The 121,896-nt window shown below is 43.4% G+C and overlaps 2 protein-coding genes across 4 annotated transcripts; both read left to right on the forward strand.

Annotated features, from left to right (window-relative positions):
* Window positions 1-29,389: 29,389 nt before the first annotated feature.
* LOC145346844 (gamma-soluble NSF attachment protein-like) lies at window positions 29,390-82,500 on the forward strand. Of its 2 annotated transcripts, XM_080194670.1 has the most exons (13): window positions 29,390-29,497; window positions 29,599-29,692; window positions 35,916-35,983; window positions 39,252-39,336; window positions 40,992-41,009; window positions 45,112-45,142; window positions 53,724-53,833; window positions 59,275-59,341; window positions 66,093-66,163; window positions 69,416-69,494; window positions 73,765-73,844; window positions 77,957-78,086; window positions 81,294-82,500. In XM_080194670.1, the coding sequence occupies exons 2-13, from the start codon at window positions 29,640-29,642 to the stop codon at window positions 81,441-81,443; spliced, it is 942 nt and encodes a 313-aa protein (XP_080050796.1). In that variant the 5' UTR covers window positions 29,390-29,497; window positions 29,599-29,639; the 3' UTR covers window positions 81,444-82,500. The 2 variants fall into 2 exon arrangements, with proteins under 2 accessions (XP_080050796.1, XP_080050794.1); XM_080194668.1 differs by having other exon boundaries at window positions 29,407-29,692.
* A 6,973-nt stretch (window positions 82,501-89,473) lies between these two features.
* Window positions 89,474-121,178, forward strand: LOC145346842 (putative aminopeptidase NPEPL1). Of its 2 annotated transcripts, XM_080194665.1 has the most exons (12): window positions 89,474-89,653; window positions 94,818-95,003; window positions 98,282-98,452; window positions 100,391-100,480; window positions 103,434-103,515; window positions 107,025-107,167; window positions 107,975-108,052; window positions 110,974-111,074; window positions 112,107-112,230; window positions 113,876-114,052; window positions 117,499-117,609; window positions 118,695-121,178. In XM_080194665.1, the coding sequence occupies exons 1-12, from the start codon at window positions 89,474-89,476 to the stop codon at window positions 118,854-118,856; spliced, it is 1,605 nt and encodes a 534-aa protein (XP_080050791.1). In that variant the 3' UTR covers window positions 118,857-121,178. The 2 variants fall into 2 exon arrangements, with proteins under 2 accessions (XP_080050791.1, XP_080050792.1); XM_080194666.1 differs by lacking the exon at window positions 100,391-100,480.
* Window positions 121,179-121,896: the final 718 nt, after the last annotated feature.

A 121,896-nucleotide genomic window follows, 5' to 3' on the forward strand; every position in this document is an offset into this window, starting at 1 on the left:
GAGCAGGAGGGAAGCAGTGAGCGGGAGGGTAGCAGTGAGTGGGAGGGTAGCAGTGAGCTGGAGGGTAGCAGTGAGTTGGAGGATAGCAGTGAGTGGGAGGGTAGCAGTGAGCTGGAGGGTAGCAGTGAGTGGGAGGGTAGCAGTGAGCCGGAGGGTAGCAGAGAGTTGGAGGGTAGCAGTGAGTTGGAGGGTAGCAGTGAGCCGGAGGGTAGCAGTGAGCTGGAGGGTAGCAGTGAGTGGGAGGGTAGCAGTGAGCCGGAGGGTAGCAGAGAGTTGGAGGGTAGCAGTGAGTTGGAGGGTAGCAGTGAGCCGGAGGGTAGCAGTGAGCCGGAGGGTAGCAGTGAGCTGGAGGGTAGCAGTGAGCGGGAGGGTAGCAGTGAATGGGAGGGTAGCAGTGAATGGGAGGGTAGCAGTGAGCCGGAGGGTAGCAATGAGTGGGAGGGTAGCAGTGAGCCGGAGGGTAGCAGTGAGCAGGAGGATAGCAGTGAGCAGGAGGATAGCAGTGAGCCGGAGGGTAGCAGTGAGCAGGAGGATAGCAGTGAGCCGGAGGGTAGCAGTGAGCAGGAGGATAGCAGTGAGTGGGAGGGTAGCAGTGAGCCAGAGGGTAGCAGTGAGCAGGAGGATACAAGTGAGCAGGAGGGGAGCAGTGAGCCGGAGGGTAGCAGTGAGTGGGAGGGTAGCAGTGAGCTGGAGGTTAGCAGTGAGCAGGAGGGTAGCAGTGAGCAGGAGGGTAGCAGTGAGTGGGAGGGTAGCAGTGAGCAGGAGGGTAGCAGTGAGCCGGAGGGTAGCAGTGAGCAGGAGGGTAGCAGTCAGTGGGAGGTTAGCAGTGAGTGGGAGGGTAGCAGTGAGCAGGAGGGTAGCAGTGAGTGGGAGGTTAGCAGTGAGCAGGAGGGGAGCAGTGAGCTGGAGGGTAGCAGTGAGCCGGAGGGTAGCAGTGAGCTGAGGGTAGCAGTGAGCCGGAGGGTAGCAGTGAGCAGGAGGGTAGCAGTCAGTGGGAGGTTAGCAGTGAGTGGGAGGGTAGCAGTGAGCAGGAGGGTAGCAGTGAGTGGGAGGTTAGCAGTGAGCCGGAGGGTAGCAGTGAGCTGGAGGGTAGCAGTGAGCAGGAGGGTAGCAGTGAGCGGGAGGGTAGCAGTGAGCAGGAGGGTAGCAGTGAGTGGGAGGGTAGCAGTGAGCAGGAGGGTAGCAGTGAGCAGGAGGGTAGCAGTGAGTGGGAGGTTAGCAGTGAGCAGGAGGGTAGCAGTGAGCAGGAGGGTAGCAGTGAGAGGGAGGGTAGCAGTGAGCAGGAGGGTAGCAGTAGTGGGAGGGTAGCAGTGAGCAGGAGGGTAGCAGTGAGTGGGAGGGTAGCAGTGAGCCGGAGGGTAGCAGTGAGAAGGAGGATAGCAGTGAGCAGGAGGATAGCAGTGAGCAGGAGGATAGCAGTGAGCAGGAGGGTAGCAGTGAGCCGGAGGATAGCAGTGAGCAGGAGGATAGCAGTGAGCCGGAGGGTAGCAGTGAGTGGGAGGGTAGCAGTGAGCAGGAGGATAGCAGTGAGCAGGAGGATAGCAGTGAGCCGGAGGGTAGCAGTGAGCCGGAGGGTAGCAGTGAGCTGGAGGTTAGCAGTGAGCTGGAGGTTAGCAGTGAGCAGGAGGGTAGCAGTGAGCAGGAGGGTAGCAGTGAGTGGGAGGGTAGCAGTGAGCCGGAGGGTAGCAGTGAGCAGGAGGGTAGCAGTGAGCAGGAGGGGAGCAGTGAGCTGGAGGGTAGCAGTGAGCCGGAGGGTAGCAGTGAGCAGGAGGGTAGCAGTGAGCAGGAGGGTAGCAGTGAACAGGAGGGTAGCAGTGAGTGGGAGGTTAGCAGTGAGCGGGAGGGTAGCAGTGAGCAGGAGGGTAGCAGTGAGTGGGAGGGTAGCAGTGAGCAGGAGGGTAGCAGTGAGTGGGAGGGTAGCAGTGAGCAGGAGGGTAGCAGTGAGCAGGAGGGTAGCAGTGAGTGGGAGGTTAGCAGTGAACAGGAGGGTAGCAGTGAGTGGGAGGTTAGCAGTGAGCGGGAGGGTAGCAGTGAGCAGGAGGGTAGCAGTGAGTGGGAGGGTAGCAGTGAGCAGGAGGGTAGCAGTGAGTGGGAGGGTAGCAGTGAGCAGGAGGGTACAGCGAGCAGGAGGGTAGGAGTGAGCAGGAGGGTAGCAGTGAGTGGGAGGTTAGCAGTGAGCAGGAGGGTAGCAGTGAGCAGGAGGGTAGCAGTGAGTGGGAGGGTAGCAGTGAGTGGGAGGGTAGCAGTGAGCAGGAGGGTAGCAGTGAGCTGGAGGGTAGCAGTGAGCAGGAGGGTAGCAGTGAGTGGGAGGGTAGCAGTGAGCCGGAGAGTATCAGTGAGCCAGAGGGTAGCAGTGAGTTGGAGGGTAGCAGTGAGCAGGAGGGTAGCAGTGAGTGGGAGGGTAGCAGTGAGCTGGAGGGTAGCAGTGAGTTGGAGGATAGCAGTGAGCCGGAGAGTATCAGTGAGCCAGAGGGTAGCAGTGAGTTGGAGGGTAGCAGAGAGCAGGAGGGTAGCAGTGAGTGGGAGGGTAGCAGTGAGCTGGAGGGTAGCAGTGAGTGGGAGGGTAGCAGTGAGCCGGAGGGTAGCAGAGAGTTGGAGGGTAGCAGTGAGTTGGAGGGTACTAGTGAGCCGGAGGGTAGCAGTGAGCAGGAGGGTAGCAGTGAGCAGGAGGGTAGCAGTGAGCCGGAGGGTAGCAGAGAGTTGGAGGGTAGCAGTGAGTTGGAGGGTAGCAGTGAGCCGGAGGGTAGCAGTGAGCCGGAGGGTAGCAGTGAGCTGGAGGGTAGCAGTGAGCCGGAGGGTAGCAGTGAGTGGGAGGGTAGCAGTGAGCTGGAGGTTAGCAGTGAGCCGGAGTGTAGCAGTGAGCAGGAGGATAGCAGTGAGCCGGAGGGTAGCAGTGAGCTGGAGGGTAGCAGTGAGCGGGAGGGTAGCAGTGAATGGGAGGGTAGCAGTGAGTGGGAGGGTAGCAGTGAGCAGGAGGGTAGCAGTGTGCAGGAGGATAGCAGTGAGCAGGAGGGTAGCAGTGAGCAGGAGGATAGCAGTGAGCAGGAGGATAGCAGTGAGTCGGAGGGTAGCAGTGAGCCGGAGGGTAGCAGTGAGTGGCAGGGTAGCAGTGAGCCGGAGGGTAGCAGTGAGCAGGAGGATAGCAGTGAGCAGGAGGATAGCAGTGAGCCGGAGGGTAGCAGTGAGCAGGAGGATAGCAGTGAGCCGGAGGGTAGCAGTGAGCTGGAGGGTAGCAGTGAGCGGGAGGGTAGCAGTGAATCGGAGGGTAGCAGTGAGTGGGAGGGTAGCAGTGAGCAGGAGGGTAGCAGTGTGCAGGAGGATAGCAGTGAGCAGGAGGGTAGCAGTGAGCAGGAGGATAGCAGTGAGCAGGAGGATAGCAGTGAGTCGGAGGGTAGCAGTGAGCCGGAGGGTAGCAGTGAGCCGGAGGGTAGCAGTGAGTGGGAGGGTAGCAGTGAGCAGGAGGATAGCAGTGAGCCGGAAGGTAGCAGTGAGCAGGAGGATAGCAGTGAGCAGGAGGGTAGCAGTGAGCCGGAGGGTAGCAGTGAGCAGGAGGGTAGCAGTGAGCTGGAGGTTAGCAGTGAGCAGGAGGGTAGCAGAGAGCAGGAGGTTAGCAGTTAGCCGGAGGGTAGCAGTGAGCCGGAGGGTAGCAGTGAGCTGGAGGTTAGCAGTGAGCCGGAGGGTAGCAGTGAGCAGGAGGGTAGCAGGGAGCAGGAGGGTAGCAGTGAGCTGGAGGGTAGCAGTGAGCAGGAGGGTAGCAGTGAGTGGGAGGGTAGCAGTGAATGGGAGGGTAGCAGTGAGTGGGAGGGTAGCAGTGAGCAGGAGGTTCGCAGTGAGCCGGAGGGTAGCAGTGAGCAGGAGGATAGCAGTGAGAAGGAGGATAGCAGTGAGCAGGAGGATAGCAGTGAGCAGGAGGGTAGCAGTAAGCCGGAGGGTAGCAGTGAGCAGGAGGATAGCAGTGAGCCGGAGGGTAGCAGTGAGCAGGAGGGTAGCAGTGAGTGGGAGGGTAGCAGTGAGCCGGAGGGTAGCAGTGAGAAGGAGGATAGCAGTGAGCAGGAGGATAGCAGTGAGCAGGAGGATAGCAGTGAGCAGGAGGGTAGCAGTAAGCCGGAGGGTAGCAGTGAGCAGGAGGATAGCAGTGAGCCGGAGGGTAGCATTGAGCAGGAGGGTAGCAGTGAGTGGGAGGGTAGCAGTGAGCCGGAGGGTAGCAGTGAGCAGGAGGATAGCAGTGAGCAGGAGGGTAGCAGTGAGCCGGAGGGTAGCAGTGAGCCGGAGGGTAGCAGTGAGCTGGAGGTTAGCAGTGAGTGGGAGGTTAGCAGTGAGCAGGAGGGGAGCAGTGAGCTGGAGGGTAGCAGTGAGCCGGAGGGTAGCAGTGAGCAGGAGGGTAGCAGTGAGCAGGAGGGTAGCAGTGAGTGGGAGGTTAGCAGTGAGCGGGAGGGTAGCAGTGAGCAGGAGGGTAGCAGTGAGTGGGAGGTTAGCAGTGAGCAGGAGGGTAGCAGTCAGTGGGAGGGTAGCAGTGAGCCGGAGAGTATCAGTGAGCCAGAGGGTAGCAGTGCGTTGGAGGGTAGCAGAGAGCAGGAGGATAGCAGTGAGCCGGAGGGTTGCAGTGAGTGGGAGGGTAGCAGTGAGTTGGAGGGTAGCAGTGAGCCGGAGGGTAGCAGTGAGTGGGAGGGTAGCAGTGAGCGGGAGGGTAGCAGTGAGCCGGAGGGTAGCAGTGAGTGGGAGGGTAGCAGTGAGCAGGAGGGTAGCAGTGAGTTGGAGGGTAGCAGTGAGCCGGAGGGTAGCAGTGAGTGGGAGGGTAGCAGTGAGCGGGAGGATAGCAGTGAGCCGGAGGGTAGCAGTGAGTGGGAGGGTAGCAGTGAGCAGGAGGGTAGCAGTGAGTTGGAGGTTAGCAGTGAGCCGGCGGGTAGCAGTGTGCCGGAGGGTAGCAGTGAGTGGGAGGGTAGCAGTGAGCAGGAGAGTAGCAGTGAGCCGGAGGGTAGCAGTGAGCTGGAGGGTAGCAGTGTGTGGGAGGTTAGCAGTGAGCAGAGGGTAGCAGTGAGTGGGAGGTTAGCAGTGAGCCGGAGGGTAGCAGTGAGTTGGAGGGTAGCAGTGAGCAGGAGGGTAGCAGTGAGTTGGAGGGTAGCAGTGAGTTGGAGGGTAGCAGTGAGTGGGAGGGTAGCAGTGAGCTGGAGGGTAGCAGTGAGCCGGAGGGTAGCAGTGAGTTGGAGGGTAGCAGTGAGTGGGAGGGTAGCAGTGAGTTGGAGGTTAGCAGTGAGCCGGAGGGTAGCAGTGAGCCAGAGGGTAGCAGTGAGCCGGAGGGTAGCAGTGAGCCGGAGGGTAGCAGTGAGTGGGAGGGTAGCAGTGAGCCGGAGGGTAGCAGAGAGTTGGAGGGTAGCAGTGAGTTGGAGGGTAGCAGTGAGCCGGAGGGTAGCAGTGAGCTGGAGGGTAGCAGTGAGCTGGAGGGTAGCAGTGAGCCGGAGGGTAGCAGAGAGTTGGAGGGTAGCAGTGAGTTGGAGGGTAGCAGTGAGCCGGAGGGTAGCAGTGAGCCGGAGTGTAGCAGTGAGCAGGAGGATAGCAGTGAGCTGGAGGGTAGCAGTGAGCTGGAGGGTAGCAGTGAGCGGGAGGGTAGCAGTGAATGGGAGGGTAGCAGTGAGTGGGAGGGTATCAGTGAGCAGGAGGGTAGCAGTGAGCAGGAGGATAGCAGTGAGCAGGAGGGTAGCAGTGAGCAGGAGGATAGCAATGAGCAGGAGGATAGCAGTGAGCCGGAGGGTAGCAGTGAGCCGGAGGGTAGCAGTGAGTGGCAGGGTAGCAGTGAGCCGGAGGGTAGCAGTGAGCAGGAGGATTGCAGTGAGCAGGAGGATAGCAGTGAGCAGGAGGGTAGCAGTGAGCAGGAGGATAGCAGTGAGCAGCAGGATAGCAGTGAGCAGGAGGGTAGCAGTGAGCAGGAGGATAGCAGTGAGCAGGAGGATAGCAGTGAGCCGGAGGGTAGCAGTGAGCAGGAGGATAGCAGTGAGTGGGAGGTTAGCAGTGAGGCAGAGGGTAGCAGTGAATGGGAGGGTAGCAGTGAGTGGGAGAGTAGCAGTGAGCTGGAGGTTAGCAGTGAGCCGGAGGGTAGCAGTGAGCAGGAGAATAGCAGTGAGCCGGAGGGTAGCACTGAGTGGGAGGGTAGCAGTGAGCCGGAGGGTAGCAGTGAGAAGGAGGATAGCAGTGAGCAGGAGGATAGCAGTGAGCAGGAGGGTAGCAGTGAGCCGGAGGGTAGCAGTGAGCTGGAGGATAGCAGTGAGCCGGAGGGTAGCAGTGAGCTGGAGGTTAGCAGTGAGCAGGAGGGTAGCAGTGAGCAGGAGGGTAGCAGTGAGTGGGAGGGTAGCAGTGAGCCGGAGGGTAGCAGTGAACAGGAGGGTAGCAGTGAGCAGGAGGGTAGCAGTGAGTGGGAGGTTAGCAGTGAGCAGGAGGGGAGCAGTGAGCTGGAGGGTAGCAGTGAGCCGGAGGGTAGCAGTGAGCAGGAGGGTAGCAGTGAGCTGGAGGTTAGCAGTGAGCGGGAGGGTAGCAGTGAGCAGGAGGGTAGCAGTGAGTGGGAGGTTAGAAGTGAGCAGGAGGGGAGCAGTGAGCTGGAGGGTAGCAGTGAGCCGGAGGGTAGCAGTGAGCAGGAGGGTAGCAGTGAGTGGGAGGGTAGCAGTGAGCAGGAGGGTAGCAGTGAGTGGGAGGGTATCAGTGAGCAGGAGGGTAGCAGTGAGCTGGAGGGTAGCAGTGAGCAGGAGGGTAGCAGTGAGCAGGAGGGTAGCAGTGAGTGGGAGGGTAGCAGTGAGCCGGAGAGTATCAGTGAGCCAGAGGGTAGCAGTGAGTTGGAGGGTAGCAGAGAGCAGGAGGGTAGCAGTGAATGGGAGGGTAGCAGTGAGCTGGAGGGTAGCAGTGAGTTGGAGGATAGCAGTGAGTGGGAGGGTAGCAGTGAGCTGGAGGGTAGCAGTGAGTGGGAGGGTAGCAGTGAGTGGGAGGGTAGCAGAGAGTTGGAGGGTAGGAGTGAGTTGGAGGGTAGCAGTGAGCCGGAGGGTAGCAGTGAGCAGGAGGGTAGCAGTGAGCAGGAGGGTAGCAGAGAGTTGGAGGGTAGCAGTGAGTTGGTGGGTAGCAGTGAGCCGGAGGGTAGCAGTGAGCCGGAGGGTAGCAGTGAGCCGGAGGGTAGTAGTGAGCTGGAGGGTAGCAGTGAGCCGGAGGGTAGCAGTGAGTGGGAGGGTAGCAGTGAGCTGGAGGTTAGCAGTGAGCCGGAGGGTAGCAGTGAGCAGGAGGATAGCAGTGAGCCGGAGGTTAGCAGTGAGCTGGAGGGTAGCAGTGAGCGGGAGGGTAGCAGTGAATGGGAGGGTAGCAGTGAGCAGGAGGGTAGCAGTGAGCAGGAGGATAGCAGTGAGCAGGAGGGTAGCAGTGAGCAGGAGGATAGCAGTGAGCCGGAGGGTAGCAGTGAGCCGGAGGGTAGCAGTGAGTGGCAGGGTAGCAGTGAACCGGAGGGTAGCAGTGAGTGGGAGGGTAGCAGTGAGCAGGAGGATAGCAGTGAGCAGGAGGATAGCAGTGAGCAGGAGGATAGCAGTGAGCCGGAGGGTAGCAGTGAGCCGGAGGATAGCAGTGAGCAGAGGATAGCAGCGAGCAGGAGGATAGCAGCGAGCAGGAGGGTAGCAGTGAGTGGGAGGGTAGCAGTGAGCTGGAGAGTAGCAGTGAGCAGGAGGATAGCAGTGAGCAGGAGGATAGCGGTGAGCAGGAGGGTAGCAGTGAGCCGGAGGATAGCAGTGAGCAGAGGATAGCAGCGAGCAGGAGGATAGCAGCGAGCAGGAGGGTAGCAGTGAGCAGGAGGATAGCAGTGAGCCGGAGGGTAGCAGTGAGCAGGAGGATAGCAGTGAGCCGGAGGATAGCAGTGAGCCGGAGGGTAGCAGTGAGCAGGAGGGTAGCAGTGAGCAGGAGGTTAGCAGTGAGCAGGAGGGTAGCAGTGAGCAGGAGGGTAGCAGTGAGCCGGAGGGTAGCAGTGAGCAGGAGGTTAGCAGTGAGCCGGAGGGTAGCAGTGAGCCGCAGGTTAGCAGTGAGCCGGAGGGTAGCAGTGAGCTGGAGGTTAGCAGTGAGCCGGAGGGTAGCAGTGAGCCGGAGGGTAGCAGTGAGCAGGAGGGTAGCAGTGAGCTGGAGGGTAGCAGTGAGCAGGAGGGTAGCAGTGAGCCAGAGGGTAGCAGTGAGCAGGAGGGTAGCAGTGAGCAGGAGGGTAGCAGTGAGCTGGAGGTTAGCAGTGAGCCGGAGGGTAGCAGTGAGCCGGAGGGTAGCAGTGAGTGGGAGGTTAGCAGTGAGTGGGAGGTTAGCAGTGAGCCGGCGGGTAGCAGTGAGCAGGAGGGTAGCAGTGAGCAGGAGGGTAGCAGTGAGCAGGAGGTTAGCAGTGAGCCGGAGGGTAGCAGTGAGCCGGAGGGTAGCAGTGAGCAGGAGGGTAGCAGTGAGTGGGAGGGTAGCAGTGAGTGGGAGGGTAGCAGTGAGCCGGAGGGTAGCAGTGAGCTGGAGGGTAGCAGTGAGCCGGAGGGTAGCAGTGAGCTGGAGGGTAGCAGTGAGCCGGAGGGTAGCAGTGAGCTGGAGGGTAGCAGTGAGCCGGAGGGTAGCAGTGAGCTGGAGGGTAGCAGTGAGCCGGAGGGTAGCAGTGAGCCGCAGGGTAGCAGTGAGCTGGAGGGTAGCAGTGAGCCGGAGGGTAGCAGTGAGTTGGAGGGTAGCAGTGAGCCGGAGGGTAGCAATGAGTTGGAGGTTAGCAGTGAGCCGGAGGGTAGCAGTGAGCCGGAGGGTAACAGTGAGTTGGAGGGTAGCAGTGAGTTGGAGGTTAGCAGTGAGCCGGAGGGTAGCAGTGAGCCGGAGGGTAGCAGTGAGTTGGAGGGTAGCAGTGAGTGGGAGGGTAGCAGTGAGCGGGAGGGTAGCAGTGAGTGGGAGAGTAGCAGTGAGCAGGTGGGTAGCAGTGAGTTGGAGGGTAGCAGTGAGTGGGAGGGTAGCAGTGAGTTGGAGGTCAGCAGTGAGCCGGAGGGTAGCAGTGAGCCGGAGGGTAGCAGTGAGTGGGAGGGTAGCAGTGAGCAGGAGGGTAGCAGTGAGTTGGAGGGTAGCAGTGAGTGGGAGGGTAGCAGTGAGTTGGAGGTTAGCAGTGAGCCGGCGGGTAGCAGTGTGCCGGAGGGTAGCAGTGAGTGGGAGGTTAGCAGTGAGCCGGAGGGTAGCAGTGAGTTGGAGGGTAGCAGTGAGCAGGAGGGTAGCAGTGAGCTGGAGGGTAGCAGTGAGCCGGAGGGTAGCAGTGAGTCGGAGGGTAGCAGTGAGTGGGAGGGTAGCAGTGAGTTGGAGGTTAGCAGTGAGCCGGAGGGTAGCAGTGAGCCAGAGGGTAGCAGTGAGCCGGAGGGTAGCAGTGAGCCGGAGGGTTGCAGTGAGTGGGAGGGTAGCAGTGAGCCGGAGGGTAGCAGTGAGTTGGAGGGTAGCAGTAAGTGGGAGGTTAGCAGTGAGCTGAGGGTAGCAGTGAGTGGGAGGTTAGCAGTGAGCTGAGGGTAGCAGTGAGTGGGAGGTTAGCAGTGAGCCGGAGGGTAGCAGTGAGCCGGAGGGTAGCAGTGAGTGGGAGGTTAGCAATGAGCCGGAGGGTAGCAGTGAGCCAGAGGGTAGCAGTGAGCCGGAGGGTAGCAGTGAGCAGGAGGGTAGCAGTGAGCTGAGGGTAGCAGTGAGCTGGAGGGTAGCAGTGAGTGGGAGGTTAGCAGTGAGCTGAGGGTAGCAGTGAGCTGGGGGTAGCAGTGAGTGGGAGGTTAGCAGTGAGCTGAGGGTAGCAGTGAGCTGGAGGGTAGCAGTGAGCTGAGGGTAGGAGTGAGCCAGAGGGTAGCAGTGAGTGGGAGGGTAGCAGTGAGTGGGAGGTTAGCAGTGAGCTGGGGGTAGCAGTGAGTTGGAGGGTAGCAGTGAGTGGGAGGTTAGCAGTGAGTGGGAGGGTAGCAGTGAGCCGGAGGGTAGCAGTGTGTGGGAGGTTAGCAGTGAGCCCGAGGGTAGCAGTGAGTGGGAGGTTAGCAGTGAGCTGAGGGTAGCAGTGAGTGGGAGGTTAGCAGTGAGCCGGAGGGTAGCAGTGAGTGGGAGGTTAGCAGTGAGCCGGTGGGTAGCAGTAAGCGGGAGGGTAGCAGTGAGCTGAGGGTAGCAGTGAGCCGGAGGGTAGCAGTGAGTTGGAGGTTAGCAGTGAGTGGGAGGGTAGCAGTGAGCCGGAGGGTAGCAGTGAGTGGGAGGTTAGCAGTGAGCCGGAGGGTAGCAGTGAGCGGGAGGGTAGCAGTGAGTGGGAGGGTAGCAGTGAGTGGGAGGGTAGCAGTGAGTGGGAGGTTAGCAGTGAGCCGGAGGGTAGCAGTGAGTGGGAGGTTAGCAGTGAGTGGGAGGTTAGCAGTGAGCTGAGGGTAGCAGTGAGTGGGAGGTTAGCAGTGAGCCGGAGGGTAGCAGTGAGTGGGAGGTTAGCAGTGAGCCGGTGGGTAGCAGTAAGCGGGAGGGTAGCAGTGAGCTGAGGGTAGCAGTGAGCCGGAGGTTAGCAGTGAGTTGGAGGTTAGCAGTGAGTGGGAGGGTAGCAGTGAGCCGGAGGGTAGCAGTGAGTGGGAGGTTAGCAGTGAGCCGGAGGGTAGCAGTGAGCGGGAGGGTAGCAGTGAGTGGGAGGGTAGCAGTGAGTGGGAGGTTAGCAGTGAGCCGGAGGGTAGCAGTGAGTGGGAGGTTAGCAGTGAGTGGGAGGTTAGCAGTGAGCCGGAGGGTAGCAGTGAGCTGGAGGGTAGCAGTGAGCAGGAGGATAGCAGTGAGTGGGAGGGTAGCAGTGAGCTGAGGGTAGCAGTGAGTGGGAGGTTAGCAGTGAGTGGGAGGTTAGTAGTGAGCCGGAGGGTAGCAGTGAGTGGGAGGTTAGCAGTGAGTGGGAGGGTAGCAGTGAGCCAGAGGGTAGCAGTGAGTGGGAGGTTAGCAGTGAGCCGGAGGGTAGCAGTGAGCGGGAGGGTAGCAGTGAGTGGGAGGTTAGCAGTGAGCCGGAGGGTAGCAGTGAGCTGAGGGTAGCAGAGAGCAGGAGGAAGAGGTGAGTGGAAAAGTCAGGAGGGGAAGCAATGAGCTGGAGAGAAGAGGAAAGCACAGCAGTTGGAAGAGGGAAGTGGCAAGTGGGATGGTTGATTTTAAAGTTTTAAATTTATTTATTAGTATCACAATTAGGCTTACAGAAACACTGAAATGATGTTACTGTGAAAACCCCCTAATCGCCACACTCCGGCGCCGTTTCGGGTACAGTGAGGGACAATTTAGCACGGCCAATCCACCTAACCTAATCTTTTGGACTGTGGGAGGAAACTGGAGCACCCAGAGGAAACCCACGCAGACATGGGGCGAACGTGTAGTCTCCCACAGACAGCGACCCAAACTGGGAATTGAACCCGGGTCCCTCGTGCTAACCACTGTGCCATTGATTGGGAGAAGGAAGGGGTGAGTAGGGAAACAGCGAGTGGCACGATTTGGAAAGGCAACAAGTAAAGTCGCAGTTTATTTCAGAATGAAGTCTGATCATGTGCAGAAACTGTGCTCAAGTTACAATGAATACAGTTCAATTCAGGGAACCTCCCTAATTTAGAAACTGCACAAGAACATAAATGTCATGAGAATGCATGTTGAACAGGGAACACCTGCAGAAAATAAACATTATTTGGAGCAGTGACGACTAGGAAGTGACCTTATTGAGGTGTTTAAAATTATGACAATTTTGATAGACTAAAGAAAGGTTATTCCGGGGGGAATTTTTCCGACCTGCCCGCCACGGGAATTGGCTAGTGAATCTGTGAAGCTTCTGGTTCACCAAGAAGCAAGAATGTATCCATCGTGGTAATAGAGCATGGGCAGGAAATAATTTGGGAAGTGGGAAATTGAAAGAGACCTCACGCTGTAAGTCCCAAAAAGTGTGAGACAGGAATTAATGGCGACAGCAGGATGCCAGCCTGGAGTGCCAATTCAATTGAGTTCAACTTTGTAGGAATTATGTTAAACTATTCACTATTCTCATTAGTTTGTATGTGGGTTACTGCTACAGGCTTAATTGTCACAACTAAAGTCAATGGATGAACAATGAAGGTGAGACCTAATACAATGTGTACACACGTTAAAAGGATTAGTGGTAGAAGCATTTGGAATTTGTAAATGCAGCTAAGAAAGAGGTACGTGTTTAATGTTAATCAGCCACAATCCATGACTAGGCTCAGTGGCCCTGATGGTCCCGTCCTGCTCCTGAGTCTCATGTTTTGATGCGCTAAGGTTGTGAAGGGCAGTTTAATAAAAGCATCAAGAAGTATTAATTTACACACAGGGTGACTAACAACTGGAATGGATTGCTGCAAAGAAGCATTGAGGCTGGGACTCATTTAAGAATCAGCTTAATGCTGCAGCCAAGAGGCTTGTCATTCTGTGAGGATCAACTAAACTGAAGCATCTCCATCTGAAGCAACACTGAGCAATGACTGCTGAGAACCTGGTTCATATTTCAGCTACTCTGTAGGGGCTGGCATTTCCTTTAACCTGGACTTTAACTACCGATTTACTAATTTACTAATTTCAGATCCATGGCGCCAGTTATCAGGTTGGCACAGGGCTGGCACGGTGACACTGCTGCTTCACAGCGACAGGAACCCGGGTCCGATTCCTGGCTTGGGTCACTGTCAGTGTGGAGTCAGCACATTCTCCTCATGTCTGCATGGGTTTCCTTCGGGTGCTTTGATTTCCTCCCACACAACAAAGATGCGCGGGTTAGGTTGATTGGCCGTGCTGGATTGACCCTAGTGCCAGGGGGATTAGCAGGGCAAATGTTTGAGGTTACGGGAATCGGTCCTGGGTGGGACTGTGGTCGTGCAGACTCGATGGGCCGAATGGCCTCCTGTAGGGATTCTATCTGCTGATAACCCATTCATGGAGGTAATTCCAAGAAATGGGCTTTTGGATGGTATCCATTGCTGACATAATCTGCAATTAACAATCAGGGGCATGAGAGATTTTGTAGGAACAGGAAATCTAATGGAGGGATGGAAAGTTTATCAGCTTTGCTACACTTGGCATACACCTCGTAAGGTAAAATATTACTTTTGAGAATTACATATCTATAAATTACATGTCTATCCCATGGAATTTAGAATACATTCACACAGCACAAGCACCTTGTAGTACACCATAATAGTAATAGTACGTGTATTTATATGACCCTAGCTATAGTATAATTATGAGCAATTGGCACTTTCATAGATAAAAGGTTTATAATATAGCAAAATATTGACTTACTGTGCTATTTTCTCGCTTTAAACATCTGAGATGAAAAGTAACTTGTGGGGTGGAGCAGGCAGTGATTATTGTCATAAATATTTTCAAATTAAAATCATATTCGTAACGATTTCGCAAATTTTTAAAACCCTTACAAACATTTTAACTAGCTTTAAGCTATTGCTAAATATAGCCTTGGTTTGACAGTCATAAAGTAAGTTTTGGATCTCTTGTACAAAACCAATTTTACAGCTTGGTAATGTGGTCAGCGCCAAATAACAAATAAACAGTGTGATGGAGCCACCTAGTGGTCACAGCAATTTCACACCTGGTGTATGAGAACTGCGGGAAATTGTAACTACAGATTGCCACCATTGTGCAGACAGTTTCAGATTTTTATTCCTAAATTTATTCCTAAATATTCCTATAGAGTGGAAACATCTGTTTCCAGTAAAACAGAAGAAAAGCTGAGAAACAGATAACTTCTTTTCTCATGAATGCAAAATACTGCAGATGCTGGAATCTGAAACAAGAACAGAAAATGCTGGAAGATCCATGGAGAGGGAATAGGTGTGGAGATGCCGGCTTTGGACAGGGGTACGCACAGTAAGAAGTCTCGCAACACCAGGTTAAAGTCCAACAGGCTTATTTGATAGCACAAGCCACTAACTTTCGGAGCACTTTTGGGAATTTTGTTCACAAACAGGGCATATATAGATACAAACTCAATTTACAAGATAATGATTAGAATGCGAGTCTTTACAGGTAACCAAGTCTTAAAGGTACAGACAATGTGAGTGGAGAGAGGATTAAGCACTGGTTGAAGAGATGTGTATTGTCTCCAGCCAGGACAGGTAGTGAGATTTTGCAAACCCAGGCAAGTCATGGGGTGGGGTTACAGATAGTGCGACATGAACCCAAGATCCTGGTTGAGGCCATTCTCATGTGTGCGGAACTTGGCTATCAGTTTTTGCTCAGTGGTTCTGAGTTGTGTGATGTAAAGCCGCCTTGGAGAACGCTTACCCGAAGATCAAAGGCTGAATGCCCGTGACTGCTGAAGTGTTCCCCAACAGGAAGAGAACACTCCTGCCTGGTGATTGTTCCATCGCCTGGTGATGAACACCATGGCGGTGTTCATTCATCTGTTGTTGTAGCGTCTGCACTGTCTCCCCAGTGTACCATGCCTCTGGACATCCTTTCCTGCAACATATCAGGTGGACAAAGTTGGCCAAGTTGCAAGAGTATGTACCACATACCTGGTGGATGGTGTTCTCATGGGAGATGATAGCATCCGTGTCTATGATCCGGCACGTCTTGCAGAGGTTGCTGTGGCAGGGCTGTGTGGTGTTGTGGTCACTGTTCTCCTGAAGGCTGGGTAGTTTGATGCGGACAAAGGTCTGTTTGAGGTTGTGTGGTTGTTTGAAGGCAAGAAGTGGGGGTGTGGGGATGGCCTTGGCGAGATGTTCGTCTTGATGATGGTCACACATCAACTGCACATTGATAGAATGGAAATCCTTGCAGTTGATGAACCTCGAGTGCTGTAGCCAGGGAACTTGTATAGTCACTTGGGTGCAATCTATTGCTCCCGACACTCTTGGGAACACAGAGATAGCTGTGAAGCCCATGAATCTCTGAGCCTGACTATTTTTTTCCAGAACAAAGTTGACATAATGAAGGGTCTTCCTCTGAAGGGCATTGGTCACTTCCTGAATGCACCGATGTGGCACTGAGTGTGAAATGCCACACTGATCTGCATGTAGTTTATCATGAAAAGACTCAGAGGCAAAGAAATTGAGAGCTGCCATCATGTTCAGAGCCCCTGGCAGGATGAAGCCTCCAAACTCACATGGTGTCAGGTCTTGTTGAAGAAAGTGGCGAACTTGGCGGACCAGATCTCTGGAAAATCCAGCCTTGTCCCTGCACTGCCTCTCATTAATTTGTAGAAAGGAGCTTCATGGACAATAGATCTTCGGTGTTGCCAGTTGTCTCTGCAGTCTGGGTTCTCTGCTCCTCAGCCTCCTGTTGATGCTCACACTCACCCTGGCCTTTCCCACATACACTGCCCCCTGCTGGAGCTGCACGTACAAACACCTTTCCCTCCTGCACCTCCAGCCTCGAATGAGGATTTGTAGAAAAGCTTCCTGGACCACTGTATCCATTCACACTCATGGCTCCTCCCTGAAAAGAAACATTGAAGGCCAGAATGGGTGAAGGGTGCTGAGTATAAAGATGTGAATGAGAGAGCTCAGGGCTAGTGCCAGATATTGGAGGGCTGTCTCACAGACTGATAAACTAACAGTTTGGCACTGTCATATTTACGGAATCATACCTATAGATAATGTCCCAGGCATCACCATCACCTTTCCTGAGTATGTCAGTCTCACCGGCAGGACAGACCCAGTAGGGATTGTTGTGGCACAGTAATATGCAGTCAGAGGGAGTTGCCCTGGGAATCCTCAACATCCACTTCAGACCCCATGAAGACTTACGTCATCAGGTCAAACATGGGCGAGGACACCTACTAATTACCATGGAACCCTCCCCGGCCCTTCCCCATCACTCCCCCCCCCCCCACCCCCTCAGTTAATGAATCAGCACTCCATATTTAACACCATTTGGACCCTTTGGAGGAAGCACCGAAGGTGGAAAGGGCTCATACTGTATTCTGTGTGGGGGACTCCATGGTCCAAGAGTGACTCATTAGCGACCATTACTGACCAAGATACCTGAGTCCTGAAGGACATAATTGCTAGATTGGGTCTGTGGCAGGTGGTGAGGGAATCAACAAGAGGGAGAAACATGTCTGAACACATTCTTACCAGTCTGCCTGCTGTAGATTCATCTGTCCATGACAAAGTCCTGCCTCCATAGTGAGGATACATTCCATCATGCTGCGTGACATTATCACTGTGTTAAAAGAGATAGATTTTAAACAGATCTAGAATTGGGCATCTATGAGGCATTGGTGGCCATCAGAAGCAGCAGGATTGTACTCAATCACAATTTGCAACCTCAGGGACTGGACTGTCCCCCACTCTACTATAAGCACCAAGATCGGGGTTCAACTCTGGTTCAATGAAGAGTATGGGAGGGCATCAGTGGACCCTCCTTCCATCATAAAGTCAGAAGTGGGGATGTTAGTTGATGATTGCACAAGACAGCAACATTATCCAGGCTTGGGCTGATAAGTGACAAGTAACGTTTGTGCCCCACAAGTGCAAGGCAACAATAATCTCCAACAAGAGAGAATCAGACCATTGCCCCGAAGACTGCTGCATAAGATCAAGGTGCACCGTGTCACAGGTAATGTATTAGCATGGATAGAGGATTGATTAATTAACAGAAAGCAAAGAGTGCAGGTAAATGGTGTTTTTCTGATTGGTGATCAGTGGCTGGTGGTGTGCCTCAGGGATTAGTGTTGGGACTGCAATTGTTTATGATTGTGTACAGCTTTGGTCTCCTTGCTTGAGAAGGATATACTGGCACTGGAGGGGGTGCAGAGGAGATTCACAAGGTTGATTCCAGAGCTGAGAGAGTTGGCTTATGAGGAGAGACTGAGTAGACCGAGGCTGTACTCATTGGAATTCAGAAGAATGAGGGGAGATCTTATATAAATATATAAGATTATGAAGGGAATAGATAAGATAGCAGCAGGGAAGTTGTTTCCACTGGCAGATGAAACTAGAACTAGGGGGCATAGCCTCAAAATAAGGGGAAACAGATTTAGGACTGAGTTGAGGAGGAACTTCTTCACACAAAGGGTTGTGAATCTGTGGAATTCCCTGCCCACTGAAGCAGATGAGCTCCTTATGGACAATTAGGGATGGTAGTCAGAGATGATGCCCACATCCCATGAATGAATTATAAAACAGTGCAGAGTGCATCACTGCAGCCTTTCACATGAGATATTAAACTGAAGCCCTACCTACCCTCTCAACTGGGTGGAAAACACCCAGGACACTATTTCAAATAATATTTATCCCTTATCAACATAAACAAGGTAACCTGATATTTATCACAATGTTGTGTGTGGGAGCTTACTATCCTCAAATTAGTTGCTATGTTTCCTAAGTTACAACGGTGACTGCACTTCAAAAATATTTTGTTAGTTGCAAAATGTTTTGGGATGTTTTCTGGTAGTGGATGGTGCTAAATAAATGTCAGCTTTCGTTTTCTTTCCTCCCTTAAGATGCACCTTTCAGTCTACCTCCTTTCTGTCCTAATGTGACTCTGTCAAATTTCTAGTTGATAATGTTCTTGCAAAATGACCCAGGCTGTTTTACTACATTAAGCTTCCTCTCACAGTCCAAAGATGTGTGGGTTAGCTGGATTGGCCATGCTATATTGTCCCTTAGAGTACAAAGATGAGTAGATTGGGGGATATGTGGCATTACGGGAATGGGGCAGGAGAGAGGTTGGGTAAGATACTCTGTTAGAGAGTCAGTGCAATCTTGATGAGCCAGATGGCCTTCTTCTGCACTGCAAGGACTTTATGATAAATGTGCAATATAAAAACAAGTCACTGGTGTCCTCAGCTCAGAAAATTTAGCTGCTGGCATTTATGGATCATCTTACTTTTCTCTTTCATATGTCTTTTTAAAAAATCTCTTCTCATCCTGTCTGTCTCCCTGGTCCTAATTTATCTTTCTTTCAATAAAACTGTTTTCTTTTGCTGTCTGCCCTTGAACAGCATTCATCATATGTCTTGAAAAGGTTAAATGATGCAGACAGTTTGCACAGACTAGACTTGCATTGCCTTGAGCAAAGAAGATTAAAGTGTGATCGAACTGAGGTGTTTAAGATGATCAAAAGAGTTCATTGGGTGGATAAAAGGCAAAATATTTCCTGTGATGGGTGAGCCCAGAGCAACCTTAATTCTAACAGGCTGGCAATGATGTCAGAAAGCATCTCTTCATACAAAGGAATCCTGAAATTCTTCTACCCCCCCAAAGTCTATTGAAGTTCAGTCAGCAGAAAATTACAAAACTAAACTGATAGATGATTGTTACTTGGGAACATCACCATACGGAGCCAAGGTGAGTAAATTGAGATCAGCCATAACCTAATTTAATAGCTGAACTTGCTTGAAGGGCTGAATGACCTCTTTCTGTTCCTGGGGTGAAAGCACTTCACTGAAGTTCCATTTTTCTTATAGTTTAATAATCACGATGAATGCAGGAGCTGCCCAATTGCCAATGGGAATTAGAGGAATTATGTGTATAAAGCAGGAGGTCACATTACTGGGGAATGAAACCATGATCACGTGCACCATCACACAGAAAAAGGTGTTCACAGCATCGAGGGAGACCATTCAGCCTGCTGGTCTAGACTGTGCTAGCTCTCTTTAATGCCTTGTACTGACCATCTCCACCAAGATAGAATCTAGCCATCGCCCCTTGACATTGAATGGCATTACCATTGCTGGTTCCCCCACTATCAACATCCTGGGAGGTACCATTGACCAGAAGTTGAACTGGCTCAGCTATACAAATACTGTGGCCACAAGAACAGCTCAGAGGTCAGGATTCCCCAAAGCCCTGACTGCCCAAAGCCTGTCCACCATCTACAAAGCACATATCAGGAGTGTGATAGAATATTTTCCACTTGCCTGGATGGGTGCTCAACACCATCAAGGACAAAGCCGCCCACTTGATTAGTATCAATCTCACAAATATTCAATCCCTCCACCATTAACGAACAGTAACAGCACACACAGTGGGACTACCCCCACTCCTCCCCAGTGAGGAGGGAGTGCATCCAACAGAGGCAGCAAAGGAACATTCTGGGAGAAGTTGGCTCAGTCACCACGGTTTAGCAGTGGGCCATGGAAGAGTGATAAACAGGAGGATGGGTTAAGAAGGGATAAACAGGCTTGGAGGGCCAAAGGCCCTGTTCCTGTGCTGTACTTTTCTTTGTTCTTTGATTGTTTTTGTTCTGTTCCATTCCCCCATATCCCTCCAAATTATTTCCCTTTGGATAATTATTCAATTCCTTTTTGAAAGCTATGATTGAATCTGCCTGCACCACACTATCAGGCAGAGCATTTTAGACTCTAACCAAGCTCTGCAGAAACAAAGCTTTACCTCATGTCGCCAATGTGTCTCCAGCTAATCACCTTAACTCCTCTAGTTACCATCCCTTCCATCAATGAGAAAGGTTTCTCCGTAGTAATTCTATCCAGACTCTCTTGATTTTGAAAACCTCAATCAAATTGCCTCTCAGTACTTTGTTTTCTAAAGAGAACAGCCTTGGTTTCTCCAGTCTACCTGAGTGATTGAAGTAGCACTCATTGCTGGAACTAAGCTAGTGAATTTTTCCTGCGCGCTCTCTAATGCCTTGTACTGACCATCTCCAACAAGATAGAATCTAATCATCACCCCTTGACATTGAATGGCATTATCATTGCTGGATTCCCCCACTATCAACATCCTGGGAGTTACCATTGACCAGAAGTTGAACTGGCTCAGCTATACAAATACTGTGGCCACAAGAACAGCTCAGAGGCCAGGACTTCCCAAAGCCCTGACTGCCCAAAGCCTGTCCACTATCTACAAAGCACATGTCAGGAGTGTGCTGGAATACTTCCAACTTGCCAGGATGGGTGCTCAACACCATCAAGGATAAAGCAGCCCACTTGATTAGTGCCAATCTCACAAATATTCAATCCCTCCACCGTTAACAAACAGTAACAGCAGTGTATACCATCTACAAGAAGCACTGCAGGAATTCACCAATGTTCCTTTGGCAGCACCTTCCAAACTCACAACTGCTACCATCCAGCAGGGCAAGGGCAACAGACACCTGAGAACACCACCAACGGGAAGTTCCCCTCCAAGTACTCATCATCCTGATTTGGAAATGTCATTTATTCACTTTTGTGTCAAAATCCTGGAACTACTTCCCTAACAGCACTGTAGGTCTACTTACACCTCAGAGATTCCAGGGGTTCAAGAAGGCAGCTCACCACCACCCAGAGATGTGTAATAAATGGCCAGCTTCACCCACATCTCACAAATTAATTTAAAAAAATAAAAATCCTACCTAAGGGTGATAACTAAAATTAGACACAATACTTGAGTTGAGGTTAGAACCATAGAACCATAGAACATTACGGCACAGAAACAGGCATCGTGGCCCTTCTTGGCTGTGCCAAGCCATTTTTCTGCCTAGTCCCACTGACCTGCACTTGGACCATATCCCTCCACACTCCTCTCATCCATGTACCTGTCCAAGTTTTTCTTAAGTGTTAAAAGTGAGCCTGCATTCACCATTTCATCTGGCAGCTTATTCCACACTCCCACCACTCTCTGTGTGAAGAAGCCCCCCCCCCAATATTCCCTTTAAACTTTTCCCCCTTCACCCTGAATCCATGTCCTCTAGTTTTTTTCTCTCCTAGCCTCAGTGGAAAAAGCCTGCTTGCATTCACTCTACCCATCATAATTTTATACACCTCTATCAATCTCCCCTCATTCTTTTACGCTCCAGGGAATAAAGTGCTAACCTATTCAATCTTTCTCTGTAACTCAGTTTCTCAAATCCCTGCAACATCCTTGTAAACCTCCTCTGCGCTTTTTCAACTTTATTAATATCTTTCCTGTAATTAGGTGACCAAAACTGCACACAATGCTCTAAATTCGGCCTCACAAATGTCTTATACAACCTCACCATAACACTCCAACTCTTATACTCAACACTTTGTACTTTGATTTATAAAGGTTGAACCAGCATCTTAAAAAGGTTCACCATAACTTCCTTGATTTTTGCATTTGAGTAGAATTTAATGTCTTCCGCCCTCCCCCGAGATGATGTTGGAGGTAGGAAGCATGTTTAATCAGATGGCAGAATGCTGGGGGGTGTGGGCTGTGGGAGGGGGCACCCACCCCACCACCTTCCTTCCCACTTCTACTCCAATGAAGGCTGGGGCAGCACGGTTTGTGGATGGCCTGTAGTGACAGATGCTGGCCTCTGATTATTTTTCAATCTGCAGTCCAAACATTTGCAATGCGTACCTTGAAATGGTCATATCAACAAGATAGATCCCGCTTCACTCAAAGCAAAGGATCTCTGGGGCAATTTAGTCTTTAGACCCTTTCATCGATATATCTGGGGTATAATCAGATATCCACGTAGTTCACATTATACAGTTAAAATCATCCCACTCTGAATGAGGTTGCTATATGTTTTATGTTTCAATATAATATAATCTAGTATAATACTTTAGCATGGATGGAGGATTGGTCAAGGAAACAAAGAGTGGGCATAAATGGTGCTTTTTAAAGTTGGCAGGCAGTGAATAGTGGAGTACTGCGAGGGTCAATGCTGAGGTCTCAGCTATTTACAACTCACATTAATGACTTAGATGAAGAGAGAGGGTAATGTAGCAACATTCGCTGATGATTTCACGCTAATTAGGAAGGTAAACTGTGAAGAGAACATAGAGAGGTTGCAATGAGATGTAGACAAGTTAAATGATTGGGCCACAAGATGGCAGATGGAGTATAATGAAGTACGAAATTAGTCACTTAATAAGAACAGAAAAGCAGAATATTTTTTCAAGAGTGTGAAATTTGTAACTGTTGATGTTCAAATGGACATGGGTGTGCTCACACAGGGAACATAGAAAATTAGTGTGCCGGTGCAGCAAGCAATTAGGAAGGAAAAAGGCAAGAGGATTGGAGTACAAGAATAAAGAAATCCTGCTACAATTGTACAAGACTTTGGTAAAATCACATCTGGAGTAGAGTGTGCAGTTTTAGTCTCCACATTTAGGAAAGGATGCACTTGTATTGGAGGTGGTACAGTGAAGTTCCATGAAATTGTCTCTGGGGTGAAGGGGTTATTTTACGATGGGTTACTGAGTAAATTAGGCTTATATTCACTGGAATTTAGAAGAATGAGAGATGATCTCATTGAGACCTAGAAGAATCTGGAGGGGCTTCATACGGTTAATGCTGGGGGGGGGGTCGTTTCCACCGGCCGGGGAATCTAAAACATCAGGGCACTGCCTCGGGATAAGGGAACGTCAGTTGGGACTGACATCAGGAGAAATGAATTCAGTCAAAAGGTTGTGAATGATTGGAATTCTCCACCCCAGAGAATTATAGATACTCTGTTGTTGAATATATTTAAGGCTGGGACAGACAGATATTTGGTCTCTAAGGGAATTAAGGGATATTGGGAACAGAACGGAAAATGGAGTTGAAGCCCAAAATCGGCCATCATCGTATTGAAGGGCGGGGTGGTGCAGGTTTGAAGGGCCGAATGGCCTACTCCTGTTTCTATCAGCTTTTTTCCAATCCACTGGAACCTTTAAACATTGGATCCAGTGAATTTTGGAATGCTATAACCAATGCTCCATTAACTCTGCTGCCATTTCTGTTAAAACCCCCAGGTGTAGGCCATCAGGCCTTGGGGGCTTGTCTGCCTTTAATCCCAGTAACTTGCTCAATACACTTTCTCTAGTGCTGCTGATTGTTATAAATTCATAACCTTTGCACTACTTCTTACTATTGTGTTGATTATAGTGTCATCCACCATGACAAAGGAGGCAAAATAGTAACTTAGCGTATCTGTCATTTCTGTATTCCCCACTATTAACTCCCCAGTCCTGCCTTCTAAAGGACCAACTTTGACTTTAGTTACTCTCTCTTTTTTCATACACTTAAAGAATCTTTTGCTATTCATTTTTATATTTTGCACTGGATTTCTTTCATAATTTATATTTCTTATTTTTATTATCTTTTTAGTAACCCTCTGTTGGTCTTCAAATGTTTGCCATTCTCCAGCCTGCCACTAATTTTTGCAATATGGTATATCTCAATTTTTGCCTTTCTGTTATCTTTAACCTCCTTGCTTAGCCATGGATGCAATTCTCCCTCTTACAATCTTTCTTCCCCTCTAGAACATGTTTTAGTTAGGAGGAATTGAATATCTTTTTAAATATCTGCCACTGTTCATCAATTGTCCTCTTTTTGTCTCTCTGTCCAGTTCACTAGGGCTAAATCTGTCTTCATGCCTGCATAATTACATTAATTTAACACCAGACCACTAGTGTAGGACTCGTGTTTTGTTGTCCTCAAACCGATTTTGAAATTCAAGCATACAATGAACAATCTTTACTAGAGGATTCTTTACTATAAGATCATTCATTAATCCATCTCATTACACAATATAAAATCCAAAACAACCTGCTCCCTGGTTACTTTATCAACATATTGCTAAAAAAAAATCTAATATATTGTAAGAACTCTCCCTCAAGTCTACTCTTTCCAATTTGATTAATCCTGTCAATAGGCAGATTAAAATTAGCCATGATTATTGTTATACCTTTCTTACAAACCCCCAGTATTTTCTGGTTTGTACGGTGTCCTACTGTGGAACTATTATTCAGGAACCTATAGATTGCTTCCACCAGGGACTTCTTTCCCTTGCTATTTCTTATTCCTTCTCAGACTGATTCCATATTTTGATCTCCAGTGCCAATATCATTTCTCACAATAGAACTGATCCCTTATTTTACTAACAAAGCAACACAAACTTCTTTTTCTTTCTGTCTATCCTCCTGAAACACTGAATACCCTTGGATATTTAAGTTCCAGACCTATTCAGAGAGTAGTAAGAGTGTGGAATGCGCTGCCTGCAACAGTAGTGGATTTGCCAACATTAATGACCAACATTAAATGATCATTGGATAACATATGGATGATATTGGAATAGTATAGGTTAGATGGGCTTTAGATTGATTTCACGGGTCAGCACAACATTGAGGACCGAAGGGCTTGTACTGTACTGTAATGTTCTATGGTTTCCTTGTAACCTTGGTATTTGCTATCAAATCATACCCCTTTGTCTCTATTTGCGCTATTAACTCAATAATTTTATTCCTACATGCACGCTAAGCCAAAGCCTTTAAGTTTTTCCTATTATTAATGTTCCTTACTCTTATACAATATCCTGGTGTCATACAGCATTCATATGTTCTGTCCTTTTCTCTCAACATCTGGGAACAATTTGCCTCATCATTAACGTATACTCCTACCTCCTCCTTACACTTTGATATTTTAAATTTTCATGCAATTGAACCCCCCACCACTACTACTTAGTTTACTACAGCCTTAGTTATGTGATTCATCACAGCTCTGGCCCCAGCATGATTCACGTGGTGCCCATCCCAATGTAACAGCTCCCTCCTTCCCCAGTTACTAGTGCCAATGTCCCATGAACCCAAATCCATTTCTCTCACACCAATCTTTGATCCATGCGTTGATCACTTTAATCTATTGATCCTAATGCCAATTAGCTCATGACTCAGGTAGTAAAGTAGTGACTATTAACTTTGAGGTTTTGCTTTTTAATTTAGCACATAGTTGCTCATATTCTCTCCACAGAGCCTTGTTCCTCAGTCTACTTATATCGTTGGTACCTATGTTAAAAAAGAGCTGAGGAGGAATTTCTTCGTTCGGAGGGTAGTGAATCTATGAAATTGTTTACCACAGAGAGCTGTGGAGGTTGGGTCATTAAGTATGTTCAAGGCTGAGGTGGACAGATTTTTAATCAATAAGGGAGTCAAGGGTTATGGGGATAAAATGGGACAATGGAGTTGAGGATTACATCAGATCAGCTATGATCTCATTGAATGATGGAGCAAACTTAACATGCTGAATGGCCTACTTCTGCTCCTATGTCCTATGAACTTATGGAACACAACAACTGGATCTTACCCATCCTACTGCAAGTTCCTCTGGATGCTGTCAGACCCGCTGACAGATTGTCCAGCATTTTCTGTTTTTGTTTCAGATTCCAGAATCTGCAGGAATTTGCTCATATGAAGGTACGAAGGAATTTCAGTAGTGTTGCAAGGCCTGGAATTAATTTTCCATAATAATTTATTAGTCCTAAAAATGATCACAACTGTGACATCTTCTGCAGTTGTGGTACCTTTAGGATCTTTATAGAGGCCATCTTTATCTATTCCAAACTAGATATTCTGAGAAATTCATGCTTTTCTTTCTTCACATGAAGATTGTGTTTCTCTGGACATTTCAGTGTTTCTTCTAAGGTTTGTGAATGACCCACTCCATTTTCGTCCGTAATTAGAACGTCATCTGGATAACACTGGATACCATTGAGGCCATTTAGAATTTGATCCATAGAATTTTAGAATAAGGCTGATGGCGATGTTATTCCAAACAGTGGGTGTTTATATTGGAACAACTCTTTGTGCGTAACAATGTTAGCAATGGTTGTGACTCAAATGGCATCTTAATTTGGAGGTATGCTTGGGGCAAGTCTATTTTACTAAACTGCTAACCACTTGATCATCCAGCAAATAGGACCTCAGTTAATGGTAAGTCACTTCATCTTGAAGTTACGGAGTTGCCCAATTGCTTGCGGTTACAGGTTCAATCATTCCATCCTTTAATAATTTCAGTTCAATTGTGTATGGTACAGTTTTTGCCTTTAAGCACCGAGGGGTACTATCAGGTTTGATCTTGAGTTTTGCTTTGACTTCAGCCATGAAAGAATCTGCATTGAGCTTCTCCTCCAATCCCGTCATTTATTTTACCATGTTTGCTGCTGATAGGGTCACTCAAGTCTATTGGCAGTAAATGTGGGAGAGAAGCAATCTGTGATTGGAGAAACAGAGAACACCAGCAGCAGTGAGTTTGGGGCCTGGGGAACTGAGGACCAGTGAGCCGGGAAACAGGATGTAGGGAGCTGCCAGCCAAGGAGATGAGTTGCAAGGCCCGGGCAGCCAAGAGCTGGGGAGCAAGATCCACAGAGCAGAGGTGCTAAGGAGCACAGGTGTCATAATCGTTGAGTTTTACAGCACAGAAAGAGGCCCTTTGAGCCACCATGTCTGTGCTGGCCATCAAGCGCCAATCTACTCTCATCCCATTTTCCAGTGCTTGGCCCATAGCCTTGTGTGCTATGACATTTCAAATCTTCATCTAAATGCTTCTCAAATGTTGTGAGTTTCTTTCAGGCAGTGATTGCAGATCCCCACTATCCTCTAGGTGAAAAGGTTTTTCCTCAAATCCCCTCTAAATCTCTTGCCTGTTACCTTAAATCTATGCTGCTTGGTTATTATCCCCCTCTACTAAGGGGAAAAGTTTCTCCCTATCTATCCCATCTATGTCCCTCATAACCTTATACACCTCAATAAGGTCGTCCTCAGCCTTTTATGCTATAAAGAAAACAACTCCAACCTAGTCAGCCTCCTTTCATAACTGGAATGCTCCAAGCCAGGCAACATCATGGTCAATGTCTTCTGCACCCAGTGCAATCACATCCTTTCTCTCGTGTGGTGTCAAGAACTGCACACAGTGCTCTAACCGTGGCTTAACAAGTGTTTTATACAGCTCTGTCATAACCTCTATGCTCATATATTCTATGCGTCTGCTAATAAAGGCAAGTATCCCATATGCCTTCTTAACCATCTTATCTACCGGTCCCGCCACATTCAGGGATCTATGGACATCCACCTCAAGGTCCCTCTGGTCCTCTGTCCTTCATAGCATCATACCATTCATCGTGTATACCTTTGCCTTGTAAGTTCTCCCAAAATGCACAGTAAGAAGTCTCACAACACCAGGTTAATGTCCAACAAGTTTATTCGGTAGCACAAGCTTTCGGAGCGCTGTCCCTTCATCAGATGAGTGGAGAATTGGGTTCACAAACAGGGCATATATAGACACAAACTCAATTACAAGATAATGGTTGGAATGTGAATCTTAACAGGTAATCAAGTCTTTATAGGTGCAGACAATGTGAGTAGAGAGAGGGTTAAGCACAGATTAAAGAGGAGTGAACAGTCTCAAGCCAGAACAGTTAGTAAGATATTGCAAGCCCAGGAAAGTTGTGGGGGTTACAGGTAGTGTGTCATGAATCCAAGATCCCGGTTGAGGCCGTCCTGCTGTGTGTGGAACTTGGCTATCACTTTCTGCTTGGCGATTCTGCGTTGTCTTGAAGAATGCATCACGTCACACTTTTCAGGGTTAAATCCCATTTGCTGCTGCTCTGCCCATCTACATCATCCTGTAATCTATGGCTTTCCTCCTATTTGCTACCAATTTACTGATCATGTCATCCACATTTGTGTTTGGATCATAAATGTACGCTACAAACAGCAAGGGATCCAGCACTTGGCCCTGCAGTACACCACTGGACACAGGCTTCCAGTCACAAAAACAACTTTTGACTATCACTCTCTTCCTCCTATCACTAGTTCAATTTTGGATCCAGTTTGCCAAATTATCCTGGATCCCATGGGCTCTTCCCTTCTTCATCAGTCTCCCATGGAGGACCTTGTTAAAAGTCTTACTGAAGTCCATGTGGACTGCATCAACAGCACTGCCCTCATCAACACATTTTGTCACCTCCTCAAAAAATTCAAACAAATTTGTTAGACATGATCTCCCCTGTCAAAGCCATGCTGACTATCCTCGATTAATTCCTGCTCTACAGATGGATATTAATTCTATCCCTCAGAATTTTTTCCAAAAATTTTCCTATCCCTGATGTTTGATCCAGTGGCTTGTAATTACATGTTTTTTTCCCTACTTGCTTTTTTGAATAATGGTATCATACCAATCATCCTCCAGTCCTCTGGCACATCTCCTGTGGTCAAAGGATTTGAAAATTAGCATCATAGCCCCTACAATCTCCTCCCTTGCCTCACACAGAAGCCGAGGGTACATCTCATCTGGACCCGGTGATTTATCCACCCTTAAGCCCACTAAAACTGCTAACACCTCTTTCTTCTCAATGCTGATCTGGTGGGTTAAAAGAGTGTGTGGGGGAGAGATATTGTGGAGGGAGAGAAAGCATGGAATGAAAAAGTGTAAGGGGGAGAAGAGTATGAGTGGAGAGAGAATGTGAAGTAAGGCAAGAGAGTGAAAGGGACGAGAGTATGAGGGAATGGAATGTGTGAAGGAAAGAAATTGGAGGAGAGAACTTTGGGGGAAGAGATTGTGTGTATGGGGGTGGGCAGCTTGTGTGTGTGTCAAGAGTATGCTGGGACAGAACGTGTCCATACACCTGGCTCACTTCCAGTATCAGCATTCTCACTCACCCTCGCCCTTATACACTGTTGTGCAACAATAGCAGAAAATGATGGAAAATCCCAGTTGGTCTGACAGCATCTGGGGAAACATTAATCTCTACAGTACAGAAGGAGGCCATTTGGCCTATTGAGCCTTCACCAACAGGAATCCCACCCAGGCCCTATCCCCGTAACCTCATATACCCTGCTAATCCCCCTGAAAAATTATGGGACAATTTTGTATGACCAATCCACCTGACCCACATATCCTTGGATACACAGGTTAGATGGATTAGCTATGCTAAATTGTCCCTTTAGTGTCCCATGATGTCCAGGTTAGATGGGTACAGTAAAAAGTCTCACAAGACCAGGTTAAAGTCCAACAGGTTTATCTGATAACACAAGCTTTCGGAGCACTGCTCCTTCATCAGGTGAGTGGAGAGTTAGATGGATTAGCCATGGTAAACGTACATGGTTACGCAGAAAGGGCAGGAGTGAAGGCCTGGATAAGATACTCTAGCAAGAAGTCTCCCAACATCAGGTTAAATCCCAACAGGTTTATTTGGTAGCACAAGCCACAAACACTGCCTCTTCACCAGGCTCCTCTAACTGAGCTTGAAGAGGACACCCTCCTCAAGCTTAGTTCTAACTGGCCTGGCTGGAGACAATACACATCTCTTTAATCTGTGTTTAACCCTCTATCACACACATCGTTTATACCTTTAAGACTTGATTACCTGTGAAGCCTCGCATTCCAACCATTATCTTGTAAAGTGAGTTTGTGTCTAAACATATCCTGTTTGTGAACACAATCTCACCTCACATAATGAATCGGCAGTGCTCCAAAAGCTTGTGTTTTGAGCTACCAAATAAACCTGTTGGATTTTAACCTAGTGTTGTGAGATTTCTTACTGAGCTTATTCCAGTCCAATGCTGGCATCGCCACATCATAAGATTTCTGCATTGTAGGAATTCTGCGACGACACAGCCCTGGGCAGGTGCGGCTGTCACACATGCGCGGAGGGAAAAAAAATTGCGGGAGGACGCGCCTGCGCATCTGGAAGGAAAGCAGTCGGACGGACGCGCATGCGCATGGGAAGGGGGACCCCGGGAGGGCACGTCTGCGCACTGCAGCCACACGGCCTGTCATCTTGTTGCGTGTTGAGGTCGTCCAAGTGGGAGGAGGGGCGGAGAGTGGGAGTCCTGCTCAAGCTAGTAATTTCGTTTTACTCCTCATTTATCGAGGGAGATAGAAAATTCTGTCCTCAAGCAGATAAGTTGTTTTGTGTCTGATTTCACCCCTGGCTTATTTTCAGACGCAGGAGAAAAGTGCGAGATTTAGTGACGGGTGAGGCAAATGGCTCAGAAAATCAATGAGGCCTTGGAACACATAGCGACGGCGGAAAAATGGTAAAGAAGCGAGCTGCCGCGGTGAATTATAATTTTGTTTTGCTCCCTCTCGCAGTATTCGGTGAGGTGGCCCCTTGTCCTTTTGAGTTCCGTCTCTTTAACCGAAGCGGCTCGCGGCCGCCGGGCTGACCTTCCAGGGGGTGTAGGAGCGCGGTGTACTCTGGGTGTTGTAGTCCTGTACGCATTGGCTGCTGCCAGCCTGAGCTGTTGACGCACTACAACCCCCGGCAGGCATTGCGCGTTGGCATGTTTCCTGATTCCGTAAGATCACTGCAATAAAAACAGTAGTTCAGTGACAGAATCTTCTCTAGGGTGTTTTATAGAACTGGCGCAGTTGTATTGCAAATATATCCTTGAATGCTTTTAACTGTTTTTTGGCATCACGATATCCGATCTAAGTGATAAATAAGAATTTGCTAGCATCTGTTCTTAAAATCATTTTTCATCATTTCAGATAAGGCCTTTGCAGCATACCTTTGGTGTATCTGCTGTTTATAAGTATAAAATGTTGTACGCAGAGCTGAGGAACTTCACTTGGATAGATGGGGAAACTGGGGCTGTTCCTCTTGGAGAAAAGCTGAAGAAGCTTTTCTCCAAGAGGAATAGAATCATGAGGGGTCTAGGTAGACGCTGACAGGACGTTTCCCCTCGTGAGAGAATTTAGAACTTGCGGGAGGGGGGGGGACAAATTTAAAGGTGCTGGATTTAAGATGACGATGAGGAGGAATTTCTTCCCTCAGAATGGTTAGTCAGTGGAATTTTCTTACCCAGAGAGCAATGGAGAATCATGGAATTGTTATGGTGCAGAAGGAGGCTATCGTGTCTGCTTTGCCTCAAATTATGATTTGGTGCAGTTCCCCTGCCATTTCCCCATACCTCACACTTTCTTATCAATAATCATCTAATGCCCTCTTTAATGTCTCGATTGAACCTGCCTCCACCACACTTCCAGGCAGTGCATTCCAGACCTGAACCACTCGTTATGTGAAAAATGTTTTCTCACATCACATTGGCTTCTTATGAAATCAATTTAAATCTGTGCCCTCTCATTCTTGATTCTTTTGCAAGCTGGAACAGTTTCTCACTGTCTATCCTCCTCCTGTGATTTTGAACACAGGAGAACAGCCCACAGGCCCAACTTCTCCAATCTGTCTTCTGAACTGAAGTTTCTCATCTGTGGGACCCTTCTTGTAAACCTCTTCTGCACTCCATTGCATTTACATTCTTTATGTAGTGTGGTGCAGAATAGAACACAATGCTGCAGCTGAGATCTAAATAATGTCTTGCATTAGTTCAGCATAACCTCCTTGCTCATATACTCTCTGCCCCTATCAATAAAGATGTGGATATGCTGGCGTTGGACTGGGGTAAACACAGTAAAAAGTCTGACAAGACCAGGTTTCAGTCCAACCGATTTATTTGATAGTAAATTCACTAGCTTTCGGGCTAGCCCCTTCGTCAGGTGAATGGAGAGTTATCATGAAAGAAATGGCAGAGGTGATAGTGGATGCCTTGGTGGTTATTTTCCAGACGTCGCTGGATTCCGGGAAGTGCCGGATGATTGGAAAACGGCTAATGTTACGCCGTTGTTTAAGAAGGGTGCCAGGCAAAAGGCGGGGAATTATAGGCCGGTTAGTTTAACGTCTGTGGTAGGTAAAATGTTAGAATCTGTCATTAAGGAGGAAATTGCGAGGCATCTTGAAGGGAATTGCTTGATAGAGCAGATGCAGCACGGTTTCATTAAAGGGAAGTCGTGTCTGACAAATTTACTGGAGTTCTATGAGGATGTGTCTAGGGCGGTGGATAGAGGAGAGCCGGTGGATGTGGTCTTTCTAGATTTTCAGAAGGCGTTTGACAAAGTACCTCACAAGAGGTTATTGCAGAAGGTCGAGGGACATGGAGTTGGGGGTAGGGTGTTAGCGTGGATAGAGGATTGGTTGTCAAATAGGAGGCAGAGAGTGGGGGTCAACGGGTGCTATTCGGATTGGCAGATGGTGACTAGTGGAGTGCCCCAGGGGTCGGTGCTGGGGCCTCAGCTTTTTACCATTTATATAGATGATCTGGAGGAGGGAACCGAGTGTAGAGTGTCGAAATTTGCTGATGACACCAAGATTGGGGGAACGGCAAATTGTGCGGAGGGTGTGGAGAGTCTGCAGAAGGTTCCAGATAGGCTGGGCGAATGGGCCAGGAAATGGCAAATGGAATTTAATGTTGGCAAGTGTGAGGTGGTCCACTTTGGTAGGAAGAATGGTAGGAAGGACTATTACTTATGGGGCGAAAAACTGCAGCAGGCGACGGCGGAGAGGGACCTCGGGGTCCTTGTGCATGAGTCGCAAAAACCCAGCTTGCAGGTGGTCAGGAAGGCGAATGGGATGCTGGCCTTCATAGCGAGGGGGATTGAATATAAAAGTAGGGAGGTCTTGCTGCAGCTGTATAGGGCATTGGTGAGGCCGCAGCTGGAGTACTGTGTGCAATTTTGGGCGCCGCACCTGCGCAAAGATATTTTGGCCTTGGAGGGAGTGCAGAGGAGGTTTACTAGGCTGATACCGGAGTTGAGGGGGTTGAGCTATGAGGAGAGGCTGAATAAACTGGGCTTGTACTCGTTAGAGTTTAGAAGAATGAGGGGAGATCTCATTGAGACGTATAAGATGATGAATGGGATGGATAGGATAGAGGTGGAGAGACTCTTCCCGCTCAAAAAAGACAGTAGGACTAGGGGGCACAGCCTCAAGATAAAAGGGGGGCGGTTTAGAACGGAGTTGAGGAGGAACTTCTTCACTCAAAGGGTGGTGAATCTCTGGAATTCTCTGCCCGTTGAAGTGGTGGAGGCTGCCTTGCTAAATATTTTTAAGACGCGGGTTGATGGGTTTTTGATAAGAGAGGGGATTAAGGGTTATGGGGAGAAAGTGGGAAAGTAGAACTGAGCAGCAACAGATCAGCCATGATCTTATTGAATGGCGGGGCAAGCTCGAAGGGCTAGATGGCCTACTTCTGCTCCTATTTCTTATGTTCTTATGAACGGAGAGTCCGATCAATAAAGTCCAGGATACTACGTGCTTTGATTTGCTTTCCATCTGTCGTGCCACCTTCAATGATCCATGTACTATACACCAGTGTTAGAATGTAACCAGTGATAACATTGTATCTGTTTATGTGACCAATGGTGACAAACTGTGCTGTACTTTGTGCTGTGGTGTTCTGTGTTCTATGTAAAAGACAAAATTGTACCTGCCTTTGCTGCCCTTCTGGACCTTTTTGTATCTCTCCCCTTAAACCTATGCCCTCTAGTTTTAGATTCGGCTACCTTTGAGAAAAGATGTTGACAATCTAGCTGATTTATGCCCGTCATTATTTTGTAGACCGCTACAAGATTACCCCTCAGTCTTCTACGCTTCAGAGAAAAAAGTCCCAGCCTGTCGTTATAACTCAAACCATCAACTCCCGGTAGCATCCTAGTAAATCTTTTCTACACTCTTTCTAGTTTAATAATATTATTTCTATAATGGGGTGACCTGAACTGTACACAGTATTCCAAGTGTGACCTTACCAATGTCTTGTACAACTTCAACAAGATGTCCCAAACCCTGTTTTCAATGTTCTGAGCAATGAAACCAAGCATGCTGAATACTTTCTTAAGCACTCCATCCAGCTGTGACTTCACTTTCTAGGGACTATGAACATGTAGCCCTAGATCTCTTTGCTCTGTAACTCTCCCCAACGCCCTGTCATTAACTGAGTAAGTCCTGCCCTGGTTCAGTCTACCAAAATGCATCACCTCGCATTTATCTAAATTAAACTCCATCTGCCACTCAACCCACTGGCCCAATTGATCAAGATCTCATTGCAATCTGAGATAACCTTCTTCACTGTCCACTATTGCCACCAATCTTGGTGTCACCTGCAAACTTACTAACCGTGCTTCCTGTATTCTCATCACTAATGTAAATGACACATAACAGTGACCCAGCACGGATCCCTGGTCACGGGCCTCCAGTTTGAAAAACAACCCTCTACAACCATCCTCTGGCTTCTGTCATCAACCCAATTTGTTATCCATTTAGTGACCTCACACTGGATCCTGTGAGATTTAATCATCCTGGAACCCTGTTCTGCAGGTATCAGGACTGGGACCTCTGTTGTTTATAATATATATAAATGATTTGGAAGAAAACGTAGCTGGTCTGATTAGCAAGTTTACAGATGATACTAAGATTGTTTAAATTGCTGATAGTGATGAAGATTGTCAGAAAATATAGCAGGATGGAGATAGGATGGAAAATTGGACAGAGAAATGGCAGATGGAATTTAATCCAGACAAATCTAATAGAGGTGTATGGGAGATGTAATAGAGGTGTATAAGATTATGAAGGGTATCGATAAACAGTGGTAAGCTTTTTCCTAGATTGGAAACAAATATTACAATGGGCCAGGGGCTTAGGGTGAGGTGGGGGGGGGGGCGGGGGGGAGGTATAATTCGGATGTTAGAGGGAGGTTTTTCACACAGAGGGTTGTGGAGGTATGGAATGCACTGCCAAGTAAGGTGGTGGAGGCAGGAATGCTGGAGTTGCTTAAGGGATACTTAGGCACATAAGCGGAATAGAGATGGAGGGATATAGGGGACTGTTTTAAATAAGGATCAAGAGCCTTGGGACGTCCCTGGGAATCAACTGATTCCTATGGACCTTCCAACACATTTTCTGGCTCACTTGTTTTACTTTTGAGCTTTTGGGGATTCCCTTGAATGTTGACATAAGATGTGCATGTTATTGATGTTTTTCTCTTTTAATCCACAGGTGCTTCGGTCCGCCTTGTTGACCAACAAGGGGCATACACGTGGTGGGTCGTGCGAGGGCTGCTCTTGGATGTTTTGAGAGTAGCCTAGTGCTTCACGTCGTTAATGTATGCTTAAACTGGACCATTTGGTGGGCAACACGACAGCTCAGTGACTATCACTGTTTGCTGTGCAGATACATGGATTTGGGCCAGTGTCTATGGGAGTTTGCGCGTTCTCCACGTGCTTGCGTGGGTTTTCTCCGGGTGCTCCGGTTTCAGCCCACACCCCAAAGATGTGCTATTAGGCTGATTGGTGTAACAAATTGTCCCTAAATTAGTCTCCCCTCAATCTGGTTTCCAATGTGGAGTGCCATAAGCGCAGACAAGGGTCATGGGTGGAAGAGGGGACTTACAATGTTGAAATGGCGGCGTGGGCTTGTTGGGCCAAAGGGCCTGTTTCCTGTGCTGTGTTGTTCTTTGTTTGTTCTAAATGTGAGGTGATGCACTTTGGTAGATCCAATTCAGGAGGGAGCTATAAAATAAATAGCGGAACCATCAGGAACATAGACACAGTGATATCTGGGAGTACAGGGGTCAACAGATCCTTACAAGTGGCAACACAGGTGGAAAAGGTGGTGAAGAAAACATTATGCTTGCCTTCGTCGGCCAAGGCATTGAGTATACAAGTTGACAAATTATGTTACAGTTATATAAAACGTTGGTTAGGCCACATTTGGAATACTTTCACCGATTCTGTTCACCTTCATATTGCTGCACGTGAAGGACATGGTGGCTTTGGAGGGAGTACAGAAAAAGTTTATCACGACATTGCCTGGTATGGAGGATATTAGCTAGGAGGAGCAAATGAATAGGCTGGGATTGTTCTCCCTGGAAAGATGGAGTCTGAGGGATGACCAGATAGAAGTTTATAAATTTCTGAGGGGCATAGATAAGGTGAACAGTTAGAAGTTTTTTCCCAGGGCAGAAATGACAATTACAAGAGGGCAATGACAATTACAAGTTCAAGCTAAGGGGGGAAGTTTCACACAGGTTGGTGGGGGCCTGGAATGCACTGCCACGTCAGGTGGTTGAGGCTGTCACATTACCGAATTTAAGACTTATCTGGATAGACACATGAACAGGTGGGGAATAGAGGAAAACAGGTGGTTGATCTAGGTAGGACAGTGTGATCAGTGCAGGCTTGTTGCAAAGGGCTTGTTCATGTGCCGAATTGCTCTTTGTTCTCCCGAAGTCCACTTCTCTTGTCTGCAAAGTTTGAAATTGTGCACTGTATACCCAAGTCCAGATCATTAATATCTCTAAAAGAATCAGTAAATGCATTTTGTTTTTAATCTAATGTAAACCTGTCTACATATCTGTGAAAATATGTTAATGCAGTTTTAAATTACATGGAATAAGATTAATGTGATTGATCCTCTCTCATTTTCAGTCTGAAAACAGGCTTTCTAAAGTGGAAACCTGATTATGATAGTGCAGCATCTGAATACGCAAAGGCAGGTAAGAAACAGAAAATCTTAACATCTGAAGATTTTGTTTCATTCACACATTCAAATTGATCTCGTCCTAAGGTGTATTGGTTTTCTCTGTAGAGTGTTACTTATACTGAGCAATAAAAGCTGCACCTTATAATTCATAGCAGTAAGTATAAGTACGTTTATAAGGCTGTCTTGAATTTCTAGCATTTATAACTTAAAGAATCAAAAGAAAGACAATAATTGAAAATATCTCTGTTAATCCACAATTAAAAATTTGATGAAATAAACAAATAGTTTGTACCCTCTCATTTCAGTTTGTTTAATTTTTGAGCTTCACTGCATGGGTCAGCATCTGTTGCCATCCATATTTGCTCTTGAGAAGGTGGCAGAAGACGTTGGTTTGGAAAGCACTGTTAATAAAACATTGGCGAGTAGCTATAATGCAACTTGTAGGTAGAAACAGAAAATAGGAGCAGAAGTAGGCTGTTCGGCCCTTCAAACCTGCTCCACCATTGATTATGAACATAAGAACATAAGAAATAGGAGCAGGAGTAGGCCATCCAGCCCTTCGAGCCTGCCCTGCCACTCAACGAGATCATGGCTGATCTGAAATGGCTCAGTTCCACTTTCCCGCCTTCTCCCCATAACCCTTAATCCCCTTGCCTATCAAAAACCCATCTACCCGCATCTTAAATATATTTAGCGAGGCAGCCTCCACCACTTCAATGGGCAGAGAATTCCAGAGATTCACTACCCTTTGAGTGAAGAAGTTCCTCCTCAACTCTGTTCCAAACTGTCCCCCCCCCCCCCCCCCCCCGATCTTGAGGCTGTGCCCTCTAGTCCTACTGTCCTTTCTGAGCGGGAAGAGCCTCTCCACCTCTACCCTATCCATCCCATTCATCATCTTGTACGTCTCAATGAGATCTCCCCTCATTCCTTCTAAACTGTAACGAGTACAAGCCTAGTTTATTCACCCTCTCCTCATAGCTCAACCCCTTCAACTCCGGTATCAGCCTAGTGAACCTCCTCTGCACTCCCTCCAAGGCCAAAATATCCTTGCGTAAGTGCGGCGACCAAAACTGCACACAGTACTCCAGCTGCGGCCTCACCAGTGCCCTGTACAGTTGCAGCAAGACCTCCCTACTTTTATATTCAATCCCCCTCGCTATGAAGGCCAGCATCCCATTCGCCTTCCTTACCATCTGCTGATGGCTGATCATGGCAGATCACCCAATTTGGAACCTTTTCCCGCTTCCTTCTCATATCTTTTGATCCCTTTAGCCTCAAAAGCTATAACAAACTAGATGATACACGCAGCTGTGTGCCAATGGCAAGCAGGTATATGTAAATATTTAGGATAGGTGGGGCTGCTTTGTCCATGATAGTCACAAATTTCTTGGTGGTTTTTGAAGCCATATTCATCCAGGCAAGTAGAAAGAATTCCGTCATAATTCTGACTTTTGGCTTGAAAGGTGGACAACATTTGGGAAGTCAGAAAGTGAGTTAGTTGCCAGAGAACTATCTGCCACTGACATTCTGGCGTGCTATTGCAGCTTTGGTATTTGAATGGCTGGTCCAGTTAAGCTGTTGGTCAATGGTAACTTCCATCCCCAACCCTGGGATATTGATGGTGCGGGATTTTCTGATTGTAATGTAATTGAAAGGCTGGGAGATATGGCTAGTTTATTTGAAAATTTAAAGTGGTGCATTTTTATATACTTCAGATAGCACAGAATCAGCACAGAATCTTGCAGATTCCCCAGCAGAATTCAGGGGCTTTTTTAAACTCAGCAAAGGGCCTGATCCCAGAAAACTGGCTGGTGTCAAGGTTATCAGTTGTGCCAGTTCTGAAAATTCACATTTTCAGTTTAAGTTCTTGCTGTATTAAAGATCCCTCAGGATTCTACAGTAGTGGAATATCCAGGTTTCTGTCTTACTGAGGTGCAAGTTCTGAGGGACAACATAAATTCTCACTTAGAAAGTCTTGGATGAATCAACATCAGCACGAATTTCTTAAAGGAAGTTTTTAAGACGGTAACAATGAGGGTGATGAGGGTAGGGTTTGATACAGTCAACATGGGTTTTAGCAAGGCTTTGATAAGGTCCCAAACAGCAGATTTGTCAGAAAAGTAAGAACCTATGGGATCCAAGAGTAAGCTACAAGTTGGATATAAAATTGGCGTAGTGGCAGGAAGCGAAGTACTATGGTCAACGAGTGTTTTTTGTTATGGGAAAACTCTATTGAGGTTTTATAGGACTCAGTTCCAGCTTCCTTATTTTTCGTGGCATATATCAATGATATACATTTAAAAGGAGATGCATGATTAAAACATTTGCCAATAATATAAAAATTAGCTATGTGGTCAATAGGAAGGATGCTGTAATCTGCAGGAAGCTATCAGGTGGGAAGAAAAATGACAAATAGAATTCAGTGCTGAGAAATGTGAAGTTAATACATTTGAGAAGGGAAAGCAAGGAAATGCACAGTAAATGATAGGATGCTGTGAAGTGTGGGGGAGCATAGATTCTTGAAAGTAGCAGGACAGGAAATCAAATGGTTAAGGAGGCAGATAAGATTCCTTTTTATTATTGGTCAAGGCATAGACATATCAGAACAGGGAGATTATGTTAGAATCGTATCAAACAATAGCTAGGCCACAGCTAGATTTCTGTGTGCAGTTCTGCTCACTGTGCTACTCTTCAGAGGATGCAGAGGAGACTTATGAGGATATTGTCAGGAATGGAGAATTTTAATTATGAGGAAAATTCAGATAGGCTTGGGTTTTTTTTTGGAACCCGCCAGCTGAGGCGAGGTTTAATTGAAGTACATGAAGTGATGATGTGCCTAGATAGGTCCATCCTATCCACTCTATCTCCCTTAGCAAAGACTTTAGTAACCAGGGGCTTAGGTTTAAATAATTGCTGCTAGCATTAGGAAGGAATTGAGAACTGTTTTTCACTCAAGTTGATGGGAATCTGAAAGAATAGTGGCGATAGAAGCCCTCATGGCACTTAAGAAAAAACTTGTAGATGCACATGAAGTGCTTGCAGGGACCCTGAGTTGGAGAATGGCTCTTTTGGCTGGCAGAGGCATGATGGGCCAAGAGACCTTCAACCATGCTGTACATGTTTTGTATTTCCATGTTAGGTAGAGTCAATGATTAAATGAAAATTGCTATTACATGGTGTTTTGTTTGTTCACACCTATCATCCACTAGGAATTAAAATAATGATTTTTTTATTATATCACATAAAATATTTTAATTCATCCCTTATCTGTTTCATTATAGCTGTTGCATTCAAAAATGCAAAACAGTTTGACCAAGCAAAGGATGCCTATCTAAGAGAAGCTGAATCACATCAGAACAATAGAGCGTATCCTTTTATTATATTGAAAATAGCCAACTGCTAGAAGTTCTTTTCTTGGTTTGTATGGTATTTTCAAAAAAATACTGATCAGTGTTTCTAGTTTTCAAGGAAGTAAGGTACATCAGAGGATGCTTTAAGTCATTCATTTCTATACACAACTCCTAAATAATAATTACAATGAGGGGGAATTACAGTGGGGCATCTACTGCTTGACCATTGTTTACAGAGGTTGAAGGATAGATGCTGATGGGTTTTTTTTTCTGGCTGCAGAGCCTAGAGCTACTGGTCACATTCTTAGGACAAGGCATTGAACTGAGGAGAAATATATTCATCTGAGTATTGGGAATTCTTGGAATTCTACCCCAACAATTCAGTCTTGAATAGATCATCAGATTTGTGGACACAAAGGAAATAAAGGGATGGGGAAAGAAGTGGAATTGAGGTTCAAAATGTGTTTCACTGAATGGGGAGCAACCTTCAGGGACTATAGCATATTCCTGCTTCTATTTGTCATGTTCTTTAGCAAATTCTGGGAAAATGATGCAAATGCTGCTTTCATTGAATGCTGATATTTCACTGAAGTTACAATGGGTGACTGGGTAAGTACCAGGAAAATTCATGCCCAGCATCCTTTCCCGTTGCTTGTTGCTCATCGCTCAGCTGCATTTAAAAAGCTTGCAGATTTGATTTTAAGTTGGTCATCCTTGCAGCTTCCTGTTCCAAGAAACATTTCAACATTACTGCTGGCCTTTGGAGCCAGTAGGCAGAGGCACTGGCTTTCTGAACGTCTATTGAAATTGTCCAACTTGGTTCAATGGTAGCACTTTCGCCTGTGAATCAGAGGATTATGGTTTCAAACCCAATCCAGAGACTTTAATATACAATCTTCACTGCATTATTAGTGATTGTTGCATTTTTTTTTGGATTGGTACCATTTGCTGTCTTTGGAAAATAAGAATATCCATGGAACTAATCAATGTCGAATAGGGGAGATCTCTCTCATAAGCTGGCCATCACTTGTATCTCAACTAGCATCTCCAAATAAAGTGTAGGGTATAGTGTTAGCTAAATCTATAAGCATGCATGTCTTGGAACTAAATTAGCACTGAGCTCTTGAGATACCTTAGAATTGATTTCAACTCAAAGCTCATACTTTATCATTGCAATATGTTGTATTTCAGAATAAGTCTGAACAACGTGACTAAATAAATGGAGTGCATTTTCACAGGGCTATCCTGAAAGTTAGCAGCAAACGATAGAAACATGGCAGATACCATGGAATTTCACTCCTATTGTTTTCAGAGCAACTTCCTAAGCACTTTCATCCACTATCAAGTCAGAGTATAGGAATTGCTTGCTTTTGAGAATTGAGATGTGGAGTTGGCATGAATTGAAATAAACGGGCAAAACGCCTAAAATTTTGACTTGTAGACTGGAACTTAAAGAAACAGCTAAAGTCAGCCAGTAAAATATTTTTTTTAAAACTTGGTGAACCCCAGAAGGAACTAATGACTTCTCATTGGCATATTTTAAACAGTGATAAGATCCAGCTGAGATATTAGTCTGCCTGATTGATCAAACTGACAGTTGAATTAGCAGTTGTAATATGTCTTTGCTGCTAATACTTCTGTTTGTCTTCCTTAACAGTCCGTCCACTCTAGTTTCTTCCATGCTGCTAAGTAAGTACTGTAAATTCCTACTGTTCTTATTTTCATTGCAACACAAAATTAAATGAAACCTGTTGTAAATAGTGAATTTGGAGGCTGAACTAGTACCCGTCTAATGGGTTGCAGCCATCAGGGACAAAATATGTTCTTTGTCTATCTGATCAATTCAAATTTCAGAATCTCTGGAATTTGGTAATGATGTCAAAGGCATCGAAAGATGCATAAAAGATCAGGGTGGAAGTGTCAAAATTCCGAAGTGAGATTTTTAAAATTTTAATTAATATTTCTAAACAAAAGTGGAATGCTTAATTAAATGCTGCATCAATCTCCAATAATGTCAGGAGTCTGTGTCTGTCAAGGAGATTCAGACTTGATTTTTTTCATGTTTTGTTGGGATTATTATTGGAGGTTTTTACAAGATGGGCATTTTACTGCATGCTGGACCAATTCAAATTTACAAAGAGGATTGCATGGAGCTTCAAATTTCACATGGCATCTAGCTCATGCACTTGCAGAGAATCCCTACAGTGCAGAAGAGACCATTCGGCCCATCAAGCCTGCACCAACAACAATCCCACCCAAGCCCTATCCCCATGTATTTACCCTGCTAATCTCCCTGACACTGCAGTATAATTAGGACCCTAGCCAAAAACTCCAGTGTTTTATAAAGATAGATTAGATCCTAAGTTTTACATTTGATTTTTGACATGTGTGAGCATAAGATGAGTCACCCGAGGTATGATTCAAGTGACCCACGGGAAAACTTTCATCAAACTAAGTTTATTTAAGAACACAGTTAACACATAATAAAAAAAATTTGCATAACTTTTAGAAATTACAAGCATTAAACACAATGGAATATAAACAACAGTTAGATATTTATGTTGTTCCAAGTCAAACCCATCCCACAGACATACATCCCTCTTCAGACTTGATACAGAAACAAGAATGCTCATGTGATGCTGGGTTTTTAGCTTCTTTACATCTGCTCTGAATTGGTCCTTTGAATGTTGGATTAAATCTGAGGCTTCCCGGTCTTGGAACTTCCAGCAAGCCTCTGGAAGGAGAGAGAGAGACAGAGACACTGCATTCTTCCACCAACTTCTAACAGCAACAGAAAAAATGAAACTAAATCTGGACTTTTCTCTGGAGCATAGCTATCCCTAACCACATGACATGAACTGTCAATCAATCTCAAATCAAGCTTCACCAGACATTCCTAAAGAACATTAAACCACAGAACACCTCATTAGTCCAGATTAAAATCAGCATGATGTCTATTATATTGCTTCAGTAACAATTAGAGGACACCAGTTACAGAAATGATGGCACCAAAAAAATGCTCGGATCTGCTTGAAAAACCTGCAGAGAAACATGATTAAAATACATTTCTTGAAGGCACAGTATCATCACATGATTGATTTGATCAGCCAGTCATTGGCACATACAGTTTATGTATCTACCATCACACTGGTACTGAAATTCATTTATCAGATCTCTCAGTTGCGTGGGGAAGAAGAGCATCCATTTGAACAGACACCAATATCCTGTTAGTGAAAAGTACCACAACATTGTAGTGGTTTGAAACTGCTTGCTTAACCTGTTCAGCCTTTTGACATTCTTTGCCTTTACAGGAATTGTAGGATGTGTTGTGTCAATCACTCTAGAATTATGATCTTTCTATTTGCTTTGGGCAGCACAGGGGTAATACTGCTACATCACAGCACCAGGGTTCAATTCCGGCCTTGGGTGTCTGTGCGGAGTTTTCATGTACTCCATGTGTTTGTGTGTGTTTCCTCTGGGTGCTCTAGTTTTCTGCCACACTCCAAAGATTTGCAGGTTGGGTGGATTGGCCACGCTAAATTGTTCTTTACTGTGTAGGTTAGGGCTTGCCTCTGTTATTTACGGTGCCTGAGGGTCCGTCTCTTGTATTTTTTTGTCTATTTTGTGTCATCTGATGAAACTAAGTGGCTTGCTAGATCATTTTAGAGGGTGGTTAAGACTCAATCACATTATTCCGGATTTGGAGTCACATGTAGACTAGACTAAGCAATGACGACATATTAATGAACCAAGTGGGATTTTACAATAACTTACTATCTTCAGATTATTATTAATGAGACTATCAGCTGATTCCAGATTTATTCATTAATTGAACAAAAAATCCTCTAGTTGGCATGAGATTTGAAATCATGTCAAGGAACATTAATTTGGACTCTACGTTACTAGTCTACTAACATTACCATTACTCTACCGCCCATCTTAGAATAATAGAATGCCTACAATGCAGAAAGAGGACTTTCAGCCTATCCAGTCTGCACTGACTCACCGAAGAGCATGCCACCCAGGTCCCATCCCCGTAAGTTCACATACTTACCCTGCTAATTCCCCCTCACCTACACAGTAAGGTCAACTTAGCATGGCCAATCCACCCTACCTGCAAATCTGCCCCCTGGTGCCATGTCCACCTTGTCAAGACTGTTCAGAATCGTCTATACTTCAATCAAGTCACCCCTCAGTCTTCTAAGCTGCAGTTGAAGCCAATCCTGAACAATGTTTGTTCATAAGACAACCTGTTGCTTCCAGGTATCAATTTCTGAATCGCCTCCAACTACTCTGTCATTACCGTAATAGACGATGCTATGAAGTGTCATTTACTGAGCAACAAACTGCTCAGTAATGCGCTGTTTGGATCCCACCAACGCTAGTCAGCTTTAGAATTCATTAGCGCCTTGGCCTAAACATGGACAGAACAACTGAATTCCAGATGTGAGGAGAGTGCGAAAGCTCATGATATTAAGGCAGCATTTGATTGGGCATGACATTAATGAGTCCTAGCAAAATTGAAATCAATGGGAGAAAAGTTAGGGCCAGCTGTTTTCAGTTGTTTCTCTATATCATAAAATCCCTACAGTGCAGAAGGAGGCCATCCGGTCCATCGAGTCTGCACCGACCATGATCCCACCCAGGCCCTATTCCCGTAACCACTCATATATATGCTGCTAATCACCCTGACACTAGGGTTAATTTAATGTACCCAATTTTAGACTATAGGAGGAAATTTATGCACCCACAGGGAGACAGAGGGAGAATGTAGAAACTCCACACAGACTGACCCGAGGCTGGAATTGAACTAGGGTCCCTGGCGCTGTGAGGTGTGGCAGTGTGCCACTGTGCTGCCTCGTGGTAAGGTCAGAAGTGGAGATGTTTGAAAATTATTACCTGATGTTCAGTACCATTCACCACTCCTTAGATTCTGGAGCAGTGTCTTCCCACATGAAGCAACATCATTCAAGCCTGTATTAATAAGTAGCTGGTCAAATTCATGTACCACAGGTGCAATACAATGACCATTTCGAACAAGATGAATCCATTGATTCCTTTTGGCATCCAATGGCATTACCATTATTGAATCCACCACCATCACTATACCATTGATCAGAAGTTAAACTGGACCAGTCATATAAATACTGTGACAACAAAAGTCAGAAAATTCTGTGCCAATAATACTTTTGACTTCCTAAAGTCAGTTCACCATAAAGCGCAAGTCAGGAGTGTGATGGAGTACTCTCCACTTACTTGGATGATTGCAGCTCCAATAACACTCAAGAAGCTTGACACCATTGAAGCCAAAGTAATTTGCTTGATTGACACTTCATTTACCACCTTAAACATTCATTCCCTTCACCACTAGTACACAATGGTAAGAGTGCTTATCATCCACAAGATGCACTGCAGCAATTTGTCAATGCTCCTTTGTGTGTGTGTGTGTGTGTGTGTGTGTGTGTGTGTGTGTGTGTGTGTGTGTGTGTGTATATAAAGAGTACCTCCATCACCTGTTCGAGGGCAGTTAGGGATGGGTAATAAATGCTGGCTTTTGCAGCGACACGACCTAAACAAATTTTAAAGACTCAGAAATCTGCTTTGGAAAATTTTTCCACTTTTGCCTTTGAGTATTGATATTTTTAGTCAGGTACAACATGTTTGGACTATACCATCCTGTACTCTGCCTAGGACTACATCAGCCCTCTGTTATGTTAAATAAATAACAGCCCGTTTTATAGACTTATGAATACAATGCATTTCCATACTGTGATTTCTTTGTTCTCCACAGAGCATATGAACAGGCTGGAATGATGTTGAAGGTTGGTTCCTTGGCTTTTTTATTCATTTCTAAAATCTGAATAACTTTTTAAAATTATTTTTGATCACATGAAGATAATGTGTAAAATTTTCTTTTCAGTAAAAATACTCCTTTGTCTTTGGTTAACTTGCTAACACTATGGCAGAAATGTCCAGCTTTGAAGTGTGAGATTTCAAAGAATGCAATTTTGTTAATGTGTATTTATGGAAGAAAATTCCTATTTGTCCAAGTTATTATTGAGATTATTCTTGCTTTCTTAAGGGCTGAAAAAGGGCCACAATGGTTGGCAACTACACCATGACTGTTTTCTAAAGCCCTAACGGCTCAAACCATGAATCTGGCAGCTAACTGCCTGCCGCTGAGCCTTTCGTGCTTTAAGGGCAAAGCACTTGACCTCAAGTTGCTGGCCAATCAGACACCCTTTTCTGGGTGGCTTCCTCGTGGCTTATGGTGCTTCCAGCCGCAGCAGCATGAGGACATTAAGTGGCCATTAATTGTCCATTTGCGGGGCTCACTTGGCCTCAGGGTAGGAATGCTATCATCATCTTCCTTGCTCCTGTCTTAATCAGGGTGGAGGGAGAGTTGGGAAGGTGATAGGCATTTTACCTTTCCTCTGGTAAAGTTTACATACCTACCCACTCCTCCCTTAAGCATGTTTCCTCCCTAAGTTTCGGATAACTCATTGATATTTTTATTCTTAATGCACAATCTTAGTAAAAGTGATATTACATTTCAGGCTTATTAAAATTTACCCTTTGGTTGACTACTGAAAAGATTTACATATATATTTAATTAAAATTGGGGTGTTATTGTGATTATATGTCCACAGATATAATCTGTGGATTATATTTGACCGGACAGATCAAATAATTTGAAAGCACAGCTTTGGCATCACTCAGCCCTTAAGGGAAGCAGCCAGGCACACATTTCATCTTAAGTATTGTTGCTCATTCATTTATTCATCAACCATTTTTTAACATTTGTATTTCCATTTGGCATTTCAGCTCTGAAGAGCAGGAAGTAATATAATTGTCTCTTTAAGATCAGTAGCTCCTTTAGTTATATTAAATGTGAGGTGCTACCTTTCATGTGAGAATCTAGAAGTAGGGGTGACAATTCAAAAATAAAGGCTCTCCCTTTTACATAGAAGTATGCATAGAAAATAAAAGCAGGGAATAGACCATTCAGCTCTTTGAGCCTGCTCAGCCATTCATTATGATCATGGCTGATCATTAAATTCAACATGCTGATCCTGCCGCCACCCCCAGCCAATATCCCTTGATCCCTTTACCCCCAAGAGCTCTATCTAATTCCTTCTTGAAATCACTCTAGGTTTTGGCCTCCATTGCTTTTTGTGATGGTGAATTCCACAGATTCACCATTCTCTGGGTGAAGAAATTTGTCTTCACCTTATCCTTAAACTAAAACCTAGTTCTGGACTCCCCCACGAAAGGGAACATTCTTTCTGAATCCACCCTGTCTAATTCTGTTAGAATTTTATACGTTTCTATGAGATTCCCTCTTTAAATTCCAATATTTCCAATTCAGTCTCTCCTCATATGACAATCCTGCCATTCCAGGAATCAGCCTGGTAAAACCATGCTGTACTCTATAAGAACATAAGAACATAAGAACATAAGAAATAGGAGCAGGAGTAGGCCATCTGGCCCTTCGAGCCTGCCCCGCCATTCAATAAGATCATGGCTGATCTGTCGTGGCTCAGTTCCACTTTCCCGCCCTCTCCCCATAACCCTTAATCCCCTCTCTTATCAAAAACCCATCAACCCGCTTCTTAAAAATATTTAGCGAGGCAGCCTCCACCACTTCAACGGGCAGAGAATTCCAGAGATTCACCACCCTTTGAGTGAAGAAGTTCCTCCTCAACTCCGTTCTGAACCGCCCCCCCTTTATCTTGAGGCTGTGCCCCCTAGTCCTACTGTCTATAGCAAGAACATATTTCATATAATTACAGCAGAACTGCATACAATACTTCACGTGTGGCCTCACCAATGCTCTATATAATTGCAGTAAAACATCCCTATTCCTATACTCAAATCCTCTTACTATGAAGACTGACATACCATTTGCTACCTTTACTGTCTGCTGTATCTGCATGCTTGCTTTCAGCGACTGATGCATGAGGCCACTAAGGTCTCGCTAAGTATCCACCTCTCTCAATTTACACCCATTCAAATAATAATCCTTTCCAAAACTTTGCCCATAACAGAAATAAGGCTCACTGGCCTATAATTACCAGGGTTGTCTCCACTCCCCTTCTTGAACGAGGGGACAACATTTGCTATCCTAATAGTGTTTTCTGGCACTATCCCTGTAGTCATGATGTGGATATGCCGGCGTTGGACTGGGGTAAACACCGTAAAAAGTCTGACAACACCAGGTTTTAGTCCAACCAATTTATTTGATAGTAAATTCACTAGCTTTCAAGGGGATTCCCTCTTCAGGTGAATGGAGAGTTCTGGCCTCAGACAGAGTGTATAAAGCACAGACAGTTTACAGATTACTGATTAGAATGCGAATCTTTAGGACTTGAACAGCAGGTTAGGTGTAAAGATTCACATCCTAATCAGTAATCTGTAAACTGTCTGTGCTTTATATGCTCTGTCTGAGGCCAGAACTCTCCATTCACCTGAAGAAGAGGGAATCCCCTCGAAAGCTAGTGAATTTACTATCAAATAAATCGGTTGGACTAAAACCTGGTGTTGTCAGACTTTCTACTATTCCTGTAGACAATGATGACCAAAGATCAGAGTGAAAGACTCTGCAATCTCCTCCCCAGCCTCCCAGAGAATCCTAGGATAAATCCCATCTGGCCCAAGGGACTTATCCATTTTCATACTTCTCAGAATTGCTAACACCTCCTCCTTATGAACCTCAATCCCGTCTCATCTAATAGCCTATCTCAGTATTCTCCACAACAACCTTCCTATTTTTGCTACCAAAATGGATAATCTCACATTTATCCACATTATACTACATACGCTCACTCATTCCGCCTGTCCAAATCACACTGAAGCATCTCTGCATTCTCCTTACAGCTCAGCATCCCATTCAACGTTATATCATCTGCAAATCTAGAAAATATACATTTAGTTCCCTAATCCAAATCATTAATATATAATGTGCACAATTGGGGTCCTAGCACCAATTTTCCATGAGAAGTTGAACCTCTTGTGAAGAGGAAGAAGAAGACTTATGTCAAGATGAAGGTTCAGTTAGGGCGTTTGAGAGTTACAAGTTAGCCAGGAAGGACCTAAAGAGCGAGCTAAGAAGAGCCAGGAGGGGACATGAGAAGTCTTTGTCAGGTAGGATCAAGGAAAACCCTAAAGCTTTCTATAAGTATGTCAGGAATAAAATAATGACTAGGGTAAGATTAGAGCCAGTCAAGGACAGTCATGGGAAGTTGTGCTTGGAGTCCGAAGAGATAAGCGAGGCGCTAAATGAATATTTTTTGTCAGTATTCACGCAGGAAAATGACCATGTTGTCGAGGAGAAAACTGAGATATTGGCAATTAGACGAGGTTCATAAGGAGGAAGTGATAGCAATTCTGGAAAGTATGAAAATAGATAAGTCCCTTGGGCCAGATGGGATTTATCCTAGGATTCTCTGGTAGGGCTAGGGAGGAGATTGCAGAGCCTTTCACTCTGATCTTTGGTCATTATTGTCCACAGGAATAGTGCCTGAAGACACTATTAGGATAGCAAATGTTGCCCCCTTGTTCAAGAAGGCTTAGCTGTCACTAGGGGGTATAACTATAAGGTTCATGGTGGGAGATATAGGAAGGATGTCTGAGGTAGATTCTTCACTCAGAGAGTGGATGGGGTGTGGAATACACTGCCTGCTGTGATAGTTACACAGTTAGGGCCAGTTACAGACAGTAGAGGGAAGTTGTGTGTGGAACCGGAAGAGATTGGAGAGGCATTGAACCAGTATTTCTCTTCGGTGTTCACGCAGGGGGACATGAATGTAGCTGAGGAGGACACTGGGGTGCAGGGGTGTAAAATAGACAGAATTGCAGTTGATACCGGGGATGTGCTGGATATTCTAGAGGGCTTGAAAATAGATAAGTCCCCTGGTCCGGACGGGATTTACCCTAGGATTCTCTGGGAGGCTAGAGAGGTGATTGCAGAGCCTCTGGCTCTGATCTTCAGGTCATCGTTGGTTTCTGGTATAGTACCGGAAGATTGGAGGACAGCGAATGTTGTCCCATTGTTTAAGAAGGGGAACAGAGACTTTCCCCGGGAATTATAGACCGGTGAGTCTTACTTCTGTTGTGGGCAAGGTTTTAGAAAGAATTATTAGGGATAGGATTTATAGTTATTTGGAGAGTAATGAATTGATTAGAGACAGTCAGCATGGTTTTGTAGCAGGTAGGTCGTGCCTTACTAACCTTATTGAGTTCTTTGAGAAAGTGACCAAAGGGGTGGATAGGGGTAAGGCAGTTGACGTGGTATATATGGATTTTAGTAAGGCGTTTGATAAGGTTCACCATGGTAGGCTTCTGCAGAAAATGCAGATGTATGGGATTGGGGGTAATCTAGGTACTTGGATCAGGAATTGGCTAGCAGATAGGAGACAGAGGGTGGTGGTTGATGGTAAATATTCGTCATGGAGTTCGGTTATGAGTGGCGTGCCTCAGGGATCTGTTTTGGGGCCACTGCTGTTTGTAATTTTTATTAATGATCTGGATGAGGGTATAGTTGGGTGGATTAGTAAGTTTGCTGATGACACCAAAGTCGGAGGTGTGGTAGATTGTGAGGAAGGGTGTCATAGTTTGCAGGGTGACTTAGACAGGTTGCAGAGCTCGGCCGCAAGGTGGCGGATGGAGTTTAATGCGGAGAAGTGTGAGGTAATTCATTTTGGTAGGAGTAACAGATGTGTTGAGTATAGGGCTAATGGGAGGACTTTGAATAGTGTGGAGGAGCAGAGGGATCTAGGTGTATGTGTACATAGATCCCTGAAAGTTGGGAATCAAGTAGATAAGGTTGTTAAGAAGGCATACGGTGTCTTGGCGTTTATTGGTAGGAGGATTGAATTTAGGAGTCGCAGCGTCATGTTGCAACTGTACACAACTCTGGTGCGGCCGCACTTGGAGTATTGTGTGCAGTTCTGGTCCCCACATTACAGGAAGGACGTGGAGGCTTTGGAGAGGGTGCAGAGGAGGTTTACCAGGATGTTGCCTGGTATGGAGGGGAGGTCCTATGAGGAGAGACTGAGGGATTTGGGGTTGTTTTCGCTGGAAAGAAGGAGGCTAAGAGGGGATCTTATTGAAACGTATAAGATGATTAGAGGTTTAGATAGGGTGGATAGTGATAGCCTTTTTCCTCGGATGGAGAAAGCTAGCACGAGGGGGCATGGCTTTAAATTAAGGGGGGGGTAGTTATAGGATGGATGTCAGGGGTTGGTTCTTTACCCAGAGGGTGGTGAGGGACTGGAATGCCCTGCCTGCTGCAGTTGTAAATGCGCCTAGTTTGGGGGCGTTTAAGAGATCAGTGGATAGGTTTATGGACGAAAAGGGATTGGTTTAGATTAGTGGGTCAGTGTTTTGTTTTAAAAAACTGGTCGGCGCAACATCGTGGGCCGAAGGGCCTGTTCTGCGCTGTTATGTTCTATAGTGGAGTTGGACACTTTAGGAAATTTCAGGTGGTTATTGGATAGGTACATGGAGCACACCAGAATTATAGGGAGTGGGATAGCTTGATCTCGGGTTTGGACATAGCTCGGCACAACATTGAGGGCCTATACTGTGCTGTACTGTTCTATGTTCAAAGGGGAGTAGAGACAACCCTAGTAATTATAGACCAGTGAGCCTTACTTCTGTTGTGGGCAAAGTTTTGGAAAGGATTATAAGAGATAGTCAACACGGTTTTGTGAAAAGCAGGTCATGCCTCACAAACCTTATTGAGTTCTTTGGGAAGGTGATCAAAGAAGTGGATGAGGGTAAAGCAGTTGATGTGGTGTATATCAATTTCAGTAAGGCGTTTGGTAAGGTTCCCCACGGTAAGCAATTGCAGAATATATGGAGATGTGGGATTGAGGGTGATTTAGGGGTTTGGATCAGAAATTGGCTAGCTGTAAGAAGACAGACGGTGGTGGTTGATGGGAAATGTTAATCCTGGATTCAGTTGCTAATAGTGTACTGCAAGGATCTGTTTTGGAGCCAGTGCTGTTTGTCAGTCTTATAAATGAACTGGATGAGAGCGTAGAAGGATTGGTTAGTAAATTTGTGGATAACACTAAAGTCAGCGGAGTTGTGGACAGTGCAAAAGGATGTTGCAGGTTACAGAAGGAAATAGATAAGCTGCAGAGCTGGGCTGAAGGTGGCAAACAGAGTTTAATGCGGAAAAGAATGAAGTGATTCATTTTGGAAGAAGTAACAGGAATACAGAGTACTGGGCTAATGGTAAGTTACTTGGTAGTGTGGATGAGCAGAGAGATCTTGGTGTCCGTGTGCACAGATACCTGAAAGTTGATAGGGTTGTTAAGAAGGCATACGATGTGTTAGCTTTTATTGGTAGAGGGATTGAGTTTCGGAGCCATGAGGTCATGTTGCAGCTACACAAAACTCTGATGTGACTGCACTTGGAGTATTGAGTACAGTTCTGGCTGCCGCATTTTGGGAAGGTTGTGGAAGCTTTGGAAAGGATGCAGAGGAGATTTACCAGGATGTTGCCTGGTATGGTGGGAAGGTCTTATGAGGAGAGGCTGAGAGACTTGAGGCTGTTTTCATTAGAGAGAAGAAGGTTAAAAGGTCACTTAATAGATGTATATGAGATGATCAGAGGATTAGATAGGGTGGACATTGAGAGCCTTTTTCCTTGGATAGTAATGGGTAGTACGAGGGGACATAGCTTTAAATGGAGGGGTGATAGATATGTGACAGATGTCAGAGGTAGGTTCTTTACTGAAGGAGTAGTAAGGGCACGGAATGGCCTGCCTGCAACAGTAGTGGACTTGCCAACATTAAAGCACTTAAATGGTCATTGGATAAACCTGCGGATGATATTGGAACAGTGTAGGTTAGATGGGCTTTAGATTGGTTTCACAGCTCGGTGCAACATCGAGGGTCGAAGGGCCTGTACTGCGCTGTAATGTTCTGTGTTCTACGTTCCTGCACAGACCCTTGCAGTATCCCACTGATCACTGCCTGCCAATCGGAAAAAAACTATTTATTCCAACTCTTTGCTTCCGGTCTGCTAACCAGCTTTCTATCCATCTCAAGTCATTACCCACAGTTTCATGTGCTTTAACTTTACATTGTAATCTGCATAGTAATTTAAGTTTGCGATAATGAGGATTTATCTTCTCAGAGCATTGTCAGTCTTTGGAATGCTCTTCCTCATGAAACAGTGGAGCCTGAATCATTGGATATATTCAAGACTAAGTCATGGGTTCTGGGGATAGGTAGCAAAATGGAGTTAAGGTTGCAATCAGATCAATCATGGTTTTATTGAATAGTAGTGCAGACTCCAGAAGGACTGAATAACCGCATAAAATCATAGGAAATAGGAACAGATGTAGGCCATTCAACCTATTGAACCTGCTGTGCCATTCAGTAAGACCATGGCTAATCTCATTGTGGCATTAATTCCACTTTCCTGCCTTCTTGTTTCCTCATTAATGTACAAATAAATTCTAAATTTTAGTGCCATCTTCATTTTTCAAAAATTCTCATGATCTCACAAATACATTTGAAATCTATATTTAAAAAAACATACTCAATTATGCAAAGTCAGTAGTCAAAGTCAAAGAGATGGAGAGATTCTTCCTGCTCAGAAAGGACAGCAGGACTAGAGGGCACAACCTCAAGATAAGGCGGGGGGGAGGGTTGCAGTTTAGAACGGAGTTGAGGAGGGACTTCTTCTTCACTCAAAGGGTGGTGAATCTCTGGAATTCTCTGCCCGTTGATGTGGTGGAGGCTACTTTGCTAAACATATTTAAGTCACGGGTAGATAGGTTTTTGGTAGGCAAGGGAATTAAGGGTTATGGGGAGAAAGCGGGAAAGTGGAACTGATCCACTTCAGATCAGCCATGATCTTATTGAATGACGGGGCAGGGTCGAAGGGCTAGATGGCCTACTCCTGCTCCTATTTCTTATGTTTTTATGAGTACATGGGATTTAATGGGATTGAGAGTTATTGATAGGCCTGGTAGGTATGGATATGATCGGTGCAACTTGTGGGACGAAGGGCCTGTTTATGCTGTAATGTTCTTTGTTCTATAAATGTTCATTAAACCTTTCAATGGAATAGTTCGTTTGAGAACTGGTTTATAATACACAATATGTGATAAATAATTTGAATATGATTGTTTTAGCTGGAGAAATAATTAGATTACTTGCTTTTGAAGTAAATGATACTATGGAAAGTCTTGTTTATTTATATTATCAGTAATTTAAGTCTACATGGGGAAGAGTGTATACATTTTAATTATTGAATGCATAATATTTTGCTATTTTCCCTATTGTTTATCCTCGAATTTCAAATGAGTATTGTTCTCACTGATATTTAAATTCAAATATAAGCCACAAGTTAAATATTCTGCACTAATGTTTTTGAAATAGGAAATGCAAAGATTGCCAGAGGCAGTTCAACTCATTGAGAAAGCCAGCATGATGTTCATAGAGAGTGGTACGCCTGACACTGCTGCCATGGCATTGGACCGTGCTGGAAAGTAAGAAATTCTGATTACTTCATTAATCATTCTGTAGTAGTGAGCCTTTTTGAAGGACGAGTGTCCCCGGGGCTGGGGGGAGGGGATGTCATTATGTGCCCCGAATTTCCAGTGTGGTGGGAGGGCATGAATCCCAGGGCTGAGTGTGGCTTTTACCATCAGAATCGATCCTGGAGCAGAATGGGGAAGACGTGTATTGAAGCACTCTGTATATAGTTTGAGTTAGTTAATAAACCACTTGTTGTTGTAGTTGTTGTTAACCTGGTGGTTGCCGATCATTACTGTTCCCACATTAATGACGAGGAAAACAAGTACCTGAAGTTGCAGAAAAAAATGCGAAGGAGACCTTGTTTGGAACGGTCCAACTTAAGTTCACTCTGGCCCAACCTAGAAAGAGGAAATCAGCAACATGCCTATCTTTTGTAAGCTAGAGCCATTTGATGTAAATTTTGAAAACTATACTGTATGTGGACTGTTTGTAATATTTTGCCCAGGCTAATGGAATAGAGAGAAGGGATAAGAAGAATGTTATATTGCTTTCTTCCTGTGAAACCCATGTATATAATTTACTCTGAAGTTTAACATCCCCAGATGCTTCTTGAAGACTTTTGCTGAGGTAATGGACCTAGTTAAGGGGCATTATCGTCTTAAGCCCTGGACAATTTTGAAAAGGTGCAAATTCAACTCCATGGTAAGAGCCCCAGGAGAAACAATAATAACAAATGCCTTTGTGGCAAGATTAAGACACGTAGCGGAGCATTGTGAGTTTGTGTCAGCCCTAAATGACGTGTCATGAGACAGATTTAGTGTGTAGTGTAAATAATACTGCAATATAAAAGGATTTGTGAACAGAGTCAGAAATAACCCTAAAAAACAGGCACTGGAGTTCGCACTTGAAGTGGAAACTGCAGAGAAGGTGTGCAGGACGGCAAGGTCCACCAGGTTTTGCAGGAAGCTACTAGCAGCAGCGGTGCCAATAGTGAGGACACTGGTATAAGTAACAAAAGAAGCGTTGAAACCAAAGAAATTGTAAAGTATAGGCCTAGGAGTAATGCAGAGCACTACCAACATGGGGGAGTCATTCCCAAGACAAATGCCAATTCATTGAAGCAGAATGTGAGAGAAGAGTGGATGTAAGGCACAAATGCAGAAACAAGCAGGGCCTGCTCAGGATATACAGAGTAAACAATCCAGCTCCAGTACATAAAAAGGAGAGTCAGCCAGAAGGTGACAAAAACATTTTCTCAATGAATGACATAAAGATGAGCAAAGTAGCCCCAATTACAGTAGTGTTATTGGTGAATGACCGTCCAGTTAAAATGGAGGTAGACACAGAGGCCTCAGCTACGGTCATTGGAGAACAAGTATACCCGTATCTCCAAGAAGGGGTTCAATCCCTAAGGTTGAAGAACACTAATGAAGCTATTCAGATTGTAGAAACAACCATTACTCCTGAAATTTACAGAGAGCAATTTGCTCAGCTGCCATTGATTGGGGTTTCGGGCCAAGTATCAAGTTTGATTGGGCGTGACTGGCCCCAAAAGATCAAACTGAACTGTCTGGAAACTCTTGAAATAAATGAGGGAGTCTGCATGAAATTTTCAGATGACACCAATAATTTCATGAGGAGTTGGGGAAGTTCAAAAATTTAAAGGCAGCGATTCATGTTGATGCTGAAGCTACCTCAGATTTTAAAAGAGTAAACCTGTGCTCATTATTTGAAAGAGTGAAACAGAGCTTAAAAGGTTAAAAGACTTGGGCACCACTAAGCCCATGCAATTCTCAAAATGGGCCAGTAATCAAACAAGACAAGGCCATCAATATTTACGTAGAGTACAAGCTGATGATAAACCAGACTGCGAAGCTGGATAGGTATCTATCCACAAAATAGAGGATCTATATGCAAAGTTCACTGGAATCTGACGTATACCAAGCTGGACATGAGCCATGCAGACCAACAGTTAGTTGGACAAGACATCGAGAGAATATGTCACCTTCAAAATGTACATGGAGTTATACCAGTACATGTCTACCATTTGGGATCACATCAGTTTGTGCCATTTTTCAACGAATAATGAAAATTTTGCTTTCGGGTTTACCCATATGACATTTTGATAGCAGGATCCATGGAGGAAGAGCAGCTAGCCAATCTGAATGAGGCCTTGAAGAGTTTTCAAAAGGGAGGAGCAAGGCTGAAGAGAGAAAAGTGCATCTTCCAACTGAATCAGATTGCTTATCTAGGTTATTGAGTGGACGCATGGCTTACATCCTATGGAGGACAAAATGAGAGCAATTAAGGAAGCACCAGCTCCTAGAAACACTTCAGAACTTGGGTTCTTTCTTGGGCTACTAGTAAGGGCAGTTCTTCCCAAATCTATCAGCATCGCTTGTACCTTTGCATGTAATACTGAAGAAACAACAGAAGCAGTTCTGGAAAACACAAATGAAGCTTTCAACCAAGTAAAACAAACACTTCAATCATCGTGCCTGAGTACATTTTGACTCCACTACAAAGTTGATTCTATATGGGGTAGATGATGGTTCGGAGAGACACATTGGATATGAATCAAGAACCCTTTCAGATGCAGAACAAGGGTATTCTCAAATTGAAGAAGACCTAGCTGTGATTTATGGTTTAAAGAATTCCACCAATACGTCTATAGGAGACATTTCACTGTTATAACTGACCACTACCCTCTGTTAGGGCTTTTTAAGGAAGATAAAGCAAGTTCCCCAATTGCGTTCGCTATAATACATGATGGGCATAAAAATTGATGGCTTACGGGTATGCTTTTGAACACAAGTCTGGGGTGCACATAGTCCATGCAGACTCCCAAGTCATCTCCCATTACTAGAAAGCACATTATTCTCTCCAGTACTTTGAAATTGTAATGGCCTGAAACTTTTTAGATACATTGCCTATGACAGCACAACAGATAAAGATCTGAGCCAATTGAGACCCACTATTATCAAGAATCAAAAACGTGACACTGCACGGTTAGCAGTATGAAAGAGCTACAGATCAAATGAAGCCTTATCAAAAAAGGAAAGATGAATTTAGTCGTGAAGATGGTGTTATCCTGTGGTGAGTGAGAGTAGTGGTCCCCGTATCTGGAAGTAAGTTATTACTTGAAGAATTACATGATGCCCATCTGGTTATGTCAAAAATGAAGATGCTAGCTAGAAACTATGTATGTTAGCTGACGTTGTGATCCGTGCCAACTACAATAGAAGTTACCCGTTTACAACCCCTTTACATCCCTGGGAATTACCGGGTCGGCTATGGGTGAGTGCTCATGTTGATTTCGTAGGTACGTTTATGGGTGCAATGTTCCTGTGACTAGTGGATGCCCACATGAAATGGCTGAGATTTGCAAGATGAAATCTGCAACTTACTGTGCCATGCTTTGCCACCCACAGATTACCAGAAGTACTTGTTTGCAACAATGGAGTGGCATTCACAAGTGCCGAGTTCCGTAAATTAATGACATCAATTGGAATTAAGAATATCCGAACAGTGCCGTATCACCTTCATCTAATGAGTCACGGAATGTTTGGTATAAACCTTCGAAGGTGGTATGAAGAAATTGTCATCAGCATCCCTTGAAGCAAACATAACAAAATTCCTGCTTGCTTTCAGGACCACCCCACTGATGGCCACTGGAATAGCTCCTGCTAAGTTGCTGGATCGGAGTTTGAGAGCCCAGTTGACCCTGGTAGTTTGTAGTTCTATAGGGAAGGTGGAGTCAAGGCAAAGTATGCAGAAAAGCAGCTATGATTCATCAAGAGAACATTTGAGATGGATCATCCAGTAATTGTAAAAAAAGTTTGGAAAGGGACCAGTTTGGGTCCCGGGTGTTGTTGAGGCCAGAACCGGCCAAGTGTCCTACGAAGTGGAAGTTCAGAACAAAGAAACACTTACATCACTTAAGAAGATGAGAGTCGTCTTGAGGACAACCTCCTCCAGTTGTGCCTGCTTGTAGTGTGGTTGGTCAAAGGAGTGAAGAGGCTAGTCAGCCTGTTGCAGAACCAAGTGTTGACCCCAGTGAAAGCCAGGAAATAGTGGGAAGTGATGTGCCTGTACAAGAGTTAGACTGAGAATATTCATCCTAATCTATCTCTGCTGTTGAATCATAATCAGTTGAACTATGTTGCTCCCAGACAAAATGAAAGTCCCTGATAGTTCTGTGTTAAAAATATTTTTTATTATTATTATATAAAATTAACTTTTCTTGTGTAATAAGAGACTTAGAGATGTAGTGGTGAGTGTTGGGAAGGTTATGTTACCTGATCATTCAATGAGGCGAGAGCGAGCAAATTCTGGGGCTGAGCATCGGCTTTTACCACCTGAGTCAATCCTCAAGTTGAATGGAGAAAACACATATTGAAGTAGTTGGTACATAGTTTGAGTTAGTTAAATGGTTGTTGTTGCTGTTTAACTAGTGGTCGCCAATCACTGTGATTAGGACATAAGGACATAAGAAATAGGAGCAGGAGTAGGCCATCTAGCCCTTCGAGCCTGCCCCGCCATTCAATAAGATCATGGCTGATCTGTTGTGGCTCAGTTCCACTTTCCCGCCCTCTCCCCATAACCCTTAATCCCCTCTCTTATCAAGAACCCATCAACCCGCTTCTTAAAAATATTTAGCGAGGCAGCCTCCACCACTTCAACGGGCAGAGAATTCCAGAGATTCACCACCCTTTGAGTGAAGAAGTTCCTCCTCAACTCCGTTCTAAACCGCCTCCCCTTTATCTTGAGGCTGTGCCCCCTAGTCCTACTGTCTTTTTTGAGCGGGAAGAGTCTCTCCACCTCTATCCTATCCACATATTCATTCTCTCTCTTTCTCTAAAACCAAGGCCAGAGCTTCTCTGCCCCTATCACCACTCAGCTAAATCTTTTTCTCCACTGCTCCATTTATTTAGAAAGATGCTGATTAAGATTGTCCTTTGGTATAGCCTTCCCTTGTTTTAGAAATTGCTCTAATGTTCAAGGAACTCGTTCTGCCGGTGCCAGCTCTACCACTGTACATTGAGCTTCCTAATCTCCTCCTCTATTCACCAGATGGCAGAGGAAGGAATCCAGAGCCTGCCTGTCTTGCAGCCTTGCTTTTCGAACTAATGCATAACTCCTTAAATTCCTTCTGCATGAGCTGAAACAGATTTTAAATTGTGGTTAAAACGTGGACCAAGCTGCTCTCCTCCCACCTAGAAGTTTGTCAATTTGTTCTGTGATATCCTTCACCCAGTGCAGGACTTCCAGTTATGACTCCAAAAATAAGCTATTCATTTGATTATGGAATCTTCCACAACTGGTACTTTCCTATCCTGTGGTTTACTCCAGTCACTTGGATGATAACTATCAGTATGTTTTCCAATATTGTTAACTCATTAAAAGGCAGTGCCAGGTTATCAAGGAGAAAGAAATGTTTTTTCTGTTTCAGGCTGATAGAAAACATAAACTTGGAAAAAGCTGTAGATCTTTACCAACAGGCTGCTTCAGTGTTTGAGGTATGTTGCAGGTACCTACTACGTTTAAATTCAATATTTTAATTGTCACTTTTAAAAACTCGGTTTTATTGAATGCTCTTACAGGTTATGTTCACAGCATCAAAACCAGGAAAAAATTGGTTGTAGAAATCAGCCCAATTGAGGTATAGTTAAAATTAAAACCCTCTTGATGATGGAAATTTGAAATGAAAACAGGAAGAGCTGGAAAATCTCAAGTCCTGTAGCATCTGCGGAGGGAGAATTAGAGTTAATATTTTAAATCAAGTCTGACTTCATATTCAATTGTTGTACTCAGTCATATTCAACTTATGACACTAATTCTTTTAAAGTTTACTTATTAGTGTTTCAAGTAGACTTACATTAATACTGCAATGAAGTTACTGTGAAAATCCCCCAGTCAGTGCAATGTGGCACCTACTCGGGTAGTCATGATGTAGAGATGCCGGTGTTGGACTGGGGTAAACACAGTAAGAAGTCTCAACACCAGGTTAAAGTCCAACCAGTTTATTTGATAGTAATCCCACAAGCCTTCGGAAATGCTGTTCCTTCGTCAGGTGTGTGGAAGGTTCTGTTCGGAGAAGAGCATATAAAGTCACACACAGTTTACAGAATACTGATTAGAATGCAAGTCTTTACAGCTAACCTGCTATTCAAGTCTTAAAGATGCAGACAATGTGAGCGGAGATAGCAGTAGCATAGGTTAAAGAGATGTGCATTGTCTCCAGACAGGACAGTAAGTGAGATTTTGCAAGCCCAGGCAAGTCATGGGGGTGACAGATAGTGTAACATGAACCCAAGATCCTAGTTGACACCATCCTCATGTGTGCAGAACTTGGCTATCAGTCTCTGCTCAGCAACGCTGTGCTGTTGTGTCGTGAAGGCCGCCTTGGAGAACGCTTACCCGAAGACCAGAGGCTGTATGCCCGTGACCGCTGAAGTGCTCGCCATCCATTGTCGTAGCGTCTGAATGGTCTCCCCAATGTACTATGCTTTGGGACATCCTTTCCTGCAACACACCCAGCTGTCCCATCGTATTGGGCAATGGGACCCTGGGCAAGAACCTCTCCGGCTACATCAAGGGCATCCTGAAACCCACTGTACAAAGAGCTCCCAGCTTTTGTCGCGACGCTGTGGACTTCCTACAGAAACTTAGCACACATGAAGCAGTTGAACCAGAGACATTCCTCGTCACAATGGATGTCTTGGCGCTCTACACCAACATCCCCCACGACTATGGCATTGCTGCAACTGCCTCAGTACTCAATGCTGACAACTGCCAGTTTCCAGATGCAATTTTACAACTCACCTGCTTCATCCTGGACCACAATGTCTTCACTTCAACAAACAGTTTTTCATCCAGACACACGGAACAGCCATGGGGACCAAATTTGCACCTCAATATGCCAACATCTTCATGCACAGGCTGGAACAAGACTTCTTCACTGCACGTGACCTTCAACCGATGCTATACACTAGATATATCGATAACATTTTCTTCCTTTGGACTCACGGTGAACAATCACTGAAACAACTATATGATGACATCAACAAGTTCCATCCCATCATCAGACTCACCATGGACTATTCTTCGGAATCGGTGGCATTCTTGGGGACATGCATCTCCATCAAGGACGGTCATTTCAGCACCTCACTGTACCGCAAGTCCACAGATAACCTCAAGATGCTCCACTTCTCCAGCTTCCACCCTAAACACGTTTAAAGAAACCATCCCCTATGGACAAGCCTTCCGTATATGCAGGATCTGCTCAGATGAGGACGATCGCGACAGACATCTCCAGCCACTGAAAGATGCCCTCATAAGAACAGGATATGGCATTCAACTCATCGATTGACAGTTCCGACGCGCCACAGCAGAAAAGCGCACCGACCTCCTCAGAAGACAAACACGGGACACGGTGGACAGAGTACCCTTCGTCATCCAGTACTTACCCGGAGAAGAGAAGCTACGATATCTTCTCCGGAGTCTTCAATACATCATTGATGAAGATGAACATCTCACCAGGGCCATCCCCACACTCCCACTTCTTGCTTCAAACAACCGCATAACCTCAAACAGACCGTTGTTCGCAGCAAACTACCCAGCCTTCAGGAGAACAGTGACCACAACACCGCACAACCCGGCCACAACAATCTCTGCAAGATGTGCCGGATCATCAACGTGGATGAAATCAACTCGTGAGAACACCATCCACCAGGTACATGGCACATACTTTTGCAACTCAGCCAACGTTGTCTACCTAATACGCTGCAGGAAAGGATGTCCTGAAGCGTGGTACATTGGGGAGACCATACAGATGCTACGACAACGGATGAATGAACATCGATCGACAATTACCAGGCAAGACTCTTCCCTTCCCGTTGGCGAACACTTCAGCGGTCACAGGCAATCAGCCTCTGATCTTCGGGTAAGCGTTCTCCAAGGCGGCCTTCATGACACACGACAACGCAGAGTTGCTGAGCAGAGACTGATAGCCAAGTTCCGCACACATGAGGACAGTGTCAACCAGGATCTTGGGTTCATGTCGCACTATCTGTAACCTCCATGACTTGCCTGGGCTTGCAAAATCTCACTTGCTGTCCTGTCTGGAGACAGTACACATCTCTTTAACCTATGCTAATGCAATCTCCACTCACATTGTCTGCATCTTTAAGACTTGAATAGCAGGTTAGCAGTAAAGACTTGCATTCTAATCAGTATTCTGTAAACTGTGTGTGACTTTGTGCCCTTCTCTGATCAGAACCTTCTACACACCTGATGAAGGAACAGCATTTCCAAAAGCTTGTCGGATTACTATCAAATAAACTGGTTGGACTTTAACCTGGTGTTGTGAGACTTCTTACTGTGCCTCTTTGGGTATACAGAGAGAATTTAGCGTGGCCAATGCTCCTAACCAGCACACCTTTTGGGTTGGGGGAAGAAACCCATGCAGACACAGGTAGACAGTAGGACTAGGGGGCACAGCCTCAAGATAAAGGGGGGGCGGTTCAGAACGGAGTTGAGGAGGAACTTCTTCACTCAAAGGGTGGTGAATCTCTGGAATTCTCTGCCCGTTGAAGTGGTGGAGGCTGCCTCGCTAAATATTTTTAAGAAGCGGGTTGATGGGTTTTTGATAAGAGAGGGGATTAAGGGTTATGGGGAGAGGGCGGGAAAGTGGAACTGAGCCACGACAGATCAGCCATGATCTTATTGAATGGCGGGGCAGGCTCGAAGGGCCAGATGGCCTACTCCTGCTCCTATTTCTTATGTTCTTATGTTCTTAACATGCAAACTCTTGCGTAGATGATGATGATGATGCAAGCTGGAAATCGAACCCAGGTCCCTGGCATTGTGAGGCAGCAGTGCTAATCACTGTGCCACCGTGCCAATCTCTCTCTATAGATGCTGTCAGACTTGCTAAGTTTTTCCAGTGCTCTGTCTTATTTCAGTAAAATTATAAGTTCAGAGAAAATAAATAATGACTCAGTTTTTACTTTGAACACTTTGAGCCTCATAAAATAAGGAATGGACTAATCAGGCACAGTTAAACTAAATGACAACTCAGTTATTTATTCAGTACAAATAGACCACTTTTATGGGACTCAATGGCAGTTCTAAAAGTCCTGGTAAGTGCTCACAACAGTTGACAAAGTATGTTTGCCAAAGCTGGTTCCACTAGAAATGTGAATATAGTCTAGTCTGAAAAACATTCTCCCTGTATCAAATTTAATACAGAGGATGAGAAGTGAGTAAAATATATTTTTCTTAAAGTATCATCCTTTGATGTAAGGCTCCTTATATTTCTTGATTGTGGGATTCAATAGCATGAAGGATTTTGCTACACACCTGTTCAGGAGCAAATTCAAAGCAGTTGCATACAGAGTGAATTACTAGGTTAACAGAAAAACAATGTGCTCAGTTGGTTTCCTCCCCCACAATCCTCAATAAATTATTTTCCATTTTAGATGTCTGAAATTTCCAATGTTGCTTAGGATCAGAAAGATCAAAACTATTTTTAAAAAATTTTGAATGGGCTATGAACAATATGACCAGTTACTTCAAGCTATTTCTCTTACTGATTTTGGTGCTGAAAGTTGGGCCAGGAGACTTGGAATTATCATGCTAGAGATGTTTTATCTGCATTGCATATGCGCATCATCACACACTGCGTTTACCATGACATGCATATCTCAGGATCCATAGGATCATATTTCCTCTTATTTACAACCAGAATTGCTGGAATAAAGAACCAATTGCATTTACATGGTGCCATGAGGGTTAGATTTGGTGAGGTTTTCTGATATGTTAACCCCCTCTTACCTAACATGGGATAAGGAGAAGAGAAAACCAAGGCCAGTTTTCAGTGAGCATATGGTCAATCTATGGAATAGTCTCTTAATATAGAAATTTGTATTGATCTTTCAGAAGCTTTCATTTTGGTTTACCTTTGATGGGTGATAAGTATAGCATTATTGGGAGAAACAGGTAACTTTGGACCTTGATTCCCAAGACATTCCACCACTGAGGTTTTCCTTGTGTTTCCTTGGTCTGTTGTAACCTAATTGTCATGCTTAAAGAATAACTATTGCTGTTGTATCTCTAAATTCTACAGGTGGCAGTGTGGCACAGTGGTTAACATTGCTGCCTCACAGTGCCAGGGACCTGGGTTTGATTCCTGGCTTGGGTCACTGTCTGTGCGGTGTTTACATGTTCTCCTGGTGTCTGCATGGGTTTCCTCCAGATGCTCCGGTTTCTTCCCACTGTCCAAAAGACATGTTGGTTATATGCATTGGCCATGCTAAATTCTCCTTCGTTTTGGCTGAATAGGCAGTGGGAATGTGGCGACTAGGAGATATTCACAGTAATTTCACTGCAGCGTTAACATAAGCCTACTTGTGACATTAATTAATAAATAAAAACCTAACCTTAAACTTAACTTAAACTTGATGGACCTTGATCTCTTGATAATCTAGCAGTTCCTATATTTCACAGGAGGAAGTTACAACTGATGCAGAAATCAATGTTTGATAACTAGTCTGGTAAAACTGAAGTAGTGGAGGACTGTAGGCAAATAGTAGTAGTGGAGCTGAGTGGAAGTTAACTCCAATTTTGCAGACAGTACTAAGCTGGGTGGCAGTGTGTGCTGTGAGGAGGATGCTGAGAGACCACAGTGTGACTTGAAAAGGCTGGCTGAGTGGGCAAATACTTGGCAATGCAGTATAATATGGATAAATATGAGACTATTCACTTTGGTGGCAAAACCAGGAAGGAAGATTATTATCTGAATGGTGGGAGTGCAACATGACCTGGGTGTCATGGTGGAACAGTTGCTGAAGGTTGGCATGCAGGTACAGCAGGCAGTGAGGAAAACTAATGGCATGCTGGCCTTCATAGCAAGAGGATTTGAGTATAGGAATAAGGGTGTCTTGCTGCAATCATACAGGGCTTTAGTGAGGTCACACCTTGAGTATTGTGTGCAGTTTTGGTCTCCTAGTCTGAGGAAGGACATTCTTGTTATTGAGGGAGTTCAGCAAAGATTCACCACACTGGTTCCTGGAATGGCAGGATTGACATACGAAGAGAGACTGGATTGACTGGCTTTTAGTCACTGGAATTTAGAAGAATGAGAGAGGATCTAATAGAAACCTAAAATCCTGATGGGACTGGACAGGCTAGATGCGGGAAGAATGTTCCCGATGTTGGGGAAGTGCAGAACTAGGGGTCACAATCTAAGAATAAGGGGTAAGCTGCTCAGGACTGAAATGAGGAAGAACTTCTTCACTTAGAGTTGTGAACCTATGGACTTCTCTACCACAGGAAGCTGTTGGGGCCAGTTTGTTAGATATGTTCAGGAGGGAGTTGGATGTGGCCCTTTGGGACTCGAGGGGTATGGAGAGAAAGCGGGAATGGGATATAGAAAGCACATGATCAACTATGAATGGTGGTGCAGGCTCGAAGGACCGAATGGCCTATTCTTGCACTTATTTTCTATTTTTCTATAGTCTGTCAATGAAGTCCATCATTGATAGACCTCAAGTAGCTTACTGGGATGAGAACAAATACCATTGCTTGAGATGTTCTTGCAGTGATAGAGTAGGGGAGAGTGGAACCTAACAAGGGTATCCACCAAGCTTCACAGTGAAGAGGTGGCATACATTCACCACCATCAAGGTGAAGATATTTCTCCTCACCTCAGTTCCAAAAGGTTTATCCCATATCCTCAAACTACGATCCCTAGTTCTGGACTGCCCCACCATTGGGATCATTCTTTCTGAATCTACCCTGCCTAATCCTGTTGGAATTTTAGAAGTTTCTATGAGATCCCCTCTCACTCTTCTAAATGCCAGTGAACATAATCCTAACCGATTTAACCTGCCATCCCAGGAATTAGCCTGGTAAACCACCTCTGTACTCCCTCTATATGGCAAGGACATCCTTCCTCAGATAAGGATCACAATCTCAATGTCATTTGTGACTTCAGTCAGGACTGTTTCGGACAGTAGAAATTCAATTGGGTAGATTCAGAATAAGGGTAAGCAAGAGAGACATGGATTTGGGAGGCAACACGACACTGAAAGAGATTTGCAATGGTGCAAATAACCAGGAAAAATCCAGGAATTTATTTAAGAGGAGTTTAGCAGTCTCTGCAGATATCTCTAAGAATGTGAACTGTGTGTTATGACTAAGTATGCTGTATAGTTGATTATAAAATATTGACTTTACTTTATAACAGTAGATTTTTTTATTTGGTAGAATGAAGAACGTTTACGCCAGTCTGCTGAATTGCTTGGAAAAGTTTCACGGCTGTTAGTTCGGGCTCGTAGGTAAGAACATTTCAACAAACTAGATTTGGCTGCCTGTAGACTTAAAATGAAGATGCATAGAAATAGTGCTTTCTATTTATAAACCTTTCTCCACTCTAAAAGAAATTTAGCTGTAACTAGAACCATAGATAAGTTACAGTGCAGAAAGAAGCCATGTAGCATATCGGGACTGCACTAGCCAAAACAAAAAATTAGCTGCTCATTTTAGTCTCATTTTCCAACACTTGGTCCATTGCCTTGCAGGTTAGAACACTTCCAGATGCAGATCCAGATACCCTTTATGTTAAATGAATTGAGCTTTTTAGCTTCAACCACCAATTTAGGTGGTGAATTTCAGATGCCCAGCACCCTCTGGGTGAAAAAAAAGGTTTCCTCATGCCTCCTCTAATCTTTCTACTAGTCACCCTAAATCTATGCTGTCTGGCAATTGATCCCTCAGCTGGGAGAAACAAGTCTTTCCTGTCTACCCTGTCTGGGCCCATCATAATTTTGTACACCTCAATTAGGTCACCCCCTAGTCTCCTCTTCGAAGCAAAACAACCCATGCCTATCCAATCTCTCCACATAGCTGCAATTTTCAAATATGCTTATTGCTTCTAAGCATATGAAGGAGAAGGGAGCCAAGGTTTTTGCTGATAGTTAAGATGGTTGACACTGCTGCCTCACAGCGCCAGGGACTTGGGTTCAATCCCAGCTTTGGGTGACTGTCCGTGTGGAGTTTGCACATTCTCCTCCTGTCTGCCTGGGTTTCCTCCGGGTGCTCCAGTTTCTTCCAAAACTCCAAAAATGTGCAGTTTAGGTGGATTGGCCATGATAAATTGCCCTTTAGTGTCAGGGGGATTAGTGGGGTAAATGTGTAGGATTACAGGAGAGGGCCTGGGGGGCTTTTGTCAAAGCAGGATAGATTAGCGTCTTTCTGCACCGTAGGGATTTTATAATATGATGATGCATTGTTTCTATGCTGAATATCCTATGTAATTTTTAAGCTGAGATTGCAACATTTTATCATATTGATTGGTAACTTGGTTAATGAAGAACTGACCTTCTGTCCTGGAACAATTAAGTTTGCTTTTTAAAACTGGGTTTCGGACATCAGGCTGCCTGGGAAATGATCTCCTTCAGCTCTGGCTATGACAATTGTGATTTTTTTTCCTCTGCTGTTCTAACTCCAGCATCCAGCTGTGATCTTGAAGTTATTGCAAATTAAAGCTTTTTCTTGGGTACAGCAATTTTGTGGTAGACCATTCATGATAACAGTGTTTCTCTACAGTTGTTGTGTTTTCAGTATTAAATTGTTTGCATTTACAATTTCGAAAATAGCCATCAATATGTTCAATTTATCAGTGGAAGACAGAATCACACGTGTATGCTGGACGGGTATTATCTTTTCAAATGCAGTAATTGGCCATATATTTAAGGCTCTATTTATGTATGGAACAAAAAATAAAAAAAAACAAAAAACAAACGATAGAAAGGTGGTAGGACTGGAGGGTCTTAATGACATTACTGTTACTAGAAAGGCGGTGCTCAACAGACTGGAGGGGCTGATTGTGGACAAGTCCCCAGGACCGGATGGAATGCATCCGAGGGTTCTGAAAGAAATGGCGGAGGTGATAGTGGATGCCTTGGTGGTTATTTTCCAAACGTCGCTGGATTCCGGGGAAGTGCCGGATGATTGGAAAACGGCTAATGTTACGCCGTTGTTTAAGAAGGGTGCCAGGCAAAAGGCGGGGAATTATAGGCCGGTTAGTTTAACGTCTGTGGTAGGTAAAATGTTAGAATCTGTCATTAAGGAGGAAATTGCAAGGCATCTTGAAGGGAATTGCTTGATAGAGCAGACGCAGCATGGTTTCATTAAAGGGAAGTCGTGTCTGACAAATTTACTGGAGTTCTATGAGGATGTGTCTAGGGCAGTGGATAGAGGAGAGCCGGTGGATGTGGTCTTTCTAGATTTTCAGAAGGCGTTTGACAAAGTGCCTCACAAGAGGTTATTGCAGAAGGTTGAGGGACATGGAGTTGGGGGTAGGGTGTTAGCGTGGATAGAGGATTGGTTGTCAAATAGGAGGCAGAGAGTGGGGGTCAACGGGTGCTATTCGGATTGGCGGATGGTGACTAGTGGAGTGCCCCAGGGGTCGGTGCTGGGGCCTCAGCTTTTTACCATTTATATAGATGATCTGGAGGAGGGAACCGAGTGTAGAGTGTCGAAATTTGCTGATGACACCAAGATTGGGGGAACGGCAAATTGTGCGGAGGGTGTGGAGAGTCTGCAGAAGGATCTAGATAGGCTGGGCGAATGGGCCAGGAAATGGCAAATGGAATTTAATGTTGGCAAGTGTGAGGTGGTCCACTTTGGTAGGAAAAATGGTAGGAAGGACTATTACTTACGAGGCGAAAAACTGCAGCAGGCGACGGTGCAGAGGGACCTCGGGGTCCTTGTGCATGAGTCGCAAAAACCCAGCTTGCAGGTGCAGCAGGTGGTCAGGAAGGCGAATGGGATGCTGGCCTTCATAGCGAGGGGGATTGAATATAAAAGTAGGGAGGTCTTGCTGCAGCTGTATAGGGCATTGGTGAGGCCGCAACTGGAGTACTGTGTGCATTTTTGGGTGCCGCACCTGCGCAAAGATATTTTGGCCTTGGAGGGAGTGCAGAGGAGGTTTACTAGGCTGATACCGGAGTTGAGGGGGTTGAGCTATGAGGAGAGGCTGAATAAACTGGGCTTGTACTCGTTAGAGTTTGGAAGAATGAGAGGAGATCTCATTGAGACGTATAAGATGATGAATGGGATGGATAGGATAGAGGTGGAAAGACTCTTCCTGCTCAAAAAAGACAATAGGACTAGGGGGCACAGCCTCAAGATAAAAGGGGGGCGGTTTAGAACGGAGTTGAGGAGGAACTTCTTCACTCAAAGGGTGGTGAATCTCTGGAATTCTCTGCCCGTTGAAGTGGTGGAGGCTGCCTCGCTAAATATTTTTAAGACGCGGGTTGATGGGTTTTTGATAGGAGAGGGGATTAAGGGTTATGGGGAGAGGGCGGGAAAGTGGAACTGAGCCACGACAGATCAGCCATGATCTTATTGAATGGCGGGGCAGGCTCGAAGGGCTGGATGGCCTACTCCTGCTCCTATTTCTTATGTTCTTATGTTCTTAAATATTTGTTGATTGAGAGTATTTTTAAAATATCGTTGACACAATGGGGTCAGTCTGTGTAAATGCTTCAGAACTGTTATTAAATCATTTTTTTCTGTCTTTTAAGACTTGATGAAGCTGCAACATCTCTCCTGAAGGAAAAGAACATGTATAAGGAGATTGAAAATTACCCAACGTGTTTTAAGGTAGATGAAAAAGTTTTTCTTGCGTTGACATTTGGAGATTTTTCTATACATTTTTGTCTGATTGTCAACACTTCTGTCTGAACAGTGTAATCAGGAATTCATGTAAAATTCTAAGGCTAAGTCCTCTAGTATGTTTTCTGCTTGATCCTCGCTTGTAAAAGCACTTGATTCATTATGCAATGAATTGAAAGAAAAATCTATAAGGCCCATTGTGCTGCCTACTCGAAACGTAATTGAGATAAATCGGTTAGCTAGTTGATTAGCATTTAGTGAACTGTCCTTTGTACATCTGAACTGCTTGGCTTTCAAAAATATGCTGATGGATTAACACATTTTGTTCGGTGTGAAATTCACCTGGGGAGTCTGTATCCAGTTCTTACTGAGTTGAGTAATGACCCAGAGAGCAAAATTGGTCAAACATCAATATAAATTAATATTAATTGACAATTTTGCTCAGACGTCTTAACATTTTCTGTGCAAAATGAGGAGATTCATATCAATGTAGTAAAAGATGAACCTTTGAAATTATGCTTGGGACACAATAGGAAGGAGCTTGACTTTATGTCAGTATATGCTGTATTTGACCTGAGAGTATCCAGTACTGGCCTCAAAGTTTTGTTTAATTCCACTGAACCGAGCATAAAATTTTGAATATTGAAAACAATTATAATGTGGTTAAGAACATAGAAGGTTACAGCGCAGTACAGGCCCTTCGGCCCTCAATGTTGCGCCGACCAGTGGAACCAATCTAATGACCCTCGAACCTAAACTATTCCAATGTTATTCATTTGCCTATCCACTGACCATTTGAATGCCCTTAAAGTTGGCGAGTCCACAACTGCTGCAGGCAGGGCATTCCATGTCCTTGCTACCCTCTGAGTAAAGAACCTACCTCTGACATCCGTCCTATAATTACCACCCCTTAATTTAAAGCTATGTCCCCTCGTGTTAGCCATCACCATCTGACGAAAAAGGCTCTCATTATCTACCCTATCTAAGCCTCTGATCATCTTGTATGCCTCAATTAGGTCACCTCTCAACCTTCTTCTTCCTAACGAAAACAACCTCAAGTCCCTCAGCCTTTCCTCATAAGACCTTCCCACCATACCAGGCAACATCCTGGTAAACCTTCTCTGCACCCTTTCCAATGCCTCCACATCCTTCTTATAATGCGGCGACCAGAACTGTACGCAATACCCCAAGTGCGGCCGCACCAGAGTTTTGTACAGTTGCAACGTGACCTCACGGCTTCAAAATTCAATCCCTCTACCAATAAAAGCTAACACACTGTACGCCTTCTTAACAACCTTATCAACCTGGGTGCCAACTTTCAGGGATCTATGCACATGTACACCGAGATCTCTCTGCTCGTCGACACTACCAAGAGTCTTTCCATTAGCCCTATATTCTTTACTCCTGTTACTCTTACCAAAGTGAATCACCTCACACTTTTCCGCATTAAACTCCATTTGCCACCTCTCAGCCCAGCTCAGCAGCTTATCTATGTCCCTCTGCAAACTGTAACATCCATCCTCACAGTCTCCAACTCCTCCGACCTTGGTGTTGTCAGCAAATTTACTAACCCACAATATATATCTTATTAAAATTTTGGTACAATTTGTAACTACTGTTCTAGGAAAATTTTCCATGCATATGATATGGGGGGCAGCACCATGGCATAGTGGTTAGCATTGCTGCCTCACAGTGCCAGGAACCCAGGCTCGTCTCCCAGCTTGGATCACTATCTGTGAGGAGTCTGCATGTTCTGCCCGTGTCTGCAAGAGTTTACTCTGGATGAACAAAGAAAATAAAATTACAGCACAGGACAAGTCTTCCGACCCTCCAAGCCTGTACTGACCGTGCTGCCTGACTTAACTAAAAGCCCCTACCTTTCTGGGGACCGTATCCTTCTATTCCCATCCTATTCATGTATTTGTCAAGGTGCCCCTTGAAAGCTGCTACCGTATCCGCTTCCACTACCTCCCCTGGCAGTGAGTTCCAGGTACCCACCACCCTCTGTGTAAAAAATCTGCTTCGTACATCTCCTTTAAACCTTGCCCCTCGCACCTTAAACCTGTGTCCCCTAGTAACTGACTCTTCCACACTGGGAAAAGGTTCTGACTATCCACTCTGTCTGTGCCTGTCATAATCTTGTAGACTTTTATCAGGTTGCCCCTCAACCTCTGTTGTTTCAGTGAGAACAAACAAAGTTTTTCCAACCTCTCCTCATAGCTAATGCCCTCTATACCAGGCAACATCCTGATAAATCTTTTCTGTACCCTCTCCAAAGCCTCCAAATCTTTCTGGTAGTGTAGCGACCAGAATTGAACACTATATTCCAAGTGTGACCTAACTAAGGTTCTATAAAGCTGCAACATGAATTGCCAATTATTAAACTCAATGCCCTGGCTGATGAAGACAAGCATGCCGTATGCTTTCTTGATTACCTTCTCGATCTGCATTGTCACTTTCAGTGACCTGTGTACCTGTACACCCAGATTACTTTGCCTATCAATACTCTTAAGGGTTCTCCCATTTACTGTATATTTCCTATTTGTATTAGACCTTCCAAAATGCATTATCTCACATTTGCCTGGATTAAACTCCATCTGCCATCTCTCCACCCAAGTCTCCAACTGATCTATATCCTTGTTTCTGTTGAGGATCCTTATCGCTATCTGCAAATCCACCAACCTTTGTGTCATCCACAAACTTACTAATCACACCAGTTACGTTTTCCTCCAAATCATTTATGTATACTTCAAACAGCAAAGGTCCCAGCACTGATCCCTGAGGAACACCACTTGTCACAGCCTTCCATTCAGAAACACGCCCCTGAACTGCCACCCTCTGTCTTCTCCCACAGTCTGAAAGACGTGTTGATTAGGTGCATTGGCCGTATTAAATTCTCCCTCGGTGTACCCGAACGGGCGCCGGAGTGTGGCAACTAGGGGATTTTCACATTAACGTCATTGCTGTGTTAATGTAAGCCTATTTATGACACTAATAAATAAACTTTAAACTTTGTTACGCTACTTTTGTTTTTAGGTGCAATTCTGAATGTTCATATGTAAAACAAAAAGAAGTTAAATAGGAAAAATACTTTGCAGTGTTCATTTGTCACTAATTGGAGGGCATAAACTTGTGATCACCTCCGAAGAACAAATGGGCAGAGGAGAATTTCCTTTACATATGGCAGTCTATTATCAGAAATTCTAGTGAAAGCAGAATCTATAGTAAATTTTGGAAAGAAAAGTGGATAAATATTTGAAAAATATAAAATAACATGGAAAGAGCAGAAAATTGCAACAAATAGCTTTCAGATAGTTTGCACAGGAACAATGGCCTCCAGATTATAGGTTTTAGGTGATCAATTCAAGTTGTTGCACAAATATTCTCATTTAATGATTAACTATGGAGGTAAAATTCAGTGTGTCAGGTGGATAAAATAAGTGGTAGCATATCAGTCACTGAGTCATATGCTTTTCTTCTGTCTTTTGACTTCAAAGGGAAAGTTATGCACAATTGTAACAGATGGTCAGTTTGCTCCTTCTGATTTATAGACTCATTAAAATTAAATTTAAACCCACGGTCTTTGATGAATTTCATGATTGGCAATAGTAGTGGCTAAATGTAACATAATTCCCTACCTATGATCTGGATTTCACGCTTGGGGACCTGCTGGGCTCTTGAAGAAGCAAGAGCTCTGTCTCGCTGTCTCTCTCTCCCCATTTGTGTTCTGGACTCTTGAGGACTGGTAGCCCGTGTACAAGTACGTAAGCCCGTGTATTGCTAACTGATTTTGAAGAGGAGCTTGCGTCTATAAGAGGAATATTGCTTGAATTGGAACTAATAGAGATAGATTAGCAGTTATGAGTTGTATCTTGTCATGTTTAAGTATTTCAGTTGGTAAAAGGTAGCTAATTCATTTCTCATAGTTAAACTATATTGTTAAATAAAATGATTTGATAAAAGTTTTCTGGTGCGTCAATAGAATCATACGTGGAATGAAACACCTTATGCTCACAGTAATGCCAAAATTACACCAACAGGCTACACTTGGAATGAAAATATATGTAATGGTGATGGACTTGGGGGTGGGGAGAGGGGGGGAAACGTAACTTTTTAAGAGCTAGACATTTTTGGAATAATCTCAATTTGCAGATGACATTGAAATATGTTTAACTCAAGGAAGGAAAAACTGTAAGCGCTACTTCTTCAAATGTAAATTGCATTAATGAATTTTTAATAGTATTACTGTTTGTTCTAGAAAACAATTGCACAAGTCTTGGTCCATCTACATAGGAATGACTATGTAGCTGCAGACAAATGTGTTCGAGAAAGCTATAGGTAAGCAGTAACACATTATTTCTGGTGTCTCTTGTCCTTTTTTTTGGTGAAAGGAGGGAATACATTGTTTCAAACCATTTGAAAATGGTAAAGTTAGTATGCAAGCTTGATGGTCTATTAGCATTCTGTCCACTACTATAGCTTAAAGACTTTGTCCACTGGCTGAAAGGTCTCAATCTGTTCTAATGTACGTAGCAATGAAGTCTCATATTGTTACCAGTAATACTAATGACAGTGTTACTGGGTGGCCTAACTTGCTGATAGTTCGGTCATATGGTATCACAGCGCATCAAAAGAAATAGGTTCAAGCCAGCGGTGGAGCAGCCCCTTTTGCGTGTGTGTGACAGAGCATAATTTAGTGCTCTATCTGCAGCAGATCAGGTGAGCATTGGAGCTACAGGCACAATGCTGCAAAGAGGGGAAGGAAAGGACAGCTGTCCCTGTGGCCTGAATGAACCATTGTAAAGGGTTTCCCTGGCGATCTGAGGGGCCTGCTGGCTTCCCTTCCTGATTATTTTTAATTTTACCCCTCTGAGGATGCCTCAATTTATTCTCTCTCTTGGTAAACTGCTGAGGCTTCTGAGCCTGGCTACTACTATCAGTAGAAGGGAGAGCTTGGAGATGGTCAATTAGTAGATTGACTCCCAGAGTATAATTGTGCCGTTCTTGCTGCTAATAGGTTTGAGTTTGAAATCCTGTATGGTGCCCAACATTGGATTTCTTGAAACCCACAGTGATATCCTGCTCCTACAGGCAGAAAAAACAAGTTGTCCCATTTCCAAGTGCTAGAATCTTTCAGTTTGATGCCCAAGAATGTTTACAAAACTAAAAAATGTCATTATGCTGATTTATATGTTTATTCTTAAAATCAGCAGTTTTCAGCTGCCAAAATCTGTAAACATAAACCTACTTATTATCAAGGAGTAACCATAACACTATATATTTTCATTATAGTTGTAGCAATCACTATAACTCACAGTCACTGTACATTAACAGAGTATAAATCTATTGGTAACTTAATTTTCATCATTTGGTTGAGAGATAAAGGGGCTTTCTCAGTGGTATGAATGGGCTTGTAGCAAACTGGTAGTTGATTTTGCCAGCAAGCCAGTTTTGTTTGCCATTGACGTACATATGAACATGCATATTAGGAGCATGGGTAAGTCAGTCAGCCCCTTGAGCCTTCTCTGCTGCTCCAAAGGATCATGGCTGATCTGACTGTAACCTCAACTCCACATTCTCACTTACCAATGGTAGCCAATCACTCCCTTGCTTATCAAGAATCCATCTACTTCTGGCTTAAAAATAGTCAGACTCCGCTTCCCACTATCTTTTGAGGAAGTGAATTCCAAAAACTCATGACCCCTTAGTTTTAAACAGCAACCACTAGTTCTAGATTCTCCCAGAAGTGGAAACCTCCTTTCCACACCCACCCTATTAAAACCCCGCAAGATCTTATATGTTTCAGTCAAGTCACTTCTTACTGTTCTGAACTGCAGTGGATACAAGACTAGTCTGTTCAATGTTTCCTCAAAAGGTAACCTGCCCATTTCAGGTATTAGCCTAGTAAATCTTCTCTGAACTACTTCCAACGCATTCACGTTCTTCCTTAAATCAAGAGACCAATACTATACACAGTACTCCAGATATGCTCTCACCAATGCCCTATATAATTAAAACAAAACCTACCTACTTTTATATTAAATACCTGTCACAATAAACAAATAAATGTTCTGTTAGCTTTCCAAATTATTTTGAACCTGCAGAGTAACCTTTTGCAATTCATACAGTAGGGGATCCAGATCCCTCTGCATCTGAGCTCTGCAGTTTCTCACCATTTAGATAATGTTTTTTATTCTTCTTGCCAAAATGGGCAGTTTCACTTATACCCACATTATACTCCATTTGCCAGGTCTTTGTCCACACAATTAACTTACGTATCCCTTTGTAGCCTATTTGTGTCCTCTACATAATTTCCTGCCTTTCATTTGTCATCAGCAAATTCAGCAACCTTACATTCAGTCACTCTATCCAAATCACTGACATAAATTGTAAGGAATTGAGGTCCCAACGTTACTCATGCTCCTAATTAGTATGTTTGTAAGTAAATAAATCGAAAATAAAACTGGCTTAGTTTAAAGTTGGCCACCAATTTCATGCCACTGAAGTAAAGCAATTTCACTCTCTTTATCCTTGTGGCACATCGCTTGTTGCATTTTGCCAATCAGAAAATAACCCATTATGTCTACTCTCTATTTGCTCTTAGTAAGCCAATCTTCTAACCAGGCCAATATTTTACCCCCCTACACCATGAGCTTTAATTTTCCTCAATAACCTTTGATGTGGCAGTATATCAAAAGCCTTCTGGAAGTCTAAGTACAGTACATCCATTGGTTTCCCCTTTAACAACAACACCTTCCATCTTCAAAGATCGCCAATAAATTTGTTAAGCATGATTTCCCTCACACAAAATCATGTTGACTCTGCATGATTATCTTGAATTTTTCTAAGTGCCTTGTGATAATATCTTTAATATTAACTTTTAAATTTTCCAATGACTTGCTGGCCTGCAGTTTCCTGCTTTCTGCCTCCCTTTTAAAGAAGTTACATTTGCTATTTTCTAATCTAATAGAACCTTTCCCAAATCTAGGGAAATTTGTAAAATTAAAACCAGCACATCAATTATCTAACTAGTGATTTTTTTTTTAATGACCCAAGGAAGAAGTCCATCAAAATCTGGAGACTTGTTCAGCTGCAACTCCCAACAATTTACTCAGTATCACTTCCCTCATGATTGAAACTTTCTTGAGTTCCTCCCTGCATTCCATTCCCTGATTTACAGCTATTTCTGGAATGTTACTTATAACCTTGTATAGTGAAGAGTGTTGCAAAATATCTATTCAGTTCTTTATTTTGCATGATTAATTCCCCAGGCTCATTTTCTGTAGGACCAATGCTCAGTTTAACACTTTTCTTTTAAATACTTATAGAAATTCTTACAATCTGTCTTTATATTCCTAACTAGCTTCCTCTTTACTCTAATTTCCCCTTCTTATTAATCTTTTAGTCATTCTTGCTATTTTTTATATTGTCACATCTTCTGACACATCCTGGTGCAATAATGTGCTTTTAAGCTTGATGCTACTTTTTTAAACTGTTTTTAGTTAACCATGGGTGGCAGGTCTTGCCCTTTGAACCTGTCTTTCCTGTTGGAATATATCTATTCTGCATATTGTGCATATTCTGAACTATCTCCTTGTATGCTTGCTGTTCAATCTCTATTGATCTATCCCTTACCTTAAGTTGCCAATTCATTTTAGCTAGCTCTCCTTTCATGCCCTCGTACTTGCATTTAAAGTTCAAAATGCTAGTGTTAGATGATTCTCTGTCCCTCAAACTGAATGTAAAATTGGAAAATATTGCCAAAATTTTTCATTTCAAACTAAGTAAAAGTGACATTGACATTAAGATACAAGTTTCCAGCTTGTTCTGTGAATTTAAAGTGGAAAGAAAATCAGGCATGTTAAAAAACCATTTGTCAACTTGCTTTAAGCCTTCTACTTTAGATCAATTTTACCTGCTAAATTAGATAAAAGCAAATGTTTTTTAAACCATAATTTGCTAATAAAATCATTATATTTTTACATTTCCTGTTTCAGCCGTATCCTACAATGATTAGTAAGAATTTGTATTACTTGTTTGCAATTCTATGAGGGTCTTTTCAGTCTTTATAATCTGACCAAGTTGGCAAAATTTGAGAGAGTTGTATCTGCATAAAATATCTTTCAGAAGATTAATGTTCAAAGTTATAATTGCACCTTCTTACAATTGCCCTTTAGTTTTGGCAGAAAGGCCTCTGTCATGACAAAGATTTGAGGGTGGTGCTAATTGCTAATACAAGTTCAAAAAATATACAGTACTAATGTGTATGTGTTTGATATCCAGGAAATGTGAGCCAGATGGACAAACCTACTTTCTCATCCCCAGTTTGAATTAATAAGAAACCAACCAAAAAGTTGCTGAAACATGTTTATTTGTTTTTCCCTTCAAAGTTCAGCTCATAAGGTATAAATTACAGATGCAATTTCTGATATAGTTCCTGTTGTGCACAGTATACCAGGATTTAATGGCAGCGAAGACGCCATTGCTTTGGAGCAGCTACTGGAAGGATTTGATCAACAAGACCAGGACCAGGTTTCTGCTATCTGTAATTCACCTCTCTTCAAGTACATGGATAATGATGTAAGTTTGGTTGATAATTTCTACAGTGCCAATACTTTTTTAGAATGTATTACATAAGAGATAGCAGGAGTAGAGTAGGCCATACAGCCTTTTGAACTGCTGCATCAGTCAGTAAGATTATGGCTGATCACTTAATTCAAGTTCACTTTCTTGTCCTATCCCTATACCCCTTAATTTCCCTAGATAAAACTCAACTGATCCTTGTTTTAACTATATTCCACAAGATTTAAAACCCTCTAAGTGAATACATTTCTCATTAATTACTCTTAAATGATTGATCCCTCATCCTGAGGCTGACCTCCTAGCTCTAGACTGTGCAACCAGGGAAAACCACTTCTCGACGTCTACCCTTCCAATTCTTCAACTAACTTTATACATTTTATTGCTGTAAAAAAGGATATACTTATGTTAAAATTCTGTAACTTAGTTTCCATAATCTTTTTTCAATGACACTTCTGACTGCCTTGACCCTCCAATTTCCTCCACGACTCTTGATAGCCCCTTCCCTGCCCACCCTCCAGCCTCCCCATGACCCACCCTGACCTGACCTCACCACTGTACTCCGTCTCCCCTGCCACTCTGCCAAATCACTTCAGTTACACTGAACAGTTACTTAAATGTTCCAAAGCGTTTTCAGTGTGCTGGTCAATGAATGTTTACTGGAATACGACAGCAAGTGCAGTAAAAATTGGATGTGGCTTGGCTTCCTCCAATGATCCCGCATTAAGAATAAGGATTCTGAGAACAGGTATGCTTCACATTTCTGAAGAGGCTTGGTTCAGAAGTTCGGGCTCCGATACTGGCTAAGGAAATAGGAGCAATTGGCAATCTGACTGTGATTGCCAGCGCTCGGAAGATTTGGTCCAGTGACCTTAGAGGCAGTGTTGTGAAGATTCACCAAAATCTAATTGTTCCAAAGGATAGCCTTTTACTAAAAAAACAACCTAATGTCATTTCTTTAAATAATGTTACTATTTTAAATTCTTATAAAATGAAGGTTTCATTACTGCCTAACAGTTAATAGCCACTGAAATACGTAATGGTCTTTATATGTTTGGATGTCACCAATTGAAAATAACCTTTTTGCTTCATGAATATTGTGAAGAATCCTGATAATCCACGAGTAACGTGTGAGACCTTGCACTCTGCATTGCTCCTAATGTCTCCTCCTACAGAGTGATAAAGCAGTTGCCCCTTGAAAATACTTATACAATTAATGTGTGCATTACAAAATACCAGGCTTGACGAATACCTTTTGTGGTGATTTCAAAGCTTTATACAATGTTCACTTTCATTTTATGAAAAATGCTGTCCCTGATATAAATGCTTTGCGTGTATTATTGTGTAGCATATGGCACAATTTAGTACTTTGTAAAGCAGAGATAGATAAACAGTAATAGATTGGTGAGAAGAATGGGACCAATTAATGACCAAAATAGAGATTTATGCACGGAGGCACGGAGCATGTATAACATAATAAATGAGCACTTGTATCTGTTTTTATGAAGTAAGAAGATGCAAGTCATGGTGAAAGAAGAGATAGTTAAGAAACTTTATGATAAAGAGGAGGTTTCAGATAGGCTGGCTATGTTTAAAACATGATAAATCACACTTTATGCATTCAAGTAACCGAAGAAAGTAGAGGTGTAAATGGCAGTGGCATTGATCCTAATCTTCCAATACTCCTTAGATACAGGGATGGTGCCAGAGGACAGGAGAATTGCTGTTCTTATTCAAAAAAAATGTAAAGATGGATCCAGCAACTTCATGTCTGTCGATTTAATCTTCATCATGGGAAAGCTTTTAGAAATGATAATACAGGACAAAATTAACCGTTACTTGGACAAATGTGGACTAATTAAAGCAAGCCAGCATGGATTTGTTAAAATAAATCATGTTCAACTAACTTGTTTGAGTCTTTTGATGAGAGCTGTGAAGTTGATGTGGATTTCCAAAAGGCATTTGAACCTAAAAGAGGTCAAAAGGCATCTTGACAAACTGCCAGATATCAGGCTTGTCAGCAAAGCTGAAGCCCATGAAATAAAAGGGTCAGAGGCAGCATGGATATGAAATTGGCTAAGTAATGTTGAATAGTTTCTTGGACTGGAAGAAGATACAGTACGATTTCCCCAGAGGCTGGTGTTAGGATCAGTTAATCTGTATTAATGAGCTTTGTTGTTCAGGGCACAATTTCAAAATTTTTGGATGACCAAAAGCTTCTTGCTGGTGAATAGATAATTAATCGGAGATTTGTTCCCATTGGTGGAAGGAAAGGTGACCGTAGGACACCGATTTAAGGTGGCTGGCAAGAAAAGCAAAGATGACATGAAAAAAATCTTTTTCATGCAGTATGTGGTTAGGATCTGGAATGTTCTGCCTGAGAGTATGGTGGAGGCAGACTCAATTGAGGCCTCCAAAAGAGAACCTGATAATTATCTGGAACTCAATAATGATCGGAGCGGCACGGTAGCACTGCTGCTTCATAGCTCCAGGGACCCGGGTTCAATTCCCAGCTTGAGTCACTGTCTGGAGTTTGCACGTTCTCCCAATGACTGCATGGGTTTTCTCTGGGTGCTCTGGTTTCCTCCCACGTTCTGAAAGACGTGCTGGTTAGGTGCATTGACCTGAACAGGCGCCCGATTGTGGCGATTAGGGGAATTTCACAGTAACTTCACTGCAGTGTTAATCTAAGCCTTATTTGTGACTAATAAATAAAGTTTTAAACTTTAAAAAATAACAGAAAAAGTTTCAGGGCTGTGGGGAAAAGTTGCGGGAGTAAAACTAGAATGAGTTCTTCTTGCAATGAACCAGCATGGACATGACAGACTGAATGACCTCCTTCATTATAACCATTATGATGTAATGTTATATCACATTATAACATTATGTATAGTGTACATAATACATAATGTATTATGTATTACATAATATGTAATTATACATATATAATTGTATATATACAATTATGTATATAATTGTAACCATTATATGATTCTGTAACTAAGCAGACTTCTTCTGTCGATGACTGGCCAACAACAGTTGGACCTTCTTGGTTTTCATGAGTTTGCATGATGAAAACTGACAATTATCTGAGGAAAATTATCTTAAATAGTGGGTATATTATTTTTAAAAAATGATACTGGGTCACCAAATTAAACATTTGAACATTTTCTGTATCTAAGGTTATTTAATCATTTTTTTTCCTAGTATGCCAAACTGTCTCTAAGCTTGCGAGTCCCTGGAGGGGGAACAAAAAAGAAGTCACCTGAGTCTCAACAAGAAGCTGGAGAATCTGCACAAAATGCAGCTGGTACTACTAATGAAGAGGACGATGAGTATTCCTCTGGATTGTGCTAGTTATGGACAGATCTCTTGGTTGACATATTTCAGCTCAAATTGAATTGCTTAGAAGTGAAGGCCAAAGCTCAAAACAATCCACACTCTTGTCTTTAGCTGCCAACCGTTAACCTGTGAGATTCTGGGTTGTGTAGGAATTGCTCAAGAATCAGACTGATTTAAATATGACATTGTGAATATTTAGGGTTGGTGGCAGCGTTTAGATTTGGCTAATTCTGCATTATGTACAATTTGTTAGATAATTTTCCGTGTGCTTTTTTTGTTTTGGAAATGTAATCTTAAAGGTGCAATTTTAAATTGGTGTAAAGAAATCTTGCTATAAAGAACATTTTCTTTTTAAGGACTTCCACACATATATCACACTATCCTGAATTAAGCAGTTTATTTATTGTACGACAGATTTGTTTTTGATCTTTTAAGACTTTGAGGATGTTGAATAATGACAAAACTTTAGGAAGATTATTAAAAAAAAGGAGTTTAAAAATATGTTCAGAATGAATTTACTAAACAACATTGTAGCTTTAATATTGCACAGTTGATGAAAGGATACTGTATCATTAAGGCTGGATCTTGCTACCATTAAAGTGTTCCTTTTACACTTATCCTGTGATGTGGGAACATATGCTTGAGATATTTGTACATGTTAAATAGAATTCAGTATTTATGAACTATCATGTATATACGTGTTGTCTAATTCAAATCATAATGCGCATGGTTCAGCAATTGTTAATGTATCCTATGAGACTGGAGTACAAACTTGCAAAAAGCTTTTTGTAATTGCATTTTCAATCTTAGTCATTTTAATTTAAACCAACATCATAAAAGCAACTCCTGATATTGATGCAAATTACTTCATAACTGAAATATTATAATAGGAACAAAATTGTAATTTTCTGAGTTTGCTGTCACTGAGAAACTAAGGCCTGCAGATCAGGAAATACTTGTTGATGTTCTTTGTCTGTGTTTGTCAATGGTGTCACAGTGTAAACATGAAAAGGCTGCTTTATGTATACAGGTTTTGAAATTTGTCCAAAGTAAAGTATTGTACTTACCTGGATTTCTTTTTGGATAAGTGTTTTACTGAACTTGTTGCAATTTACTATGCTCATGCTTGCCGCAAAAGATAGCTTCTCATATTTGTCAAAATTTAAAGAGATTTCTAAGCATATTGTTAATTAAGCTAGGTTTAAAAACAAAAACAGAAAATATACTTGATTTAATGTTTTTCAGGTGGCACAGTAATACCACTACTGCCTCACAGCACCAGGAACCCGTGTTTGATTCCAGCCGTGGCTGACTGACTATGTGGAGTTTACGTGTTCTCCCCGTGTCTGTGGGTATCCTCCGGGTGCTCCAGTTTCCTCCCACAGTACAAAGATGTGCGAGTTAGGTGGATTGGTCATGATAAATTGCCCCATAGTGTCCAAAGATGTGAGGTTAGGGGGGATTAGTGAGGTAGATGCATGGGTTTATGGGGATAGGGTGGGGGGTGGGCAGGGTGGGCCTGGGTAAGATTCTCTTACAGAGAGTTGGTACTGACTCGATGGGCCAAATGACCTCCTCCTGCACTGTAGTGATCCTGTGATCTTACTTATGCAATTCCTCCTGAATTCAGCTACTTTTTTCAGACTGAATTGCAAAAGCACTGCCCTATATCATGCTGAGTTTGTTAAAAAAATATATACTAAAGTGACTATTATGTTTACAAGCTTGATTGGATATTACAAAAGAAAATATGTTATCCTCAGAAAGAATCAATGGTTACTTACAGTCGAGAGACCATTGGGTTGTTCAAACCTTTTCACATTTATGTTGTTACATCCCCAGACAGAATTCCATATGATTACTTAAACAAAACACCCACAGCCACTGGAAAGCTGTTAACAGAAGCCAGTATATATTTTGGCTAAGCTACATTTGAATGAATGATATGAGGTTGAAATTATATAACCGGAAACAGAATGGATCCCTCCGTTCATCATCTGCATTTCGAGCCTCTGCAGCAACTGTCTAAACTTTCAGAGAATCATGAACTTGCCAGAGAATTATTAGAGATGAAGGGAGTTCATCTACCCTCACTGACAAGTTTCACTTCTTCCTGACTGTACTGAGATGATGTGATATTTTGGGGCAGGTATCTTGTAAAGATTAATTCTATCTTGATATGTAACCACAGAGACTAGGAGTAAAGAAGTTGAATGGTAAATATATTTGTGTGCTTTATAGAGTAGGTCAATTAATTTTGATAATGTTAGGTTTTTATTGAATCTTCCTTTAGGCTGTCTTCAAGCTGTGTTTATAAAATAATACTAAATCAAAGAAATCGTGAGTTAGAGAACGAAAATTAGATTAGAAGATTAGAACATTACAGTGCAATACAGGCCCTTCGGCCCTTGATGTTGCGCCGAACAGTGGAACCAATCTAATGACCCTCTAACCTAAACTATTCCAATGTTATCCATATACCTATCCACTGATCATTTGAACGCCCTTAAAGTTGGCGAGTCCGCAACTACTCAGAGGGCATTCCACGCCCTTACTACCCTCTGAGTAAAGAACCTACCTCTGACATCCGTCCTATAATTACCACCCCTTAATTTAAAGCCCCCCATGTGTTAGCCATCACCATCCGAGGAAAAAAGCTCTCACTATCCACCCTATCTAACCCTCTGATCATCTTGTTTGCCTCAATTAGGTCACCTCTCAACCTTCTTCTTCCTAACAAAAACAACCTCAAGTCCCTCAGCCTTTCCTCATTAGACCTTCCCACTATACCAGGCAACATCCTGGTAAACCTCCTCTGCACCCTTTCCAATGCCTCCACATCCTTCTTATAATGCGACGACCAGAACTGTATGCAATACTCCAAATGCGGCCACACCAGAGTTTTGTACAGTTGCAACATGACCTCACGGCTCCAATTCAATCCCTCGACCAATAAAAGCTAAGAAAAGAATTCTTATTGATGATAAAACCATATAATAAAAATGAATGTATGCAGTCAGAGTTATCTAGCAATCTGATTAGCCAATTGTTAACTGACAGTGTTACTTACATAAGGTCAATGTATTGCTATATATGAGTATTAATGCATGCTTTTTTTATTAACTACTGCAATGAACCAAGTCAGATTATTACATTGGTGAAATAAACTCTTAAGATTGACAAATTAATAACTTTTGACAGCCATTTTGGAAATCCCATCTGGTTTGTAAGATTTGAGATTGCATATCTTTGTGTTTATATGAACATAGAAACTAGAAGCAGGAGTAGCCATTTAGCCCTTCGAGCCTGCTCCGCCATTCATTTTGATCATGGCTGATCACCGAATTCAATATTCTGATTCCTCATATCCCTTGATTCCTTTAGCCCCAAGAGATATACCTAATTTCTTCTTCAAATCAGAGAACATTTTGGCCTCAATTACATTCTGTGGTAGTGCATTCCACACATTCACCACCCCCTGGGTGAAGAAATTTCTCCTTACCTCAGTCCTGAAAGGTTTACTCCTGATCCGCAAACTATGACCCGTAGTTGTGGACACCCCTCCCCCCCGCTCCCCCCCCCCCCCATAGGGATCATTCTTTCTAAATCTATCCTGTCTAACACTGTTAGAATTTTATAAGTTTCACTGTTCTAAACTCTAGTGAATATAATCAATACGATTGAGTCAATCTTCCTTCCCTGGGGGCACTACTGGCCAACTGTAATTTTAGACATTGCTCCCTCCATTAGCAATGTGGTTATCTGTTCTACTTGGATCTTCATTTCCCGTTTGTAGAAACCTACAGTGCAGAAGGAGGCCATTCAGACCACAATTCCATCCAGGCCCTATTCCCACAAACCCATGCATTTACCCTAGCTAGTCCCCCTGACACTAAGGGGCAATTTAGTATTGCAAATCCGCCTTTGTACATCTTTGTACTGTGGGAGGAAACAGGAGCACCCAGAAGAAACCCATACAGACAGGGAGAATGTGTAAACACCACACAGATAATGACCCAAGCTGGGAATCGAACCCGGATCCCTGGTGCTGTGAGGCAGTAGTGCTAATCACAGTGCCAACATTAAACCCAGTTTACATACAAATGATATCTAAGCTACTTTCACACTTGCCTTTCTCTGTTTCTGGATATTTGTTGACAGTGTTTCCTGCTTTTACTAACAAATACAAGATGACTCAATATTTTATTCCCTGTTCTTAGTATGCCCGTCCTATAGAAGTACATATTCACGTGCGCTACGTTATGAAATCTTGCATAACAAAAAAAACTAGCAGACTTCTACTTTTACACAAACTGTGTACTTGCATATTACTGTGTATGAGTAATGCAGTTGCCATTGTGATAAATCTGGTTTCTGGAGTATTACGTCCAGCTCTGGTTATCCCACTTCAAGAAGGATGTGAAGGTTTTAGAGAGGGTGCAGTAAAGATTCATGGGAATGGTTGCAGGGATGAAAATCTTATTTAGTAGAGTAAGAAATCTCAATACCAGGTTAAAGTCCAACAGGTTTATTTTGAATCACAAGTTTCCAATGTGCTGCTCCTTCATCAGGTGAGTGAAGAGGTGGGTTCACAAACACGGCATATATAGACAGCGACACAATAACAAGATAATGGTTGGAATGCAAGTCTATACAGGTAATCAAGTCTTTACATGTACAGACAGTGAGAGTGAGAGAGGGATAATCACAGGTTAAAGAGGTGTGAATTGTCGCGAGCCAGGGCCGTTAATAGGACTTTGTATGCCAAGACCAAATGGTAGGGGTTACATTCGTGTGACATGAACCCAAGATCCCGGTTGAGACCATCCTCATGTACGGAACTTGGCTATCAGTTTCTGCTCGGCGATTCTGTGTTGTACTGTGCTTTGAAGGCCGCCTTGGAGAACACTTACCTGAAAATCGGAGGCTGAATGTTCTTGCCTGCTGAAGTGTTCCCCGACTAGAAGGGAATACTCCTACCTAGTGATTGTCGCGTGGTGTCCGTTCATCCGTTGTCGTACTGTCTACATGGTCTCACTGATGTACCATGCCTTGGGACATCCTTTCCTGCAGCGTATCAGATAGATAACATTAGCTGAGTCAGATGAGTATGTACTGTGTACCTGGTGGGTGGTATTCTCATGTGATGGTGGTTTCCGTGTCGATGATCTGACATGTCTTGCAGAGGTTACCGTGGCAAGATTGTGTGGTGTTGTGGTCGCTGTTTTCCTGAAGGTTGGGTAGTTTACTGCGAACAATGGTCTGAGGTTGCATGGTTGTTTGAAGGCAAGTAGTGGGGGTGTAGGGATGACCTTGGCGAGACATTTGTCGTCTTCAGTGGCATGTTGAAGGCTCTGAAGATGATGTCACAGTTTCTCTGCTCTGGGGAAGTATTGGATGCCGAAGGATACTCTGTACTCTGCTGTGTCCTGTGTTTGTCTTCTGAGGAAGTTGGTGCGGTTTTTCGCTGTGGCACATTGGAACTGTAGATCGATTAGTTGAGTGCCATATCCTGTTCTTACAAGGGCATCTGTAGGCTTCTGTTTTGTTCCTCCTCCTCTGAGCAGATCCTGTGTATATGGAGGGCTTGTCCATAGGGAATGGCTTCTTTAATGTGTTTAGGGTGGAAGCTGGAGAAATGGACCATCGTGAGATTATCCTTGGGCTTGTGGTAGAGTGAAGTGCTGAGGTGACAGTCCTTGATGGAGATGCATGTGTCCAAGAATGCAACTGATTCTGGAGAGTAGTCCACGGTGAGTCTGATGGTGGGATGGAACTTGTTGATGGCATCATATAGTTGATTCAATGACTCTTTGCCATTAGTCCAAAGGAAGAAAATGTGATCAATGTATTTAGTGTATAGTGTCGGTTTGTTTGAACTCGTCCGTGAAGCCGTTAGTGTATTGAGGTGCAAATTTTGTCCCCATGGCTGTTCTATGTGTCTAGATGAAGAACTGGTTGTTGAAGGTGAAGACATTATAGTCCAGGATGAAGCGGATGAGTTGTCGAATTGCAACTGGAGATTGACAGTTGTTGAGTACTGAAGCTGTTGCAGCAATGCTATTGTCATGGGGAATGCTGGTGTAGAGTGCCGAGATGTCCATTGTGATGAACAGTGTTCCTGGTTCAACTGATCCATGGGTGCTGAGTTTCTGTAAGAAGTCTGTAGTGTCGTTACAGAAGCTGAGGGTTCCTTGTACGATGGATTTCAGGATACCATCAAAGTAGCCAGAGAAGTTCTCACACAGAGTCCTATTGCATAATACAATGGGAAGGCTGGGTGTGTTGGCCTTGTGCATCTTCGCAAGGCAGTAGAGATCTCTAATGCAGGGAGTACTTGGGATGAGAGCACAGAGGGTGCTCTAACAGTCCAGTTCAAAAGTCTTGTTCAGTCTGATGGGTTGGTGGGTGTTCTTTGGTCAGACTTGGGGGTAACTGTCTGTAGTGTTCCTCATTATTCAGTTGTTGGGACACTTTGCAGTAATCTGTTCCGTTCAGTATGACGGTGACCCCTCTGCTGGTTTGATGACAATGTTACGGTTGATCTTGAGCGTGCAGATGACATTGCATTGTGCTTGGGTGATGTTCAGGACTGCCTTGAGTGTGGCTAATGAATCTGGCATTGATGCATCTCCTGACAGCTTGGGCATACATATCAAGTTGAGGGCAGCGGCCTTCCAGTGGAAGCCAATTTCTTCTTCAATCTCTTTGAATGCTGCACCACAGATCTCTCTGTTGGCTGTTTCAGTTCATTCATTGTCCAATTCATTTATTGGGCTGTTGGCCTCTTGGGCTTTGTGGCAGAACTCCCAGAGCCTCATTCACCTGATGAATTCCTCTGGGTCTGCTGCGAGACCATGGTGTCCATTTTGGTGATGGGGCAGAAATTGAGCTCTCGGCTGCAAACTTTGATTTTGTCTGGTTGATGGATGTAGTCTGACAAATTGACAATGGACTTTCTTGTAGTGATGCTGTTTTCTTCTGTGGTACTGGTGGAGGCTTGGTTGCTGCTGGTGATGATGTTGAGTTCCTCAAGTTTCCTGATGTTGGTGTGCATGTAGGCAGCATAGTTCTATTGTCTTGTGTACTTGGCGATGTTTCGCAAGTGCTCTGCTGCGTCCTGAGCGCAAGTTGAGAATATGGACTCTCTTGGTTTCCAGGTTGTGGTGTCTGCTGTAGAGCTGGTGTATGAAGTGGTTGAGGAGTGTGAGAGAGATACGTCAAAGTCTCAGCAGCGTCTGTGTTATAGGTCAACTTGAGTGGGTTCATGTGTAGCCCTGACTGCTTTCTTGCATCTTTGTAGAAACTTGATGTATGGGTCGATATGCGCAATCTTCGACTTATTTAGTAGAGTGAGTGGGGAAGTTGATATTGAAGTTGAAGATTGAGAGAAGATTTGATTGAGAAGTTCAACATCATGAGGTATATGGACAGAGTAGAAATTGAAAAACTTTACGTCAGTGGAAAGATTGAAAAACAGATTTAACAACATTGACAAACAATAGTGCATGGAGACTTTCTCACGCACCCACTAGATACCTTCTGAAGGGCATTGCACGAGAGTGGGTGGAGGTAAAGTCAATAAGGTTTTCAAAAGGGAACTAATGGATCATCTAAGTCAGAATTTTCAGGGCCACCGGGGAAAAAATACTGGGGATGGCTCTTTCAGAGGGCCGGCACACACACGGGATGAATGGCCTCCTTATGTGCCGTATCCATTCTATGATTCTTTTAGATAAAATGCAAAACTGTGGGGGAAATAATGAAAGCTTACTAGACATAAAATGTATTAGGCTTTAACGTTACCTATAATTCACATACTTTGTCTACAAGTAACCAACACCTAATTTTGTTCTAAAATAAAACTTTGGACCCTAACTTTTAAATCAACTACGAATGGAACAACTTGTAGATAACATCGACACTTGGCAATGTTGCAATTCACTCTGCGCTTAGCTCTGGAAGGAAGGAGAGGTGCGCATGCTCCCCGGGGCCGGCGGCGGCCGGCTCCGCTCAGGCGCGGTGGAGCTGTCAGAGGCGGTGCGATGAAAGGTGGCGGTGGGGCCGGGGCTGCGCGGGTGATCGAGCAGCTGGTGTTCACGGGCAGCGCCGGGGATGCCGACCCTCAGGCCCGGCCGGTGCTGCTGGTGGGACAGCTGCCAAATCTACAAAAGCTCACCTGGAGCCAAGTGAAGGGGAAATTGGAGCCCCGGGTCAGTCAGGAGGTGAGTGACTCCAAAATGGTGGCTTTGGCTCAAGAACAGGAGGAGGCCAGTCTGCCCCTTTACCTGGTTACTGGCCCACCTTGCCCAATCGGCCCTTCTACCTGGCCTGTTAGCCCATCTTGCCCAGTCAGCCCCTCTACCTGGCCTGCTGGCCCACCTTGCCCATAATGTGGAGATGCTGGCGTTGGGCTGGGGTAAACACAGTAAGAAGTCTCACAAAAACCAGGTTAAAGTCCAACAGACTTATTTGATCGTAAACGCACGATAGTGGCGTTTACTATCAAATAAACCTGTTGGACTTTAACCTGGTGTTGTGAGACTTCCCACCTTGCCCAGTTCAGCCCCTCAACCTGACCTGCTAGCCCACTGCGACCAGTCAGACCTTCTATCTGACCTACTAGCCCACCCCAACTGATCACCCATCCATTTAGCTTGCTAACTCATCCTGACTGATCCACTTCTTCACTGACTGGCTAAATTTCAAGCTACAGCGATCTGGATTTAGCATAAGTAAATTCAAAACAAACTCATTCTTCACTTTTTTTTGAGAAATTTCTTCCTTGTTTTCAAATCCCTGCATGCCCTTCGCCCTCCCAATCTCCTTCATATCCACAACCTGAGATATTTCAGCACCTCCATTTCTGTCCTCTTGCAGAATGGCAACTTCAATCACTCCAGCATTCAGACTTTGGCATGATGGAAACATCACAGCATGAAATCTTGAATTTTCGTTTGTAACTTGATTATTTCTGTTACTATACGCTTGTTACAAATTCAGACATCTTTAACCTGATTGATGCAATTCATATTGCAATTCAACCTTTGGACTACGAATGTGTTTCTTGAATAAAATACAGTATTTATTTTTAGGAGTGGCCATGCCTTAGCTGCCAGCGTCCTATCCTCTAGAATTCCCTTCTTAAAATTCTTAACACTTACCTCTTTGATTGTGTTTTAGGTCACCTGGCCTACTATCTCATGTGATTTGGTTTGAAAATTTGTTTTATAACTGTCCAGTGAAGCACTTTAGAATATGTTACTATGCTAAAGTTGTAATGTAAATTAAAGTTGCCTCCTCACTGAATTGTGCTGGTTGCCAAGACCTTTTTTGTAAAGGCTGCATGAGTTGGGTTGCTAAATAATTTTCGCTTGTGTATTTTTCAACTTAATGAGCGTCCTAGCCAAGGTGCAATTCCCCCCTCTTCCTTTTACGTTGTTAATAGGAGGAGTATCTACAATGGACACTTTTTACTGGAGGCAGTGCTAAATGTTGTAATTAGTGAGCATCAACTGTAGATTTAGACCAATAGATAATCAATGAAACTGGTTGCTATAAACTGCATTTCACTGTTTAATTGCGTCTATAGTGCCACTACCCCTTTCCTTGTAGAAAGCGACATTATAGATTCCACTGAGTTTTGTGCCTGTTTTGTAAATTTTTTTTCAGTTTTTGTATGCTTACATGTTACTTCCCTGTGGTTTAGTTGAATCTAGTTTCATTGTAACTGTATTTGGTTCAAGTTTGAACAGTGTTATTCATGTTCGTTTGATTATTTTGACATCATCCAAAACTCGACTTGTCCTAACTTGCACCAAGTTCCGTTCACCCTCGTTTGCTCGCTGACCTACATTGTATTCCAGTCATAGAATCCCTACAGTGCAGAAGGAGACCATTTGGCCCATTGAGTCTGCATTGACAACAGTCCCACCCAGTCCCTATCCTCATAACTCCACATATTTATCCTGCTAATCCCCCTAACCTACACATTTTGGGATACTAAGGGGCAATTTAGCATAGCCAATCAACCTAACCCGCACATCTTTGGACTGTGGGAGGAAACCAGAACACCCAGAGGAAACCTACGTGGATACGGGGAGAATTTGCAGACTCCACACATCGACAGTCACTTGAGACTGGAGTTGAACCCGGGTCCCCTGGCACTTCCAGGAAGCAGTGCTAACCACTGTGCCACCATGCCATCCAAACAAGTCAAACAATGCCTTTTTTTTAATTCTCACCCTTGTTTTCAAATCCTTCTAATCTCCTTCAAACTCTCAACCTCCTGAGATATGTGTTCCTCTAATTCTGGACTGTTAAGTGTCCTTGATTTTAAACACTCCATTGGTGCCCATGCCTTAAACTGTCTAAGCCCTAAGTTTTGGAAATCTCTCTGTAAGCCTCATTTCCCCCTTTAAAGACACCCCTTGAAATCTACCGTTTTGATCAAGATTTTGGACATCTCTCCTAATTTCTTCTTACGAGGCTCAGTGTTTTATATGAATTTCTTTGGGATATTTTATTATGTTAGAGATGCTGTTTTTTGTCATAGTAGCCTGTGAGCAGAAAACAAAGTAGCTTAGCTTTGAAAGATAGGGATTTACTTTAACTCAGTACAAGTTTAAGGAGAATTCTTGCCACTGAAAGTTGCATTACAGAGGCTTGTTTCAAGTGAATTTGGCAGACTCCAAGTTACATCTCGTCCTAAACTCAAATATCCGGCACGTTGGCACAGTGGTTAGCACTGCTGCTTCACAGCTCCAGGGACCTGGGTTCGATTCCCGGCTTGGGTCATTGTCTGTGTGGAGTTTGCACATTCTCCTCATGTCTGCGTGGGTTTCCTCTGGGTGCTCCAGTTTCCTCCCACAGTCCAAAAATGTGCAGGTTATGTTGATGGGCCATGCAACAAAAAAAAAGCCCCTTAGTATCCTGAGATGTGTAGGTTAGAGAGATTTAGTGGGTAAGTACGTAGGGATCTGGGAGTAGGGCCTGGGTGGGATTGTGGTCGGTGCAGACTTGATGGGCCGATTGGCCTCTTTCTGTACTGTACATTTTGTATGATTTCTATGATCCAGAATTTCAATGCTTCTATATATGCAGAGGTACATTGCATGGTCAGCTAATTATAGAAGAGCGATAGAGCTGTGTTTCTTTTTCCAAACGTTGAGAATAATTTTTAAAATTGGTCTATGAAGATCCCAAGCAAGTCTAGTAGAGCATTTTTTAATAAGAAACGTTTGTGCGATCTTGTATGACAGACCATTAGAGGAAGCTGTTAGTGTGCTTGGGGGTGTAATCACCACCTTACTATTGAGGCAAAACTAAATGTTTAAGTTTATGTACAGCCATGTCCGCTGTGCTTGGTGTATCTGCATTCCTTAACTTGCTGGAGTAATTCTTGGTTACATAGAGAAACCCATACTACGGTTGAAATTACAGATCTGATTTTATATGTGCACATTCATGGGGGGAAGCCTCAGAAATGTTGACATACGTTTAATCCTGAATCTATTGAGGTAAGAGCTTGTGCACTATTTTTGCACATATGCAAAATGCTTGTGCACAGATTTTTAACTTGTAGGACGAGATGTGGCTAAAGTTTATTTATTAGTCACAAGTAAGGCTTACATTAACACTACAATGAAGTTACTGTGAAATTTCCTTAGCTGCCTTATTCCAGTGCCTGTTCGGGTCAATGTACCTAACCAGCGTGTCTTTCAGACTGTGGGAGGAAACCGGAGCACCAAGAGGAAACCCACGCAGACACGGAGAGAATGTACAAACTCCACGAAGATAGTGACCCAAGCCGGGAATCAAATCCGTGTTCCTGACACTGTGAAGCAGCAGTGCTATCCACTGTGTTACCATGCCACCCTCAAGTTCACAGCCTCTATTCTTTTCAACTCTGGCTTAATATTGTTGTTGCCAAAATGTCACTTGATATTCATTAATGCATATGTTTTAACAGGGATTACTGGATAATCATTCTCGTTGCATCATAACGGCACAGAAGGAGGCCATTTGACCCATTGAGTCCATACTGGCAGTCTGTAGAGCAATCCAGTCAATCCCATTTCCCTTCTCTATTCCCCTAGCCCTGGAAGTTTATTGCCCATAGAGTTTCCTTTTGAAATCATTCATCGTCTCTTTCATAAGAACATAAGAAATAGGAGCAGGAGTAGGCCATCTGGCCCTTCGAGACTGCCCCGCCATTCAATAAGATCATGGCTGATCTGTCGTGGCTCAGTTCCACATTCCCGCCCTCTCCCCATAACCCTTAATCCCCTCTCTTATCAAAAACCCATCAACCCCGCGTCTTAAAAATATTTAGCGAGGTAGCCTCCACCACTTCAACGGGCAGAGAATTCCAGAGATTCACCACCCTTTGAGTGAAGAAATTCTTCCTCAACTCCGTTCTAAACCGCTCCCCCTTTATCTTGAGGCTGTGCCCCCTAGTCCTACCGTCCTTTCTGAGTCCTTTCTGTCCTTTCATTTTAAGGAAGGAGCCAAGGCTAACTTTTTCTGTCAGTGTCACTGCGCTGATGACTCCAGTGATACTGTAGCCATTTGTAATACCCCAACTGCAGCTATGACCACAAGTTTAAAGTTTATTTTATGAGTGTCACAAGTAGGCTTACATTAATACTGCAATGAAGTTACTGTGAAAATCCCCTAGTCGCTACACTCCGGTGCCTGTTCAGGTACACAGAGAGAGTTTAGCATGGCCAATGCATCTAACCAGTACGTCTTTCGGACTATAGGAGAAAACCAGAGCACACGGAGGAAGCCCACACAGAAATTAGGAGAACGTGCAAACTCCGTACAGGCAGTGACCCAAGCAGGGAATCGAACATGAGTCCCTGGTGTTATGTGGCAGCAGGCAGCAGTGCTAACCACTGTGTCACCATGCTACCCAGATAGGTAACTCTACAAATTGAAGCAAGAATCCTTATGGTTTGGTTTACTGTGTAGCCCATCATCTAGCATATTTAGCCACTATGGCAAGGGAGGTACTTAACATTTCTTTTAAAAAATGTTTTGTGTGATTATAAATGAGTTGGTCCTAATTACTTTGCTCAATTCAAATAAAACTTGGGTTCATGTGTTTTTCCCAATAACTTGTCCAGTCTGAAATCTGCTGCATGCCCTAAAGCTGAACAGCCTGTTTCTGTGTCATGATGTGAAGATGCCGGCGTTGGACTGGGGTAAACACAGTAAGAAGTCTCTCAATACCAGGTTAAAGTCCAACCAGTTTAATGGTTGGACTTTAACCTGGTGTTGAGAGACTTCTTACTCTGTTGTATGTGACCAGTGTGTCTATGATCATAGTAATTCTTTCCTGTGAAATTCCAAATTTACAGTGTTAACACCTTGTTTATCATTCAGGTCTGGCAGGCTGCACTGAACGCTTTGAATCCAAATCCAATTGATACTTGTTCTCTTTGGCTCGATTATGCTGTTGTGGCAGCGCTCCCGTCCAAAGTCAGCCGCCACAACAGCCCTTCTTCAGCTCACTTTCTCACACGACTGATTTGCAATTGTTCGTCTAGAAGAATTAACCGGTGCATTGTGGTGAGTGATCGACTAGGCTCCCATGCATGTACGCTGTATGTACTTTCTTCCTAATTTTTATTCACAACCATTCTCGTTTCTAAAACTATAACTTAATGTTTCCTTAATTTATCATAAAAGATATTCAGTATCAACGGAATGTCTCCTTCAGAGTGCATTCCTAATAATTTTGCCATTTTAAAAGCTGAAGGAATTGTCAAAGAAAGTAATGTGCAGGCAGGTTTAATATTGTTTTTAGATCAGTATTATTGAGCAATTTGTAGATTGAGGGATAATTCTCTTCTAATGTACTTTTCTGTTGAGTCTGATTTCTGCTTTCTACATAAACTTAGAACATAACAGCACAGTACAGGCCCTTTGCCCTCAATGTTGTGCCGAGCTATGTCCAACCCCAAGATCAAGCTATCTCACTCCCTATAATTCCAGTGTGCTCCATGTGCCTATCCAATAACCGTTTAAAGTTCCTAAAGTGTCCGACTCCACTATCACAGCAGGCAGTCTATTCCACACCCCAACCGCTCTCTGAGTGAAGAATCTACCTCAGATGAGGTAGATTTTCTGCTGTTCCCTAGCTCATTTGTAATAGTATTTTTATTCCTTCATACGATGCAAGCACATTAGCAAGGCCAGTATTTATTTCCCATTCTTAATTTCCCATTCTTAATTTCCCTTACAAAGGTGGTAGCAGGCTTCCTCCCTGAACCACTGCATTCATGAGTCTTGGTGAACTCGTAGTGCTGTCAGGAAGGAAGTTCCAGGGTTTTGACCCATTGACAGTGAAGGAATGACAATATAGTTTCAAACAGGATGGTGTATGTGGTTTGGCAGGGAATCTTGCAGGCAGTGATGTTCGAGTGTCTGCTCTCCTTGTCCTAAAGGGCGTGTTTTTGGAATGTGCTGTTGAAGGAGCCTTGGTAAGTTGTTGCAGTGCATCTGCGGATGGTACACACTGCTTCAACTGTGTGCTAGTGGTGGTGGGAAGTAAATGTTTAAGGTGACAGCATGCCGATCAAGTGGTCTACTTTGTGCTGTATGTTACCAAATTTTTAATGAATTTATAAAAAAATTCTGCATGACTGAGGTAAAACGCTGGCATCACCTCTAGTTCTCAGAAACTTTGGTGAATAGTGGTGATCACAGTAAAAAGTCTGACAACACCAGGTTTAAGTCCAACCGATTTATTTGATAGTAAACTCACCAGCTTTCGAGGGGTTTCCCTTTTCTTCAGGTGAATGGAGAGTTCTGGCCTCAGACAGAGCACATAACAGCACAGACAGTTTACAGATTACTGTAACATTAAGAGGACCAGGTGAAGACTTTGGGGACATGGGTTCAAGTCGCACTATGGCAGCTGGTGGAATTTAAATTCAATGAATTGAATCTGGAATTGATAGCTAGTCTCAGTAATGGTGACCAAGGAACTATAATCAGTCATTGTAAAAACCCATCTGGTTCAATCATGTCCTAATAGGAAGGAAATCTGCCGGCTGGCCTACATGTGACTCCAGACCCACAGCAATGTGGTTGATTCTTAACTGCCCTCTGAAACGGCCAAGCAAGCCACTCAGTTCGAGGGCAATTAGGGATGGACAACAAATGCTCACCCACATCCCATGAGATGATAAATAATAACATTGCCAAAGTTTTTTAAAACATCAATTTTTAAGGAAATGTCAACCTGTCAGTCAGCATGATGGAACTAGAACCATGAACATTTGCTGAACTAGATATTTGGAAAATGTACTGTCTAGAAAATACAATAGACAAACCCAACCCAACCAAGGCTAGTAAATTAGACTATAATCTCTGGCACCAACCATCAGGGAAAGGCAATTACATAAAACTGAGAGCAACAGTTTATAAAAAATGGTCCGAGATGATCAAGTTTGGGAAAGAGTCTCGTCACTTAGCTCAGCATAAAGTCTGAAAATCGAAAATCAGAGTTCTGCAGATGATGGAAATTTGAAATATAAACAGAAAATGCTGGCGAGAATCCCAGCAGATTAAGCAGGATCTGTGTAGAGAACGAAGCAGAGATAACGTCTCAGCTTGGTGATGAAAAGCCACAGACCTGAAACATTGGTTGGGATTTTCCGGCCCTTACACGGCTGGGCATCATTATCGGTGGGATGGAAACTGTTGGAGAGCATTGATTTTCAATTTGATTTTTCCAGTCCTGCCCAACATGGAAAATTCTGCCCATTAGTTCTGTTTCTCTCTCTACACAGACTCTGCTGAACTTTCTGAATTGTTTCCAGCATTTTCTGTCGGATGGACAACAGAGTGGCACATAGCTGTCTCATAGCTCCAGGGACCCAGGTTCAATTCTGGCATCGGGTCACTGTTTGTCTGGAGTTTGCACATTCTCCTCATGTATGCTTGGGTTTCCTTCAGGTGCTTCAGTTTCCTCCCACAGTCCAGACGTGCAGGTTAGGTTGTTTGGCCGTATATGGATGGCATGGTTAACCATGTCAAAGGCATTCTAGAAGAATGAGGAGAAAGTTGACCTTCTTAGTGAGTGTTTGTGTGATTTTATAAGAACAGATGAAAGAAAGCAGGTGGTCAACATTAAATAAAATAGCAAAGAGTTCTATAAGCATGGCCTGAGTGGAAAGAAAGTAAAATTTGAAGCAAGTATGGGACCACAAAAAATGAAAAGGGTTTTCAGATTCTATGCTGAGTTAAGTGATAAGGCTCTTTCCAAATGTGCTGGTCACCTCGGACTGTTTTTTATAAATTGTTGCTCTCAGTTTTAAGTGACTGACTTTCCCTGACGGTTGGTGCCAGAGATTACAAACTAATTTACTAGCCTCAGTTGGACTGGGTTTGTCCGTTGTATTTCCTAAACAGTACATTTTCAAAATATTTACTTCAGCAAATGCTCATGGTTCTAGTTCCATCGTGCTGAACTCCAAGTTGACGTTTCCATAAAAAATTGATGTTTTTAAAACTCTGGCAATGTTATTATTTATTGTTTCATGGGATGTTAGCCAATTTAGACCCTAGTGTCAGGGGATTAACAGGGTAAATACATGGGGTTATGGGAATAAGGCCTGGGTTGTCAGTGCAGACTTGGTGGACTGAATGGCCTTCTTCTGCCCTTGTAGGGATTCTATGAACTGCTTTGACTTTAGTGAGAAACTTTCTGGACCCACTTTTAGACAAGAGCAACCATGTTCTCAATTGCAGGAGTAAACAGTATTGGACGTGCCTGATAAATAATATGTGCACTTTTAAAAAATAGTTTTAACTTAATGTGATTATAACTTTTATTTCAGTTAGTTTGTGAATACACAGAGGTTTTTGCATCAGCTTGTGCGCTAACAAGGGCATTTCCTTTGTTTACTCGATGCACTGGATTGCCGGAACACGGAGAGAAACTCACTGTTACTGCAGAGTTTATTCTGGTGGGAGAGAACGCCAACCCACTTACTGAATCTACACTTGAGGTGAGTATTAGCATGATGCTCAGAGGATCTGAGATGATGCAATTATTGATGTATATTTAGTCATGCTGTTTTTGTTCCTGCAGTCCCATCTTTATGTAGCATTTATATCCTGTATAAATTTATGCACAGTGGTGGTCAGATTAATTTTGCCATTACTGACTTGCTAATCCAGTTTGAGCTGGAGTATAGGGGAGGAAGAAGGATAGGGTTAACACTTGCATTTTGAAGTCTTGTAGCACAGATCCTATGGTTGGTACCGTCTCAATATACTTTCTAGTCTCCTTTCATTATCCTGGGATGCTGTCACCTTGGGCCTTGAAACTTTGTCATATTAACATTTTTACGCATAAAGACTGTAAAGACTCACATTCCAACCATTATTTTGTAAATTGAGTTTGTGTCTTTATGTGTCCTGTTTGTGAACAGAACACTCACTCACCTGATGGAGGAGTAGTGCTCTGAAAGCTAGTAGCTTGTGCTATCAAATAAACCTGTTGGACTTTAACCTGGTGATGTGAGACTTCTTACTGTACTCCTGGAGTCCCAGCTTTTCCTTGCTCTACACAAACAAATGTTAAAATATTTTATTGTCTTTGCCATTCCCTCATCTCAAAGTGCCAGACAGCCCTTTCATCTTTTGTGGTCTCACTCTTGCTTCAAGTTTTATTTTTTTCCACTCAGGCTATGCTTATAGAATTCTTTGCTAATTTGTTTGATGTTGACCACCTGGTTGGTTTCTTCTATCCTTAAAATCATGCAATCATGCAAAAGGTAAACTTTCTCCTCATTCTTCTAGAATACCTTTGACATGGTTAACCATGCCATTCACCTCCAATGTCTCTCCACTATCATCTGGCAAGGTGGAATTCCTCTCACCTAATTCCATTTTTTTCTTTGTGAGACCTTATGAAAAACCTTCTGAAAGTCTAAATAAACCAAATCCACTCTACTAGTTACATTTTCAAAGAGTTCCAGTAGATTTGTCAAACTTGATTTCCCTTGTCTAAATCTATGCTGATTTTGCCTAATTATATCATTGATTTCCAGATGCTGTGCTGTGAAATCCTTAATAATGGACTGTAGCAACTTCCTTACTGCTGACGTTAGGCTCACTGGTCTATAGTTCCCCGTTTTTTTCTCTACCTCCCTTTTTGAATAGCGGGCTTGCATTAGCTACCCTCCAATCTGTAGGACCTATTCCAGAGTCCAAAGAATTTTGAAAAATGACCACTACTGTCTAGAGCCACTTCCTTAAATACTCTGGGATAAAGATTATCAGGCCCTGCAGATTTATCCGCCTTCAATTTCCACTAAACCGTTTCTCTAAAACTGATTAACTCCAGCTCCTCACCAAAACTTGTGTTTCTCAAAAATTATTCATGTCTTCCTTCGTGAATGATATGGAGATGCCGGCGATGGATTGGGCTAAACACAGAAAGAAGTCTCACAACACCAGGTTAAAACCCAACAGGTTTATTTGGTAGCACAAGCCACCAGATAAACCTGTTGGACGTTAATCTGGTGTTGTGAGACTTCTTACTTCCTTTGTGAAGACAGAAGCAAAGTATAAATTTAGTTCCTCAGTCTTTAATTTTACCTATTATGAATACCCCTGTTTCTGACTGTATGGAGCTTATATTTGTTTTTGTCAATCCTGTTTATCAATTTTTTTTTAAGAAGGAGTAACAATTTGCGAACAGCAGCCTTGCAGTTTATATAATATCTCAAGTATTGTTTGGAATAATTGCTTTCTGATGCCGTAATATAAACTGCAGTGGTGACTTGAACAGCCCCATCTAGAAAAATTGAGATGATTTCATTTTTTTCTGTAGAGAAAAACAACCTATTTAGGTTATAATATGAATACAGTAATTTTATTCAGGTATATGCATTGATTGTTCTAATAGATTTTCAGTACTTGCCATTATTTTTCCATAGTGTCTGATAAGTGCTGCTGAAGGCATTCAAATAGCTGCTCGTATTGTGGATACACCATGCAATGAGATGAATACAGATGATTTCCTTGTGGTGAGAATGTTTGAAATGTCAGCTAATGTAGACAGCAGAAACATAAACAGCTATTTTTCTTCTGTACTGTCACTTAATGTCAAAAGCCATCAACTCTCCATTTCCTGTCATGCTGAACTTTGATGTAGAGATGCCGGCGTTGGACTGGGATAAACACAGTTAGAAGTCTCACAATGCCAGGTTAAAGTCCAACAGATTTATTTGGTAGCAAAAGCCACTAGCTTTCAGCCTTCAGGAGAACATGACCACGACACCACACAACCCTGCCACAACAACCTCTAAGACATGCCGGATCGTCGACATCGATGCCATCATCTTACATGAGAACGCCATCCATGAGATACGCGGTACATAATCTTGCAACTCGGCCAATGTTGTCTACCTGTTACGCTGCAGGAAAGGATGTCCTAAGGCATGGTACATTGGGGACACCATGCAGAAGCTACGACAACGGATGAATGAACACCGCTCGACAATCACCAGGCAAGAATGTTCTCTTCCTGTTGGGGAACACTTCACCGGTCATGGGCATTCGGCCTCTGATCTTCGGGTAAGCGTTTTCCGAGGCGGCAGCCTTCATGACACATGACAGCGCAGAGTGGCGGAGCAGAAACTGATAGCCAAGTTCTGCACAAGAGGACAGCCTCAACCGGGATCTTGGTTCATGTCACACTATCTGTATCTCCCTCGACTTGCAAAATCTCACTAACTGCCCTGTCTGGAAACAACACACATCTCTTTAACCTGTGTTTAATGCTGTCTCCACTCACAATATCTGTACCTTTAAGACGTGATTACCTGTAAAGACTTGCATTCCAATCATTATTTTGTAAATTGAGTTTGTGTCTTTATGTGCCCTGTTTGTGATTAGAACTCCCACTCACCTGACAGGGGGCAGCGTTCTGAAAGTTAGTGGCTTTTGCTACCATATAAACCTGTTGGACTTCAACCTGGTGTTGTGAGACTTCTTACTATGGCAAACTTTGTCAGGACTGCAGCAATAATGGATAATGTATTGTGTTATTATGTGTCTAGCAAGTTAGAATATTCTATTCATGTATGAATAATCCAGATTTTCCCAAATGCTTAAATTTGTTGTCCTTAAATCATTTTGCCATAGTGCTGAGCTTCAGTCAGTCTTTCCCTGTACATATTATTCAATGCGGCATCAGAATATTGGGAGGCATCTTCCATTGACCCCTGCTTAGACATCACGGTTTGCTGATTCAAGTAGCTTAATATCTTAGATTTGTCTGTGTAACCAGAGGGGTTGAGAGAGGAGAAAAACATCACCTGTGAATCTGCTGGGACATAAATTAGTTTTTTGTACCTTTTTTTTAAACTACATTCAGGATGTGTAAGTGTATCTATTATGTTGGTTTAAAAATTGTCAGGAACAATGTGAAATACAAGCATCAGAAGAAAGAACTTGCATTTATATTGTGCTTATCACAACCTAAGGACATCCGAAAGCACCTTATAGTTAGCAAAATGTAATCATTACTGTAATGTAGGGAATAGCAGGCAATTAACATACAGCAAGCCTTCACAAGCAGCAGTGAGTAACAGCCGGAGGATCAGTTTGTGTGATGTTGATTGTGGAATAAATATTGGCTAGGGCACTGGGAGGACTCTCCAGTTCTTCTTTAAAATTAATTCTTTTCTACATTTCGAGAAGGGAAGGTGGAGCTACAGAACGCTATCTCTGACAGTTTATAAATCCCTCAGTACTGCACTAAAGTGCACTTAACTCTCTAGAGTGGAACTTGAACCTGTAATATTTTGATTCAGAGATTGATTCTCTGTTACCATAGAGAAAAATCAGCAAGCTCCCAACAGGTTTGGAAGTTGAGCAAGATGAGTATGCTTAATGAGGGGGGGACACGAGATGTCTGATCCGGTAGATGTGTCTTGTGCATACATTGAGGTTGCAACATAAGTCCCTTGTCAGGCCCCACTTGGAGTACTGTGCGCAGTTCTGGTCGCCTCACTATAGGAAGGACGTAGAAGCTATTGAAAGGGTACAGAGGAGATTTACAAGGATGTTGCCTGGATTGGGAGGCATGCCTTATGAAGATAGGTTGAGGGAGCTGGGACTCTTCTCCCTGGAGAGACTAAGGTTGAGAGGCGACCTGATAGAGGTTTATAAAATGTTGGGAGGAATAGATAGGGTGGATTCTCAGAGGCTATTTCCCCGGGTTGAAATGGTCGCTACGAGAGGACACAGATTTAAGGTGCAGGGAAGCAAGTACAGAGGTGATGTTAGGGGTAGGTTTTTCACTCAGAGGGTGGTGAGTGAATGGAATCGGCTGCCGTCAGTGGTGGTGGAGGCAAACTCGCTGGGGTCTTTTAAAAGACTTCTGGATGAGTATATGGGATTTAATGGGATTGGGGGTTATAGATAGATCTATGGATTGGTAGGTATTGATGTGATCGGCGCAACTTGTGGGCCGAAGGGCCTGTTTGTGCTGTAGTGTTCTATGTTCTATAAATTAATTGTATCTGTGAATCCTCTTGATGGTGGGAGTACTGTATGTTTGTGGCCGTTGCAAATTCAGTAAGGTAGAAGTGCCATGTTGGATTACTTTAAAGAATTTGTAATGCTTTTCTGCTGATTACCAATTTATGAATTTTGTTTTTCCAATTTGCATGCATTGGCTGTTTCTGGATTAAAAATTTGTCTCCTTGCTCTGTGTAATAATAGCCATTGAGTCCATTGCTCTTTATGGAGCTCAGTGCCTGAAATAAGTAGCCCTGATCCCTTAGCTATGTTAATTTTATTGTAGTAAGGAAATAGCTTACTTGTTAATTCACTTGAGTAGTGAATACTTGAGGTTTTAAAATTAGATTAGATTTTAGAGCATGAGCTTGTTTTATTTCCACATTTTGACTTTTGATTTTACTCTTTTTTCCTTGAGAGATTCGTTTAAGACTTTATTCTTTCTCTGACTAGGAAATTGAACAAGTTGGATCTGAGCTGGGCATTATTCCCACCATTATTCGTGGAGAAGAACTTAATCATAGGGGATTTGGAGGTAATGTCTATCGTTGAGTTAATGCTGCTTTTAAGAGATCGGCATTATGGCACTGTTAAAGCTGGAAGGTAAACATTGTACAGCCAGATGTGGCTAAATCAAGATTGGACTCATGACCTTACTGAAGACTTTCTGTACTTTTTAAAAAAAAACTGTAGGAGGTGGCAGGCGTCAGGAAGTGTAACTCGTAATGAAGAAAATTATCTGTGGTTTCCTGTCAGTTGCTCCCTGTAGACATCATTCTGAATGTTTGAACGCAGGAGTGAGAAGTTGGCTGTCAAAGGAATACAGAGATATTTAGTTTAGGGAACTAGGCTGACAACAGGCTGGTGATAATTGATGTAAACAGCTACCAAGGTGCTGGGACTAGAAAACTGGAATAAATATTTTAAGATGAATGGTAGTAGGACAAAACAGAGGAAAGGATGCTGAGATTATTGTTGGACAGCATATTCAAATTGTAAGCAACATCTGGATGACTCCATTCTCCCTAAAGCTTAGACGTGAGAGGGCTACAGAATCCATACTCCCTGATCGTGAGGCTCATTACGTAGGAATGTGCAATTACTATGCTCTGAGTGTGTAGCTCTTGGTTAGCAAAGAGCAATGGCGAACTTGTTCAGCCCTGTTTGGTGTAATTCTGTGCAATTTGGGTGACAGGAGTGGGACATTCGGACTATTAATGCGTACAGAGAAGGGGATGATGCTTGGGATGAGGGACTTGAGAAAATACAGAAATGGAAGTATTTACGCTGAAAGAAAGAAAATGTAAGGGAGGGCTTACTGACATTTTCAGGATTTGAAGATGCATAAGTAAAATTATCCCTGGTAAATTGTTTGTTGTAGCTATGAGCTGTGACCAAGGAAATGCTTTTGAGCTTGGAAATATTTGTGGAATAGACTGTAAAGGGAAATAGTAATGATGTCCAGTGTTGCTGAATCATAGAATCTCTGCGGTGCAGAAGGAGGCCATTTGGCCCATTGAGTCTACACCAACTCTCTGACAGATCCTCTCCCTGAGCCACGACAGATCAACCATGATCTTATTGAATGGCGGGGCAGGCTTGAAGGGCTAGATGGCCTACTCCTGCTCCTATTTCTTATGTTCTTATAACCCTGTGTATTTATTATGTTTAATTCATCTAACCTACATATCTTGGGACACTAAGGAGCAATTTAGAATAGCCAATCCACCTAACCTGCACATCTTTGGACTGTGGGAGGAAACTCACAGACATAAACTCCACACGACAGATGCCCAAGGCTGGAATTGAACCCAGGTCCCTGGTGCTGTGAGGCAGCAGTGCTAACCACGGTGCCACCGTATTGTCAATTCTCAAGCAAACAGTTACTAAGATATAGAGTGCAAGCCTGGATATTTAAAAAATAAACTTTGGGGCCAGCCAAATGGACCACAACTGTTCCCAGTTCTCCATGTTTTGTATGTTCAACTTTCCAATAAAAAAACTTAAAAAAACAATGTTCTCTTTTTTTTATGTGATTAGTATTCCTGTTGCCAGAATGAAATATTCTTTGCAGAAAATTTGTGTAATCTTTTATAACCTTGGGATTAGCTCATTGTGCTACTTAGACCATCGTGGAATGGAAGCATAATGGTTATATTAGGAATCATAGTCCAAAGATCTTGGCTAATGATTTGGACATATGAGTTTAAATTCCACCACAGCAGCTGGAGAATTTAAATTGGGCTAATTAAATGAATCTGGAATAAAAAGCTAGTGTTAGGAAAGGTTGCCCTTTAACTAATGGTTTATTGTAAAGCCTATTTGATTTACTAATAATCTGTTGGGGAAGGAAATTTGCTACTAATAATCTGTTGGGGAAGGAAATTTGCTGTCCTTACCCACTCTGGGCTTTGTGATTCCAGGCCCACAACATTGTGGTGAACTCTCAACTACCTTCTGAGATGGCCCGAGCAAGTCACACCATTGTCAAGAGGGCAACTTATGCTCAGTGGTGAAACCTTGATCTCCTGGCTAGAGTGTGCTTCTCGCCTTTTTGGTTAAATCAAGCGTCCGATCAAGCCCAAGATCGGGTGCAATGTCTCATCTTGAAACATAAAAACTAGGAGCAGGAGTAGGCCATCTGGCCCCTCCGGCTGATCTTTCATGGATTCAGCTCCACTTACCTGCCTGATCACCATAACCCTTAATTCCTTTACTGTTCAAAAATTTATCTATCCTTGCCTTAAAAACATTCAATGAGGTAGCCTTAACTACTTCACTGGGCAGGGAATTTCACAGATTCACAACCCTTTGGATGAAGAAGTTCCTCGTCTTGGCTGCTTGGATCTTATTTGTCCTTTTTATGGGACTATGAATTGGTTTCAATTTGCATTTGGTTTTTGGAGCAAGCAAGAAGATGGATTTGGGTTTCCCAGTCTACTCTGCACATTGGCTTTGTAAATGTTAAATTGGAGGAACTTTAAGAATTGAGCAAATTTTTTTTTTAAAAGAATGAGCAATAAACAATTACTTTGTCAGTGCTGACATCCTGTAAATTAATTTAAAAAGCATAACATTGAGATACAGAATTATTAGCCCTGGTGTGTTTGGATTTGTACTAGAACTTCTACTAGATTTGAAACTGGAACCAGCGGGCATGGCCTCAAAATAAGGGGGAGCAGATTTAGGTCTGAGTTAAGAACATAAGAACATAAGAAATAGGAGCAGGAGTAGGCCATCTAGCCCTTCGAGCCTGCCCCGCCATTCAATAAGATCATGGCTGATCTATCGTGGCTCAGTTCCACTTTCCTGCCCTCTCCCCATAACCCTTAATCCCCTCTCTTATCAAAAACCCATCAACCCGCATCTTAAAAATATTTAGCGAGGCAGCCTCCACCACTTCAACGGGCAGAGAATTCCAGAGATTCACCACCCTTTGAGTGAAGAAGTTCCTCCTCAACTCCGTTCTAAACCGCCCCCCCTTTATCTTGAGGCTGTGCCCCCTAGTCCTACTGTCTTTTTTGAGCGGGAAGAGTCTCTCCACCTCTATCCTATCCATCCCATTCATCATCTTATACGTCTCAATGAGATCTCCTCTCATTCTTCTAAACTCTAACGAGTACAAGCCTAGTTGAGGAGGAACTTCTTTACACAAAGGTTGTGAATCTGTGGAATTTGTGCCCAGTGAAGCTGTTGAAGCTACCTCATTGAATGTTTTAAGGCAAGGATAGATATGCTTTTGAAAAGTAAAGGAATTAAAAGTTATGGTGAACGGGCGGTTAAGTGGAGCTGAGTCCACTAAGAGATCAGCCATGATCTTATTGAATGGTGGAGCAGATGGCCTACTCCTGCTCCTAGTTCTTATGTTCTTATATCTGGTCTCTTGAATTCATTGCTAAACAGTATTATTTAAGTGTGAACTGAGATCCTGACTGCAAGGTTCATTGGAATTTCACTCTCATTGTATTTGGATCATTGCAGTATGATCCTTTCACTTCACTTCAATCGAGTATACATTTGATTTGTATTTGTTTGAATTTTTAGGTATCTATGGAGTTGGAAAAGCTGCAGTGAACCCACCTGCTCTTGCAATACTTAGTCACAAGCCAGAGGATGCTACACAAACTATAGCTTGGGTTGGCAAGGGTATTGTTTATGACACTGGTGGTCTCAGCATCAAATCAAAGGTGATGCAACTTTCCTGTTCTATCTGTTCTTACCTTTGCTGATCACTCACTAGACCAAATTTAGAATGATCAAATCTGACCTAACATTTTAACTGTTAAATATAGCAGCTTTTATGAACTAAAAGGTATGCAAGTCAGATGAAATCCAACATGTTTTATTTTCTGTGCATTTAGAGGAGACAAATGTACATGGGGCTTGCATACCCAACATAATAATAAAGGGTTTACATCACTATGTTTTGATGGACAGTATTCTTAAAATATCACACTGAGTATATGTTGTCGCATATACCTGAATTCCTTAATTGGTTCTTAACTCACAGATACTGTTTAAAAAGTGTTGCTGTCTTTCATTAAAAACAGTTTGGTATTTTGTTGAGCACACCTCTGCAAATATTAGAAAATTTTCACTGACTGACTAACAAAAAACTGTACAAGTGCAAGGCTGCATGTTTGGGCAAGGTCAAATGCCATAGCTTACCAATCTGATCCGGTAACAAATTACCAATAGTCCAACTGAAGCAATATTAGCTCCAGATTAAGACTGTATTGGCATTGATGATCTTAATTTGTGACTTTCTTTTATAGTCCAGAATGCTACTTGAATCTGTTTAGTTAAATGGTACAGTATGATGAATTCAGTGAAAAACTTGGTAACCAATAATAGGTTAAATAAACCTATCCTTTACTAATGTAGTAAAGCATCAGCATTAAACTTTGTGACTTATTTTGCATGTTTGGAATTAACTTACTGGATTTTAATTATACCTCTGTCAGCATGAGAGTTGAATTGGTTTCCTTTTGTAGACTTACATGCCAGGCATGAAGAGGGATTGTGGGGGTGCTGCTGCTGTCCTGGGAGCCTTCAGAGCTGCCGTGAAACAGGTGAGTTTACACCTTTCTCTTATCGGTACTAAGGGATCCTAGAAATGGTATCAAATTAGTTTTTTTTCCAATTTTTGACATTTCCAAGACACTTCCTTTTCTGAAGCTGAGTCTTGCTGGATACAGATTAATGAGCAGGGGCCCATATTTACTGATCTTAGTGGTTTTGGAAGGACAGGGTTGCAGCTACACAGAGGCAGGTCTGAGTTCCTTGTGGAGCAATTTGTGAATGCCACGAGAGAGATTTAAATTAACTCAGTAGGGGTGCAGGAACCAGGAGGAATTATCAAAGAGGAATACCAAGATGTACAAAATACTGAGAGAGAAAGATAGCACTAGATTTGATTTGATTTTATTATTGTCACATGTATTAACATACAGTGAAAAGTATTATTTCTTGCGCATTATACAGACAAAACATACCGTTCATAGAGAAGGAAACGAGAGAGTACAGAATGTAGTGTTACAGTCATAGCTAGGGTGTAGAGGAAGATCAATTTATTGCAAGCTAAGTCCATTCAAAAGTCTGACAGCAGCAGGGAAGAAGTTGTTCTTAAGTGGGTTGGGTACGTGACCTTAGACTTTTTATCTTATTCCCGAAGGAAGAAGGTGGAAGAGAGAATGTCTGGGATGCGTGGGGTCCTTAATTATGCTGGCTGCTTTGCCGAGACATCAGGAAGTGTAGACAGCGTTAATGGATGGGAGGCTGGTTTGTGTGATGGATTGGGCTACGTTCATGACCTTTTGTAGTTTCTTGCGGTCTTTGGCAGAGCAGGAGCCATACCAAGCTATGATACAACCATAAAGAATGCTTTCTATGATGCATCTTTAAAAGATGCTGAGAGTATGGAATAATAAATTATTGGGTCTGATTGGCATCAGGGAGAAAATGATGTCTAAATCAGGGTTAATGTGTATGTATGCAAATGTGAGAAATGTGGTTAATAAGATTGGTGTGTTACAGACACAGGTATATCAGGAAATATGATAATGTGGCCTCACAGGAATCTGGCTCAAAGGAGGACAGAACTAGATGTTAATTAGTCCGGAATGTAACGTGTTCAGGAAAGGTAGGAAAAGAAGAAAAGGGAAGGAGTTGGGGGTATTGACCAAGAAGAAGGCTCATTATTTTCTCTCCCTCCTTCCTTGAAAAGTGGTGCAATACTTGCCAACCTTTAATCTTGTAGGACTGCTCCTGAACCTATGGAATTTTGGAAGATCAGAGCTACTACCCACCATCTCTGCAGTTACCCCTCTTAACCTAAAACCTAAATTTTACGTTTGGGGTGCACACAAAGTGGCCATGGGTGAGAGTGGGTTTCACCCAAGATTGTGTTGTTAACGCGCTATTACACTGGCTGGCCAGTTAACGGCCGTACGATGTGAGATGTGCTCTGTGAAGGGTTCAGTGCTGTGGGGGAGAGTGGGAGGAGGATGGTCACCCAGCAAAGGGAATGTGTGGGCTCGTGCTTTCAACGCCCTCCCTCAGTGGGACAGCCACTGTGGAGTTTTCTGAGAGAGATGTTGATCTGTAAAGAAGAAACATCAGTGGAAAAGCTATGCCACAAGTGTCTGTGTAGTGCGATGATACATAGACCTCAGTCTCCAGGCGCACGTTTAATTTTATTTGAGCCCTGACTTTCATCCCACCCTAGACTGAGGTTGGAGCTAAAACATGAAGACCGTGTAGAAGGAAGCCAGAGAACCCGGAGGAAACCCATGCAGACATGGGGAGAACGTGTAAACTCCACACAGCCACCTGAGGCTAGAATTGAACCTGAGTTCTTGGCGCTGTGAGGCAGCAGTGCTACCATGCCATTCTTAATCTTAAATAGCTTTGCTGTTATTAATTTCCCTAATTTCTTCACTTTTTTGCCCCTAGGTTATCGTCTATTTCTGATGGAACTTGTGTCTTCTATTGTGAAGACAGATATAAAATATTTGTTTGATGCCTCTGCCATTTTTTCTTTTCCCATGATAATTTTTTCCTGTGCCTGAACCTAAGTTACCAGTATTTACTTTAGCTACTCTCTTCCTTTTTATATTCTTAGAAAAGCTCTTATCTGTTTCTTATATTCCTGGCTGGTTTCTAAAACACTTCCAATCCTGTCTAACCGAATGATCTAATTTGTTATTACATCCTTGCCAAAGATGTTAAAGCAAGACTCAATTTGTCTTTTCCATGGATTCATTGATCTGTGAGCTCTGACAAAGGGTCAGCATCTTTGCACAGAGGCTGTCAGACCCACTGTGATGTTCCAGCATTTTTTGTCTTTGTTTCAGATTCCAGCATCCGCAGGAAATTGCTTTTATCTGTTCAACAAGCTCCCTCAGCTTCATATTAAAATGTTACCATTTAAGATGTTGTTTATTTTCCTAATCTTTCTTTCAAAACATTTCACAATTTGGCATTCCCCTATTTTTTGATGTACATAAGAAAACGTGTTTGCATTCTGCTGTGTTCCCCAAACATTTGGCACATTCACATCAGTTCATATATTATCTTCCTAAAATGTGGTTTTTTTATGTTACTGTGGTCCCAGTAACCGTAAGCAGTCACTGGAGGCGATTTAACCTGAGGATCACCACATCTCAGGCAAGGGGCCTTCGTGAATAGCGTCAGTCAGAACGGGGATTGAACCCACACTTGGCGTCACTCTGCATTACTAACCAGTAGTCCAGCCAACTGAACTAAACCAGTCCCACCATATAAGTGTCTAATGTGGTGCTTAATTAGTGGTACATATCAATGAAGAAAAATTACATGTCTGTGACTTATTATGTTTGATATAATTCCAATGCAAAACATGTTGCAGATTACTAAATCACATAATGCAATTAGAGTCTACTTTAAAGATATCTGGTGAATCATCTGTTGTGCTTAATGGCACAGCTTCAACAATTTAATTTTTTTCAATTAGGGTTTTAAAGAGAACTTGCATGCATTGTTCTGCTTGGCTGAGAATGCTGTTGGAGCTAATGCAACAAGACCAGATGACATTCATCGACTGTACTCTGGAAAGTAAGTTAATGAATTGACGTGCTAAAATGAATCGTCCTCCAATTTTGTTAAAAGCAAGAGTGGAAGTATTAGAAGCAGAGAAAGATTTTAAATTTAGTTTCCTTCGTAATATTTTGCCATGTGTAATCATAATATGGGTTATACAATAGTAAAATCACTTTTGTGTTGGAATTTTATTTCAGCAGTGTTTTTTTTAGAAGAGATTATGAATTTGCCTTAAATGCTGCTTGTTAATATTTTGGTCAGGAGCTCAGATTGCTTTATCGTCTTGGATATTTGCAATTTAATACTATGCTTACCTCGTACTAATCTTGCAAATACTGTGGCTGGATGAACAAAATAAAGTGAAGCTTTAAGGAATAGAATATAAAGGTAAGGAAGTATTGTTGCAACTATACAAGGCATTGGTGAGGCTGCATCTGGAGTATTGTGCACAGTTTTGGTTCCCGTATTTGAGGAAAGATGTTGTGGCACTGGAGGCAGTTCAGAGGAGGTTCACTAGATTGATTTCAGAGATGAGGGTTCTGTCATATGAAGAGAGATTGAGCGGTTTAGGTCTATGCTCTCTGGAATTTAGAAGAATGAGGGGAGATCAAATTGAGGTATTCAAGATGATGAAAGGTATGGATAAAGTAGATGTGGAGCAGATGCTTCCACTGTGGGGGCATTCTAGGACGAGAGGTCATAGTCTTAGGGTAAGGGGTAGCAAATTTCAAACAAAATTAAAGAGAAACTACTCCTCCCAAAGAGTTGTGAATCTCTGGAATTTGCTGCCTCAAAGTGCGGTGGATGCTGGGACAATGAGTAACTGCAAGGAAGAGTTAGACAGATTTTTAATTGGTAATGGGTTGAAAGGTTATGAGGGAAAGGCAGGAAAATGGGGATGAGGAGCATATCAACCATGATTGAATGGTGGAGCGGACTCGATGGGCCAAATGGCCTAATTCTGCTCCTATATCTTATGAATTTAAGTGGCTACATAAGCAAGATCAGTTCTGATTTTCTACTTACAAAAACATTTTTGCTCAATAGAACTGTTGAGGTCAATAACACAGATGCAGAGGGTCGTCTAGTTTTGGCTGATGGGGTATCGTATGCATGTAAAGACCTCAAAGCAGATATCATCTTAGATATCGCCACTTTAACTGGTGCTCAGGTAGGTAAACTTTCCAATTATTGTAGACAATCATTCATATATTCTGATCCTAGTCTTACTTTACATAGACTGCAAGGATCACCTGATGTTGCAGTGCACTAATTGGTGTTTTAACTGAAAGTAGTAGTTTCCATTGACTGAGGCCATCATTTTAAACAACTGAAGATGAGTGAGTTGTTGTTCAAGATCAACTTTTTCATTCTTAATTGATTGGTAATTTTAAGGTATCAAGCCTTACACCAGCAAGCATTTTATTTTTTATTTAATAGTCTGTCAACAATAGAGTTATTTGGAATTTGTCCAACATCACCTGGGTTGAGGGTGGAGGATGGTTATGGTCATATATGAGAATTGCTTACTGCGAAAACCCAACTACTGTGGAATACAAGGTTTGACTAAAATTGCATTGTTTGTTTTAGGAAACTTAGTTGGTTTTAGGAGTCAGTCACACCAGAATTCTTTTATAAATATGCCCCTCATCAATGTGCATTGTCTGTAGAATGCCACTTGTTGGGCAAGAAGGCAGCCTGCTCCTAGTGGCACTTGCTGGCGACTATTGATGAGATAAGAACATAAGAACATAAGGAATAGGAGCAGGAGTAGGCCATCTAGCCCTTTGAGCCTGCCTGGCCATTCAACAAGATCATGGCTGATCTGAAGTGGATCAGATCCACTTTCCCGCTTTCTCCCCATAACCCTTAATTCCCCAGTCTGTCAGAAACCTATCTACCCATGACTTTAATATATTCAGCGAGGTAGCTTCCACCAATTCAAAGGGCAGAGAATTCCAGAGACTCCCCACCCTTTGAGTGAAGAAATTCCTCCTCAACTCTGATCTAAACTGCCACCCCCCATTATGAGGCTGTTCCCTCTAATTCTGCTATCCTTTCTAAGCGGGAAGAATCTTTCTATCTCTACCCTATCTAACCCCTTCATTATCTTATATGTCTCTATAAGATCCCCCCTCAGCCTTCTAAACTTCAACGAGTACAGACCCAGTCTATTCAATCTCTCCTCATAGGCTAACCCCCTCATCTCCAGTATCAGGCTAGTGAACCTTCTCTGCACTCCCTCCAAGGCCACACTTGCCAACATTATACTCCATCTGCCAGGTCCTCGCCCACTCAGCCTATCCAGATCTCTCTGCAGACTTTCCGTGCCTTCCATGCAATTTGCTTTTCCACTCATCTTTGTGTCATCAGCAAATTTTGTTACCCTACACTCAGCCCCCTCCTTCAGATTGTCTATGTAAATGGTAAACAGTTGACGCCACAGCACCGATCCCTGCGGCACTCCACGAGTCACCAACTGCCAATCAGAATAGCACCCATTGATTCCAACATGTGCAACATCAACCCAAATGTCAAAAATGTTAAGCACTTCTGTTATTCTTATTTAGAAGATACATACTCCCCAACCAACCCTCTGTCGCATTGTAGTGGCTTCCAATACAATTTTTGGATGCAAGCAATTTATAAAGCTGGTGTACTAATTGTCTTTCACCAGTCCAACTTGTCCTACTTTGAGATTTTGGTTCCTGTATGGTTAATAGGTAATACCTCTATGATAACATCCAATTACTGAAATGGTATGTTTGTAGCTGAGCGAACAAATCTTGTGTATGATTTTTCCTTTTTCCAACTAGGGTGTTGCTACTGGAAAGTACCATGCTGGACTGCTGACCAATAGTGAAGAATGGGAACATGCCTGTGTAAAAGCTGGGCAGAACAGTGGTGATCTTGTGCAGCCAATGGTTTACTGTCCTGAACTGCATTTCAGCGAGTTTACATCTGCTGTGGCAGACATGAAAAATTTTGTGGCTGTAAGTTAATAATGGACCACATGAAGCAAACCAAACGAGCACCACTAGTTGGGATGACTGTGCTTTGTTTGTTCTTTTAGATTTGTGTGGCTTCTCTTTGAGACATAGCTGTTCTATACAGATGAACATTTTTTCATTGATTTGTAAAAGTATAATCTAATGTAAAATTTAACTTTAAATACTAACTGGTCAATCCAGTCTTCTTACCTTTACCATATCCAAGAAACTAAGTAGCAGCTATTTAGTTCAGAGGTACTAACGTTTGCAGCAAGTGAAGGTTTAAAAACAGCTTTTTTTAAGCAGACAAGAAGGGCCAAAGGGCCTGTTTCTGAGCTGTAATTTACTAAGGGTCTAAGTGAGGAATGTCAGAATTGGTAAGTTGAACATCTAAGCACCCAGTGTTTGCTTCAGACTTTCAATTGTAAAAGTGTGATTGTATCAATATAGGATGAGCCTTAGAGTCTTAAACCAGTTGGGTTCTTCAGACAGTGGTTTCATGGTCACGGGGCGGCACGGTAGCACAGTGGGTTAGCACTTCTGATTCACAGCACCAGGGACCCAGGTTCAATTCCGGCCTTGGGTGACTGTTAAAGGTGCAGTAAGTTGCTGCAGTACATCTTGGATATGGTACACATTTCTCTCACTATGGTGGTAGTGGAATGTTTAAGGTAGTGAATGTGGTGCCAAACAAGTGAATTGAGTTGCACTTTAGTTGAGTTCAGTTAGAGCTGCACTCGTCCAGGCAAGTGGAGAGTATTCCATCACATTCTTGATTTATACCATGTAGATGGTGGACAGACTTGGGAAGTCAGAGGTGTGTAATTCATTGCAAAGTTCCCATTGCTTGACTTGCTGTTATAACCACACTATTTCATATGGCTTGTTCAGTTAAGCTTCTGTTTGATAGCAACACCTCGGATGTTATTAGTGCAATATTCAGCCATAGAACCATAGAAATAATACAGCACAGAAAGGAGTCAATTTTCCTATCTTGTCCATGCTATCCTGTAGACATGATGTGGGGATTCTGACGTTGGATGCCGCTAAGAAGTCTCACTACACCAGGTTAAAGTCCAACAGCTTTATTTGTTAGCACAAGCTTTCGGAGCACTGTCCCTCCAGGTGAGTGAGGAGCTGTGTTCACAGACAGGGCATACTTAGATGCAGACTCAATTTACAAGATAATGGTTGGAATGCAAGTCTTTGCAGGTAATCAAGTCTTAAAGGTACAGATAATGTGAGTGGAAAGAGGGTTAAATGCAGGTTAAAGAGGTGTATATTGCCTCCAGCCAGGACAGGTAGTGAGATTTTGCGAGCCTAGGCAAGTCGTGGGGTTTACAGGTAATGTGACATGTTCCCAGTTGAAGCCGTCCTCGTGTGCAGAACTTGGCTATCAGTTTTTGCTTGGCGATTCTGCACTGTCATATGTAGTGAAGGCCGCCTTGATGAACGCTTACCCTATGATCAGAAGCTGAATGCCCATGACTGCTGAAGTGTTCCCCGACAGGAAGAGAACACTCCTGTCTGGTGATTGTCGAGAGATGTTCATTCATCCGTTGTCGTAGCGTCTGCATGGTCTCGCCAATGTACCGTGCCTTGGGACATCCTTTCCTGCAGTGCATCAGGTAGACAGCGTTGGTCGCAAGAGTATGTACCATGTACCTGGTGCATGTTCTTACGTGAGATGATGGCATCTGTGTCGATGATTCGGCATGTCTAAATTGATTAAACAAAAACCGTAGCGGAGTCTGACAATCTTATAGTAGCCCTTTTCTATCTTTCTACAGGCCTCACCAGTATCTTCTACAGTTTCATCATTATGTCCCTACTTTATGTATTCTGTAGCTCTGCAAATGAAGGAGAGTATTCCATATGCCTTCTTTATAACCTTATCTGCTTGGACTGACCTGTGAACTTGTAGATCAAGGTTTCTCACTTCATCTATCTCTCTCAGTATATTCCTGTTTATTGTGCATTTTCTTCTCCTGTTTGATCTCCGTTTGAGTTGAACTCCGTCTGCCACTTTCCTGCCCACTCCACCAATCCATCTATATCATTTTGGAGCTTACAGCTATCCTCAATGCTATCCACTACACTACCCACGACATGGATAGTGTAGAGGATAGCTGTAAGCTCCAAAATTTGTGTCACCTGCAAATGTTCTAATCTTGCCCACCACATTCAAGTCCAAATCATTAATATATAAAACAAACATCAGGTGTCCCAACTGCAAGTCCTGCAGAGCACTACTTGAAACAGCTTCAAGGCAAGTGCAATGACTGTCACCTCACGTCTGCAGTTCACCTCTTTTTTGTCCATTTTTGGACCAAGGCTGTAAGAGGGTCAGGAGCTGACTGCCCCTGGTGGAACCCAAACTGAGCATCAGTGAGCAGCTTATTGCTGAGTTCTTGATAGCATTTCAACAATACCTTCCATCACATTGCTGCTGATTGAGAAAATGATAATCAGCCTGGTTGGATTTGTCATGCTTTTTGAGGACAGGACATAACCAGACTATTTTCCACATTGCCTGTAGGTGCCAGTGTTGAGGAATTTGGAGGTCTTGACCAGGGCTATAGCTGGTCCTGGAGCTCAACTCCTCAGTGTTGTTGCTGGAATGTTATCAGGGTTTATTGCCTTTGCCGCGTCCAGTGCCTTCAGCCACTTCTGCATTGAGTGAATTGAATTGGCTAAAGACTGGCATCAGTGATGCTAGGGACCTCTACAGGACTGGATCATTCACTCAACAATTTTGGCTGAGGTTGGTTACCAATGCTTCAATCTCGTCATTTTGCACTAAAGTGTATAAATTGATTTTGGGTTGTGTAAAATTGAGTAGCCTAAATAAATCGGACTTCCCATAGCAGAGAGGTCAATAAATAAAAGAGCTAGATTTAAAGCAGTTGATTGAAGAATTAGAGAGGAGTTGAAAATTTTCTGAGATATTAATATGGTCTGGAACTTTCTGAAAGTGGAGTTCAGGCAAAAATCCTTAGTGTATTCAGCAAGTACTCAGATAGCGACTCGATTGCAGATTGTCTTAGACAATCTGCAGGCTAAGAGCTATGGCATGGGATTAGGCTGGATAGCGCTTTTTTAGCCAGATTGGACATGATGGGCTTCGAAGAAGGATCAAACGGACTCAATACATTATCTCTGTTTCTCTCTTCATAGATACTGCTAGACCTGCTGAGTTTATCCAGCATTTTCTGCTCTTTCTTTAGACATAATGGGTCATGACTCCTGTGCTGCGTATTTCTGTGATTTTTATAAGACTGTCTGTAAACTAGTTTCCATTTCACTCTGTAGTTTTATTCACAAATAATCAACATGTGAACATGCAAAGATTACTTATGAACAAGCATTTTCTTACAAACTGTGTCTAATTGCTGAAGATAACCAGTTGAATGGATTTAACTGTATGTAATCTGGTTGGTTTATTGCAGGATCGAGCCAATGCTATGAGTTCGTGTGCAGGCTTGTTTATTGAAGCTCATATTGGATTTGATTGGCCAGGAGTCTGGGTGCACATTGACATGGCTTCCCCAGCTCACACTGTAAGTAATATGAGTTTAACTCTCTGCAGCAGTTGTATGAGTTATGTTTGCATTCAGTAAAATCTGTTTATATAACTATTTCCTCTGTGCTGGTGTTCAGCGAAACGTCTTCCTGCAACTGCATCTATGCTTGTCTTCTATTTTTTAACTCTTTCTACATTTATTATTGTTGGGAGGAGGATGATTAATAATGCCTGGGTCTTGGAAAGCACTGGATGCCCAGGTTGGGATTGTGTGGGGGCGGAGGGAGAGGGTGGGTTCAGTGTGATTATCATTTCAAGTCCACTGTACTATTTCACTCTCAAAAGTGTCTATGAACTTGGGTTATACTGAAATTTTGAAACATTGAATCATTTCTTTTTAGTTAGAGGTTTAATTTATACTATTGTAAAAGTCTTTTTAATTGCTGAAAGAGAGGGGATAATGCAAATTAACTCTGTGTGGTGGATTTTTTGTTTCTAAATGAACATTATGGAAGAAATACCACAGTGAAAGCATGAAGCATTAGAGTCCACTGTGGCTGCTTGAGCCTGCTCTGCCATTCAATCAGCTCATATCAGAGCTTCTACCCTAATCCTCTTTGCCAACCTATTGCTATATCCAATGATTCCCTTAGTGTCCAAAACTCTGCTGACCACAGATAATGATCAAAGATTGAGGATTTGCATGGGATTAGGCCAGATAGTGCTTTTTTAGCCAGATCAGACATGATGGGCTTCGAAGAAGGATCATACGGACTCAATACATTATCTGTTTCTCACTCCACAGATACTGCTAGATCTGCTGAGTTTATCCAGCATTTTCTGCTCTTACTTTAGACATAATGGGCCATGACTTCTGTGCTGCGTATTTCTGTGATTTTTATAAGACTATCTGTAAACTAGTTTCCATTTCATTCTGTATTTTTATTCACAAATGATCAATATGTGAACATGTATTGAGGATTCTCTCTAGAGAATTCCAAAAATTTACAACACTCTGTGTAAAGAAATTTCTCTTATTCCAGTTCCGTTGCAGCTGATTTTTACATTTTTCTGGAAGCAGGGCAAGAGCAGACAAACTAATGTTTACAATTTTTCCATCAGGGAGCACGTGCTACCGGCTATGGGGTGGCACTTCTTCTAGCGTTGTTTGGTCGTGCAACAGATGATGCATTATTGAACTTTATTTCACCAGCTGGTGTTAATTTCACAACAGAAGGTGGTGATTCAATGGAAAATTGCTGCAAAAAGAGGCGACTTGTATGAATTCCACTTGTGATTATCTTCATTCTTTGTTGTATGGATTTGGATGTTGAGCTGCTGTGAGGCATCCGTTTTGAATTATGCTTACGTGTTAGAATTTAGAATCACACCGCATCTATTCTGACTACATCCCTGATGGTGTAGATTTGTCAGAAACTGGCATTTATAGACATAAATTGCATCGTGTTTCAAAATTAAGTTTCAATGCCCTGTAGAAATCGATATCACCTTGGCTTTATTATTGTAACTTGTGATTTGCTGACTTGCAAAACAATTGCAATTTTTCATGTAACTTAAATATGATTTTTCAGGCACACTCTAAGATATTTGAACATTTTGTTTTCAGTTTCACTTGACTTAAGTTGACATAGAGTCGAGAGTTTTACAGCACAGAAGGAGGCCCTTCGGTCCATTGTGTTTGCACCAGCCATCAATCACCTATGTATTCCAATCCCATTTTCCAACACTTGGTTTATATCCTGATATGCTATGGTGTATAAAGGTTCAATTAAATGCTGCTTAAATGTTGAGGGTTCCCGCCTGAAGCATCCTTTCAGGCTGTGAACTCCACATTCCCACCCGTTCTCTGGATGAAAAGTTTTGTCCTCAAACCCCTCTAAATCTCCTGCCCCGTACCTTAAAGATATGTCCCCTGGTTATTGACCCCTCTACTAAGGGGAAAAGTTTTTTCCTGTTTATATCCATCAATTTTGTACATCTCTATGAAGCCCGCCTCAGCCTTTTCTGTTCTAAGACTAAAGGTCACTGATCTAGCTGATGTTATCTTGGAGATTGGATTTTACAGCATTTGTAATTTTGTTTATAAACTGACCAAGGATCACTCCATCTTCACAGCAGCTCTATTGCTTTTGTACGTCATTCCAGCCAGTCTGCCGTACTGTCAGATGTTACCAGAGGAGGTTTTCAGTCCTGTAATGAGAGCAGGATGGCAGGGCAGTTCCATCACCTTTGAGCAAATAAGGGTCTGTATCAAAACTGAAGGAGTGTCACTGAATCCAGGAATTGGTTTTCCATGTTGCTGGGGAAAATGTCGTCAGTTGGCATCCTCTCAAGTATTTAGAAAAGGCTGGCAATGCTGCAATTCTATTTCCACGATACTTCATTTATAAAGTCTGGAAGGGCATGCTTCATTTTAAAATCATAGCAGAATTTTCTTTTTTTTTAAAAATTAATGTTGTTGAAGACTGTCCAATTGAATATCTGTGCTTTTTAAGCCACTGTGATAGTTTTGCCAACTTAGCATGTCTCCTTGGGTCCAGGAACGAGACTGTCCGAAACAGTGTGGATGGGGACTGGGGCCTGAGACCAGTGAGAGCCGTCAGTGAGAATGATCAGAGTCCCAAGAATGATGGTGTTCCCCTTGGGTGCAGAGTATTAATCTGATTGCGTGGCATACAGAGGCTCATACATTTAAAATAATTCTCAATCAGTATGAAGTTGCTTAGCACTTTCTTCTCTGTCAGCATAGGGGTGATCACTATTAAGAAGCCATTGGATTAGTGGAACAAGGACTGGTCCTTAATCGAGGTTGACATGAGAGTGACTTACTTCCAAAAATGTCAGCAAATTCTAGTTGATGAATTTGTTTTGTCGTGCAGAAGATACATACCTTCCTTTTTTCTCAGCTTTGCATTCCCTTTTGGAATGCTGTATCTTATTAGCCTCACAAAACATTTTAAATTGGTTTGATCAATGCCTTAAGTATGCAACTTTTAAGGAATTTATCGACCCTTTTGTGTGTGTACAATGGCTGAAAGATAATGGAATTTTAAAATAACAAATATAAGCACCATTAAATTAACTGATAATCCAAATATGAGCTTCACTGAAGATTGCAATGCCTTTAACCCACCATTTCTTTACATGGTGTCCTATAAGGATTGGGGCTTACATTACTTTGGACTAAGGTTTTTCACTTCTATGAAATGTATTAACTTTAAAAACGACTGTGCTAGATTTGTACAGTGGAGTCCATAAAACTTATACTGTTGGAGTTCATATCAGTTGCTTACAAGGCGTTGCAAACTGTCTTTCTCCCTGTTGCAAACCAAACAAAAATCAAATTTTTGAAAATAAATTCTCTGATTGCTGCTCAGTTTAACTTTAGGAAATTAAACCTTGTCTGATTAATTCTAGAATAGCCAATAGGTTTATCAAATTTGTACGATGAATAGTCTCGGCTCTACCTCGTATATACCTCTAAAATAATTTGTGAAGATTTGTCTTGCCCAAATGTAAAGCAATTTTTGTATATTTTTCTGTATTTGAAATGACCTTTATAAAACTATTTGACACTTTGCAAGATTCTTCTGTCTATTTAATGAATCTGCCATTGCTATCATCATTATAACACGGGGCAGGGTTTTTCCTGTGGTCAAGTTTACAGCCTACCATTCAAAAAGTCAGCGGGACCGCATCCCCACCAATACAGGCTGTGTTTTATGATCAGTGGAGTGTTAATTAGCCAAAGATGAAACTCTGGTGGCATCTAAGGGGGAAATCCCACCATATGGCCAGCAGCACCAGGTTTGGGTGGTGGCCATTGCTGGAACTGCAGCCAGTCCCTAGAGAAGAGAAATGAATGGAGGCCAGACTGAAGGTAAGCCCGGGGTATCGGTAGGGCCTGCTTTGTTGGCCTCAGTTAGGAGACTGAGGAAGTTAGGAGCTGGGTTTGAGAGGCCTGGAGGGGTAGTGGTGAAAGGTGATCTTGAGGGATCCCCTACATTGAACACAGGATGAAACCAAAAAGTAGTTCTTTCAAATCCCCCCCCTTGCACGACATCAACCCAAGCAGCTAAAGCTCCTAGGCTACCAGACTAGCATTGCCCCACTGCAAATAAAATAGTGGCAAATGTGGCCCTTGACTGGCCTCTTAAGGGCCTCAAATGGGCCTAAGGATGGGTGGGTGAGCTGCCTCTGCCAGACCCCATAAAATGGAAGACAGTTTTGGGGCAGATGGATATGTGCTATGCAGGCCACAGGCTACACTTGAGAAGACAGCTCCCCCCAGCCCAGCGCCACT

The sequence above is a fragment of the Carcharhinus amblyrhynchos genome, chromosome 8 (assembly GCF_965287045.1).
Source record: "Carcharhinus amblyrhynchos chromosome 8, sCarAmb.v2.hapA, whole genome shotgun sequence".
NCBI classification, from domain to species: domain Eukaryota; kingdom Metazoa; phylum Chordata; class Chondrichthyes; order Carcharhiniformes; family Carcharhinidae; genus Carcharhinus; species Carcharhinus amblyrhynchos.

Excerpts from the sequence above, each read along its gene's own strand:
- LOC145346844 (XM_080194670.1), top strand. The coding sequence starts at position 29,640 with ATGGCTCAGAAAATCAATGAGGCCTTGGAACACATAGCGACGGCGGAA. Across the intron at positions 35,984-39,251 it reads ATCTGAATACGCAAAGGCAG|CTGTTGCATTCAAAAATGCA; the intron begins GTAAGAAACAGA and ends GTTTCATTATAG. Across the intron at positions 69,495-73,764 it reads ATTACCCAACGTGTTTTAAG|AAAACAATTGCACAAGTCTT; the intron begins GTAGATGAAAAA and ends TGTTTGTTCTAG.
- LOC145346842 (XM_080194665.1), top strand. The coding sequence starts at position 89,474 with ATGAAAGGTGGCGGTGGGGCCGGGGCTGCGCGGGTGATCGAGCAGCTG. Across the intron at positions 103,516-107,024 it reads TAATCATAGGGGATTTGGAG|GTATCTATGGAGTTGGAAAA; the intron begins GTAATGTCTATC and ends TTGAATTTTTAG. Across the intron at positions 117,610-118,694 it reads TGGCTTCCCCAGCTCACACT|GGAGCACGTGCTACCGGCTA; the intron begins GTAAGTAATATG and ends TTTTTCCATCAG.